General features: G+C 46.6%; 1 long non-coding RNA gene across 1 annotated transcript; it reads left to right on the forward strand.

Moving 5' to 3' along the window:
- The first annotated feature begins 255 nt into the window (after positions 1 to 255).
- On the forward strand, positions 256 to 45,408 carry LOC146346527 (uncharacterized). The gene is made up of 3 exons (XR_014789813.1): positions 256 to 533; positions 10,725 to 10,820; positions 45,068 to 45,408. It is a non-coding gene; the product is annotated as an uncharacterized LOC146346527 (long non-coding RNA).
- The last annotated feature ends 98,771 nt before the right edge of the window (positions 45,409 to 144,179 follow it).

The following is a 144,179-nucleotide window of genomic DNA, read 5'->3' on the forward strand; positions in this document are numbered from 1 at the left end:
TTCAGGGGGCTGAATGCCAGTGCATTCGGCCTCACTGAAATCCATGGCAGAATTCTCTGCCATCCCCAGATAAACTATTTGTTTAAACCAACACCATTTTAAAGAAAGAAAAAGGTCCTGGAGCCCTGCACGATATATTATTCTCCTTGCTAAGCTCCAGGACCGGCATGGTCATTTTAAATGGTTTTGTCTTTCTTTAAAACAGTGTTGCTTTAAACAAATAGTTTATCTCTCAGGCACACCTAAGACAGCCTCCTTTTGGGAAGCCCCTACAAGGAAGAGGAAGTGTTTTGGCTGAAAGTAATTACTGCACATCAGGGCAGGGGGCAAACATATGTAAATATTTACAAAAAATAGCAATTCTTATGGAGATTATGCAGACTCACAGAGACAGCTGGGCACAGGAATTACAGTTGTCAGTACAGATTTACCTACATAATTTTTGGAGCAGAAAAAAAAGAAGAATTCCAGGGGCTTGTGAACAGTGGAACGGAGCACTGGACGCAAACTGCAGAAGTCAAGTGGTACAGAAGGTACACAGTTCATACATCCCTATTACATACTGCTGCTTGAGAATGATGAGTAGTTGCAGAGTCAGGATGATCTTTTCCTAAGCTTGCTGGGGAATTAAGCCAGTCTTTTCTCATCCACCTGTTCCTGTAGACTTCTGACAGCTGCTGAATGCACAGATAGATCTCTTCTGGGTTTGCTAGAAGGCCTTCCTCTGCTTTAGCTTCTTTCCTTCTTCCTACCTCCTCCTTTACCTTCCAGTCTTTGTTCCTTCTAGTTGCTCCTTTCAGCCACTCTTCCAAAGCCTCTTTACTTCAGCTTCCTCTTTCCTCCCTTGAGCTTTTAGCCTTCTGGCTTTTATTCTGTGCTTCTGCCCCACCTCTTCCTCCTCCCTCAGAGTCCTGGATCCATTTAAAGGGCCCCTGTCCTGATCTCCTTGTCTTGTGTTTGGGGCTGCCTACTGCTGCTAGACAACTAGGAATAGGAATACCTAGGGGATTGTACATGCCCTGTGATGTGTCCTCACACCTTCATACAGTACTTTTTGTCTCTGAAACATGGTGGGTTTAAATATAGAAGATTCCCTTTGGCACCTTTGAGAAAATGTTCTCTTTTTGCATTCCTTCAAGAGAGCAGGGGGCCAATCATAGTTCTTGAGGAAGCATTCCACAGTTCGTGAGTGATACAGGAGAAGGATCTTTCAAGTATGTCTGAGGAACAGGCCTCTGGGGGTCATGGTGTCCTTAAGAGCACCTCTCCTGCAGATCTTAACCAGGCAGGTTCATAAGAAGGCAGAAGGAGTGTATATTCTCCCCAAATTGGTAGGTAGGGTTTTCCTCATTCATAACATGAATACAGAGTCTGTGCTTTGTGTTTTTGACTACTGGCCTCTTCAACCACTCTTCAAATGCTAACACAAACACACATGCATGCATGCACATTCATTTATTTCTGTATTATTCTGTGGTTGGCTCAGCCTGACAGGCCAACATGGTCATATAGCATCTACTTCAAATTGATGGTGGTAGCCAGATGTGCAACCAAATATGAAAGAAGCTGTTTTTGCACTATCCAAACTGCAAATGCTTCCGCTAACACATGGACTTCTAAATGATCAGTACTGCAAAGCTTAAGAATAGGCCATGGTCAAAACTGGGTCTTGTGTTTTTGTTTTTAAAAACAGACACCTGGACACCTTCTGTCTGCTCATGTTTATGTAGATTTTGTGGAGGATGCATCTGTTCAATTTCCCCCCCCCCCTCCATAACATACATACACTCCAGACGAGAGGTAATTTAGTAGCTTCCTGAATCCAAGCCACACGCAGGCCTGGAGGTGGGAAAAGGTCTGTTCAGCTATCATAAAAGCTGCCAGCTAAAGTCCAGCTCACTTGTAACATGTGTTTAGAGTAGGGACTATAGGTAGTGGGGGGAGGGGAGAGGGATACGGTACACCTGTTCTGCTTTGAAAAGTGAAGAGAACTGGGTTTTGTTCTTGTTTTGGTGCATATTTCTAAGTGGCGATGTAAGATCAAGCAAAGATTGGCATGCAGGGTACTGAAAATAATGAAAGATATTTTGGGCAGCATCCTACCATGCAGATAGCAGATGAGTAAATCGTCTGCAACATTATGTGTGTAAATAGAAATGTAGCCAGCAATTTATTAGTGGGAACCAAAATGGTAATGGTAAATAACTGGAAGTGCACTAAATGTTTTTTTAAAAAATGTAGAAAGAAAGAAAGAAAGAAAGAGAGAGAGAGAGAGAGAGAGAGAGAGAGAAAGAAAGAAAGAAAGAGAAAGAGAGAGATTGAGAGAGAAGATGTGGGATATGGAAAGCAAGATCTGGCAGTCTTAACTCTCTGATTTTAAATGATTAGCAAGATATATAAATAAAATAGAAAGTTGGAATGGGAAGTGAACATACAGGCAAATATTGATAGTCTTGTCAAAATATAATATTTATATATTAGAAGAACAGAAATATTGTTATTGTGAGTACAATATTTGTATGGCATTTTACATTTTATGATTTAAAAGAACTTTGGTACATCTGGTGCAGTATTACTCTGATCGACAGCATCTCTTCGGGGTCTCATGGAAATAAAGTATTTTCCTACTACTGGATCCTTAAAAACAAACTAACAACAACAACAACAAAACATGGAATTGAATCTAAGACCTCCTGAATGACAAAGGATGTGCTTTATCACAGAACTTTATCAATGACAGAAGCTGTGTAGTCAAACCTGAGAAACAAGAACCACTTACAAGAGCAGGGGATTGGAAACAGGAATTGAAAGGGAAAGTGTGTGTGTGTGTGGGGGGGGGAATCTCTCCAGAATGCTTGGAGGGTTACTCAAAACAACTTTAATAGGAGTTCAGTCAGAATGTATACCACAGGTCAAGAAAGGTGACCTCTTGGACTTGTGATACAAGTGTCTTTAACAAGCAGTGTCAAGGAAGATATTAGAAAAAAAGATTCCTTCAGAAAATTAAAGTCATGCCCCAAAGAGGATAACAAAAAGGAACACACACTTGGGCAAAAGAAATGCAAGCAGACAATAACATCACAACCAACAATAAAATTATTTAAGTACATGAGAAGTAAAAAAAAAAAAAAAAGGTAAAGGTGTCCCCATCCAGTCGTGTCCTACTCTAGGGTGTGGTGCTCATCTCCATTTCTAACCCGAAGAGCCAGCGCTGTCTGAAGACGCTTCCGTGGTCATGTGGCTGGCATGACTGAACACCAAGGTGCACGGAACGCTGTTACCTTTCCCACCGAAGCGGTACCTATTTATCTACTTGCAATTTCTTGCTTTCGAACTGCTAGGTTGGCAGAAGCTGGGATTGAAGATGGGAGCTCACTCTGTCACGCAGCACTCGGGTCTCGAACTGCTGTCCTGCCGACCTTCCGGTCTGCAGTTCAGCATCTTAACCAGTAAGCCACCGCGGCCCTACATGAGAAGTAGGGAACCATAAAGGCATTGTGGAAATAACAGGGTGGTTAGCTTAAGGACTCTCCTATGTGAATTGGTGGGGCATGTTATTAAAGATAACATTACAAAAGATGTAGAAGGACATGTCTTGGTGAAGAATAATCAACACGGCTCCTGCAAAGGCAAGCCCTGCCTCACTAACTGTTTAGAGTTCTTCAAGAGTGTCAACAAGTGGGGTGAATACAGGTGATCTGGTAGATATTGGGTAGGATCCAATGATGCCATAGTGCTGGAGGCCAGCATCACCAGTTCCCAGCGTGCGCATGGCCCCTACCAGCAGCAGCGACAATGTAGTGCTTTCAGGGGCAAGCCCCCAAACAACTGGAAATGCAAGTTTCCAGAAGGGGCAGGCCATGCCTTCCAGAAACATGCATTTCTGGTCATTTGAGGGCTTGCCCCTGGAAGCGCCACTTCACTGCCGCTGGTGGCAGGGCTTGTGCATGGGCTGCTGCCAGTTCTGGCCACCAGCAGTAGGGGATCATTTGATCCTACCCATTGTTAAGTTGGACTTTTGAAAGGCCTTTGAGGAGTCCCTCACCACAGATCTCTGAGCAAGTGTAGCGATCACGGGATGAAACAAACACTTATGGATTGGTAATTCATTAAAGAGCAGGAAGCAGGAATAAATGGACAGTAATAGAGGAATGTAAACACTGGTTCTCCCAAGGATATGTATCAGGATGAGTACTTTTTAATGTATATATTTTATCTTATTTTCATCCCATCTTTCCACCCAAAAATGGCACTCAACGCGACTTACAGACCCAATGGAAATTGATAACAATACATTGATATGAAATAAAAATATAACTATTACAGCAAAAATATTATTAAAAACAACCCCTGATATTGTCCACAAACTTGTTCAGAAACCATCTGGGATTCAGAGTGAGCAGCAAGGTGGCCAAATTTGCGAATGCCACCAAATTATTTAGGATGGTTAAAACAAAAAGGGACTATGAGGAGAGGGAGAACATCAAAATGGTGAATGCAATTATAGGGATGTATGAAAATTCCACCACGGATCTCGGGGAGGCCGAATGCCAGCGCATTCAGCCCCCAGAAATCGGTGGCGGAATGGCCCGCCACCCCCCGGGATGAGATTTACCTTGGGCGGATCTTCCTGGCGGCGGCAGCTCCAGCAGCAGTTCAGCGGCGGCGGCTGCAGCTGCCAGTCTTCCGACCGGCTGCCGCCACTGCCATTTCCAGTAAAAAAAAAAAAAGTGATAGGCTACGTAAAGATTTACGTAGCCTATCACAGCTGACTTTAAAACAACAACAACAACTCGTGTACGCAAATGGCGGCGGCCACGGCCGCCGCCATTTGCGTTCCTCATTTTGGCACATCTTAGTCTACGTAAACATTTACGTAGACTAAGACGGCGAAAATAAGGGAAAGCAAATAGCGTAGCGTCCGCTACACTATTTACGTTCCCCTTATTTTCGCCGTCTTAGTCTATGTAAATCTTGACAGAGTCGTCGAGGCCGGGCGAATTTCGGCCGGGCGAGGTGGGAAGCCTCCCCCCCGGCCTGAATTTCGGCCGGGCGAGGCGGGAAGCCTACTCCCCCGGCCTGAACTTCGTGGGGGGAGCAGCGAAGCGCCTCCCCCCCACCGCGAACAAGCTTCGAGGACAGGTAAGTCACTTTCGTCCACCCCTAGGTACGAATGAGAGCTGAGCTGAAATTTCTCAGAAGTCTTTTTTTCTTTGGAAAAAAATCTGAGCCTTTTCTGTTTCTCACCTGTCTAAACCATTTTTTGCAGGATTTTCCCTGAATATTCTCCACCATTTTTTGTGTGACGGCCGCTATCCCCTGCTCTCATAATTAGGGATGTACGGGCTGTGCAAAATCCACTCCGTCTCTGTTTTGTGGATTGTCAGGTGCCTTTTGTTCTGTCATCCACCCACAGACAGATGTGATTTTTATTTTTACTTTTGCCATGTGGAAAAATACACAAATACTTACGAAACTATTTATGTAAGCGTTTACATAACTTACCTTCGTATGTAACATTCTGTGTATTGTCCCCCATTCCATTCAATGTTTCCTCAGCAGAAACGTATGGATTTTCCTACGAATTTATACGAGTAAATTTGAAGAAAGTAAAAAAAAATAAATCCAAAAGTCAATGGACTCTGCACAGCCTGAGTCCACATCACTCTGCCACGGATTCTGCAGGTCAGATTCTTGGAAATCTGAGCTTGTTTTAGTCCATTTCAAATTTCTCTAGCATCTCATAATACCCCTAGGCATTGACACTAGATCCAGGAGATAGTGGAAGATGCAAAATGGTGGCAAAAGTGCTGCTTGCATCACCAGCAGCAACAACAAGAAGAATACCTTAGGAAAAGAGAGAGAGAGAGAGAGAGAGAGAGAGAAAGAAAGAAAGAAAGAAAGAAAGAAAGAGTGCTACCACTGCTAATGGCAAGCCCCACACCTGAGAAACAGTGGGAGGATTTCTCCTCCCCCTGGAGACATTTGGTGAACTGATCTCACCATTTTCTTTGCCCCTGCAAGTCGGGTGGAGAATTTAAAGATGCCATTTGCACTAGGGCTGTGAACCACTTCGGCCTGAGGCCTGAACCCCGAGTCGAAGCTGGCTGCTTCAGGTCACTTTGGACCTCTTCCAAGGCAAAACAGAGGGGGCATGAAGTGATCCGGAGCGGGTTGGGGGCTCTCTGAAGCACTCAGTGCATTTCAGAGCTTCAGCATCCCCGGCCCAGCTCCCCCGGCCCACCCACACTGGCGCCTCTGGGTTCTTACCTGAGCTGCCTTCTCTGCTCTGCCTTCTCCATGCTGCTGCCACCACTGCCACCTTTTCCTTGCTGCTGCTGCTGCCTTCACTGCCACCACCTTCTCTGTGCTGCCGCCACAGCCTTCTGCTCACCACCGCCACCTCCTCTGTCACCGCCTGCCACCACCACCTCCCGCCAGCTCCTGAGGCCTGGATGCACGACGACTCTTCTTGCAGGGAGTCACCATTTTTAAAATGGCAACCTCCTGGAAGTTCCTGGAGATTGCCATTTTAAACATGGTGACTCCCTGCAAGAAGAGGCCCAGGCCTCAGGAGCTGGCAGCGGGCAGCAACGGAGAAGGCGGCAGCAGCGGTCAAGGTGGCACGGCAGCGGGTGGCAATGGAGGCAGTGGCGGCAGAGGACAGCAGAGGCATCAGCGGAGGAGGAGGAGGTGGCAGCCCAGGTAAGGAGCTGGGGGTTTGCACAGGGGTGACGGGGGGACCCAACGTGGGATTCGGTATCTGATTCCTGGTTCAAGTCCGAGTCAGGTTGGGTCCCCTCTGAATCAGCCCAAGCCAAATCGGGCCCACCTCTGAAGCCACGAAGCAGCTTCCGAGTCGGATTGGGGGGTCCCTGCACAGCCCTAATTTTCACACAGCTCTAGTAGGGACTTTGTATAATATGTCCCGCCATTGGGTGGAGGTTAGAACAGTAGATAATCTATTGTCTCCTCTCCCTAACTCTGATTCCAGGGTATCATTGTATCATGGGATCGTTATTTCTGATTTGGTAGAGGCTTGACTGAAATCTAATCCTGATTATTCCTCTCTTGGCAAATTGCTCCAACATAATGTAAAGTAGACGTGCTTCGGGGTTTCTAAATCATGTGGCTTTGTCTAGACTAAATTGCTTTCCAGCAAAAGCACGCATGGGGCGGGGTGGGGGAGGCCTACACAATACATACCGTTATTGCTATTTGTCGAAAAGATGCATTTCCCTCCGATACGATAATTGAAATTCAAGCTGTGGATTATCCAATTTGACATTAATATTAGTTATTTGTGGGCCAGCTTTTGCCCCATCCACTGAACAGAATTCAACGGGGTGGGAGGGAGGAAACAAGGAACCTGCCAGGAATGGAAATACACGGCACCATTACGTGTGGTGTTCCATTTGTAAATCACTTAGATGATAATAAAAACCCAGGGGAAGGAATCAGAGTGGCAAAGCTCAAGTTTCCAGATGCTAAATAATTCAGAGAGAGGAGAGGGATCCCAGTGTTGTGAATGTGGAGCCCAAAACAAAGCAAACAATGGAACCTGTATGGACGGATGGAATTATAAAGTCCGTTTGAGTGTTTTCTTAAATCTTCAGTGATATATATGTTTAGTTTTTGTTTTTTAAATCATTGATGTAGGTTTATACCCTGCAAGTTGGCTGAGAGTTCTAAATACCTTTAAAAATGCAGAGTTCAGTTTCCTAGGCAGCCAACAAGACAAAAGGCTTCAGGGCTCAGCCATGGCTATGTGGCAGTAAGCAAAACAGTGGACATATCCACCATTCCATTTTCAGCTCATTTCATATCCACCAGGAGCTGAGCTCCCATGCTGAGGATCCCATGACCTCCATAAGTCCCAAGAGACTGGTAACCTTATTAATACTGACATTGGAGGCAGGGTTACACTCTAACCCAGGGGTGTGGGGCCTCTTCCATCACAAGGGCTGAATTCCATTTAGAAGAAGATTTAGAGGGGTGCATTCCAGGGGTGTGTGGGGCCAAAGGTAAAAGGGGCAACAGCAAAGGGGATGGGGTCAAAATATCAAAAATATCAGCATATTTTAGCTTTTTAGCTTCAAGCTCTTAGCGCCTATAACTAAGCCTTACAAGAGACTTTGTGAAAGAGGAAAAACTGCATAAAAGCTGGGAAATTACCAAGCGATGGGTGATTGGGGCAAAGGGGTGGAGCCAGTGGAAGAAGGCATGGCCACATAGGGAACCCAGGAAAGCAGATTTGGTCCCCAGGCCTGAAGTTCTCCACCACTGGTGTCCCCAAGTAGACACCTTTACTTTCTCCTTGGGATGTACAGATTTTGTAAAATCCACCCCATCTGCGTTTCAGATTGTCAGGTGCCTTTCATTCAGTTGTCTGCTCATTGATGGAATTGGATTTTTTGCTCATTTCCTGAGTTTGCACAAATTTACACTTGTGACAATGCAGACATCCCCCTCAAAATGTGCAAATCCCCCCAATGCACATTTTGATGCTTTAGCCTATGGGGGAAATGCACACCTCCGGCTGGTGTTTTGTTTATTTTGTCTATTTTTCTATGACTACATTTGCATAAGATTCCAGAAAATAAACAAACAAACAAACTGATCCACAAGTCTGCAGAATCTGTGCAACCTGGGAAAAGACGTTCCGCTGCAGGTCGGTTTCATAGAAATTCAAACTCAGTTATTTCCATTGTGGATTTCCCTGACATCTCTACTTTCTTGCACAGAAATGATTACAGCAACTAGATGCTAACTGGGACATTTCCAATGGAACACATTTCAGCACTCTTGAAATAAATGCTGTGGTTACCAGTCAATTTCTGGGTATAATTGGAAATTCTACTTCTTATCCTCATCCTTCGCAGCTTCCGAGGCGGGGTTGGACTCGATGGTCTTGTAGGGCCCTTCCAACCCTACTATTTTATGACTATTCTATGATGACCTAAATAGTTTTGAAGTAGGTGTTGAGAAATGTAATTTTTGTGAGAACAAGTATGAAGTGACCAGATCCATACTTCCCAAGCAATCATAGGTATCCTTTGAATTCTGCACTTTTCCAAATTTTGCAGTGTAGTTCTCAACTCAAAATATGTAACAAAATGTGTTTTAAAATATGTATTTCTGGATAAAAAATGTTTGGAGGTGCAGTTTTTGAGACAAAATACATCTTGTTGAGAAAATAAGTTCAAAAATACATATTTAAATATGACTTTTCAGGAAGATTTTTTTTTTTTTAAATGCAGGTTAAGATGGACTAGGGCTGTGCAGGGACCCTCGATCTGACTGGAAAGCTGTTTTGCAGCTTCTGACGAGGGCCCGATTCAGCTCTGGCAGATTCGGGGGGGGGCCCTGACCTGACTCGGCCCCGAACCCAAAGCGGGATTTGGATGGCAAACCCAGCTTCAGGTCCCCCCCGACTCCCCCACACAACCCCCCAGCTCCTTACCTGGGCCATCGCCTCCTCCACCACAGCCATCACCTTCTCTGTTGCCAAGCCACCACCCCCACTGTGTTCTCCTTGCTGCCACCGCCGCCTTCTCCATCTCTGCTGCCACCAGCTCCTGAGGCCTGGATGGGCAGCAGCTGGTCTTCTTGCAGGGAGCTGCCATTTTAAAAATGAAGACTCCCTGCAACAAGAGTCACCGTGCATCCAGGCCTCAGGAGCTGGTGGCGGTGGAGAAGGCAGCAGCGGAGGTGGCAAAGGCGGCAGTGTGGCAGTGGCGGCAGCGTGGGGGCGGGCAGTGGTGGTGGAGAAGGCGGCGGCGGCATGAAATATAGATTTCAATTTACCCAGGACCACTCAGTTGATCAGGCTGAGAGGTCTGGGATCTTAAAAAAACATGCACACAACCAATGTAGATGAAAGAAAAGGAGACTTATTGAAATAAAAGGAATAAGCAAAAATAGAACCTACACAGAGAGTTGCACACTCTCTGAGACTTAAGAGGATGCACACCTCCTAGCTACAAACTTAATTACCAAGAAATCTCAGAGTTTCAGGCTCTCTGAAGCTCAAGAGGTTGCATGCCTCTTAGATAAGAGCCCGAAACTAACAATCCTCAAGAAGTTGTGCCCTTCTCTGAGGCTTAAGAGGTTGCGTACCTTTTAGGTAGGGATGTATGAAAGTGACTTACCTTTTAACGAACTTGATTCGAGGTGGGGGGGAGGTGCTCCGTCCCTCCCCCCGAAATTCTGGACGGGGGGGAGGCGCTCCATCCCTCCCCCCTGAAATTCTGCCCGGGGGGGAGGTGCTCTGTCCCTCCCCCCCCTGAATCCTGGCCGGCCGGGTCCACAAATGGCGGCGGCCATAGCCACCGCCATTTGCGTCCCTGCAGTCAGCCGTGATAGGCTACGTAAATGTTTATATAGCCTATCACGGCTGATTTAAAAGAAAAAAAATCGTGCGTATGCAAATGGCGGCGCCCATGGGCGCCGCCATTTGTGTTCCTTATTTTGACATGTCTTAGTCTATGTAGATGCTACGCTATTTGCGTTCCCCTTATTTTTGCCATCTTAGTCTACGTAAATGTTTACGTAGACTAAGATGTGTCAAAATAAGGAATGCATACGTGCGTACGGGCGTGTTTTTTTTTCTTTTAAATCAGCCATGATAGGCTACGTAAACTTTTACGTAACCTATCACGGTATTTTTTAAAAATATAGCCTATCTATCACGTTTTTGTTCTTTTTTTTACTGGAAATGGCAGCGGTGGCAGCTGGTTGGAAGACCGGCCGCCGCAGCCGCAGCCGCACTGCCGCCGCACCGCCGCCGGAGCCGCCGCCGCCAGGAAGATTCGCCCAAGGTAAGTCCCGTCCCGGGGGGGGCGGGGGGCAGACCGTTTTGCCACCGATTTCGGGGGGCCGAATGCGCTGGCATTCGGCCTCCCCGAGATTCGTGGCGAAATTCTCTGACATCCCTACTTTTAGGTAGGAACTTAGTTACCTAAATGTGGTGCGCTAAATTACTAAATATACAGTTGGTTCCTGTTTGTTGCTCAGCTCCAGATCGGTCCATGCTGCAAATGGCTCACTGAGGCATGATACAGTGTCAGCCAGGCCCAAGCCTAAGCCTGCTGCCTTATATCCTAAACCCAAATGGTTAAGTATGACAGAACAAAGATAACTGTGCCTTATCTAAGCTCCAGACAGTAAAATCCTTGCCCTGAATTTCACCAAATACATACTCACCACATGCTATCAAGTACTTGTCCAGAGCACTTACGTGTCCCGTGGATCAAAGGTAGTGTTGGTATGTGCACATCCAAATGATCCAGATGCAACCACGACCCTCCTGAACAATGCCAGATTCAGGGGTTTTATACCCCTTTTCCCTCGTTGGGGCTCATGAGATCAAAGAGGGGTTCTTTGTTGATAATACATCATGTTCCCAATTTCCGGGATTGACGTTTGTTGAAGAGAGACTGACATCTCCTTCTGACTCCCCAACATGTCTCAAGTTTGCTTCTGTGGTCATAATGTGCCATGCTCCATTATCAGAGCATCTGCAGACACCCCTCTTTTATTGGCCCATTTCTGTCTTCTGTAACTGATACTTTGGCAACCTTCAGCACATACCAGAGCACCCCCATTTGGCCTTCCTGCAATAAAGCCATTCATTCTCCATTCACGCTTCCCCTTCCTGACCTGTGCTAGAATACTTCATATGAACATGACATGGAATGGTTCAAAGTTAACCTTTTCACATTTCATGATGTTCTTAATGGACACTTAAATGTCTTGGGTTACAGGGTACGTTCAGGATGTTTACAATTCATGTTACATTCAGGGTCAAACTTTGCATGCGATTTGCTTCACACCACGTTTGTTACATTTCAAGAGGACAAGAGTTCATTCTGGTGCCTGAAGTCTACAAGGTTATCTACAAGGAGCAGGAAGAGAAATTACAGAGGGAAGCAATCTTCATTGACAAAAATCAAGTAAAAGTGGATTTAAGAAATGAGAGAAATTAATCAAAGTGATAGTAAAAGATAAATACTTAAATATTGAAGGGAAATATATGTAGATATAAGGAGATATTAGAGAGACAACTTGAAGAAAAATAGGAAAAATAAAATCACACTGTGTCAGCGGCAAGGAGAAGGAGGCGGTGGTAGAGAAGGTGGCATAGGTAAGGACCTGGAGGTGCCGGGGGTGCTGGGCCGGGAGGGGGTGAAGCTCTGGGGTGCACTGAGTGCTTTGGAGAGCCCCCAACCAGCTCCAGGTTGCTTCGTGCCACCTTCACTTCACCTCGGAATAGGGATGGCGGAGAATTCTGCCACGGATTTCAGTGAGGCCGAATGCCAGTGCATTCGGCCCCCTGAAATCCATGGCGGAATGGCCTGCCCCCCAGCCGCCCCCCATGGATTCCCTCCGAGGACGAGGCTTACCTGGGGCAGATATTCCGGATGGCGGTGGCTCCGGCGGCGGCAGCTGGTCTTTCAACTGGCTGCCACAGCCGCCATTGTCATCTGCCCTTTGCTGTGATAGGCTACGTAAGTATTTATGTAGCCTATCACGGCAAGCCAAGAAAAAAACACCCCCGCATACGCAAATGGTGGTGGCTATGGCAGCCGCCATTTGCATTCCATTTTTTTTTCGCAGTTTTAGCCTATGTAGATATTTACGTAAGCTATTACGGCGAAAAAAAGGGCAATGCAAATAGCATAGTGGGCGCTATTTGCGTTCCTTTCCCCACCCCACCATAATAGCGTACGGAAATATTTACGTTTGGTAAAACGGCGGAAAAAAAAGGAACTCAAATGGTGTCCACTACGCCATTTGTTTTGCCCTTTTTTTCGCCGTATTAGCTTATGTAAATATTTACATAGGCTAAAACTGTGGAAAAAAAGGGAAAGCAAATGGCGGCCGCCATAGCCACCGCCATTTGCATACGTGGGGTTTTTTTTCGTCCAGAAGGAAGGCTGCCCAGCACCTGGATTTCTGGGAGTGGGGTTCAACAGGTTTTCCTAGTCTCACCCCCCTTGGAATTTGTTATGGTTCCTGCTATGGCACCTGACTCGATCTGCAGCGAGTTGGGTCAGTTTGAGGATTTTCTGGGAATTTTGCACATTTGCGGGGGAAAAAGGTTCTGCAAGGTGCACAAATTTTGGAGCAATTTGCACAATTTGCACAATTTCAGCCAAACTTGTGAGATTTGTGCAAATTTGGCCATAATTTGCACAAATTGCTCAGAAATTTGCACAGATTACAGACTCTTCCAAAAATGTGCAAAAAACTTTCTGGAGTTTGGGGAACAGCCCGCATCTCAGCTCACAGATGCAAAGCAAGTCATACACATTGCAGAACTCGGTCGAGCCAAAAAAGAACCAGATTTCCCAGTGACAGACAGACGTCCCTAGTCTCCATGCAGAAGTCAAGATTACCTTCCTTGGAATGCCTGTTGGAAAAGCTATGTTTTCAGCAGGCACAGAAAACCAAGTAGGCATGGAACCTGCCTAATTTGTAGCGGTAGAGAATTCCAGACAGTAGCCACTCTGACATTAAAGGCCCTATACTGAGCCATGATGGACTGGACTCTGGAATCGTGGGCACCACCTGGAGGGTCTCTCCTGATTAGTGCAGCAACTGAGCAGACTGGTAGGGGATCAGTTGATCTCTTCAGTATCCTTGTCCTGGGTTGAATAGGGTTTCATAAACAAGTGCTAAAACCTTAAACCTGGTCTGGCAGCATATAGGTAGTCAGTGCAGTTCCCTCAGCATAGGTGTAATATGCTGGTGATAAGCTGCTCCTGTTACCAACCTGTCTGCAGAATTAAGAACACAAGACCATAAGATGAGCCCTCAATGGGCCCTGTCCCACAGTAAGTCTACCTTCTCATCAGCTGCTATTGCTCCTCATCTTCTTAAGAAAAGAAGAACATAAGACCATAAGATGAGCCCTGCTGGATCAGACCAAGGGTCCATCTAGCCCAGCATTCTGCTCACACAGTGGCCAACCAGCTGTTGACCAGAGACCCACAAGCAGGACACGAATGCAAGAGCACCCTCCCACCCATGTTCCCCAGCAACTGGTATACATAGGCTCACTGCCTCTGGTAGTGGAGGTAGCACATCGCCATCTGAACCAGTGGAGATTTCTAGGCCAGTCTTAAGGGCAGGCCCACATAAAGTGCACTGCGGTAATCCAACTTTGAGGTTACGAATGCATGGCCCACAGAGGCTAAGCTATATCTGTCCAGGTATAGCCCTAACTGTCTCACTCACCAGAGCTGCTGCAAGGCACTCTTAGCCCTTGAAGACACCTGTGCCTCCAGTGACCAGGCTGGAGCAATACCTTCAGGGGAAGTGCAACTGCATCCAGAGCAGGCAGCTGACCCAGTTAATAGGAATAAAGCAATTTCAAAAATAAACAAAAAACTTTGGTGTTTGGTGGTGCAGGAATATGCCACTGCATGTGTCTAATACCTCTTATTGTAGCTGCAGTTTTCATAAGTAAAAAAGGTAAAGGTGTCCCCAACCAGTCGGGTCCTACTCTAGGGTGCGGTGCTCATCCCCGTTTCTAAGCCGAAGAGCCAGCGCTGTCCGAAGACGCTTCCGTGGTCATGTGGCCAGCATGACTGAACACCGAGGTGTACGGAACGCTGTTACCTTTCCCGCTGAGGTGGTGCCTATTTATCTACTTGCAAATTCTTGCTTTTGAACTGCTAGGTTGGCAGGAGCTGGGACTGAAGACGGGAGCTCACTCGGTCACGCGGCACTCGGGTCTCGAACTGCTGTCCTGCCGACCTTCCAGTCTGCAGTTCAGCGTCTTAACCACTAAGCCACCGCAGCCCAGTTAAAATAAGTTTTCATAAGTACTTATTTTAAAATTAATTAACATTTGCAAATAATCTGTGTTGCCTTTGTATGCAGTTGGAAGGTTTTTAAATCCATCAATCTAACCAATTAATCCAGCAAAGTTTGTATCCCAACTTTGCATTATCACTGTAAGGTTCGGGTGGTATAAGAGAAGAGTCCCTTCTCTTCTCTCAGCGAAAAAGGGCTTGTCGGCAGGAGCCATGTTGTCCCTTTGAGGAATGCACCATCTCTCTTGAAATCTGTTATGTCTGCAGTACAAATCACACATTTCTTTCTGATAAAGAAATGGACTTTAAAAGCAGAAATAAAAGATGAACATCCCCCTCCCTCCAAAGTGCAGATTTTTGGATATATTTTCAATCCCTCCTGGCGGCTGACATCGCCCCTATAGAACAGCTGGCACATAATATGTTGAATTGTTTCACTATAAAATGTAGTACCCTTCTGAGCACTGGGAAATGTTACTGATGGATAGCATCAGAATGCCTCAAATCATTTATTGCCTAAACAGAGACACACACATCTCTCTAGTCTGTTAAAATATGTAAACTTCGGCAAAGAAAACAGGGACACAAAACTAAATGTTTCCATTCCCGTGAGCATAATAGGGCCACAGATGGGCACCGGGCTGTGGAGGAACCAAACTAAGAGAAGCAGGTTCTACTACATAAACAGTTCATTAACAATTTATTATTTGCTGAGGCCAGCAGAAAGAAGAGACACTGTAGCTAGAGGTCAGTATCCAGCACTGCCCATGCTAGGGCAGTGGGAAGGTAGTGGATCCAGAAGCAAATGAACATGAGACAAAATGTTCATTTCTGGAACAGGGCAGATCAGCAGAGCTCACAGGATGGAGCTGCACTGACCTATCCCATTCCTGAAATGAGCATCTCTATTTGTTTCTAGGGTTGCTTTTAGGGATTGTCGTTGCAGGGAAATCTGGCCCATTTCGGGCTCGCCGGATTTCCCTGCTGCCCCAGCTTGGCTTGCGTTTGCGAGGTGAGTTGGGGGATTTTCCCAGAAATCCAATAACTTACTTGAGTTTTCTTGTTTGTGTGTGTGTGTGTGTAAATCTGCACAAATTACCTCCATAATTTTTGCAAATCATTGAGGTAATTTGCACAAATTAGACAAAGTCTCTTGCCTAATTTGTGTTCAATGCCTTTATAATTTGCACAAATAAGGCAAAGGAGGGAGAATTAATTGCATATTTTGCACAAATGAAGGTGGTAATTGGGATAAATTTATGCACACGAACAAAAAAACTGTTCCTGCTGCCACCGCCAAGCAACCATCCCTGTCACTGGCACAGTGAGGGACAATTGATCAATGGTGGAAGTGAAGACAGGATGGGAGCCAGGAGAAGAGTGCCATGGTGCTTCCCTCCCAACAACCACCCAGTTTCCACCGCTGCTGTGCAACCATTGTCCCTCTCTCTCTGCCAAGGTTGGCAGCAGGGGCAGGAGGATGAGAGGGGACTCCTGCTGCTGCCACCTGTGGCCATGCTGGTGGCAGCAGGTGGCAAGTGGTGGCAGGAGACACCCCTGCCATTGCCACCTGCAGCTGCCAGCACCACCACCACCATGTGGAAATCCCTCGCGCTCTGATGTCATCATTGGCAAAGGAGAGTGCATGGGGTTTTGCCAGCAGCGGAAGCGTGTGGGTTGGCCTGACTCATAGAGGTCAAGTTGGGCCAGCTCATGGAGAACTGAGCTGGAGTCTGGGAGTCTAAGCCACCCAAAGCTTGGTGGACTTGATCCCTAGATGGATTCCTCTGCCATCCCTAGTTGCTTTATGAAGTGCCAGCTTCTTGTGCTAGCAGGTGGCCCCATGGGTACAATTAGTGCTATGCCAAAAATTTTGACACTTCCATTTTTGGCATTTCATTGGGGGTTGGGGGGAAAATGAAAACTCTGGAGAAAGAGGCTGGGAGGGGTGAGAATTTCAGAGAATTTTATCTTGGGGAGTGGGACAGGGTTTCCACATATCTTTTTAAGTTTAGGCAATTCTTGAGGGGTCTTCTTTCTATTTTTTTTGTTTTTTAAAAAACCCTGCACTTGCAGGAGCCCAGGCCTCTTCTTCAACCTGGCAGTTCTTTCTGAACTCCCAGGAGACCATGTGATCTCGCCCTCTCCAATAGGCTGTCAGGAAGAACTCCCAGCTGCAGAAGAATCCTGGGCTCCTGCAAGTGCAGGGAGTGTTTTTAAAACAGTAAAATGAAATAGACAGAAGGCCCCTCAAGAATCACCTACACTTAAAAAAAAAAAAAAGTGGAAACCCCGTCGCCCTCCCCAAGGAGAAAATTCTCTGAAATTCTCTCCCTCCCTGTGAAAGAGGTGGAGGGGGGAAGCCTCTTTTTCAGGGAGAGAAAAAAAACCTGAAAACAGGGGGCAGGATGCAGCACAGCACTAGGGGCAACAGAAGAAGTGTAGGTGCAGTGGCAATATTGGGTACTGTCCAATATGTTCAACTCAGCTTGTGCAACCTTGGGTCCAAACATTTTTCCTAAAATCCTCCTTGTGGATTTTTCCAAATATTTTCCAGCTTTTCTCTCAATATTGTACACCTTATTTGACATCTGATTATGCTCAGCATCCATATTTGCTTTGTGATATTTGATTTTAATATTTGATATTTGACTGCATTTGATAACTGACTGGCAATGGTGATAAAGAAGGGATGTCAGAGGAATCCGTTTGTGTGGTGGAGCTTGGAGAGCTTTTGATGGCTTGCCCCCAACCCCCTGGACTCCAGTCCGACATCCACCAGCTAGCCCACTTTGAACTGCTGGCAAATTTTCTGCATGTGCCACAGCGGTGCTCGCCTGTCATCCTCCCACCCCCACTGCCACAGCGGTGGTGGCACGGCAGTGGGGGTGGCAGTGAGGGACTCCCCTCTCATCCTCTTGCCCTTGCTGCTGCGGTGGCGGCTCCAGCACAGCAGCGGGGGCAGTGGGAAGACAGTGGGGGCAGGAAGATGACAGGAGAGTGCCATCCCTTTCTCAGCCTCCATTTTGTGCATATCAGATTCACTGTGCACAAATGGCTCCTTCTTCTTCCCGAGTTCCTGGAGGAAGAAGAGTGATTTGCACATGGCAGCAGCGGTGGCAGATGGATGCGAGTAGGGATGTGCAGACTCTGTAAAATCTTGGGGTGGAGGAGAATTCCACCACGGATTTCAGGCACTGGGATTCAGCCCCCCAAAACCCGTGGCAGAATGGCCTCCCACCCCCTGCCACCCCACGGAATCCCTGCAGAACGAAACTTACCTGGGGCAGCGGCAGTGGCAGCTGGTCTTTTGGCAGGCTGCTGAGGCCGCCATTTGTGTCCTGCCAGGCTGCTGCGATAGGCTACGTAAGTATTTACATAGCCTATCACGGCAAAGAGCAGGGACGCAAATGGCATAGAGGCTGCTGTTTGCATACCTGCTCTTTGCCGTGATAGGCTACATAAATACTTACGTAGCCTATCACAGCAGCCTGGCAGGACACAAATGGCAGCCACTACGGTGGCCACTATTTGTGTCCGCAGCAGCCCGGCCGTGGCCGGAACTCCAGCTGCAGATGGAACTCTGGCTGCGGACGGCCCTGGCCAGCGGCTCTGCGGAGCCACTGCAGAGCAGAGCCGGCCAGGGAGGATTCTGGGGGGAGGGACGGAGCACCTCCCCCCCACCATGAATCACACCTGCGAAAAGGTAAGTGACTTTCGTACATCCCTAGTAAAATTTGCTCTGCCTGCTTTGCACAAATTGTCAGGCAGCTTTTGTTCCATTGTCCACTCACAGGTAGGGGTGGACGAAAGTCACTTACCTGTCCTCGAAGCTTGTTCGCGGTGGGGGGGAGGCGCTTCGCTGCTCCCCCCGTGAAGTTCAGGCAGGGGGGGGAGGCTTCCCGCCTCGCCCGACTGAAATTCAGGCCGGGGAGGAGGCGCCTCGCCTCGCCCGGCTGTGAACTCAAAAGTTTTTTTAAAAAAAAAAAAACGCCCCCGTGATAGGCTACGTGATGATTAACGTAGCCTATCACGGCTAGATCTGCAAAGTCAGCCATGATAGGCTACGTTAATCGTCACGTAGCCTATAACGGGTGACTTTAAAAAAAAAAAAAAAGCGCGTACGGATAATGGCGGCCCCCATAGGGAGCCGCCATTCGTGTTCCTTATTTGGTCGATGTAGTCTATGTAAAGATTTACGTAGACTACGGTGAAAATAAGTTATTTTTATTTTTGCCGTAGTGTACGTAAAGATTTATGTAGACTACAGCAACCAAATAAGGAACGCGAATGGCGGCTCCCTATGGGGGCCGCCATTATCCGTACACGCTTTTTTTTTTTAAGTCACCCGTGATAGGCTACGTAACAATTTACGTAGCCTATCACGGCTGACTTTGCAAATCTAGCCGTGATAGGCTACGTTAATCGTCACGTAGCCTATCACGGGGGCATTTTTTTTTTCTTTGATTGGAATGGCGGCGGCGGCAGCCAGTCGAAAGACCGGCTGCCGCTCCCGCCCCGGACGAACACCCGCCGAACCACCAGCCAGACCCGCTGCTGGGAGGGACATTCGTCAAAGGTAAGTCCCGTCCCGGGGGGGGGTGCGGGGGGCGGGGGGGTGCGGAGAATTTCTCCCTGAAACTTGTTCGGGGGGCCGAACATGTTGGTGCTCGGCCCCCCCAAAGTCTCGGGGAGAAATTCTCCGCCATCCCTACTCACAGGTGGATGCAGATATTTTTTCTGTCATGCAGAAAAATATGGAAATAATTGCACCAGAGGTTTGTTTACAATTTACATAATGTACCTTAGTACATAATATTTGTCAGGGTTGTATCTGAGCTCATAGAGTCCCAAAGCAGCTCTGATTCTGAGGAGGAGAGACAACTCATGGGGGAGGAACTCTCTCAGACTTCAGAAGCGCAGCTGGAGGGGGACCCCGCCCTGCTCACATCCCTGGGAGGGACAGCGAACCCGGCAAGGAAAGGGAGGGATAACCTGAACTTTTAGACACGAGGCGCAGACGCAGGCACAAGCAAGAGATTGCAGGGGCCAAGCTTTGGTGCTCAGCCCAATTGGCCTGATGTCAACAGCTGTGCCCAGAAGCATCACAGGAGAGGGGGAGATCTTCCCCTCCCACCCCTTAAGTTCAGAGAGTTGCCATGTTTTTCCCAAACGGAGATCAACTGACGTCCTAACCCTTAGAAACCCCCAGATGGCTGTTCCTTTGTCGTTTCTCTGAGTATCAAGCAATCAGCATCTGTATGCCTCATTAGGATAAATGGAATTAGAGGCTTGGAAAGCAGCCCTTTTGTCTGAGTGTTGATCTTGGCTATTGGAGGATTCAGTAGGCAACAGGGGCACCTTGACAATATTTAGCGTATTGTCCTCCATTCCATTCCACTTTTCCTCAGCGGAAACTTGCATATTTTCATATGAATAAATAGGTGTACATTTTGGGAAAGTTAAAAAAAAATCTGAAAGTCTACGGACTCCCGAGGGGGTCATTCCACAGCAGATTCCACCAGTCAGATTCCTAGGAATCTGAACTCATTTCAGTCCATCTCAAATTTCTCCAGCACCCCTAGGTGTGGGTGCTCCCCTTGACTCCTCCACTGCAACCCCATCTCATGGCTGCCACAGCAGCACAGCAGCAGGAGGGTGAGTGGGGAGTATCCCCCCCCCACTACCCCTATGTGCCAAGGTGCCAAATTTGCAGGTTTCAGGATCGGTTCCCCCAGTTTGGCTCACAAGGGCAGTGCAGGAATCCGAGGGGCCCTAAACGGTCCAGATTCCAGCACGCTGGACATCCTGATGGTGAAGATTCAACATCATTTGATAAATAGTGCACTATTTTGTTTTGATTACTGGCCTCATGAGATTTCATATTTGATATCTGTCAAGATATCATTACTACTTACTAATAGGGATGTTTGAGAAATCTGGTTGAGGGGTTTCATCAGCTCGCCCATGCCCTGGGATTCCAGTCTGTCTTCCACCAGCTGGCCTAACTCAGTGTGCAACGAGTTGGGCCAGATGGCAGAATTTCCTTTTTTGTTGTTAAAAAATGTTGTGCAAATTTCAGCTGCAAATTGCACAAATGTGCTTGGTTTGTGAAATTTTCAGCTGTAATTTGCGCAAATCTCTATTTACACAAATCCCTCTTTGCACAAATTACAGCTGAGACCCCCCAAAAATGTGTTAAAAGTCTCCAGAATTTGGAGAAACTGTACAGCTCGGCTCGCAAAAGCAAGCCAAATCAGGGATGCCGTGGAAATGTGGTGAGCCACAAAAGGGGCAGATTTTCTAGTGATAGACATCCCTACTTACAAAGAATAAAATTATGGTGATGACAAGCTGTATAGCAGTGCAGTTCTATACATGTCTACTCAGAAGTAAGTCCCATTTCAGTTCAGAGGGTCTTATTCCCAGGTAAGTGGGCATAGAATTGCATTGTTACAACACAATCCTGCACATGTCTATCCAGAAGTAAGTCGCACTGAATTCGATGAGGCTTAGTTCCAGTTAAGTGCTTATTGGATTGCAGGCTTAATGTCTAAAAGAACAATGGAGAGGGAGGGTCTACAACCCAATATTGGATTCCCCTTTCTGAGGTCGTAAGACTGACTACAGCCTCAGGAGGGGGAGTGTGATATATCCTGCTGTCCCTGGGTTGCTCCCCCTGGGACTATAGGATTGCTCTGTAAATGATGTCTTGTCTTCATAAAGTCAATGAAGAGGAACCTCGGATACACAAATGACTCTGCATGTTGTTTTCTACTTTGCAACTGCATGTATTTGGTTAATTTAGTCATGTCTGCCAGTCCCCAGATATGACTCAATCATCCTTCTAGCACTGGAGATTCATGATTCTGTCTTCTAGTAGCAATTAATATTTTTGCCATGAACATTGGGCTAGCATGGAATTTACAAATGACTCCATACAGATATTCAGTAGGTTACATGGGAGGGTAATTGATGACAAAGCATGAGAAAAAATGCCTAAAGCACTTCTGTTTTGAAAAATGAGGCATAATTTCACATTACAAAGGGACACTGGAATTCAGTGCTGGAAATTTTGTATTGAACTTCCGGATGATAAAATTGGATTTTAGTAGATTGGGAATATTTGCAAAGGTTTGTTTCTACCATACACACCAGCCACAAGTTGCTCTGACCCCTTTGCATCTCTTGACTTTTGGTTCCAGTGCACCTTAATTGCTGTCTACTAGACTGCATATTTATGAACATCCAGATTCACAGGTGGCAGCAAAGACACTCATAAAGAGAGAGTTTGCCAGTAAATTTAGTTTATCAGAATGTTCATCTAGCCTCATGTTCAGTTCTATCATTCTGCAGCCCAGATTGATCAGCTGAAGTCCTACAATGAGCAAAGGGCCCACTCTCATTTGATCTCGGAAGCTAAGCAGGGTCAGCCCTGGTTAGTACTTGGATAGGAGACTGCCTGGGAATCAGGCTTCCTGCTAGGGATGTCAGAGAATTTCTCCACGAATCTCGGGGAGGCCGAATGCCAGCGCATTTGGCCCCCCGAAATTGGTGGAGAAACGGTCTGCCCCCCCTGCCGCCCCGGGACGGGACTTACCTTGTGCGAATGTCCCTGACGGCGGCGGCGGCTCCGGCAGCAGTTCGTTGGCGGTTCAGCAGCAGCGGCTGCAGTGGCCGGTCTTCCAACCGGCTGCCGCCGCTGCCATTTCCAAGTAAAAACAAAAAACAAACGTGATAGGCTATGTAAAGATTTACGTAGCCTATCACGGCTAGATTTTTAAAAAACACCGTGATAGGCTACGTAAATGTTTACGTAGCCTATCACAGCTGAGTTACAACAAAAACAAAAAAACGCACCCATGGGCGCCGCCATTTGCGTTCCTTATTTTGGCACGTGTAGTCTACATAAACATTTACGTAGACTATGGCGAAACTAAGGGGAACGCAAATAGCGGCCGGAGGGATGGGGCACCTCCCCCCCACCGCGAATCAAGCTTCGGGTTCAGGTAAGGGACTTTCGTACATCCCTACTTCCTGCATTGAGCATGGGTTGGACTAGATGAACTTGTAGGCACCTTCCAACCCTATGATTCTATGATACTTTCTAAGAGTCTCCAGTGAATCATTCAACCTCCAGAGCTTCTGCTGAGTGTTCTTGGAGAAGGACAGTTAGGGAAGTTCAAGGATTGGTAAAGTGAGCAGATCTAATGGATTTGTTTGGCTGGTGGAGAGAAAACAAATTATTGATTGATTAATATTTGGCTATTGCTAAGCACAGGAGTTAATGAAATCTCATGTCCCATGATTGATTAGACACATTATTTATCTGAAACTCTGTCAAAATATTTCATGACCATTAGGTTTCTCCTCTGTGTTAATTCAGCTATTTTGCAAGCAGGGATACAAAGAAGTTACTGGAGCTTGAAGGTTATAGGCAGGGATGCCTTGAATATCTGTGATTTTCCACTGCAGAAGCAAAAGGTGCATATGTGCTGTTACAGAGAAGTGTCCCAAATAGGTGGCAGGTTTCCATTTTTCCCCCTGTGTTGATAGGGGGGATTTATAGACTTTATTGTGCACATTGACCAAAGATGCATGCAACATGAAGCAGTGATACAGATCAGCATTGATCTATACTGTTCTATTTGCTTTTGAGGGGAATGATGCATAATTAAACAAATTGCACCTGTAGGGCAACAACAAATCAGATATGTGCTGCTTTTGAATGGGGAGCATGATGTGCAATTGTGTGCCTTCATTAAGGATGGGCGAACTCACCTGAGTCTGTCCCGTAACCCTCTCACTGGATCCCTACTCACTGCCCGCCCCTGCTTGTACTGGGATGCCATCTGGCTGGTGATTCGCAGGAGCCCGGCGAGTGTCCCTGCTGTCGTCGAGAGCAACTTCCCCTCGACAGAGAGGGGTGCAGTTGTTCTCAGCAGCAGCAGCAAAGGCAGCAGGATGGGAACTGAGAGGAAAGCTCCATGGCCTTCCCTCTCGGCTCCCATCCTGTCACTGCTGCCGCTGCTGAGAGCAACACTCAGGCAAGGAACAGGGACTGCCGCGCTTGCCCAACTCAGCATGTGCCAGGTTGGGCAAGAGCAGGGGGTCATGGATTGGCATCGGGGGGGGGACTGGAGTGAACCCCCTGATCTTGAGCCCCCAGACAGACCCTCGTGACATCCCTAGCCTTCATATGCATGCAATGTGCAACAAGGGTTTGGATTTGCTGTGTGAATATTGGATATCCATGTTTGTAGATAAGTGTTCCAGACATGGAAGAGCCAGCACTAGGGATGGCAAGAATGTCCATGAAAGTACACTGAAAGATTTTTCACAGTCCAAGTTGCAGCCTTGCTGCAGTGACGATGTGAAAACAGTCTAGAAGAAAACAAACAGCAGAAGGAGGCACTTGCTTGCCTGCTGAGTACAGGTGGGGCCCTTTTACTCATATCCCATTAAAGGGAAGGAACATGAGAAGTTGTTGGGTCAGACTGGGCTGTGGAAGAGCCAAAGTTTTGACTACATGCAGTTGAGGCAGTGGACCCAGGCTGTCCACTTATTAGGTGGCTGCACCTCTCCCACCAGCATTTGGGCAGTGGCAACCCACCCACTTCCAGACAGACAGTGGAGGATTAGCCAGGTGCCTTAAGGGACTGAATAGGATGCTTTAAGCCCCATTTCCTAAATTGGCCTTGGGGCTTGTTTTGTCCCCTGCTGACTGTGTGCACTGCTTTTAATGGGTTGAGCTGACTATTGGGCTATAAATTCAGAGAGGGCTGGAGATATAGTCTGAGTAGGGATGGGCGGATTCCCTACCTTCTGATCCATGGGGAATCCGCCCACAGGGGAGAGGCAATCCATTCCTCCCCCTGGAATCTTCTTCGGCCAGCTCCGCTCTGCAGGAATTCCATGGAGCCACTGGCCAGCTCTGGATTTCCAGCGATACGGCCACCATGCCATATCGCTGGCTGAAGGGACTGACTGTGGATGCAAATGGTGTCCAGGACACCATTTGCATCTGCAGTCAGCCCCTTCAGCCAGCGATACGGCATGGTGGCCATATCACTGGAAATATGGAGCCAGAGGATCCAGCCAAAGAGGATTCCGCGGGAAGGCAGAGGTAAGTGTTCCGTTCTGCCATGGACTCCGGGGGGATGGATTCTTTAGGATCTGACCTCATCGGAGTCCGTGGCAGAATTCTCTGCCATCCCTAAGTGTGAGGATAAGTGGAAATCACCCTCATCAAGCCACCTGAGAGAAGGTGGCTTACAGAAACCAACCTCTCAAAGATTGCCATCTTGATGGGAGCTGGGCTATGAGGTGCCCTTGGCCAAAGCGAAAATCATATACCCCTGCAAAGCTTACCACCATAGGGGAGGGAAGATGCTGCTGCCTGGGTTTCCTTGGTACGCCCTTAAGTTATGTGGGAAAGGTAAGGCCAGAACCATTAGGTAGGAATGGGGGAGAAAATTGTTCAGTTGGGGACTGCAATACTTGATGGAGCGCTTCTGCTGAAATGAACCTACCTGTACTCCACAGTCAACATCTAAGGGCCTCCTCCAGGTGCCTCCTCCAAGGGAAGCTTGGAAGGCATCAATGAGGGAGAGGCCCTTCTCTGTGGTGGCCCCCATCTGTGGAACAATATCTCCGATGAGGCCCAACACTGTTGTCTTTTCGATGCCAGGTTATGACCTTCCTCTTCTCTCAGGCGTTTGTAGGGGTGTACAAAACCCGCTTATCTGGCTCTGCCAGGTTCCACAGGTGGGGGGAGGTGATCCCTTCCTCTCCCCCAGAATCCTGCCCAGCTGGCTCCGCTCTGCGGCCTCCAGCCACTGCCAGGCTGCTGCAGACACACATGGCGTCCTGTGTTGTTGTTGTTCAGTCGTTCAGTCGTGTCCAACTCTTCGTGACCCCATGGACCATAGCACGCCAGGCCTTCCTGTCCTGCGCTCTCTCCCGGAGCGTGCTCAAGTTCATATTCATTGCATCCGTGATGCTATCTAGCCATCTCATCCTCTGCCGTCCCCTTCTCCTTTGGCCTTCAGTCTTTCCCAGCATCAGGGTCTTTTCCAGGGAGTTTTCTCTTCGCATTAGGTGGCCAAAATATTGGAGCTTCAGCTTCATTATCTGTCCTTCCAATGAGCACTCAGGGTTGATTTCCTTTAGGATTGACTGATTGGACCTCCTTGCAGTCCAGGGGACTTGTAAGAGTCTTCTCCAGCACCACAGTTCGAAAGCATCAATTCTTCGGCGCTCAGCCTTCCTTATAGTCCAGCTCTCACAGCCATACATTACTACTGGGAAAACCATAGCTTTGATTATGCGGAACTTTGTTGGCAAGGTGATGTCTCTGCTTCTTACTATGCTGTCTAGGTTGGCCATAGCTTTCCTCCCAAGGAGCAAGCGTCTTTTAATTTCATGGCTACAGTCACCGTCTGCGGTGATCTTGGAGCCCAAGAAAGTAAAATCTGTCACTGCTTCCATTTCTTCCCCTTCTATATGCCAGGAAGTGATGGGGCCAGATGCCATGATCTTAGTTTTTTTAATGTTGAGTTTCAAACCAGCTTTTGCACTCTCCTCTTTCACCCTCAACAAGAGGCTCTTGAGATCCTCTTCATTTTCTGCCATTAGGGTGGTATCGTCTGCATATCGGAGGTTGTTGATAATTCTCCCAGCAATCTTAATTCCGACCTCTGAGTCATCCAACCCGGCATTTCTCATGATGTACTCTGCATAGAAGTTAAATAAGCAGGGTGACAATATGCAGCCTTGTCGTACTCCTTTCCCAATTTTGAACCAATCGGTTGTTCCATGTCTGGTTCTTACTGTTGCTTCTTGACCCTCGTACAGGTTTCTCAGGAGACAGGTAAGGTGGTCTGGTACTCCCATCACTTTAAGAATTTGCCACAGTTTGTTGTGATCCACACAATCAAAGGCTTTCGCGTAGTCAATGAAGCAGAAATAGACGTTTTTCTGGAATTCTCTTGCTTTCTCCATGATGCAGCGAATGTTGGCGATTTGATCTCTAGTTCCTCTGCCTCTTCTAAACCCAGCTTGTACTTCCGGTAGTTCTCGGTTCGCATACTGCTGAAGCCTAGCTTGTAGGATTTTGAGCATCACCTTGTTGGCATGTGAAATGAGCGCAATTGTGCGGTAGTTTGATCACTCTTTGGCATTGCCCTTCTTTGGAATTGGAATGTAAACTGACCTTTTCCAGTCTTGTGGCCACTGTTGAGTGTTCCAGATTTGTTGGCATATTGAATGCAGCACTTTAACAGCATCATCTTTTAGGATTTTAAATAGCTCGGCTGGAAGACTGTCATCTCCGCTAGCTTTGTTGTTACTAATGCTTCCTAAGGCCCACTTGACTTCACTCTCTAGGATGTCCGGCTCAAGTTCAGTGACCGCACTATCATGGCTATCAGGGACATTCAGATCTTTCCTGTATAGTTCTTCTGTGTATTCTTGCCACCTCTTCTTAATCTCATCTGCTTCTCTTAGGTCCCTGCCTTCTTTGTCCTTTATCATGCCCGTCTTTGCACAAAACGTTCCCTTGAGATCTCCAATTTTCTTGAAGAGATCTCTAGTCTTTCCCATTCTGTTGTTTTCCTCGATTTCTTTGCATTGTTCATTTAAGAAGGCCTTCTTGTCTCTCCTTGCTATTCTCTGGAACTCTGCATTCAGTTGGATATATCTTCCCCTTTCTCCCTTGCTTTTCGCTTCCTTTCTTTCCTCAGCTACTTGTAAAGCCTCATCAGACAGCCACTTTGCTTTCTTGCATTTCTTTTTCTTTGGGATGGATTTCGTTGCTGCCTCCTGAACAATGTTACGGACCTCCGTCCATAGTTCCTCAGGCACTCTGTCTATCAGGTCTAATCCCTGAAATCTATTCCTCACCTCCACTGTATATTCATCAGGGATATGATTTAGGTCATACTTGAACGGTTTAGTGGTTTTCCCGACGTTCTTCAATTTAAGCCGAAATTTTTCAAGAAGCAGCTCATGATCTGAGCCACAGTCAGCTCCAGGTCTTGTTTTTACTGACTGTATGGAGCTTCTCCATCTTTGGCTGCAAAGGACATAATCAATCTGATTTCGATATTGACCATCTGGTGACATCCATGTGTAGAGTCACCTCTTGTGCTGTTGGAAAAGAGTGTTTGCTATGATCAGCATGTTCTCTTGGCAAAACTCTATTAGCTTTTGTCCTGCTTCATTTTGTACACCAAGGCCATGCCTGCCTGTTATCCCGGTGATTTCTTGACTTCCTACTTTAGCATTCCAATCCCCTATGATGGAGAGGACATCTTTTTGGGGTGTTAGTTCTAGAAGGTGTTGTAGGTCTTCATAGAACTGATCAACCTCAGCTTCTTCGGCCTCAGTGGTTGGGGCATAGACTTGAATTACTGTGATGTTGAATGGTTTGCCTTGGATTCGTACTGAGATCATTCTATCATTTTTAAGATTGTACCCCAGGACTGCTTTTCCCACCCTTTTGTTGACTATGAGTGCTACTCCATTTCTTCTAAGGGATTCTTGCCCACAATAGTAGATATGATGGTCACCTGAACTAAATTCGCCCATGCCTGTCCATTTTAGTTCGCTGATTCCCAAGATGTCGATGTTCAATCTTGCCATCTCATGTTTGACCACCTCCAGCTTACCTTGATTCATTGATCTGACATTCCAGGTTCCTAAACAATATTGTTCTTTACAGCATCGGATTTTCTTTTCACCACCAGACACATCCACAGCTGAGTGTCCTTTCGGGTTTGGCCCAGCCGCTTCACTCTTTCTGGCGCTACTTGGAAATACCCTCTGCTCTTCCCCAGTAGCATATTGGACACCTTCCGACCTGAGGGGCTCATCTTCCGGCGTCATCTCTTTTAGCCTTGTGATACGTTCCATGGGGTTTTCTTGGCAAGAATACTGGAGTGGGTTGCCATTTCCTTCTCCAGTGGACCACATTTTGTCAGAACTCTCTGCCATGACCTGTCCGTCTTGGGTGGCCCTGCATGGCATAGCTTATGGCTTCACTGAGTTACGCAAGCCCCTTCGCCACAACAAGGCAGTGATCCATGAAGGGGGGCGTCCTGTGTAGGGGATGCCATTTGCGTCCCTACGCCCACCTGTGATAGGCTACGTAAATATTTATGTAGCCTATCAGGGCTAAAGCAGGTATCCAAATGGCGTCCCCTACGCCATTTGCGTTCCTGCTTTAGCTGTGATAGGCTACGTAAATATTTATGTAGCCTATCACGGCAAAAAAAGGGAACGCAAATGGCGGTAGCTACGGCGGCCGCTATTTGCATTCCCTTTTTTAGTTGTGATAGGCTACGTAAATATTTCCGTAGCCTATCACGGTGAAAAAGGGAACGCAAATGGCGGCCGCCGTAGCCGCCGCCATTTGCGTTCCCTTTTTTTGCCATGATAGGCTACGTAAATATTTATTTAGCCTATCACAGCCTTCGCAGGGATGCAAATGGCATCCCTGCATTAGCTGTGATAGGCTACGTAAGTATTTACATAGCCTATCACGGCCATTCGAAAGACGCAAATGGCAGCTGCAGACACAGCCACCATTCGAGAAGCACTGGAACGGCCGACAAAGGTAGGCTCCATTCCGGGCCCATTTCGCAGGGTGGGGGGGTGGGGGGCTTCGTTCCTCCATGGATTTCAGGGGGCTGAATGCGCTGGTATTCTGCCTCACCGAGATCCGTGGTGGAATTCTCCGCCATGCCTAGGTGTTTGGCAGCACATAATGAGTTTTTAATCAGTCCTGGATCTGTCTTTGGTTATGACTGACTGTACAAATTTGGTTTTAGTTTTATGTTGTCTTTGTATATGTCATCTGTGCATTTTATGTACTTTGTATATTGTATTGTAATGTTTTAATCTCTGTAAACTGCCCAGAGAACTTTGGCTATGGGGTGGTATATAAATATTAACAACAACAACAACAATGGGAACTATATACCCAATACCCAACTGAATACCCAACTCAACTTTCGGCTGTTCTTTGAAATTCACCGTTCGCCATATCTTGCACTGGAGTTCTCAAGTAAAAATTTGGATATCCAAGATGTGTATATTCAGGAAAAGTGCACACAAACATGCATATATTAGTGAATGTAACATTAAGAATGTATTATATTAGAAAAAGAACATGTATATCAGGCAACATTTTTTTTCTTTATTACATTTATATCCTACCTTCCTTCCATTGTGGAGCTCAAGGTGGCTACATGTGGTTCCCAGGTGGTCTCCCCTCCAAGCACTGACTGGAACCAGACCTGCTTAGCTTCAGCAAGTTGGCTGCCTAACATACCTTCAGACCATGCCTATTACATACGAAGATGCCTGTATTAGGAGAAATCCACACAAAAACATGCATGCATTTCCATGCCAACCTTTAAAAAATTCAAAGTTCATGATGAACCAAACATAAGATTAGAAAAAAAAATCTCAAAGTTCAGAATGAACTTAATGTAAGATTGGAAAGATGAGAAACCGAGACACACCAAAATTGACACGTTTGTCCTTCCTAGCATTATGTTAGCTGATTGTATGCTGGGAGCCAGGGTAGGATTGTTCCACCATGATGTGGAGAAGAGGCTCGCTCTTCTAGCTCCCACCTACTAGACAGTTTTCTCACACTGAAGGTGAAAGTCATAGTTAAATATTTGTTTCCTGCAGATCAGCCTTGTAAATAAAGATGTGGCCCCAGTTTAATCCACGTCTTTTTCTCAGGTCCTCCTTCTTACCATGTGGAAAAGGTGATAATTGCCAGTAGGATTCTGCAGTAGCATGAAAAAGGATATAGGCAATCAGCATTCAGCTAATTCAAACATAAAAAATGCAAACATGAAGAAGGAAATCAACTTCCGAAAAAATGACCTATAAAAGGACTAGCGGAAACATATGCCACCTCTTTGTAAGAATTATTTTTCTACGAAGACAAAGCACTTCTTAATGTCTTTTTAATTGACAGTGTGGGATAATTGAACATATGCCTTTTTGAAAAGTTTGTTTCCCTTTATTATTCTTGGGTAGAGGTGAGCAACTAACTGAAATAGGGACATATGAAACCTTACCTTCTTGTGGATATCTCTGCCTTCATGTATTGGCATTTCAGGATGAGAAAACTGACTCTCAAAGTGCATATGTGCTTTTTGGGCTGCTCTGGTTTTTCTAGTTCCCAAATTGTCATTTCACATATGCTGTTTCATAAATATTTCACAATAGTGCATCACTTGCCTTTGAAAAAAACACAAACCTTGCTTCGTTGTGCACTATTCCACAACCAGAAGCATTGTTCTGAATTAACTTTGTGACATTCGATAAAGCCAATCTCACCACATAGTACCATAGCATTAAAACTGCTAATGTAATCCCTGATTGGTTGGGCCCACTGCTTCAGTGGGGGCTGGTGGCTCCGATGTCAGTGGGATGGTGAATCTGTTCAGGGTTTCATTCAGAACCAGTCAGACCTCTAAAGGAGCTTCACACATTGGATAGCTCCTTTAGAGTTCTGACTGGTTCTGAATGAAACCCTGAATGGATTCACCACCCCACTGACATTGGAGCCACCAGCCTCCACTGCACTGCTCCCAAGAAGAACAGGAAGGGCAAGGTTTGGAGCATCCTTTCCATATGTTTTGGACTACAACTCCCATCACCTGTGGCTAGACCTGATGAGAGTTGTAGTCCAAAACATCTGGAGGACATTACATTGGGGAAGTCAGAGAGCAACTTCTCTCTCTCTCTCTCTCTCAGGTATTATTCTCTCCTTTCTCCCTGTTATAGCTCCTCTTTGCAGAAGTAATTGTGACTGGTGTAATTTCTTGTCATTCCACCCTGTATCATAGATTGCATTGTAGATGCCATTCCCTGAGGACCCATCTATATTTAAACCTTGGACCACTTCCTGTGTTCTATTTAGTACTACATTAAAACCTTTCTCTCCAAGGATTATTCCATCTCTATCTGCTCCAACAGAAAATAATTTGTCTTGTCTGGCTGTTTTTTCTCTGCACTTGAGGAGAGATGGTACACCCAGTCTGAAAATAACTGAATTATTTTGATGCTCCTGCACCTTCTCTATTCTCATTTGGAGTGCATTTAAGCTGATGGTATATTGTGCAATCTGCTATTTATATTCACACAAGGAGAAGGTTCAACTTATACCACATGCTGTGATCTGTCATGGTGTTCTATTTCCTGGTGTTACTTTCCCCACCATATAAAAGTTTGTACCTAAGGAACCTTTGGAGCAAATGCCTCCTCCACAAAAATGCAAGAAGGATTGCATGCATGTCTGAGCTTCTTGATCATCCCTTCTGACTTCTGAGATTTTGTTGGACATCGTCCCTCCATATTCTTTCAGACCATGGTCCCAAATTCATGTATTTGATGCCAAAAGCTTGTATTTTCCCATTCCACCCCTGCTTTACAGTATGGACTGCTGCTGCTGGAATGGGGTGAGGAAATGCACAATACAATGGCATTGTATTGTGTCTTCCAGAACCTAAGTCTTACAGGGAGAAGAGAGGGAACTGAATTTTAGGTTTCTGGTTTGGGTTGCAAATCCACGTGTCATCACATTTACTTACATATATAAGGGGTAGGAGTAGTGCTTAAACTACAGGGAGGGCTGAGAGTGCTCAGCCCCCTGATGGTCCCCTTAGATATGTTTTAGGAGGCTATATGTTGGCTGATTTGGCTAAACTTGAGAGGAGCCTAGGGGGTTGTTTGGGGGGGGTTGTTAAGGTCGTCCTCCCCCTACTGGCTTTTCATCACACTGTTAATTTGCAAATCGTTATTGCTTTATTGCTTTATCATTTATTTATTTAATATGTTTTCGTTACATTTCTATAGTGCCCCATAGCCGAAGCTCTCTGAGTCGTTTACATAAGTGAAAACCTTAAAATACAATATACAAAGTTTAAAACCCATTTACATAAAAGCACACAGACAATATGCACTAACAACATATAACTAAAAACAGCTTTGAACAGTCAGTCATAACTAAAGACACATCCAGGACCGATTAAAGCTCAGCATGTGCTGCCAAATGGCTGGGGAAAGAGGTAGGTCTTAACCTGGCACTGAAAAGATAACAATGTTGGAGCCAGGCAAACCTCATTGGGGAGCAATTTCCTCAGATGGGGGGCCACCATGAAGAAGGCCCTCTCCCTCATTGCTGCCTTCCAAGCTTCCCTTGGAGAAAGCACATGGAGGAGGACCTTGGATGCCAAATGTAGCATACAGGTAGGTTCATTTCGGGAGAGGCATGCCATCAGGTATTGCTGTCCAAAGCAGTATGTGCACACACCATTAAAACAACCATGTATCAGGGACCCTAACCCACAATTTTGCCCCAAACACAATGAGAAATGGGTAGCAATGAAAAAAGATAGAAAGCAAGGGCACATTTGTCTAAAACAGCTTTTCCTAGGGATGGCAGAGAATTTCTCCCCGAATCTTTGGGAGGCCGAGCGCCGACGCATTCGGCCCCCCGAAGTTGGTTGGGAAATTCTCCGCCGCCCCCCTCCGGGACGGGACTTACCTTCGGCGAATTTCCCTCTCGGCAGCAGGTCCCGGCAGCGGTTCGGCGGCGGTTCGGCACGGGTGGGGGCGGCGGCCAGCCTCCCAACCAGCTGCCACCGCCACCATTGCAAAAAAAAAAAAACCTAAAGTAAAAAAAACCAAACACCTGTGATAGGCTACGTAATGATTTACGTAGCCTATCATGGCTCGATTTCCAAAGTCAGCCGTGATAGGCTAAGTAAATCGTCACATAGCCTATCACGGGTGACTTTGGGGGGGGGGAAATGGCATACACAAATGGCGGCGCCCATGGGGCATGCTATTTGCGTTGCCCTTATTTTTGCCGTAGTCTACGTAAATCTTTATGTAGACTAGACATGCCAAACTAAGGAATGCAAATGGCGGTGCCCCATGGGCGCCGCCATTTACGTACGTGCTTTTTTTTTTTCTAAAGTCACCCGTGATAGGCTACATGACGATTTACATAGCCTATCACGGCTGACTTTGGAAATCTAGCCATGATAGGCTACGTAAATCGTCACGTAGCCTATCACGGGGTCTTCTTTTAAAAAAAACTTTTTGTTTCACAGCTGGGGAGACAGGGCACTTCTCCCCGGCCTGAATTTCGGCCGGGCGAGACGGGGCGCCTCCCCCCTGGCCTGAATTTTGGCCGGGTGAGGCGGGACATCTCCCGACCCTCGCCTGAACTTCAGGGGGGAAAGCGAAATGCCTCCCCCCCACCGCGAAGCCAAGCTGCGAAAAGGTAAGTGACTTTCGTACATCCCTAGCTTTTCCCAGCCTGGGGCCCTCCAGATGTCCAGTGTAGGGATGTCAGAGAATTCCACCATGGACTGAAATGGCATCGAATTCCCTTCAGTCCATGCCACGGAATCCTCTGAGGTACGGCACCATGAGGTCCTGCAGAGACAGCCGTCATGCAGCTTTTTTTTGTCATCAGCACAGAGTCATGAAATTTTCGTAAATAAAAACGCAAGGTAGTATATTCCAATAATAAATACGTAAGTTTTTTTAAAAAATGAATTGCGCTCACCACCTTGTTTGTGGGTGTTCTTTTTCAATTGAAATCCTCCATCTTTACTTTCAGCCAAAACACCTCCTCTTCGTAGGGGCTTCCCAAAACAAGGCTGTCGTAGGTGTGCCTGAGCGATGCACTGTTTGTTTAAAGCAACACTGTTTGAAAGAAAGAAATCCACTTGCCCCCAGCTCAGCTTTGTATTTCCACATCCAGCTCATTAGCAAACCTCCTGTTAGTTATCTCACTGACTGGGTGACTTTGGGCTGGACTCTAACCACTACACCATACTTCTGTTATGAAACTCATGAAGAAAAAGAGACAGTATAATGGAAAGTTCTTTCTGAAGCAGTCACACTTGTACAAATTCAGCATGAAGGGAAAGATCAGCAACCTTCTCTTTGTTTGAATAAAAAGCACACTCTGCACATGTTCAGGGAATGGACAAAATGAGGAATTTGAAGAATATTTGAATAACCAGGGAATATGAAGAACTATATTCTTCCATTATGTGTGTGTGTGTGTGTGTGTGTAATCTCCCTCAATCCAGCTGTTCCCTGGAACCCCCCCCCCCACCATTCACCCAAGGGTCTTCTGAGATAACTAACAGGAGGTTTGATAATGAGCTGGATGTGGAAATACAAAACTGAGTGGAGAGGAGAACCAACTCTGTGCATGTCTACTCAGAAGTAAGTCTTACTGGGTTCAATGCGACTTACTCCTACACATGTCAGCACCCCACTTGCCCCCAGCTCAGCTTTGTATTTCCACATCCAGCTCATGATCAAACCTCCTGTTAGTTATCTCAGGTAGGGATGGGGGAGAATTTCTCCCTGAAACTTCAGGGCGCCGAGTGCCAATGCATTCGGTCCTCCGAAGGTTCGGGGAGAAATTCTCTGCCACCCCCCCGCCACCCCCCCGAGATGGGACTTACCTTTCACGAATGTCCCTCTCGGCAGCGGGTCTCAGCGGTGGTTCGTCAGGTCTTCGTCAGGGGCGGGGGCGGCAGCCGGTCTTTCGACCAGCTGCCGCCACCGCCATTACAAGGAAAGTTAAAAAAAAACAACAACAACCACCCCCGTGATAGGCTACGTAACGATTAATGTGGCCTATCACGGCTAGATTTGCAAGGTCAGCCGTGATAGGCTACGTTAATCGTCACGTACTAGGGATGGGGGAGAATTTATCCCCGAAACTTCAGGGGGCCGAGTGCCAACGCATTCGGTCCTCCGAAGGTTCGGGGAGAAATTCTCCCCCACCCCCCAGCCACCCCCCGCCCCGCCCCCGGGATGGGACTTACCTTTTACGAATGTCGCTCCCGGCGGCGGGTCCCGGCGGCGGTTCGGCAGGTCTTCGTCAGGGGCGTGGGCGGCAGCTGGTCTTTCAACCAGCTGCCGCCGCCGCCATTACAAGAAAATTAAAACAAAAACAAAAACGCCCCTGTGATAGGCTACGTAACGATTAACGTAGCCTATCACGGCTAGATCTGCAAAGTCAGCAAATAGCGTTGCCCTTATTTTCGCCGTAGTCTACGTAAATCTTTACGTAGACTACAGGGACCAAATAAGGAACGCGAATGGCAGCTCCCTATGGGGGCTGCCATTAGCGTACGTGCTTTTTTTTTTTTAAGTCACCCGTGATAGGCTACGTGATGATTAACGTAGCCTATCACAGCTGACTTTGCAGATATAGCCGTGATAGGCTACGTAAATCGTCACATAGCCTATCACGGGGCTTTTTTTTTTTTTTTTTACTTTTCTTTTGAAGTTCGCAGCCGGGGAGACGGGGCGCTTCTGCCCGGCCTGAATTTTGGCCGGGCGAGGTGGGAAGACACCCCCCCTGCATGAACTTCGGGGGGAGAAGCGAAGCGCCTCCCCCCCACCGCGAAAAAAGCTGCGGGACAAGGTAAGTCCCTTTCGTACATCCCTACTCTTCTTGCTGAGGGAACTGGTGTGTGTGGGGGGGTGGAGTGGTAAATTCTTTCAAGGCTTCGAGCCCCAACAGGATGCTTGCTCAGTCCCTGCATACACACAGGGATAGAGGAAGAGAGGGGTGGTGGGCGGGGAATCAGCAGACACAGGAAGAGTTTCTGCTCCTCCAATGACAGCCACTGTCTTCAAGAGCAGGAAAACAGCACAGCACTTGAGTGTTAACTGTGCTTGTGCATTCGATGAAGTACTGCAACAGGAAAACAGGGTGAGTGTGGATAATCACGTTTTAATGCGATGGCATTTACCTTGCCCGTCTCCCGAATTCAGCGAGCTAGCAGACGCAATGTAGATTGGCCCAAGGCAGCCTGTTCTATTACCAAATAGTTCTTAACATTAGGAAGTGTCTGTTTCCCAGCAGTTTCAACTATTGGTTCTAGCGCTATCCTCTGGGGCAACAGAGGACAAACCTGCTCCATCTTCTGCATCACAGCCCACAGATATTTGAAGGCTGCTATCATGTCTCCCATAAATCTTCTCTTCTCCAGGCTAATCAGCTCTTTCATAGGATTTGCTTTCCAAACCTCTCACCATCCTGGTCACCCACCTTTGGAGTGCTCCAGTTTGTCAATGTCCTTCTTAAAATGTGATGCCTCTGAAGAGGTAGACTCTCAACAGATTTCAAGATAGTTAAAATCCCTGATTACTGCAATGGCTCTCCTCTCTAGAAGTGTTGTAGTCTGTTTAATGCAAACACCATCCCTAGATGACTTGGGATCCACATACCTTACAGAACACCTAATCTGATTTCAAACTGGTTGGCAATGTCCAGCTCTGGATGTCCTCCAGAGATTCACCATCAGAGCTAAAACAGGTAGGAAGCAGAAAGAGGGCACTTTTTTTGCCTGTGGTGTATTGCCTGTGGAACTTACTCTCTAGGGAAGCCGACTTGGAGACTACTTTGTTATCCACATGGGAGGCAAAGATCTCTCTGTTCTCTCAGACTTTTAAAGTAGGGATGTTGCGAGAGTCCATGGGAGTGCTGGTAGAGTCCAACGGTCTCCCCCTTGCACCGCTTCCCAGACCCTGATCACTGAACCATTTCAGTGGCTACCCTGCAGCTCAGCAAGCACGCTGCAGCTCAGTGAACACCCGGCAGCTGCCTGTCCTCCCTAGTGAGCCACCATTCTGCACAGCAATGGAGGGCTGGGCACTTCCAGGTAGGTAATGCTGCATACCTGGCAGCTGTTAAGGGCCCATTTATGCAACATTACAGGCATGAATGGAGCATGTTGTGTAATGTTGTGTAAAAGGGGCCTTTACGGCTGCCAAGTACACAACATTACCTACCCAGAAGCACCCGAGTCACCATTGTTGTGCAGAATGGCAGCTCGCTAGGGAGGACAGGTGGCCCTGCGGCTTTGTCGGGTGCTTGCCAGGCCACAACGAAGGACACACAGTACCACGTGCAAGGGTGGGTGGCATCATTGGCTTGGCAAGCACCCAACAAAGCCAGGCACAGGGAGTCCATCCATCCCTATTTTAAAGTCTTTTAAGTCATGTTTATGTATGTCTCTGTACAGTTGTTTACACTGATTTTGTAAACTTGCCTGCTGCCTTTATTACTGCTGTTTTAATTTTGTTTTACTGTGTTTTAAATATGTACTGTATTTTATTGTTATTATTTTGTAACTCACCAAGAAATAAAGAGAGGTAAATGCATATCTATGTATCTATGTATCTGTGTATCTATGTATCTATGTATCTATCATCTACAAAGATAGATGCAGATCATAGATCATTTCCTTGAGTCTGGAGCACAGCTCTTCCACTGATGTAACCATTCTTACCACAGAATCATATCAGTGGCTTAGATTCCTAACAGATGGGGTGGACTTTGTTTTAAGCATTAAGAAAATTATCTCTTTCAGGACTTGATAACTGGTTTTTGCTTGCATGCACAAGGAATAATGGATCACCATATTAGAGCTCCAGACACACTACTGCCAGCCCAGGCCCATAAATGTTCATGGGAATCGCAGCCATTAAATCAGCCTCCTAGCCTTGAAGAATGGGAGAGCGAGACTTAAGTCTGTTCTTATGCTCTGGCACAAATGGCTTCTTTGTTGGGCATTAGACACAAGTATAAGACTCCCTACAACTAGGAATGCTGGAGAACTTTGAGATGGACTAAAATGAGCTCGGATTTCTAAGGATCCGACCCTTGGAATCCGCTGTGGAGTGACCCCTTCAGGCCACACAGAGTCCATGCACTTTTAGATGATTTTTTCCTGAAATTTACACATGTAAATCCATAGAAAAATACATAATTTTCTGCTGAAGAAACACTGAATGGAATGTGGGACAATACACTAAATGTTACATACTGGGGTAAATTATGTAAATACTTAACATAAATACTTATGTAAATATTTACATAATTCTTTCCGTATTTTTCTGCATGACAAAAAAGAATATGCATCCATCTGTGGGCAGAAGATGGAACAAAAGGCACCTGACAATCTGCGAAACACAGATGGAGTGGATTTTACACAGTCCGTACATCCCTACCCGCAACCCAGGGTTCAAGAGAGAAACGTTCCAAGTAGGGATTGTGCAAAGCTTTTTATATTTGATGTTCCCAGGGAAAGTTCAGTTGTCTAAGGCTCCCTTTGCTGGGAGTCAGTTCCATTTAACTCAATAGGACTTCTGAATAGGATCTGCACAGGATTGCTGTGTTAGAGAATTAACATCTCCATCTCCCACCCTCCCTCCTGACCATTATTAGATTCTAATAATTCAGAATGTGTCCAAAACCTGGAACACCAGAAAGTGAGGTGGGAAGGGGAGGCAAGGTGTCAATGACACATTGCCTTCCACCACCACCACCAGTGGTGCAGCTAGTGCTGAACCTTGGGGCCAAAGTCTATGGCCCCACAGCCCAGCCCTCCCCCCAATGAGCACCCAGAGAGTGACAGGTGATGAGGGCAGCAGAAGCAAACTCCATTTATTCCTGTGGTTGTGATGGTGCTGATTTGAGTGAGTTTAAAATGTAAAGCTCCACATGTCAGAGTATTTTTTTTTTTTTGGACTTCAATCTGTGTTTGGCTGAGCCAAACCAGATATAGTATGGAAGAGATGTGAAGTGAATCCTGAGGAGAGGGTGTTTTTGTGTGTGTATGTCTGTTTGTTTTACTTCATTGAACCTGCAGAAGGGATCACAGAATCATAGAATCATAGAACAGTAGGGTTGGAAGGGGCCTGTAAGACCATCAAGTCCAACCCCCTGATCAATGCAGGAATCCAAGTCAGAGCATCCCTGACAGATGGCTGCCCAGCCTCGTCTTGAATGCCTCCAGTGTGGGAAAGCCCACCACCTCCCTAGGGAATTGGTTCCATTGTCGTATTGCTCAAACAGTCAGGAAGTTTTTCCTGATGTTCAGCCAGAATCTGGCTTCCTGTCACTTGAGCCCATGATTCCGTGTCCTGCACTCTGGAATGACCGAGAAGAGATCCTGGCCTTCCTCTCTGTGACAACCTTTCAAGTCCTTGAAGAGCACTATCCTATCTCCCTTCAGTCTTCTCTTCTCAACTCATGCCCATTTCTTTCATTCTCTCCTCATAGGGCTTTGTTTCCAGTCCCTGATCATCTTTGTTGCCCTCCTCTGAACCCTCTCCAGCTTGTCTGCATCCTTCTTAAAGTGTGGTGCTCAGAACTGGACACAGTACTCCAGATGAGGCCTAACCAGTGCTGAGGAGTAGAGGGGAACTAGGATTTCCCAGGATTTGGAAGCTATGCTTCTATGAATGCAGCCCAAAATAACATTTGCCTTGTTTGCAGCCACATCGCATTGTTGGCTCATATTCAGCTTGTGATCGACAACAATTCCAAGATCCTTCTCAAAAAAGCCAAGTCTCAAAAATATGCATTTGGTTTCTTTTTCCTAGGTACAGAACTTGGCATTTATCCCTATTCAATGTCATTCTGTTGTTTTCTGCCCAGTGCTCCAGTCTATCAAGATCACTTTGAATTCTGTTTCTGTCCTCCAGGCTATTAGCTACCCCACCCAATTTTGTGTCATCTGCAAATTTGATCAGCATTCCCTGCACCTTCTCCTCCAAGTCTTTAATAAAAATGTTGAAGAGCACTGGGCCCAGGACTGAGCCCTGTGGTACCCCACTCATTACCTCTCCCCAGTTTGAGAAGATCCCATTGATAAGCACTCTTTGAATCTGATCCTGTAGCCAACTGTGGAACCACCTGACAGTTGTTTCATGTAGCCCACTTTGAGCTAGTTTGCTCATCAGGAGATCATGGGCCACTTTGTTGAAAGCTTTGCTGAAGTCGAGGTATATGATGTCCACAGAATTCCCACAGTCCACAAGGGAGGTGACCTGATGAAAACATGAGATCAGATTCGTCTGGCAGGATTTGTTCTTGACAAATCCATGTTGGCTTCGAGTCATCACGGCACTGTTTTCAAGGTGCTTCCAGATGGATTGCTTTATCATCTGCTTCGGAATTTTCCCAGGGATTGATGTCAGACTGACTGGTCTGTAGTTCCCAGGTTCCTCCTTTTTACCCTTTTTGAAGTTAGGGACGGACAACATAAGCCCTCCCCCAGTCATCCGGCACGTCACCCGTCCTCCCTGATTGCTCAAAGAGAATAGAATAGACACTGGCTCTGAGAGTTCTTCAATGTTGATTAAAGCGGCTGTGGGAGGAAGAGGCTATACATTCTCCTCCTCCCCATGCTGCTTTCCTCATAGAGCAGGGGAGGGCAATTTCAGGGGGTCTACAAGCCACTTTCCACCCCCAGCCCCCTCCATGGGTCACATGCCTGCTGCCTGTGCTGCACCACTGAAAATCAGCAATGTGATCGTGGGAAAATTTGGTGGCAAACATGACAATTTTTGTTGCCAACGCTGCACCACCATTTTTTATCTATATGGCAGGTGCAGGAGTAGCAGGGCCAGCACAAGAAGACAGTGGGGACACTTGTAGCCCACAGGCCAAGTGTTGCCCACCTGTGCCATAGAGGGAAAGAGATTCATGTATCTCCTTCAGGTTGGGGCAGCAACTGGGAGGAGACCATTTTGATGGGTGGGGGGGACAGAGCACACATATTGTGATTCCTCCACCCCAACAGCTATTGGATAAAATGGGTGCATGAAGTGTCACCTCTGAGCTAATAAGTGTTGGGCCATGAGGAACTAGCTGGTGGCTAGATATAGTCCAGGACAACCAGCTGGAAATTTCTGTTACTGACTGACTGGATAATAACCCTGAGATTCCAACTTCTTATTGCCTAAACTAAGCCATGATGTGTCCACCCACTACACCACCATGATTCAAAATGAGACATTAGTTCATCCTGTCACAAAAGCTGCACATGAATAGTGAAAGGAGTTTGCCTGGAGCCTGGAGGAAGCCTCACAGTGAGCCAAAGTATCCACAGCTATTTTAAGAACTGTAGGTTCAGAGGTCATGTACCTAAGTCAAGGTAGGAAGAGGAATGTTGGAGAAATCTGCAACAGATTCAAATGAGTTCAGATTTCTACAAATCTGACCCGTGGATTCTGCAGTCGACTGGCTTTTTCAAGTTGCATGGATTCTGTGGAATTGTGGACTTTTCTTTTCTTTTTTACTTCCTGGAAATATAGGCACATTTATTTGTACCAAAATACATGAGGGGTGGATGGGTGGGTGAAACTCCAGCCAAAAATGTGCATCTCCCCCAGCAGGCTAAATTGTGAAAATGCAGATGGGGGTGGGGATTGTGCTTTTTTCACCCACCCCCCTTTGGGGGAGGTTTGTGCAAATGTGCATGTGCTAAAATGTGCTAATCTGCATCAGTTAATGTGAATTCATGCTAGTGTCCATTAACTGATATGAATTAGCACATTTCTGCACATGCACAAGTGTGAATTCTCACACATAGAATGAAATTTTGGTTTTAAAAAAACCCATTCCATCAATGAGTGGACGATGGAATGAAACATGTCTGACAATTCGTAAAGCATTGATGGAATGAATTTCGCAACATCTGTGCATCCCTAGACAGGAAGCATCCCATCCCACTTGTATGTGGTTCAAATTGGCCAAATATAAGCTGAAGACTTAGGGATGGCCAGAAATCCTGCCCTTTTTCAGCTTGATGGATTTCCCCAGAGTCCACGGCTTGGCTTGCATTCGTGAGCCGAACCATGGGCTCATTTCCCAAAATCTGGGAACTTTCTCAATTTTTTAAATTGCCTTGTACACAAATTGTGGCAGCAATTTGCATAATTTACACAAACTGTGACTTCAGTTTGCTTCATTTGCAGAAATTGTAGCCATAATATGCTTAATTTTGTGCAAAGTGCAGGTGCAATTTGCACAAATTAAGCATATTGTGGTTGCAATTTGTGCAAATTAAGCAAATTACAGCTGCAATTTGTGTAAATGGCAATTTAAGGGGACTCCCCCACCAATATCTGTGAGCTGGCCTGACTCTATACAAATCCAGTCAGGCCAGTCCGTGGGTAAGCAAACTGGAGTCTGGGGGGGTTGAGCTGCTGAAAGCTAGGCAAACTTCACCCCCTGGACAGATTCTTCCAACATCCGTAGCTGAAGTGATGTCCTTGTCCTGCCACCCCAATACCCTCTATTAAGTATTGTAGCAAATGTAGTGGAATTATAGTCTAATGTGCCTTGTCATTTCAAATGCAACTACCTAGCATTGTGCCTGAAGAGAACATAATTGAAGGTTTAAGTAACTTTGCCGTTCTCATACATTTCATTTATGAACTTCTAATGTCTCTAAATTACAGAGTAAAAGACATGAGATGACAGCCTGGTAGGTAGAGGCTACAGTAGGGGGAAATAATGCATCTGGACCTGCTCAGCTGTCTCCCTTAATTGAGAGCTGTGCATCTTGTTGTCATCCCTTCTGCCCTAGAGAATCCTGGCATGAATTTGTGGTCTGGTAATTCTGGTATCACATTCATCAACAGTGATTAGGGGTGGACGAAAGACACTTACCTGTCGTCGAAGCTTGTTCGCGGTGGGGGGGAGGCGCTTCGCTGCTCCCCCCGCGAAGTTCAGGCCGGGGGGGGGGAGGCTTCCCGCCTCGCCCGGCCGAAATTCAGGCCGGGGAGGAGGCTTCCTGCCTCGCCAGGCCACGAACTCCAAAGTTTAAAAAAAAAAAAAAACGCCCCCGTGATAGGCTATGTGACGATTAACGTAGCCTATCACGGCTAGATCTGCAAAGTCAGCCGTGATAGGCTACGTTAATCATCACGTAGCCTATCACGGGTGACTTTAAAAAAAAAAAAAGCGCGTACGCTAATGGCGGCCCCCATAGGGAGCCGCCATTCGCGTTCCTTATTTGGTCGCCATAGTCTACGTAAATCTTTACGTAGACTACAGCGACCAAATAAGAAACGGGAATGGCAGCTGCCTATGGGGGCTGCCATTATCCGTACGCGCTTTTTTTTTTTTAAGTCACCCGTGATAGGCTATGTGACGATTTACATAGCCTATCACAGCTGACTTTGCAAATCTAGCCATGATAGGCTACGTTAATCGTCATGTAGCCTATCATGGGGGCATTTTTTTTTCTTTTATTGGAATGGCGGCGGCGGCAGCCGGTCGAAAGACCGGCTGCCGCTCCCGCCCCGCACAAACACCCGCCGAACCGCCGGCCGGACCCGCCGCCGGGAGGGACATTCGGCAAAGGTAAGTCCTGTCCCAGGGGGGTGCGGGGGGCAGGGGGGTGTGTAGAATTTCTCCCCGAAACTTGTTCGGGGGGCCGAACACGTTGGCGCTCGGCCCCCCGAAGTTTCGGGGAGAAATTCTCCGCCATCCCTAGTGATCTGAGCCAAACACTCCTGACTGCAGATTTTGAGAATTATTCCACCTCCGAGTTTTGCTACGTCTTAAACATCTTTCATAATTAGTGACCAAAAAAGGCAACAACACAGGTCCACGCATCATAACTCACAACATGTGTGACTGTTTTTACTTCCGCTCATGCATAATGTTGCTATAGGGTGGCATTCCCTCCCTCTGCCATGCCCTCTCTGGAGGACTCCTCTTTAGAAGATGACCTGGAGCCTCCCAAGCCCAACATCATGGAGAAGCTGCCTGTACTGAGGACCTTGAGGCAGGTCAAGGAGATCCTGGCCTCTCGGGCGAGATAGCCATTGAGCTTCTCCCTAAAGATGTAAGAGGCAGATCCTGCGAAGTCCCTTAGACCCATGGAGTGCAGTCATCTGAAAGTTTGGGCTCAACTAGCTGCAAGATGCAGAAATGCCCTCTGGAGGAATAAGGATTCCTCATGGATAAAGGTATACTCATGATCAGGGTTGTGCTCATGAGTAGACCATTCCTCAGGTGGCACTAATGGCCAGCAGCTGTGCTTTGGGTAGGACTATGAATGTTCAGTCTTATAATCCCTCAATCCTACTTTTAAGGGGGGTGGGGTTGCTCAAGGGGTTTATTCATTGCTGCTGGTTTTATCTTGCTTTTATGCTGTCTTTATTTTATTTCTGTTTTAACATTTGTGTTATATTTTTTAACATACTGTACATCACCCAAATAACTTTGGTTATTGGGTGGATTAAAAGTACAACAAACAAGCAAATAAGGCAAGCAAAAAACCTGGGGTGTTTTTGTGATATGCCCTCCTACTTTAATTAAACAGTCTTAAAAGTTGTTTCCATATTTTTCTTTTGTATTGTTTTAGTTCATTTGCAGATGGCGAAAGATCCTCCCTTCCAGCTTCATTCATCTGTGGAGATGTATTTCTGTGGGGTGGCATTTCACACGGATCAGCTGCAAGGAAATACCTGCTTTACAGCTTGCGTGGTCATCAAGATAAAACAAAGAGAGAAAAGAAAGATTATATAGCAAAGAACAAGGGGAAGGAATTGCTCCTCTTTTATTGCTGTCTTGGGAAGGGGAAAGGAGAATGAATGGCAGAATCAAATATTGAGATACAAATTATTTTCCAAGCCACCCACTCTGGGTTTTTAAGAGAAATGTTTTGCTCCTAAAATCAGAATATAATATAAACATGCCAGCTGCACTGTGTTTCTTCTTTGGAGGTGTTTTTTTTTTTTTTTTAACCTGTTTACTTGCAATTCCATGGGAAGGATCCATGTGGAAAAATGGCTCCTACAGAAGTGTATCTGTAAGGGAAACAGATACATATATTCATAGGGTTGTATGAGAATGTTGTTTCGGTATAAAGCAGCTCCCTGTTTTAATATCACTCTCCCACAGTGTATTTTCAGAGCTGCTATGGCATCATGGAATATGAACAAATGGTCTATTCATTGTAAGCTAAGAGAAAGGGCACTTGGGCTGTGGAAAGTCCTTGCAAAGGGCCTAGAGGACGCTGTGTGGTCTTTACTGTAAAGTCGTTTTGAGAGTCAAGGAAGTAGAAGAGGAAGAGGCTCAAGAGCAGGGGGACCCATCCATGCAATGGTGTTATTCATACATGCATCCCTGCTAGGGATCAGGGAGAAATTAATTCAGTCCACATTTAATGCAAACTTAACTAATTATGGAATGTTGAACTGACACTCAGTTATCCTTTGAAATTTGCACCTCTCTGAATTTTGCAATTGAGTTCTCCAATAAAGCAAATGCATACAAATGCATACATTAGGGAAATAATATTCCAAATAATTACCCTAGGAAAAGTGCAAAAAAAGTGTACATTAGAGCAAAATGCATGTATTAGGACAAATGTGTGACAAAATGCATACATATTTTTGTGGGAACTTAAAAATATATATATCCTCAACGTTTGGGATGAACCAAACTTAAGACTGGAAAAATGAGAAGCTGAAAGAAACCAAAATGGAGAGATTTGTCCATCCTTAATCTCTTCCGCGTCAGATCACAGCTCACAGAAGTGGCTCCTATCCTGAAGAATGTGCATGTGAAGGGCAGTGGTGTTGTGGAGGCCAGGCTCGCAGGGATGCAGCCCCGGCACTTTTTCATTAGCAGGGACTCTGATGTTTTCTGCCACCCCCCTCAGAATTCCCTGTTCCCTCTGAGCTTAGCTGCGATCCTCACTGTAGCAGCAGGGGGGTGAATTTTCCAAGCAGCAATATATTGTTCCATGTTGGAATGCAAAGTATTTCGGATGACTTGGTCTGGAATGGGCAATTAAGACATATTCGCTTTACCAAAGACATGCTCCTGGAGAGGAAAGCTCCAAGAACCGGTTGGTTGATATGGATTGACACAGCTGCCTGAAATTGTCGGACTAGCCTTGGAGACTGTCACAATGAGCTCATGCGTTTCCAAATTTACCACTACACCTCTCTCTCTCTCTCTCTCTCATTGTGTGTGTCTGTGTCTGTGTCTGTGTCTGTGTTTCAATCCATCTCGGTGTTTGGATGTTTCTATTGGAGGAGGAGGGGGAGATATAATAAAGGCACACAGGGAAGGCTAATAGGTAATGTTGGGACACTAAGGGAGTGTGCAGGGGGGCTGTTTAAATGAAAAGGGATCTGTCCATGAGGGCTGAGTTGAGAGGGTGAAGTTTCCGTAGAGTATCATATTTTGAAAACCCACAATGTTTGTGTTTGAGTGAGCGAGCGAGCGAGCGAAAAAGATTTTAACTAGGGATGTGCGAAAGTCACTTACCTTGCCCGAAATTTGATTCGCGGTGGGGGGGAGGCGCTCCGTCCCTCCCCCCAAAATTCTGGTCGGGGGGGAGGTGTCCCGTCCCTCCCCCCCCAAATTCTGGCCGGGGGGGAGGCGCCCCGTCCCTCCCCCTTGAAATTCTGGCCAGGGGGGAGGCGCCCCGTCCCTCCTGCCACGAATCCTGGCTGGCCGGGAACGCAAATGGCGGCGGCCGTAGCCGCTGCCATTTGCGTCCCTGCAATCAGCCGTGATAGGCTACGTAAATGTTTACGTAGCCTATCACAGCTGAGTAAAAACAACAACAACCGTGCTTACGCAAATGGCGGCACCCATGGGTGCCGCCATTTGTGTTCCTTATTTGGCACGTCTAGTCTGCGTAAACATTTATGTAGACTACGGTGAAAATAAGGTGAACGCAAATAGTGTAGACGCTACGCTATTTGCATTCCCCTTATTTTCGCCGCAGTCTAAATAAATATTTACGTAGACTAGACGTGCCAAAATAAGGAATGCAAATGGTGGCGCCCATGGGTGCCGCCATTTGCGTACGCGCGGTTTTTTTTTTTTACTCAGCCGTGATAGGCTACGTAAACATTTACGTAGCCTATCACGGTATTTTTTTCAAATCTAGCCGTGATAGGCTACGTAAATGTTTACGTAGCCTATCACGTTTTTTTGGTTTGGTTTTTTTTTTACTGGAAATAGCGGCGGTGGCAGCCGGTCGGAAGACCAGCCGCTGCACCGCCGCCGCCAAACCGTCGCCGAACCACTGCTGGAGCTGCCGCTGCCAGGGACATTTGCACAAGGTAAGTCCCGTCCTGGGGGGGGCAGACCGTTTCACCACCGATTTGGGGGGGCTGAATGTGCTGGTATTCGGCCTCCCTGAGATTCGTGGCGAAATTCTCTGACATCCCTAATTTTAACACCCCTGCATTTTTTTCTCAGACGCCCAATTGAAATACCCCTGCCTTACTCTCAGCTGCACTGTTTTGGATCCCAACTGGCTGCATATCTTACAAGGTTGAATAATCTTAGAAGGGGGAGTGGCTGTGACCATCACAAAGAGCCCCTGCACTTCTGAATTTGTCATGTCACTCCTGGTGAAGGGAGATACAGTGCGAGGGGGGGGCAGTATCAGAATTTACTCCATTCCCACTGTCTGGACTGAACATCGACCCAGACCCAAGCTGCACTGAAGTCCACACATTTCCAAGCTTGCAATGTGATTTACTAATAAGTACATCAGAGGTTTCATAACAATTTACAAAATTTACAGCAGTATGTAACATTTAGTGTATTGTCCCACATTCCATTCCACTTTTCCTCAGCAGAAACTTGCATAGTTTCCTATGAATAGATTTCTGGGAAGTAAAAAAAAATTCCGGAAGTCCACGGACTCCGTGTGGCCTTAGGGGGTCTCTCCGCAGCAGATTCCACAGCTTGGATACTTAGAAACCTGAGCTCATTTTAGTCCATCTCAGATTTTTCCAGCATCCCTAGCTGAGGATGCACATCTCTCCAGAACTGCTCCCCCCCGCCCCAAAAGTAATTCCCTTCATCTACTTTTTGCAAGCTCCCCACTGTTGCTTGAGAAGCAATTGCATTCTGTATTACATGTAGTGCGTGAATGCTAATATTAGTTTCAATAAGGCAAACATTACCTTGACTGCAGGATTGCCGCATTAAACATTTAGTGCATTACCATGCTTTCATCCACTATATCAACAATTTAATCTTGCATATTTGATTCATACAACAGCAGCAGCAACAAATAACCCTCTGCTGGGTCAAAGAATTTTACCCAGGCCTAATGCATAGTGAACAATGTCAAATAGATTTTCTTGGTCCCTTCTGCAGATGCATTGCAATTTTGTGACAAAGAGCCATCAAGGTTTAAAACTTGGGAAACACTTAGTATATATGTGTTTGATTCGAAGGCATCAGGGTGAACATTCCCTCCATTTCTGATCTTCCCGTGGTGAGTGCTGCTGCTTTTGTCACTAAAACAACAATAGCCATGCACAAGAGAGAGGTATAAGGCTTAGGAGAAACCCAAGGTATACAGAAGAACAAAAAAAAAGGAGGGGGGGGAAATCCCTGAATTGTGTGTGTGGGGGGGTTGAGAGACTGCCCAGTTGGACTGAGGTCCTTGGCCACAAAAAGCTGACTGACTGATGCAGAGGGGTGTATGTGAAAAACTGAAGGTGAGGGATGGAATGGCTGGAATCCTGAACTGGAGAACTGCAACATTTTGCTGCAGTTCCCATTGTAATTCTATTTCACAGTGTGTATTGATGTAGAACATGAACCTGCACTGCCTTTTAAAAAAAAAACAAAAACAGTAACAAGAAGAAGCAGGAGTTAACTTGGAAGTATAGCCTCACCCAACGTGAAAGCTTGGAGTGGGAAGCAATAGATTAAAGCAAATATAAAATGTCCTATTACATTTCAATTAAAATCCAATTAAAACAGCTGAAAACATATCCATTTTTTAAAATTCAATCTTCCTTGCAGCCAGACAGGACAATAACCTGCCTTTTTTGTTAATTTATTAGTTAATTAACTTACAGTCGCACCTTGCCTGAGGCTTAAAAGGGGCTCACACCATCACGGTGTTGTGCCTCTGCAGTAGTTACAGGGATATAGCTGGACTCCCTAAGTACCTCGGACTGGTACAGAAGGTGGGGATTCTGGCCGGCCCTGTGCAAGGCCACCTAACAACCTGACTAGTCCCAGCTGAGAGAGATGTTGTTGTTATTCTTGTTGTGTTGTTGTTGTTAAAAGGACATTTTATAACAACAACAACAACCACAACCACAACAACAACAGGTCTTTTAAGCAAGACCAAAAATCCCTTGCTCAGCTTTCAGGCACTCAGCAGGCAGGAGCACAAGGGAGGAAGTCCTGGCTAAGTTCTCCAGGGGGCTTTCCAAGATGCTTAAGCCCCCGGAGAGGCTGCAAGGACAGAACGGGGAAAATGGGAAAAGAAAGAGCACACTCCCCTCTTCCACTTCGTTCCAGTAAGGTAAGCACTGAAGCTCTGCACCCAGGGAAATGTATCCGAAATTCTCAACTTCCAACAAAAGAGGCAGAAAAATGACCACCTCTTTCTCAGGGAAACGAAGAGGTTGCAAAAGGGCAGATATTTATTTGTTTGTTTGTTTGTTTATTTATTACATTTATACCCCACCTTTCTTCCATTGTGGAACTCAAGGTGGCTACATGTGGTTCCCAGGTGGTCTCCCCTCGAAGCACTGACCAGACCCAGACCTGCTTAGCTTCAGCAAGGTGGCTGCCTCATGTGCCTTCAGACCATGCCCTGGGGCATAGGGTTTTGGCACAGCGCAATCTTTAATTATGTGGAAGATCACCTTTGCATGTTTACTAAAAAAAATTAGACCCACTGCAATCAGTGGGACTTAGAGCACCATTCTTGGATTATTTACTCCAAATAAGTTGTACTATCTTCAGTGGGTCTTTCTCCCAGGTAAGCATACATAGGATTGCAGCCTAAGAGAATGGATATTACATGCTAATGTCTCATATGCATAGGATTAGTGAGTTTCATTTTCAACTCACCGTCTGTACCAGGTACACAATTTTATTTTATGTTTTAAATCCACAGTCAGGCAATACCTCTATTGTTGCTGTTGTTCAGTCGTTCAGTCGTGTCTGACTCTTCGTGACCCCATGGACCATAGCACGCCAGGCCTTCCTGTCCTGCGCTCTCTCCCGGAGTGTGCTCAGGTTCATATTCATTGCAATACCTTTATTAGGACCAACCAAATATGCACAAAACTGTAGGCAAGCTTTTGAGATCTCCAGATCTCTTCATCAGTCCAGATGTTACAAAAAGCAGGTGGGGGTGGAACTGTGGAAGAGGAGGGGGGAAAGGCTGAGCTGGTGTTGATGTCATGAAGTCTGCATTGTCAAAGCCTTAAGATGGAGTTCAGGAAGACTCACAGACTAAGGGCTCAGTCCTATGGGACTGACACCCAAATGATGGACACCTTCAAGTTCTGAGGCTTCCAGTTATCCTCTGCCATACTGGGCTCTTGCTGGCAGGGCAGAAGGAGCAATGGAGGCTTTTTAACTTCTCTGTCCTCCTTGGCTAGATAGATGAGTAGATGACTTATATATAGATGATGATAGATAGATAGATAATAGATAGATAATAGATAGATAGATAGATAGATAGATAGACAGACAGACAGACCTCTGAGTCTGTCTAGCTGACTTGCACTGCCAAGGGTGAGAACAGGGGCTGAGAGGCCATTACACCTGGTGGATCCACAGCCTCTCCCCTCCCCAGCCACCGGCATGCCCCCTCTCTTTTTATCCTTCCCAAATTTGGAGCTTGAACCTCAGGAAAGGGAGTGGCCGTGGAGTTTCCACAGTGGCTGGGAATGGCTGCTGCTGCTGGTGGGATCCTCACTTAGGTGCCATGGTCACAATTCTGTCCAAGGAGGAAATCCCTGACTTCCTTTGGCCCCTCAGAAGCCCTCTAGGGGGGACAGGATTGCACTTTTAGGGCACAGTCCTTTGCACGTTAGACAGAAAGACGTCCTACAACTCCCAGCATTCCCCAACCAGCATGACTGGCTGGGGCATGCTGGGACATGTAAGGCTTTTCTTTTCTGTCTAAATTTTCATAGGATTGCACCCTTTCATGCCTTAGAATGCAATCCTATCTTGACAGACAGCAGCCTCCGACACGGAAGGTATGCTGGAGCATGAAGGCGTCCCTCTCCTCTGTGCACCAGCTGCCCTGCTTTTTCCCCCTAGGTGGGCAATTTCACCCATCTAGGAGTGGCTTCGGGGAGGGAGAGAGCCAGGATGTGCATAGGAAGCTGCATAAAGCAGCTTCTGCTGTCTCCTCCCCTCTCCGCCCCCAGGACCACCCCCTTTTCGCCATCTCTGTGCTCTGTTTCCGAGTGTGGAGAGGTAGCTGGCTATGAAGGGAGGGCAGTTGCTGGACTTCAAGGCTGGAGCCCTGGTTCTGACCTCAGATCCCAGAAAATGAAATATCCTGTGTCCCCCAGACGCTGTCTAGGGGACATAGGATTGCGCCCTTAGACGCTACCGAATGTCATGCAGGTTTTAGGTTACATCTTGGACTGCTGGAACAGAGACGTAGTGGCTGATTGTCCCATTTTGGAAAATGCAAACTGCAGTTGACACTTGGATTTGTCTCCTGTTTTAGGCAAAATACACAGTTTCCTTGGAAGGTAGAGGACAAAAATAAAGCAAAGCAGAGCAGTTTCTATATTAGCAAAGCTGGAGATTAATTTCGGGCAGTGTGCTATTTAAAACCAAGTAAATAAGAGCCAAAACTGATTACAATGGTGGTAATATCTGTGCTAATGACAACAAACTACATCACTACTGCCCCCATTCCATTATTATCTCTGGATATTTTCATATTGTTAGCAAAAATGCAACTTCCCTTCCTTCTCTGGTGGAGTACAGATGATTATTTTCCTTTTTCATTCCATTTAGATAATGAATGGCAGCATTAATCATTGCTTTCCTTTCAAAGAAGCAATAGTTTAAAATGCTTGGAGATAGGAAGGATGTCAAAACCCGAACATTTGGAGAAATGTACTTTAGCAAGCTTTTAAAGGGGAAAGGGCAGCTAAATTTAGCTCCTAAGGCTTTTTTTTTTTTTGGTAAATATTCAAAATGTTCCCTAAGATCTCGTTCACATCTGTTTATTGTAGGGATGTACGAAACACCTACCTGGCTCCGCACCAGGCAATCCGCGGTGGGGGGGAGGCACTCTGTCCCTCCCCCGGAATCCTCGACGGGGGGGGGAGGCGATCCGTCCCTCCCCCCGGAATCCTGCCCGGCTGGGTCTGCTCTGTGGCCATGCCACCGAGCCGCTGGCCGTCTCCGGCCACCTGCAGCCAGATATCCAGCTGCTGGGCATCCCTGCAGGGACGCAAATGGCGGCTGTCGTAGCCGCTGCCATTTGCATCCCTGTATTGAGCCATGATAGGCTACGTAAATATTTACGTAGCCTATCACGGCAGGGGGAAAAACCCCAGCGTACGCAAATGGTGGTAGCCGCCGCCATTTGCGTACGCTGGGATTTCCCCCCCCCCCCCGCCATGATAGGCTACGTAAATACTTACGTAGCCTATCACGGCCTCTGCAGGGATGCAAATGGTGTCCCTGAGTTAGCCGTGATAGGCTACATAAGTGTTTACGTAGCCTATCATGGCTATGAAGAGGAGGAAGCGAATGGCGGCCGCAGGACGGCCGCCATTCGCAAAGCAGCGCCGACGGGAGCACATAAGTGCTCCGTTTCGCACGCCTTTCGTGGGGTGGGGGCAGCAGAGACTTCGTCCCGCATGCCTTTCATGGGTTGGGGGGTGGGGGCTTCGTTCCGCGACAGATTTCAGGGGGCTGAATGCACTGGAATTCGGCCTCACCGAGATCCGTCGCGGAATTCTCTGAAATCCCTAGTTTATTGGATTTTTGTTTCTAGGCTGGTGGCTTTTCGCTTTTTGAAAATGTCAAGGTAGAAATGCTTTAAACTTTTCTATGCTTGCGGTCCCGTGTACACTTAGAGAGTAAATCCTGCTAAACCAGTCTTCCCCAACCTGGTGCCCTCCAGATGTGTTAGACTACAACTCCCATCATTCTCAGCTGGTGTAGCTGCACTAAAACGTCTGGGAGTGACTGTCAGGATTGATTCTGAGTGCAGGGAGATACTTAGCAGCTCAGATTCAGAAGAGGAGCAGCCAGAACTGGGGGAGGCTATTTCACAAGCTAGTTCAGATATGGGTCAGCGTGCTTCTCAGGTCACCAACTCTCAGACGGCTGGGCATGAAGCTTCCTCATTACCCCCCTCTGTGAGAAACAGCAAGCAGGAAGAGGAGGGTCTTGAAGACTGTGACCTAAGAGACGTGAGGCGGAGACACAGAACTAAGAGGGAAGCATCAGGGGCGGAACTCAGACGGTCGACCCAGTTAGCGATGCGTGAGAGGCTACGCAGGGAAGCAGCAGGCATGGGGCAGGACCTCCCTCCCTAAGTTAGCCTAGACAGAAAGCCTCCCTTTTCTAACTGCAGGCAACTTTTGGTGATCCCATTTGAATCCCATTGAGCAGGGGGTTGGACTCGATGGCCTTGTGGGTCCCTTCCAACCCTACTATTCTATGATTCTGTGATTCCCCTGGAGGCATTCCTGTGTAGCCGGAGAGTCTTCGAGGATTTGCATCTGTAATGAACCTGTGAATAATGAATTAAAGGCATGAGAATGAAGCCTCTCCTTTTGGCTTCCAGCCTCGCCCGGCCGAAATTCAGGCCGGGGAGAAGCGCCCCGTCTCCCCGGCTGTGAACTTCAAAAGAAAAAAAAAACGCCCCTGTAATAGGCTACGTAATGATTAACATAGCCTATCATGGCTAGATCTGCAAAGTCAGCAGTGATAGGCTACGTTAATCGTCACGTAGCTTATCACGGGTGACTTTGAAAGAAAAAAAAAAACAAGCGCATACGCAAATGACAGCCCCCAAAGGGAGCCGCCATTCGCGTTCCTTATTTGGTCCCTGTAAAAAAAACTTTTTTAAAAAAAAGCGCTTAAAAAAAAAAAAAGCACGTACGGCTAATGGCGGCCCCCATAGGGAGCTGCCATTCGCGTTCCTTATTTGGTCCCTGTAGTCTACGTAAAGATTTACGTAGACTACGGCGAAAATAAGGGCAACGCTATTTGCGTTGTCCTTATTTTCGCCGTAGTCTACGTAAATCTTTACATAGACTACAGGGACCAAATAAGGAACGCGAATGGCAGCTCCCTATGGGGGCCGCCATTAGCCGTACGCGCTTTTTTTTTTTTTTTAAGTCACCCATGATAGGCTACGTGATGATTAATGTAGCCTATCACAGCTGACTTTGCAAATCTAGCCGTGATAGGCTACGTTAATCTTTACGTAGCCTATCACAGGGGCGTCTTGTTTTTTTTTTTTACTTTTCTTGTAATGGCAGCGGCGGCAGCCAGTCAAAAGACTGGCTGCCGCCCCTGCCCCTGACGAAGACCTGCTGAACCGCCGCCGGGACCCGCCGCCGGGAGGGACATTCGGGAAAGATAAGTCCCATCCCGGGGGGGGGGGGGGCGGAGAATTTCTCCCCGAACAACCTTCGGAGGACCGAATGCGTTGGCACTCGGCCACCTGAAGTTTCGGGGAGAAATTCTCCCCCATCCCTAATCTGTGGTAATCTATGGTGTGAACACACTAAGAATATTGTGTATGGTTCTGGTCACCACACCTAAAAAAGGATACTGTCGAGTGCCAAAAGTGCAGAGAAGAGCAGTTAAAATGATCAAGTGGCTGGAACAACTCCCCTATGACAACATCTGAGATTGTTTAGCTTAGAAAAAGGCCCCAGATGGAGGTGAGTCCATTCATCCCTAGTGGAGGGTCTGAAGATGACATCAGGGATGCATGAGAAATTTGTTTTGGTTCATTTTTCCTCAGGATTTTACTCAATTTGCACCTTCCAGGAAAAACAAAACAAAACATGGACTCAGACATAATCTGTGGTTGAAGTCAATACATTTCTGAGCTTGCAGTGTGATCTGTGGACCAAAAAATGCTTTTGCTGGTATGCAAATGTTTGAAAAATGCACATAAAAATGTGTGCTTTTAAAAATTCACACTCATATGCTCCCATCAATGGGAGAAGGACGTATACAAATATATGCACAATTGATGGGTGTCTTTGGAGAAACACGCACAAAAATATGCACAGATTTTCATGCAAAAAGAAAAAAGGAAAGCTGTCATCTTATAAAACCTCAAGTCAGAGTAAGCTTTGAGATGGAATTCGTAGCACTTTGGGGAGCTCAAGTTTTGCTGGTTCGCACCTCCTTAGATAGTACTAATAGAGGCTTTTAAAAATGCTGATTGCACTAAGGGGGGCATTGTTGCATATGAGAGGGAATTTGGGGGATGGAGGAATCATGTCGTAGGGCCACATGCTAGCAGTGGGATGCCCCTGGCCAGTTTGACCCTGCAGGCATGCAGCTCCACCCCCCCCACCTGTTCAGAAGAAATTTGGCCCTTGTGCCAAAAAAGCTTCCCCAACCCAGTGTGTAGCCATTGTGCAAAAGGCAAACTCCATGTCAGGCATAATTAGAAAAGGAATTGAGAATACAACTGCCAATTTAATACTGCTTCTTCACAAATCTATGGTGCGACCACCCTTGGAACACTGTGTCCCATTCTGGTAGGGATGTTAGAGAATTCTGCCATGGATCCCAGGGGGGTCAAATTCCAGTGAATTCGGCCCCCCACAATCCGTGGTGGAATGGAGCAACCTGCCCCACCACCCCACGAAAGCCCCACAAAACAGAGCCTACCTGGCTGCAGCTGCGGCTCCAGCAGCAGCTCCGGCAGCGGCGGCGGCAGCTCCAGCTGCTGCCGGGCTGCTGCAGACGCCAATGGCATCCTGAGTAGGCGACGCCATTTGCGTCCCTATGGTAGCCCGTGATAGGCTACATAAATATTTACATAGCCTATCACGGCTAAAGCAGGGATGCAAATGGCGTCCCCTACGCCATTTGCGTTCCCATTTTCTCCATGATAGGCTATGTAAATATTTACGTAGCCTATCATGGGCTACCATAGGGACGCAAATGGCGTCCCCTACTCAGGACGCCATTTGCATCTGCAGCAGCCCGGCAGCGGCTGGAGGCCCTGCTGAGGGTTGGCCCAGCCGGCAGCTCCGCAGCCTGGCTGCGGAGCGGAGCCGGCCGGGCACGATTCCAGGGGGAGGAACGGATCGCCTCCCCCCCGCCGAGGATTTTGGGGGGATGGACGGAGCGCCTCCCCTCCACCGCGGATGTCCCTGGAGGAAACCAGGTAAGTGTTTCGTACATCCCTACATTCTGGTCACCTAAAAAAACATGTTGTAGAGCTGGAAAAAGTGCAGAAAAGGGCCACTAAAATGATCAAGAGGCTGGAGCATCTCTCCTATGAGGGAAGGTTACAACAGCTGGGATTGTTTAGCTTGGAAAAAAGGATGGTAAAAGGAGATATGATAGGGGTCTACAATATTATGCATGGTTTGGAGAATGTCCCCTTCATGGATCACTGCCTTGTTGTGGCGAAGGGGCTTGCGTAACTCAGTGAAGCCATAAGCTATGCCGTGCAGGGCCACCCAAGACGGACAGGTCATGGCAGAGAGTTCTGACAAAATGTGGTCCACTGGAGAAGGAAATGGCAACCCATTCCAGCATTCTTGCCAAGAAAACCCCATGGAACGTATCACAAGGCTAGAAGATATGACACCAGAAGATGAGCCCCTCAGGTCGGAAGGTGTCCAATATGCTACTGGGGAAGAGCAGCCTGAATAAGCCTATCAGACCATTGCACAAATCCCGCATCAAGACCCAAGGTGAGTCCACTGCTGACAAGGATGTCAGCATCTGGTCCACGGAAGACATGGGTGGATCTTACCGAAAAGCACCTACACAGCCTGGGCTTGCTGAATGTGTCGTCCCACTGAGCAGATCACCCCTGGGCCGGAAGGAGCCCCAACGATAACCAGCTCCCCTCCCCTGCCTCCATTTGTCAAACACAATCACAGGCCATGAAACAGAGATTGCCCACACTCAAAAATGCACTTTGCCCCAATGAATTACACACACACACACACACACACACACACACCCTGGTGTCACCAATGAATGTAATCCAGATTTATCACCCCACAAATGGAAAGCAAGAGTGCACGCTCCCTTTGCCCACAGCTTCATGGTCCAATCCAGCAGAACACACTGGCCAAGGTGACCACCAGCAGCCCCACGTTGCTGAGCCGCACACTGGCTGCACTGTTCCCGTTGCAGGCAGGCAGGCAGGCAGGCAGGGTAGAGAGAAAGTCCTCTCTTAACCCCGCCCTAACCCACATTGCTCTTGAGTAGCACTGAGATGATATGGATCGGGTCTCCAATAGGTCAGTTTTATAATTTGCACTTAACATTTTGCATGGGGGCAAAGGAAGGAATGGGGGGGGGAGAGAAAGAGGATGTGGGCTTAAATGACTTCACCACACTGACAGCTCTGCAGAGGAATGGCAGATGCATGAGCATATGTTTTTTGAGCCATCAGTTCTGATAATCCCACACATCATAAAGGCAGAGGGCAAAGTCCTGACCTATTAGAAGAAATTGACATTTCTGCGCATCCCTGTTCCATGTTATTGCTGTTTTGTTTCAGTATCTAGTGAAGGTAGAGATATCCTGCAAGATGCTACTGTTCCCTTGACAGTTGCTTAATAATAACATCCCATAGTCTGGAGGAGCAGGTGGGGGGGGGGGACCAAACCAGATAGGATATAATGGTAAAGTTGGACATATTATTCTACCAGTTCAAGTTGTTTAAGGTGTTCTGTGAGGTTTTGAATGGTGTGTGTGTGTGGGGGGGTGCCTTTTGCTCAGGAAAGCAGGTTCAGAGAAAAAGGGAGTAATCTTCAAGTTTTTTGTTTGTTTTAAGATCAGGTTGCCCCCTTTCACATATATATGGAAGCTGCTTTCCCATAGTATGACACCACATTAATGGGGAGTGAGTGTTATCCTTCCTTGGGTTTACAGGCCTATGAGTCACAAGTTGCCACACCACTGGTGTGTGTGTGTGTGTGTGTGTGTGTGTGTGTAAAACTGCAGGAGTATATGAGAAAGGGAAGGGGGAATGGTCACAGAGCATTCCTATCATTGAAGGAAGGTCAGCTAGTCTTTACGACAAGAAAGAGTCTTGTGACACTTTAAAGGCTAACATATTTCTTCTGTCAGAAGCTTTCATGGACTACAACAGGGGTGAGAAACACATGGTCCATGGGATGCAATGCCCCCCACTGCCCCGTTGGACCTCCTGCAGTTGCCCACCCCTGGACCTCAGTACACTTCACCAGATCGTGTGTGTGTGAGAGAGTGCTAGTCAGTTTCAGCCAAAAGGTTAAGAGTTTAGAAGTCAAACGTTTAGTTAGAATGTTGAGCTCAGGAAGTTTTGCTCAGGAAGCGAGGAGATTATGAAGTTCAACGTAAGGTCAGAAGAAGAGGGGGGGAACTGTTAAACTCAGAAAACAGAAACTTGGGTTGCATAAATGAACAAGAAACTACCCTTCTGATTGCTTGGAGTTGGAGAGGAAAAATAATTTTAAAAGGCAAAGCCTAGGCAGAAAAGCACAGGAACAGCAGAGAGGAGGAGGAGGAGGAGACAGACAGAAGCACGCAAGCAAACAAGCAAGTCCAGAGTCAGGGAGTAAAGAAAGAGTTAGAGCTGCTAGAGCTGGAGAATTGATTGAGAGAGCTGGATCAATGACAGTAAGATATTGCTGGGATAAGGAACCTGGATAAAATAGTGTTACAATCTAGTTAAGTGGGCTGGATGTGCTTGTCCTTGGTTATTGCATTGCCTTATTGCTCATACAGTTTTTGTGTGTTGTGTTGTCTGTCTGTTTCCACCTGTATGTGAAAACTGCCTTAGATTTTAACTTTTTTTTTTCCTATTGACATTTTTCATCAACAAGATGTTAAACATTTTGGTTTACCCGCCCTACATCTAATAGCCAGTTCCCATAATACTTTAGGTGGATTCCTGACACTGAGAGTGTTTGATGGAGGTAGTCAGAGAAAAATATTTGCAGCATAATAGTCAACATGATAGGAAGAGCAAAAAAGGGAGGGCCCACACTCTTTTGCCTGTTTTCCCTCCCACACAGAACAGAGTGTGCATGTCTTTATTTATTTGCTTATTTACAACATTTATAAACCAATCCACATCTAGACAGATTCTGGAGCAGTGAACAATAAAAGATAACAAGATAAGAAGATAAAAGAATAAGACTCAATATTAAAAATTATTATTTCTAAATACAGAATACTGATAAAAACTCTGGGGGGGTCAGTCAAGGAAGGCTTCCTGAAATAAAGGAGCACCAGAAACAATACAGTGTTGGTGACTGCCTGACTTCCAGAGGCAGGGAGTTCCATAGGAAGGGAACCACGACACTGAAGGCTTTTGTCTGGGTGGACTTCACTTGGGAAATACGTCCATGCAAAACCACCAGGAGCATGCCTCTGATGCCCTCAGTGACCCAGGCTGTTACTGAGTCTAGACACTGAGCTAGGATTATCTAGAATGGATCTAGATAAGCAGTATCCTCCAAGAGTGCCTGCAGTTGCTCTGCCACAACCTTCTCAAGTGTGTTCCCTAAGAATGGGGTATCTGTAACTGGGCAGTAGTACCATGGGTCCAGAGGAGAGATGCTGGAGAAATTCGAGATGGACTAAAATGAGCTTGGATTTGTAAGAATCCGACCTGTGGAATCCACTGCAGAGAGACCCCCTCAGGCCATGAGGAGTCCGTGGACTTTCAAATGATTTTTTTAAAAAAAACTTTCCCAAAATGTACACATATTTATTCATAGGAAAATAAGCAAATTTCTGCTGAAGAAAAGTTGAATGGAATGGGCGACAATATGCTAAATCTTACCTAGTACTAAGGTAAATTATTGGTGTACAAAATGAAGCAGGACAAAGGCTAATAGAGTTTTGCCAAGAGAACATGCTGATCATAGCAAACACTCTTTTCCAACAGCACAAGAGGCGACTCTACACATGGACATCACCAGATGGTCAATATCGAAATCAGATTGATTATGTACTTTGCAGCCAAAGATGGAGAAGCTCTATACAGTCAGTCAAAACAAGACCTGGAGCTGACTGTGGCTCAAATCATGAGCTGCTTCTTGCAAAATTTCAGCTTAAATTGAAGAACATAGGGAAAACCACTAAACCATTCAGGTATGACCTAAATCATATCCCTGATGAATATACAGTGGAGGTGAGGAATAGATTTCAGGGATTAGACCTGATAGACAGAGTGCCTGAGGAACTATGGACGGAGGTCCATCACATTGTTCAGGAGGCAGCAACTCAATCCATCCCAAAGAACAAGAAATGCAAGAAAGCCAAGTGGCTGTCTGATGAGGCTTTACAAGTAGCTGAGGAAAGAAGGGAAGCGAAAAGCAAAGGAGAAAGGGGAAGATATATCCAACTGAATGCAGAGTTCCAGAGATTAGCAAGGAGAGACAAGAAGGCCTTCTTAAATGAACAATGCAAAGAAATCAAGGAAAACAATACAATGGGAAAGACTAGAGATCTCTTCAAGAAAATTGGAGATCTGAAGGGAACGTTTTGTGCAAAGGTGGGCATGATAAAGGACAAAGAAGGCAGGGACCTAAGAGAAGCAGATGAGATTAAGAAGAGGTGGCAAGAATACACAGAAGAACTATACAGGAAAGATCTGAATGTCCCTGATAGCCATGATAGTGCGGTCACTGAACTTGAGCCGGACATCCTAGAGAGTGAAGTCAAGTGGGCCTTAGGAAGCATTCCTAACAACAAAGCTAGCGGAGATGACAGTCTTCCAGCTGAGCTATTCAAAATCCTAAAAGATGATGCTGTTAAAGTGCTGCACTCAATATGCCAACAAATTTGGAACACTCAACAGTGGCTACAAGACTGGAAATGGTCAGTTTACATTCCAGTTCCAAAGAAGGGCAATGGCAAAGAGTGTTCAAACTACCGTACAATTGTGCTCATTTCACATGCCAGCAAGGTTATGGTCAAAATCCTACAAGCTAGGCTTCAGCAGCATGTGAACCGAGAACTACTGGAAGTACAAGCTGGGTTTCAAAGAAGCAGAGGAACTAGAGATCAAATCTCCAACATTCACTGGATCATGGAGAAAGCAAGAGAATTCCAGAAAAAGGTCTATTTCTGCTTCATTGACTACGCTAAAGCCTTTGATTGTGTGGATCACAACCAATTCTGGCAAATTCTTAAAGTGATGGGAGTACCAGACCACCTTACCTGCCTCCTGAGAAACCTGTATGAGGGACAAGAAGCAACAGTAAGAACCGGACATGGAACAACCGATTGGTTCAAAATTGGGAAAGGAGTACGACAAGACTGCATATTGTCACCCTGCTTATTTAATTTATTTTATATGCAGAGAAATGCCAGGTCATGAGAAATGCCAGGTTGGATGAATCACAGGTCAGAATTAAGATTCCCAGGAGAATTATCAACAACCTCAGATACACAGACGATACCACCCTAATGGCAGAAAGCGAAGAGGATCTAAAGAGCCTCTTGCTGAGGGTGAAAGTGGAGAGTGCAAAAGCTGGTTTGAAACTCAACATTACAAAAACGAAGATCATGGCATCTGGCCCCATCACATCCTGGCATATAGAAGGGGAAGAAATGGAAGCAGTGACAGATTTTACTTTCTTGGGCTCCAAGATCACCGCAGACAGTGACTGTAGCCATGAAATTAAAAGATGCTTGCTCTTTGGGAGGAAAGCTATGGCAAACGTAGAAACCATATTAAGAAGTAGAGACATCACCTTGCCAACAAAGGTCCATATAATCAAAGCTATGGTCCCAGTAGCAACGTATGGCTGTGAGAGCTGGACTATAAGGAAGGCTGAGCACCGAAGAATTGATGCTTTCGAACTGTGGTGCTGGAGAAGACTCTTACGAGTCCCCTGGACTGCAAGAAGGTTCCCTCCCTAGGGAACTCCATCATGCCCCCTCTTTAATGAGCTTCCATCATGCATTAAAAACATGGTTGTTCAGGCAGGCATTTGGGGTGGGTTAGGGTGTTTTAGAAAATGTTTTTATTGTAGAATTTTATTGTTTTAAACTGTTTTATTGTATGCCGTACATTGCCCAGAGTGGCTGGGTGACCAGCCAGATGGACGATTAATAAATTTAATAAAATAAATAAATAAATAAATAAATAAATAAATAAATCAGTCCATCCTAAAGGAAATCAACCCTGAGTGCTCATTGGAAGGACAGATACTGAAGCTGAAGCTCAAATATTTTGGCCCCCTAATGTGAAGAGAAAACTCCCTGGAAAAGACCCTGATGCTGGGAAAGATTGAAGGCAAAAGGAGAAGGGGACGGCAGAGGATGAGGTGGCTAGATAGCGTCACCAATGCAATGAATATGAACTTGAGCACACTCCAGGAGAGAGCGGAGGACAGGAAGGCCTGGCGTGCTATGGTCCATGGGGTCACAAAGAGTCGGACACGACTTAACGACTGAACAACAACAAGTAAGTTATATAAACTGTTATGAAACCTCTGACATATCTATTTGAGCATTTTTCTGTATGTTGAAAAATAATAATTCACATCTGTCTGTGAGCAGACAATGGAGCAAAAGGTGCCTGACAATCCACAAAACACAGGCGGAGTGGATTTTACACAGTAAGAGCATCCTTAGTCCAGACTGGGCTTCTTCAGGGGTGCTCAAACTACTGCCTCATTCATTCATTCATTCATTCATTTAATCACCCATCTGGCTGGTCACCCAGCTGCTCTGGGCGATGTACAATAATAGAACAGTTGAAAACAATAAAATTCTACAGTAAAAAATCGTATTTCTAAAAATACCCTAACCCACCCCAAATGACTGCCTGAACAACCATGTTTTTTAATGCACGGTGGAAGCTCATTAAAGAGGGGGCATGGCGGAGTTCCCTAGGGAGGGAGTTCCACAGAGTGGGGGCCACCACTGAGAAGGCCCTCTCCCTCGTTCTCACCAGTGTAGCTGTCTTAGCTGATGGGACAGAGAGAAGGCCATCCAAGGCTGATTTTGTTAAGTGGCCTGTCTGGTGTTGCTGGAGGCGCTCCTTGAGATAGGCTGGGACGGAACCACATAGGGTTTTAAAGGTCTAAACCAACACCTTGAATTTGGCCCAGAAAACAACTGGTAACCAGTGCAACTCCTTCAGCACTGGAGTGATGTGATCTCGCCAGTGGCTGCCTTTAATCAGGTGAGCCACCACGTTCTGTACCAGCTGCAGCTTCATAACTGTCTTCAAGGGTAAACCCATGTAAAACCCATTACAGTAGTATAAACAAGAGGAGACCAGGGCATGTCCTACTGATGGGAGCAGATGGTCAGGAAGGTAGGGGGCACAGCTGCCATATCAGATGGAGTTGGTACAGCGCTGTCTGGCTCACAGCTGACACCTGAGCCTCCATGGACAGCTGGGAGTCCAAAATGACCCCCAGGCTGCAGACCTGGTCTTTCAAGGGTAGCCGTACCCCATTCAACACCAGGTCAACATCCCCCAACCTCCTCTTGTCTCCCACCAAAAGTTCCTCGGTCTTGTCAGGGCTCAGCTTCAGCTTATTCCTCCCCATCCAGCCACTCACCACCTCAGGAGAGCTTTTACTGCTTCCTGGACCCACTCATACCTCCTCAGCTAGCTTTTATTAGCCAGGAGGGGCAAGTGTTGAGAAGGCATGTCATTGGTTAGATTGCTGCAGGCACCTTGTCCATATCATCAGGCTACAGCAACAGTAACTGATATCACAAAACCAAGCAGATAGTGGGTTCAGACACCTCAATCAGAACTGTGCTAACAACAGCATCACATACTCAGAGACAAGTGATTTTGTCCCACAAAGTCTCCTTGCCAACCTGCTGCAATGGTTGTCCCCTCCTCTTGCTCCGGTAGTGGTGGTAGCCTCTCCCACAATCACAGAATCATAGAATCTAGAATAGTAGGGTTGGGCCTATAAGACCACTGAGTCCAACCCCCTGCTCAATGCAGGAATCCAAGTCAAAGCATCCCTGACAGGTGGCTGTCCAGCCTCATCTTGAAAGCCTCCAGTGTGGGAGAGCCCACCACCTCCCTAGGGAATTGGTTCCATTGTCATGTTGCTCTAACAGTCAGGACGTTTTTCCTGATGTTCAGCCGGAATCTGGCTTTCTGTCACTTGAGCCCATTATTTCATGTCCTGCACCCTGGGATGATCAAGAAGAGATCCTGGCCTTCCGCTCTGTGACAACCCTTCAAGTACTTGAAGAGCGCTATCCTATCTCCCCTCAGTGTTCTCTTCTCAAGGCTAAACATGTCCAGCCCTTGAAGTCTCTCCTTGTAGGGCTTTGTTTCCAGTCCCATGATCATCTTTGTTGCCCTCCTCTGAACCATCTCCAGTTTGTCTGCATCCTTCTTAAAGTGTAGCGCCCAGAACTGGACACAGTACTCCAGATGAGCCCTAACCAGTGCTGAGTAGAGGGGAACTAGTACTTTATGGGATTTGGATGCTATACTTCTATTAATGCAGCCCAAAAGAGCATTTGCCTTTTTTGTGGTCACATCACATTGTTGGCTCATATTCAGCTTATGATCTACAATAATTCCAAGATCCTTCTTGTTTGTAGTATTGTTGAGCCAAGCATCCCCCATCGTAACTGTGCATTTGGTTTCTTTTTCCTAGGTGCAGAACGTGGCATCGATCCCTATTAAAGTGCTCTGCTGGATAGGGATGGGGGAGAATTTCTCCCCGAAACTTCAGGGGGCCGAGTGCCAACGTATTTGGCCCCCCGAAGTAGTTTTGGGGAGAAATTCTCCGCACCCCCCCGCACCCCCCCCCCGGGATGGGACTTACCTTTCCCGAATGTCCCTCCCGGCGGCGGGTCCTGGCGGCGGTTCGGCAGGTTTTCGTTGGGGGTGGCAGCCAGTCTTTTGACCGGCTGCCACCGCCGCCATTCCAATAAAAGTAAAAAAAAAAAAAACGCCCCCGTGATAGGCTACGTGATGATTAACGTAGCCTATCATGGCTGACTTTGCAGATCTAGCCATGATAGGCTACGTCAATCGTCACGTAGCCTATCACGGGGGCGTTTTTTTGGGGTTTTTTTACTTTTGATTTCGCGGCCGGGCGAGGCGCCTCCTCCCCAGCCTGAATTTTGGCCAGGCGAGGCAGGAAGCCTCCCCCCTGGCCTGAATTTCGGCCAGGCGAGGCGGGAAGCCTCCCCCCCTGGCCTGAACTTCGGGGGGAGCAGCGAAGCACCTCACCCCCACCGTGAAGCAAGCTGCGAGACCAGGTAAGTGGCTTTCGTGCACCCCTACTGCTGGATGACTATGAGAGGACGCAATGGAGGCAGCAAAATAAGCCTCCTTTGCTTCCAACAACACCATGCAGTAGGTAGGATTATATGCTCTAGAGTGTGCTCAGTTATCTTCACTCCAAGTCTTATGCCATTTGCACACTAGCCAATGCCCACTGACCACAGCTCCCCAGTACACGAGAAAGTGTGTCTTTTTCAGCAATGTCCTTCTCAGTGGTGGTCAGGCCACTCACTGCCAGTAATGATTTATTGGTTTTGCTCCCATTCCAACATCCTCAAGTGCTGGTCTTGACTTTATCCATTCACCTATAGAAAGTGTTGCATAGGCTTCACACCAAACTCATCATAAGGTCTGCACCAAGTTTATATGGAGACCAAAGGATGGGAGTTGTGTGGCGGGGGAAGTAAAGCTTACAACAAAGCAAGGTCCCCTCCTCTATGCTAGCTGCAGAAACAGGCCCATCTAGTCCAGCACTCTGTTCACACAGTGGCCAACCAGCTGCCGACAAAGAACCCACAAGCAGGGCATGAGTGCAACAGTACCCTTCCACCCATGTTCCCCAGCAACTGGTGTACATAGGCTCACTGCCTCTGGTACTGGAGGTAGCACATAGCTATCAGGACTAGTAGCCATCAATAGCCTTTTCCTCCAAGAATTTGTCCAGACCCCTTTTAAAGCCATCCAAACTGGTGGCCAGCACTACATCCTGTGATAGAAAATTCCAGAGTTTAACTGCAGCTGTGTGACGAAGCCCTTCCTTTTCTCTGTCCTGAATCTCCCACCAATCAGTCGCATAGGATGACCCTGAGTTCTAGCATTTTGAGAGAGGGAGGAAGATGTCTCCCTATCCACATTCTCCACACCATGCCTACTTTTGTACACCTCTATCATGTCTCGCCTAACCCTCCTTCTTTCCAAGCCAACCAAAGTGTTTGACATACCACAGAAAGAAGGCAGGGGATGACATCTCGGGGTCAAAGTAGATGTGATGTGGGAGTTTCATCAGCAGGTTCTCGCATGTTTCTAAAGGATTTTAATGGCAGCTATGGAGGGGCCCAGTTTGGATTGGAATTGTGCTCCAATGGAGATGGGGTTAACCATTTCCCCTGTACCATTTTACCCTCACATTGGCTCTCAGGGCCCCCAGTGGCATAAGGAGCCTCTTTCTTGTGGCTGGTAGCCCTAGCAGGTCAGACTCAAGGCTGCTCCTGTGTACATAGACCCACCATGGCCTTTGTTTCTTGGTCATGCTAGAACAGGGGTGAGAAATCTTCAGACTTGCAGGATCTACTTTGTTTTACTAGAATTCTGAGTTCTATCAAGCCAAGCCAGCTACAAAATATTGGCAGGTAGACATGCAATCAAAATTCAAGCACTTCTGAGCTTGAGCTCAGCCCAGGCATTTGTTTGTTTTTTTATTATCGGAACTGAGCTTGCATCACTTTCAGAAAAAACAAAAAACCTATTCCTGTTTCCCCCACCACCATTTCAGTAACATAAACTGGCATGGGAGGGGGATGCTTTAGTTGTTGCTCTTATTAAACGGCAGGGCATCCAAAACTGTACTGATGCTGATCACCAAGTGATATACCCAAAGATTCACATCTACCTCCTACTGACCTTTGCACTAAAGTGTGACAGAATGTTGGCAACTGGTTTTAATAAATACACATATAGATAGACACAGAAGGGATGCGCACATTAAAAAAAAAACCCACATACCATGTATCTCCTTCTGTGTGTGTGTGTGTGTGTGTGTGTGTGTGTGTAAAGACAGAGAGACAGAGAAACAGAGAGAGAGAGAGAGAGAGAGAGATGCACTGGTGTCCATTTATCCACACTATGTCCATTATATTTTCTGATTATATTCATTTTTTCCCTCATCAACATCACTTTAGAACTCTACATTTTTCAGAAGCATATGTATTAATTCAGAGAATGAACCTCCCTGAATTTTGGAACAGCTGCAATTGTGGTGTAGGTTAGACACACCAAAGTAACACAGAATCTAACTGAGATATCCTTCAATTTAGCCATAGCTTAGCTCACAAGTCTGAATATTAATGCCATGTGTTCTATATTGGAGGCCCTTTTGACAGCATTTCATGCCTCATTTGCTAGCAAAGTTATTAGATTTTAGTCAATGGTCAAAGAGTAAATTGACTCTAAAGGGCTCCTTTGAAGCACTGGTGCATGCGATTAGAACAATTCAGAAGTAATTTTGATCTTTTCTTCACCCAGTGCTAATATAGCTCTTTCCCCCTGAATTGTCCCTGGTTAATTCACTACTTAAAAAAAAAAAGTCTCAAATACCTGAGGGCATCACCAGTGTAGAGGTTCTGCTGACATTTGCATCCTGACCGTAACCTCATAAGAAGCCATCCCTGCCCCTGCAAGTGGATGAGATATTTCAATTTGATACTTACTCCTGGGGATGCAGTGCTGGAGGAGGGGATGCTTAATCCCCCCACACACACACTAGTTGCTCTATGTATGTATGTATGTATGTATGTATTACATTTCTGTCCCACTTTTTTCCTCTTCAGGGAACCCAAGGCAGCCAACATAATACTCCTCCTCTCCATTTCACCCTCACAACAACAACCCTGTGAGGTAGGTTGGGTTGAGAATGTGTGACTGGCCCAAGGTCACCCAGTGAGCTTCCATGTCCAAATGGGGACTAGAATCCAGATCTCCTGACTCCCAGTCCAACACTCTAGATGACATGGAACAGGGCCTTCTCTGTCGTGGCATTGAAACTGGGGAAGTCCTGCCCTAGACAAGTTCACTTAACTCCTTATTCTTGGCTTTGAAGCTAGTTTCAACCAGCTGTCTTCTGGCAAGCTTTTGAGTTTCCCAGGTAACCTCTTTTCCTGGTTTCTGCTGCTTCTGTTCTGATCAGTGTTGGAGTGGGCAGGAATGTGAAGCAAGGGTTCTCAAGTACATGAACATGCCTGCTACACGTCACGTGTTGCAATCAGAATCAAGGCAGGCACAGTCCATCTCAAGAAGCCCCCACCATCTTGATTCTGCTTGCTCCTTCAGCCCTCCATTGGTTAATAGTCCATCCCTCTGCCTCAGAGAGAGAGAGAGAGAGAGAGAACCCAACCTTGGGGAAAGGGGATGGGATACCAGCTGGCAAACAGTTGGAATGATGACTGGATGATTCTGGCAGACCACCTGTCCACCAGCAAATGATATCCGGAGCATCTTTTTTCAATACTGAGTCATGGCCTGGATGTGATGTATCATGTCCTGCCAGGTTGGCATCCACTGGGACCCTTCAGACTTCAATGGAGTCCTCTGCTAGTGACTCCTCCAAGCCCGTTCCCCAAGGTGATCCTTCCCCTCCTTGTGGGAAGGGAAAGGGAGCACCACTCAGATGAGAGCTGGCATTTGCATCCTTTGAACATTAAGTAGAACCCTTGGGGAACCCACTTAAGGCTGTGGGTATTGGATCTCAACACTCAAGGACCACAGATGGTTTACAGGGTGAGCACAAGCCTGCTTGCCCATCTCCAGAACAATGTGTCTGCTAGGGGTGCTTGAGCAATTCAGTCTGCTCAGTCTGAGCAGTCCTGGTATCCAAAGTGTCCCTGTGTAGATGTAACAAAAAACGATGATTAATTGGAGGCTTCCTGAGTTGATACTGAGAAGGGAGGAGGGAAAGAGCGTCAGGACAATGAACAGATGGGCACAAGGCTCTTGCATATCTCATGTTCTTAAACTGAGACATTATGTATGCCCAAACTTGGCCAGTGGATCATAGAGATGGTGCGGGCACCCGATTCCTTCCAGGGATCGGGCAGAACACCCCCCACCATGACTGCACCCCTGAGCCATGCTCACCAAGCCCTTGCCCCTGCTCGCCCCCTGCCTGCACTCGCCAAGCCACCCACACTCACCTGGGCAGCCTCGTCAAGCTCTGCGATCACCATTTTAAAAAAAAAGCGGTAATCGCAAAAATGCACATATTCATGCATATGCAAATATGTGCATTTTGTGATTGACTTTTTTTTTAAAAAAATGGCGATTCGGAGCTTGACGAGGCTGCCTGGGTGAGTGCAAGTGGCGGGTTGCTCAAGCATGGGTCTGGGTATGTGCAAGAGGGGCAGGGGAAGACCTGGGGGGGCACCTCCCATCACTAGTGGATCACCAGTGGACCATGAGTCACAGTTTATCCCAAGGAGGTAATCTTGTCTTCTTTATGTATAGACTTTTCATACATCACTTAGAAATTTCTTGAATATAAGTGATTCATAAATACTGTTAAATAAATACCTGAATACTCACTTTTTGTACTGACTGATGTGAGAAGGAAAATGATGAACTTTATTCTCTGCATTCCAAGTACACTTCATAATTTTACCTTCTCATTTTTAATGTTTTAAAAATGACCACAGGTCAACCAATATAGAGAGGTTTACCTTATAAACAAGACTTCGGTGGCTGTTCTGAGTGCACTTTATGGTTCATTGATGGCCAGATCTCTGTTAACCCATTGTTTAAAACATTTCCAGCTGGCCTTCTAGCAATCCTTTATGTTGCCATAGATAAACTCCTAGAAGCACTCACTCTTCCACCCTCACTCCTCTTTTTCTTCAAATAAGTCTGTTTTTCTTTTCCACATGGTAACAATACTGCAGGAAGCTCTTTAGCTAAATCAATTACTACCATGCAGTAATTAGAGTGGTATTTCTAACTGGGCCTAAATCATATTTGACTGAAGCCGTTGTGGTAGCTCTTACCGTAAATGGTATTTCATTGCTTCTGAATTATTCCGAGTGTTCCCCTAATCTTCCCTCTTCCTTCGATCTCAAGACAAATGTCTTGGTTTTACACAGCTTTATGATCAAAACCTCTTTTGTGGGCCTAATATGTTGGCAAGAATCATTTTTCATTTAGCATGAGGCGTGACAAGGAATTATTATTATTATTTTGTTCAAGGGAGATTAGCTCATTTTTACTCAATGAGCACTTTCCCATTCATTATGCCAACAGCTCCAGGGGCTTTCTGGACTGATTTAGGAGGGCTGCAAACTGGGACATGGGGTGGGAGAACAGGCTACACACAAGGAGCAGTTGCCACAGAAGTCATCCCCCAGTTTACCTCCTTACATGACTCCACCCCACTTTGTATGGGGATGTGTGCCACAGCTTGTGTTTCTTATTTGGCTTTGAGGTGGAAGTCTTGACCCCTGACCTCACAATAGGGATGTACGAAAGTCACTTACCTTTTACGAAATTTGATTCGCGGTGGTGGGGAGGCGCACTGTCCCTCCCCCTGAAATTCTGGCTGGGGGGTGAGGCGTCCCGTCCCTCCCCCTCGAAATTCTGGCCAGGGGGGAGGTGCCCTGTCCCTCCCGCCGCGAATCCTGGCTGGCCGGGCCTGCAAATGGCGGTGGCCATAGCCGCCGCCGTTTGCGTCCCTGCAGTCAGCCGTGATAGGCTACGTAAATGTTTACGTAGCCTATCACAGCTGAGTTAAAACAAAAACAAAAAAACGCACCCATGGGCGCCGCCATTTGCGTTCCTTATTTTGGCACGTCTAGTCTACATAAACATTTACATAGACTACGGCGAAAATAAGGGGAACGCAAATAGCATAGCATCTACGCTAAAATGGCATAACATACAGAATGGCTCCCATATGTTGGCAGGCACCATGTTCTGGCTGGACTTGGGCCAAGTTAAGTACCTGCACACTCAGATCTTAATAGAGTTGATAGAAATAAGGCAAGAGGAAGAAGCAACAGGGAAGCAGAGGTTGCAGTTTGATGCAGAAAACAAGCCCTGCTTCACATGCTATATCACAAAGAGCTGACTTGGCGAGAGTCAGGCAATTCATATGATGTATCTGGCCTGTGCTACTTCAGACTGTAGAGGAGGTGGGAGATCATATATTTTTGTGTGCTTCTTCCTTTAAAAACAATACTGTGCACAAACAGAAAAAGCTATGTCCACATCAGAGAGAAGGGTTCCTTGATAAGCTGGCATATGTGTGTTTTTTGTGAAGGAAGCGTTTTTTGATTGGTTTTTTTTTATGAGGAAAGATTTTGAGATTCATTACCCTGCCCATAGCATGAAGTGGTGCAGTCCAGAAATAAATCCACTGGAAATTCCTACTGATAATTTTCCTTGGCTCTAAACTTTGAATGTCTATGCCACAGGATTTTGCTCTATACCTTTGTTCAGATGACAGTTTCGATAAGAACTGTGCATGAAAAGAAGGAGAAAGATTGCACCACCTGGCCATGCCTCCACTCACAAACTCAATCTATTCATTATTATTTTTACTATTATTACTATTATTTCCAATATGCTGAAGTTCAGACAATGTCCTCCCAATGTAGTCTCTGTACATAGGTTAGGATGAATGGGTGAAGACTCCATGGAATCTCTTCCCCACCCTACATCCTCTATCTATCTATCTATCTATCTATCTATCTATCTATCATCTATTTACAACACTTATATACCATTCCACATATAAACAGATTCCAGAGCAGTGAACAATGAAAGCTAAAAGGAATGAAACATATTTTAAAAGAAAATTAAAACAGAATACCAATAAAAACCATAGGTGGTCAATCAAGAAAGGCTTGTTGAAATAAAGATGTCTTCAGCATGTACCCAAGCTGACGTCTGAATAGGGTTGATGATTTCATTTCTTCCTAGCTCTGGTGAAGGCTACTAACTGTGATACTAGTAATACAAGCTCCATGTTCAAATACATACATATAGCTCTAACTACAAATTGTTGGGAATAGTAATGGGAGATTCAGAACAGATAAAAGGAAAAACTTCTTCACACAGTGTGTAGTTAAACTAGGAAAATCACTACTGCAAGATGTAGGGATGGCTGCCAATTTGGATGGCTTTTAAGGAGGGTTAGACAAATTCCTGGAGGAGTAGGCTATCAATGGCTACCAGTACTGATGGCTATATGCTACTTCCAGTACCAGGGACAGTGCGCCTACATACACCAGTTGCTGGGGAACATGGGTGAGAGGATGCTGTTGCACCTTAGGAGTTCCTCTGTCCTCCCTCTGTCTTGCTTGTGGGTTCCTGGTCAACAGCTAGTTGGCCACTGTGTGAACAGAATGTTGGACTAGATGGACCCTTGGACTGATCCAGCAGGGCTCTTCTTACAGTATTTATTTATTTATATTTATTATTGCATTTATATCCTGCCTTTTTTCCTCTTGCAAGGCACCCAAGGTGGCTTACATTATCCTCCTCCTCTCCATTTTATCCTCACAACAACAACCCTGTGAGGTAGGTTGGGCTGAGAGTTTGTGACTGGCCCAAAGTCACCCTGTGAGCTTCCATGGCCGAGTGGGGACTAGAACCCTGATCTCCCAGCTCCCAGTCCAACACTCTTGCCACTACACCACACTGGCTCTGTCTGGTATGTTCTTATGGAAATGCCACACTGGTCTGTCTGTTAGCCACTGGCTAATGCCTCCTTGCAACAGCTAAGAGAGTTTGGCTTTCTTTGCGGGGAATGTGTAAGGGGAAAGGAACAGGGGAAATTCTCCTGATGCCTCAAGGGAAGCCCCACATACAGCACATTGTAGTAATCCAGTCTTGATGTCACTAATGCCTGTACCACCATAGCCAAGCAATCCCTGTCCAGGGGAGGCTGTAGCTGGTGAACCAGCCAAAGCTGGTGAATGTCACTCCGAGCGGCCACAACCACTTGAGCCTCCAGCAACAATGATGGATGTAGGAGTACCCCAGACTACAAACTTGATCTTTCAGAGGGAGTGAAACCCCATCCAGAACCGGCTATGCTAGGGATGGCGGAGAAATCCACCATGGACTCCAATGAGTCCCCTGGACTCCGTGGCGGAATGGACTATTCCCTCCCGCCACCCCGTGAAATTCTCCCCGGATGGACCCTACCTGCTGCCGGCCAGTCTGGGTCCGTCCACTGCCGTCCACTGCCCCAGTCTGCGGCGGCAAATGGCATCCGACTAGCGTTGGCGGATAATTTCTCCCCGAAACTTCGGAGGGCCGAGCGCCAACGTGTTCGGCCCCCCGAACAAGTTTCGGGGAGAAATCCTCCGAACCCCCCCCCACACACCCTGAACCCCCCCCCCGGGACGGGACTTACCTTCACCGAATGTCCCTCCCGGTGGCTGGTCCGGCCGGCGGTTCGGCAGGTGTTCGAGTGAGGCGGGAGCGGCAGCCGGTCTTTCGACCGGCTGCCGCCGCCGCCATTGCAATGAAAGAAAAAAAAACGCCCCCTGATAGGCTACGTGACGATTCACGTAGCCTATCATGGCTAGATTTGCAAAGTCAGCCGTGATAGGCTACGTCAATCGTCACGTAGCCTATCACGGGTGACTTTAAAAAAAAAAAAAGCGTGTACGGATAATGGCGGCCCCCATAGGGAGCCGCCATTCCTGTTCCTTATTTGGTTGCTGTAGTCTACGTAAAGGGAGAAAATAAGGGCAACGCTTACGTAAACATTTACGTAGACTACAGCGACTAAATAAGGAACGCGAATGGCGGCTCCCTATGGGGGCCGCCATTAGCGTACGCGCTTTTTTTTTTTTTTTTAAGTCACCCGTGATAGGCTACGTGACGATTGACGTAGCCTATCAAGGCTGACTTTGCAGATCTAGCCATGATAGGCTACGTGAATCGTCACGTAGCCTATCAGGGGGCATTTTGTTTTGTTTTGTTTTAACTTCCGCGTTCGCGGCCGGGCGAGGCGGGAAGCCTCCTCCCCGGCCTGAATTTCGGCCGGGGCGAGGCGGGAAGCCTCCCCCCGGCCTGAATTTTGGCCGGGGCGAGGCGGGAAGCCTCCCCCCCCCAGCCTGAACTTCACGGGGGGAGCAGCGAAGCGCCTCCCCCCCACCGCGAACGTCCTTCGAGGACAGGTAAGTGACTTTCGTCCACCCCTACATCCGACATAGCAGATGCCAGTTGCATCCCTGCTTTAGCCGTGACAGGCTATGTAAATCTTTACATAGCCTATCACGGCAAAGAGCAGGGATGCAAATGGCATCCGCTATGCCATTTGCATCACTACTCTTTTTGGGATAGGCTACATAAATATTTACATAGCCTATCACAGCTAAAGCAGGGATGCAAATGGCGTCCGCTATGCCAGATGCCATTTGCGTCTGTAGCCCGGCAGCAGACAGAAGTCTGGCTGCGGACGGGCCAGGCTGGTGGCTCCACAGACCTGCTGCAGAGCGGAGCCAGCCAGGGAAGATTCTGAGGGGAGGGACGGATTGCCTCCCCCCCCCCATGGACACCCTGAGCAGGATGGGTGAGTGGGGTTCGTACACCCCTACTATGACCCTATCTCCTGGACCCAGGAACCACTCACCCACAGGGCTTCTGTCTTCTGGGGAGGACCATCTGAATAGGTCCCCCACCCCTGAGAGAAGAAAGTAGCCCCTTGAATTCAAATCTCACCAGGAAATGGTCTGGCCATGACAATGGGGTTACTTGGACCCCCCTCCCCTGAATCTTCAGACTACCCAGCTCACAACTTGGAGCAAAAACCAAATCAAGGGTGTGCCCTGCTTCATGTGTCGGGCTGATGACAAACTGAGACAGCCCATGGTTGTTCTGAGTGGGAACTCCAAAGGCAGCCTCAGCATGGAAGCTGAAGTCACTCAGAACCACCATCTTGGGTTCCTCCAACACCACACTCGAGACTGCCTCAGCCGGCTCAGCCAGGGAGGATGCTGGGCAGCAGGGTGGACGGTACACCAGCAGCATCCCCAATCTGTCTCTATGGCCCAGCGCCAGGAGCAACCTCTCAAGGTCTGCTCCAAGGTGGAGAGGTTTCCTGGTGATGGAGATGGAGGTTCTATGAACCACTGCACCCCCCTCCCTGGCCTTCCAACCTATGTTGGTGCTGCACTGAGTACCCAGGTGGGCAGAGCTGAGTCAGGTCAACCCCACCCAGCTCACCCGCCCAAGTCTCAGTAATACACATTCTCACCCACGATTAAATCATGAATGAACGTGCTCTTACTGCAGAATGACCTGACATTAATACCAGCACCTCAAGACAGGAGAGCTCAGTGGATGAGCTACCAGGCACATGAGAGCTAAAGGAGGGGGTAGAAGGGGAGCAGTGTATCTGTGGTCCATTCTTCTTTATCCTTCTATTTATCATCATGATGTGGTTTTAGTGTTTTTATTGTATTATGTATTATTTTGGGGTCACACTCCTGTTATGTTAATTGTGTAGCATGAAGCTGAGACTTTTAAATTTTTACTTTAGGGTAAGTGCATGTCACCCCAGTTCAGATCAGGACTACTGCATAATGCAAGGAGAGGATTATTCCCCCCCCCCATTTGCTTCCCCAAATCCACCATCCCTGCATGGAGGTTAAAAAGCATGGGGGAAAGCCTCCATTGATGCCAATGGAGACTATTCCCCCGCTTTTTAACACCTGTGCATTGGGGAGGGGGGTGTCAGGAAACAAATAATGTGTGGAAGACTAAAAGAAAAAGAAAAGCCTCAGCTACCATGCAATTAAAGTAATGAGTAGGACGACCCTTAATCGTATTTGTACACTGGTATTCACAAGGTTGATGAGTGTTTTAAAAATGTTTTAATAAATAGAAAATATAACATCTCTTCCAACAATCCTGCCTGAGATCCTGTTTTAAAACTAACCCCCCAACACCACCCCGCCCCCCAAGAATCCAGGGCTGGACCAGGAATCCTTTGCCTCTGTCTGTGATTGAGCTGGACCTGAGAAGTCAATCACAAATTACCTAGCTGGTAAGAACACTTCGGTACTTATGAATTCCTAACAATGCGTCCCCCGAGCTATGCTATTCTCCAGTAATCACTTTAAAGCGATGGCTTTTGCTGGCACACATGAAAGCAATAATAATAAACTCACGGTGGCGCAAGCAAATGAAATTGGCATGAAATTTAAAACAAATATTTGCACAAGAGCCAGGCTTTTTGCATTATCCCCCTAGCTGTAGTCACAGGAGTTTAAGTGGCTTATAATAAACGTAATGTGTTTTGATCTAGATCTGGCTAGAATGTTCAGCCCAAATCTTTTTGTCCATTTGTGGGGGTTGTAGAGTGAAAGGAATAGCCCCAGAAGTTGGGAAGGGCAGGATAAATTTCTCAGAAACTTTTGGGTGGTCATGAGGTTACCTTACATATTACGATGAAATGGCTGAGAGTGTGTGGTTTTTTTCTTACCTTTAACATTTTTGGAAAGCTTCCTTGGCTGCTCATCAGTCAGGGAGAATCTCTGCCACAGCCTCCTGAGTTCCTCTTCCTGTGTAAGATCAGAAGAGGAACTAGCTGTATTGCTCCAGTTCTCTATGGTCTGTTTTGAAAATTAAATGTTAAACTAAGCATGCTCCAATTTGGATCAGATGCCAATTGACATCAATGGGACAGGTTTTTTTTCCAAAGTGTACCTGCTACATATAGAGAGTCCAGATTGGTTTGGGTCTGCAGTGCATATGGTTGTTGTTGTTCAGTCATTCAGTCATGTCCGACTCTTCGTGACCCCATGGACCATAGCATGCCAGGCCTTCCTGTCCTGCGCTCTCTCCCAGAGCGTGCTCAAGTTCATATTCATTGCATTGGTGATGCTATCTAGCCATCTCATCCTCTGCCGTCCCCTTCTCCTTTTGCCTTCAGTCTTTCCCAGCATCAGGGTCTTTTCCAGAGAGTTTTCTTTTCGCATTAGGTGGCCAAAATATTGGAGCTTCAGCTTCAGCATCTGTCCTTCCAATGAGCACTCAGGGTTGATTTCCTTTAGGATGGACTGATTTGACCTCCTTGCAGTCCAGGGGACTCGTAAGAGTCTTCTCCAGCACCACAGTTTGAAAGCATCAATTCTTCAGCGCTTAGCCTTCCTTATAGTGCAGCTCTCACAGCCATACATTACTACTGGGAAAACCATAGCTTTGATTAGACGGACCTTTGTCAGCAAGGTGATGTCTCTGCTTCTTACTATGCTGTCTAGGCTTGCCATAGCTTTCCTCCCAAGGAGCAAGCGTCTTTTAATTTCATGGCTACAGTCACCGTCTCCGGTGATCTTGGAGCCCAAGAAAGTAAAATCTGTCACTGCTTCCATTTCTTCCCCTTCTATATGCCAGGAAGTGATAGGGCCAGATGCCATGATCTTAGTTTTTTTAATGTTGAGTTTCAAACCAGCTTTTGCACTCTTCTCTTTCACCCTCAACAAGAGGCTCTTGAGATCCTCTTCACTTTCTGCCATTAGGGTGGTATCGTCTGGCCTGCATATTGGAGGTTGTTGACAATTCTCCCAGCAATCTTAATTCCGACCTCTGATTCATCCAACCCAGCATTTCTCATGATGTACTCTGCATATAAGTTAAATAAGCATGGTGACAATATGCAGCCTTGTCGTACTCCTTTCCCAATTTTGAACCACTCGGTTGTTCCATCTCTGGTTCTGACTGTTGCTTCTTGACCCTCGTACAGGTTTCTCAGGAGACAGGTAAGGTGGTGTGGTACTCCCATCACTTTAAGAATTTGCCACAGTTTGTTGTGATCCACACAATCAAAGGCTTTAGCGTAGTCAATGAAGCAGAAATAGACCTTTTTCTGGAATTCTCTTGCTTTCTCCATGATCCAGTGAATGTTGGCGATTTGATCTCTAGTTCCTCTGCCTCTTCTAAACCCAGCTTGTACTTCTGGTAGTTCTTGGTTCGCATACTGCTGAAGCCTAGCTTGTAGGATTTTGAGCATCACCTTGCTGGCATGTGAAATGAGCGCAATTGTGCGGTAGTTTGATCACTCTTTGGGGTTGCCCTTCTTTGGAATTGGAAAATAAACTGACCTTTTCCAGTCTTGCGGCCATTGTTGAGTGTTCCAAATGTGTTGGCATATTGAATGCAGCACTTTAACAGCATCATCTTTTAGGATTTTGAATAGCTCAGCTGGAAGACTGTCATCTCCGCTAGCTTTGTTGTTAGGAATGCTTCCTAAGGCCCTCTTGACTTCACTCTCTAGGATGTCCTGCTCAAGTTCAGTGACCGCACTATCATGGCTATCAGGGACATTCAGATCTTTCCTGTATAGTTCTGTGTATTCTTGCCACCTCTTCTTAATCTCATCTGCTTCTCTTAGGTCCCTGCCTTCTTTGTCCTTTATCATGCCCATCTTTGCACAAAACATTCCCTTGAGATCTCCGATTTTCTTGAAGAGATCTCTAGTCTTTCCCATTGTATTGTTTTCCTCAATTTCTTTGCATTGTTCATTTAAGAAGGCCTTCTTGTCTCTCCTTGCTATTCTCTGGAACTCTGCATTCAGTTGGGTATATCTTCCCCTTTCTCCCTTGCTTTTCACTTCCCTTCTTTCCTCGGCTACTTGTAGAGCCTCATCAGACAGCCACTTGGCTTTCTTGCATTTCTTTTTCTTTGGGATGGATTTCATTGCTGCCTCCTGAACAATGTTACGGACCTCCGTCCATAGTTCCTCAGGCACTCTGTCTATCAGGTTGAATCCCTGAAATCTATTCGTCACCTCCACTGTATATTCATAAGGGATATGATTTAGGTCATACCTGAATGGTTCAGTGGCTTTCCCTACGTTCTTCAATTTAAGCCGAAATTTTGCAACAAGCTCATGATCTGAGTAGGGGTGCACGAAAGTCACTTACCTGGTCTCGCAGCTTGCTTCGCGGTGGGGGGGAGGCGCTTCGCTGCTCCACCCGAAATTCAGGCCAGGGGGGAGGCTTCCCACCTCACCCAGCCAAAATTCAGGCCGGGGAGGAGGCGCCTTGCCTCGCCCGGCCACGAAATAAAAAGTTTTTTTAAAAAACACCCCCGTGACAGGCTACGTGACGATTTATGTAGCCTATCAGGGCTAGAACTGCAAAGTCAGCCGTGATAGGCTACGTAAATCGTCACGTAGCCTATCACGGGTGACTTAAAAAAAAAAAAGCGTGTACACAAATGGCGGCCCCCATAGGAAGCCACCATTCGCGTTCCTTATTTGGTCGCTGTAGTCTACGTAAATCTTTACGTAGACTACGGCGAAAATAAGGGCAACGCAAATAGCCCAAATAAGGGCTATTTATTAATAAATAGCTACAGCGACCAAATAAGGAACACGAATGGCGGCTCCCTATGGGGGCCGCCATTAGCCGTACGTGCTTTTTTTTTTTTTTAAGTCACCCGTGATAGGCTAAGTGACGATTTACGTAGCCTATCACGGCTGACTTTGCAAATCTAGCCGTGATAGGCTACATTAATCGTCACGTAGCCTATCACGGGGGTGTTTTTTTTTTTTTTTACTTTTCTTGGAATGGCGGCGGCGGCAGCCGGTTGAAAGACCGGCTGCCGCCCCTGCCCCTGTCGAAGCCCTGCCGAACCGCCGCTGCAACCCACCACCAGGAGCAACATTCGGGAAAGGTAAGTCCCATCCCTGGGGGGCTGGGGGGCAGAGAATTTCTCCCCGAAACTACTTCGGGGGGCTGAATACGTTGGCACTCGGCCCCCCGAAGTTTAGGGGAGAAATTCTCCCCCATCCCTAGATCTGAGCCACAGTCAGCTCCAGGTCTTTTTTTTACTGACTGTATAGCGCTTCTCCATCTTTGGCTGCAAAGGACATAATCAATCTGATTTCAATATTGACCATCTGGTGATGTCCATGTGTACAGTCGTCTCTTGTGCTGTTGGAAAAGAGTGTTTGCTATGATGAGCGTGTTCTCTTGGCAAAACTCTATTAGCCTTTGTCCTGCTTCATTTTGTACACCAAGGCCATGCTTGCCTGTTATCCCGGTGATTTCTTGACTTCCTACTTTAGCATTCCAATCCCCTATGATGAAGAGGACATCTTTTTTTGGTGTTAGTTCTAGAAGGTGTTGTAGGTCTTCATAGAACCGATCAACCTCAGCTTCTTCGGCATCAGTGGTTGGGGCACAGATTTGAATTACTGTGATGTTGAATGGTTTGCCTGGGATTCGTACTGAGATCATTGTATCATTTTTAAGATTGTACCCCAGGACTGCTTTTCCCACCCTTTTGTTGACTTTGAGTGCTACTTAGGGTTGGCGGAGAATTTCTCCCCAAAACTTCAGGGGGCCAAGCACCAACGTGTTCGGCCCCCCAAACAAGTTTCGGGGAGAAATTCTCTGCACCTCCCGCACCCCCCCCCCCGGGACGGGACTTACCTTTGGCGAATGTCCCTCCCGGCAGCGGGTCCGGCCAGCGGTTCGGCGGGTCTTCGTCCGGGGCGGGAGTGGCAGCCGGTCTTTCGACCGGCTGCCGCTGCCGCCATTCCAATAAAAGAAAAAAAAACGCCCCCGTGATAGGCTACGTGACGATTAACGTAGCCTATCACGGCTAGATTTGCAAAGTCAGCCATGATAGGCTACGTAAATCGTAGTCTACGTAGATTACGTAGATTATGTAGACAACGGCGAAAATAAGGGAACGCTATTTGCGTTGCCCTTATTTTTGCCGGAGTCTACGTAAAGTCTACGTAGACTACAGCAACCAAATAAGGAACGCGAATGGCGGCTCCCTATGGGGGCCGCCATTTGCGTACGCGCTTTTTTTTTTTTTTAAAGTCACCCGTGATAGGCTACGTGATGATTTACGTAGCCTATCACGGCTGACTTTGCAGATCTAGCCGTGATAGGCTATGTAAATCGTCACGTAGCCTATCACGGGGGCATTTTTTGTTTTTTTTTTACTTTTTAGTTCGTGGCCGGGCGAGGCGAGCCGCCTCCTCCCCGGCCTGAATTTCGGCTGGGCGAGGCGGGAAGCCTCCCCCCTGGCCTGAACTTCACGGGGGGAGCAGCGAAGCGCCTCCCCCCTACCGTGAAAAGCTTCGAGGACAGGTAAGGGACTTTTGTGCACCCCTAGTGCTACTCCATTTCTTCTAAGGGATTCTTGCCCACAATAGTAGATCTGATGGTCACCTGAATTAAATTCGCCCATGCTTGTCCATTTTAGTTCGCTGATTCCCAAGATGTCGATGTTCAATCTTGCCATCTCATGTTTGACCACCTCCAGCTTACCTTGATTCATTGATCTGACATTCCAGGTTCCTAAACAATATTGTTCTTTACAGCATCAGATTTTCTTTTCACCACCAGACACATCCACAGCTGAGTGTCCTTTCGGCTTTGGCCCAGCTGCTTCACTCTTTCTGGCGCTACTTGGAAATACCCTCTGCTCTTCCCCAGTAGTATATTGGACACCTTCCGACCTGAGGGGCTCATCTTCCGGCGTCATCTCTTTTAGCCTTGTGATACGTTCCATGGGGTTTTCTTGGCAAGGATACTGGAGTGGGTTGCCATTTCCTTCTCCAGTGGACCACATTTTGTCAGAACTCTCTGCCATGATCTTGGGTGGCCCTGCACAGCATAGCTTATGGCTTCACTGAGTTACGCAAGCCCCTTCGCCACAACAAGGCAGTCATCCATATGGAGGGGAGGGTTAACCCTTCTCTCTTGAGCCACAATCCCAATCTGAATTGGCCCCCACATGTGGCCAGAGATATACCTAGGAGAAATTCTCCCTTTGGTGCCAATTGGACAAGTTTTTGCTAAGTGAAGCTACCATGGGATTCATGCATGGCAGCTTTATTACATTTATGGCTCTAACATTGTCCAGATCGCCCAGTCTACACAACATTCCCTTCCTGGAAATGCCTGAGCTGATATTGTTGTGCAAAATGGCAGCTCAGAGAAGGAGTGGGTGGATCCGGGGCGCCTGTTGGTCACTTGCCAGCTGCCCAGGAGCTCAAACGGTGCAGCAAGGGGGTGTGGGCAGTGGCTTGACAAGTGACCGACAGCCCTGGATGGAGGTGAGTCCATTCATCCCTAGTGGAGGGTCTGATGATGACATCAGGGACGCATGAGAAATTTGTTTTGGTTCATTTTTCCTCAGGATTTTACTCAATCCTCACCTTCCAGAAAAAAAACAACAACAACATGAACTTGGACACAATCTGCAGTTGTAGTCAATACATTTCCAAGCTTGCAGTGTGAATTGTGGACCAAAAAATGTGTTTGCTGGCATGCAAACATTTGAAAAACATGCATAAAAATGTGGGCTTTTGAAAAATGTGCACACATATGTGCCAGTCAATGGGAGAAGGATGTATACATTTCAAATATATGCACAATTGATGAGTTCCTTTGGAAAAACACGCACAAAAATATGCACAGATTTTCATGCAAAAAGAAAAAAGCAAAGCTTGTAATCTTATAAGACCTCAAGTCAGAGTGAGCTTTGAGATGGAATTTGGAGCACTTTGGTGAGCTCAGGTTTTGCTGGTTTGCACATCCCTAGAGTACCAATGGAGGCTTTTAAAAATGCTGATTGCACTAAGGGGGGCATTGTTGCATATGAGAGGGAGTTTGGGGGATGGAGGAAACATGTCGTAGGGCCAAATGCTAGCAGTGGGGTGCCCCTGGCCAGTTTGACCCTGCAGGCATGCAGCTCCCCCCCACACACACCTGTTTAGAAGAAATTTGGCCCTTGTGCCAAAAAAGCTTCCCCAACACAGTGTGCAGCTGCTGTGAAAAAGGCAAACTCCATGTTAGGCATAATTAGAAAAGGAATTGAGAATAAAACTGCCAATATCATACAAATGATATTTACAAATCTTTACAAAGCTATGGTGCGACCACCCTTGGAATACTGTGTCCAGTATTCTGGTCACCACACCTAAAAAAAGATATTGTAGAGCATGAAAAAGTGCAGAAACCGGCCAATAAAATGATCAAGGGGCTGGAGCATCTCCCCTATGAGAGAAGGTTACAACAGCTGGGATTGTTTAGCTTGGGAAAAAAGGACAGTAAAGGAAGAGAGGTCTACAAAAACATGCATGGTGTGGAGAATGTGGATAGGGAGACATTTTTCCCCTCTCCCAAAATACTAGAACCTGGGGTCATCCTATGAAGCTGATTGGTGGGAGATGCAGGACAGAGAAAAGGAAGGGCTTCTTCACACAGCGCACAGTCAAATGATGGAATTCGCTACCACAGGATGTAGTGATGGCCAACAATTTGGAAGGCTTTAAAAGGGGGTTGGACAACTTCCCAGAGGAAAAGGCTATTAATAGCTACTAGTCCAGATTGCTATGCGCTACCCTCAGTACCAGAGGCAGCAAGCCTATGCACACCAGTTGCTGGGGAACATGGGTGGGAGGGTGCTGTTGTGCTCATGCCCTGCTTGTGGGTTCCCAGTCAACAGCTGGTTGGCCATTATGTGAACAGAATGCTGGACTAGCTGGACCCTTGGTCGGATCCAGCAGGGGTCTTCTTATGTTCTTAATCCTGGTATAGCCAGCTAGAGCTTGGATTACAAATGCAAGAGCATTGATCCTTGAAGCGTAATACTACCTGCAGCATCTCTCCCAAGCCCCAGGCAGAAATCGTTCTTAGCCCAACTACCAGAATTTATTTTATAAGGAGATGTATTTATTTGGGAGTTTTCTGCCTTGCTGTTCCAATCATAGAACTTTCAAGGCAGCTTACAATAAAATGAAAAAAGACACATAATAACAATTAAAAATATGTATATTAAAAAGGCAGCAATAACATATAACCAACAGCTCACAGGGGGACTAAAAGAATGATGTTGATTACAAAGTATAAGACCAATAAGTTGGTATTGGTTTATGTTAGATGAGATACCATTTGCTTTTTCTGCTCCGCCTCCGAAGAGGCAGAGAGGGACACTCCCAGGGGTCACACCTGGGACCTTCCATGTAGAAAGGATGTGTGTTCTACCATTGTGCTATGATCATTCCCAGAGCAGATCTCAAACTGCTGAATGACTGAGGGGAAACCCTGGCATGGGGACCTGCAGCATCTTGGCTGATTTTGAAGCTCAGGGTCCTGTAGCCAAGGCCAAGTAGATGGGAACCTTTCTGTCCCTGACCTCCTTCAGGTAAATTCCCATCACAACAATTGAAACCCTAAAGGTAGTATGCCTATGTACACCAGTCTCTGGGACACGTGAGTGGGAAGGTGCCATGGCACTTATATCCTACTTGTGGGTTTCCCACTGGGGTAGCTGGTTGGCTACTGTGTGAACAGAATGCTGGAGTAGATGGACCCTTGGTCTGATCCAGCAGGGCTCTTCTTATGTTCTTATGTTTGTATTTCTAAAAGGTTGCCATCTTAGTTGTTTGCACCTATGTCATACCTGGTGAGCAGTTAAGGAACCAAGTTGGAATGGGCGGTCTAACAGCAGCTGAGTTTGTGCCCGAGTTATAGGTCGCTCGCACTGAAGAACCAGGTGAAATTCAGCACCTGGATTGGTCCAGAAAGAACTCTATTGGCCCCTTGCATCACCAGGGACCTCTTGAGTTGGCAGCTGCCATACCACCTTCCAGCCATTGGCAATGGCGGCACTGAAGTATAGCAGAGAACAAGCCAGGAGCTTCTTTCTCCAGCAAGATGCCATGGCAGCAGAGAGCACACAGTACCTTGGCCCTGCTACTGGAGACCCGGGTTTGAGAGCCCTGCTGCGTTACAATGGCTGCTGACCAGAACAGCTGAGTGTAGCCCTCATATTTCGAGACAGCATTCCACCAATTCCTCACAACAGCACAAGCAACAGGGGATGACCTTTTGAGAGACAACTGCTTGGCTACTGTTAGAGGCAGAGTGCTCAATCATTCCTTGGTCAGATGTCAGAGGAATCCAGCTGGTGGTGGAGCTTTTGTTGCTCAGCCCCCGGACTCCATTCCATCTTCCACCAGCTGGCCCAACTCAGCAATGAGTAGAGATGTACAGACTGCATAAAAGAGAGCCGGTGTGGTGTAGTGGTGAGAGTGCTGGACCAGGAACTGGGATATCCGGATTCTAGTGCCCACTTGGCCATGGAAGCTCACTGGGTGACTTTGGGCCAGTCACTGACTCTCAGCACAACCTACCTCACAGGGTTGTTGTGGTGAGGATAAAATTGAGAGAAGAAGGATCATGTGAGCTGCCTTGGGTTCCTTGCAAGAGGAAAAAGGTGGGATATAAATGCAATACATAGATAGATAGAATCCACTCTGTCTGTATTTCATAGATTGTCAGGCACTTTTTGTTCTGTCGTCCACTCACAGGGGGATGCATTTTTTTCCATCATGCAGAAAACCACGTGAACAATTGTGTCAGAGGTTTCGTAATAATTTACATAATGTACCTTAGTACGTAACATTTAGCATATTGTTCCACATTCCATTCAACTTTTCCTCAGCAGAAACTTGCATATTTTCCTACAAATAAATTTGCATACATTTCAGGAAAGTAGATGATGATGTTGATAATGATAATGATAATAATAATAATAATCCAAAAGTCCATGGACCCAGTGCAGCCTGAGGGAGTCACTCTGCAGCGGATCCCGCAGGTCGGATTCTGAGAAATCCAAGCTCATTTAGTCCATCTCAAATTTCTCCAGCATCCCTAACAATGAGTTAAGCCAACTGGCCGATTTTCCATTAAAAAAAAAAAAGCATAAATAGACATTTGTGCAAATTGCAGGATTTCCAGAAAAACTTGCAGTTTGGCTTGCAAATGCAAGATAAGTTAAGGGCACCACAGAAATCTGGTGAGCCCAATTCCAGTGACAGAGATCCCTACTTTGATCTGATCTAGTATGGCTGTTCCTATGCTCATACCTTCAGAGCTTACAGCCTGTAACAAAACACAAAACATCACTTATTCAGATTTTTTTTTTTAAGCAAGAAGCCTCTGACAGAGTTACAGGAATCCTTTGTTCAATGCAAATGTTAACTGTCTCCCCAGTCTCCACTACCCACATTTTCCTTGCTATTTGTTTATGCTAGATGAGACAGCATTTGCCTTGTCTGTTCCAAAGAGCAGAACAAGATGAAACTGCATACAATATGGGTGAGGGAGGGCCGATCATTCCTATGATGCATAAACTGTATACTAAGAGTTCCATTTCAGAGACACGTCAAGTCCCATTACTCACTTGCATTTAATTTCAAGTGTTGTTCAATTTGCTGGCGCTCGGCTTTGAAAATGCATTCTTTGCTTTTCACATGGATTCCCCATCAACCCCCGCAACAGAAAAGGGGAAATCTACAAGGCCGCACATTCACTGACACTGTACTCTAAAAACAAGGTTGGCTCCAGAATTTGTATTGCACCTTAGGCTATAGGCCATCAGTACACCCCACCCTCCCTGCTCTGTGATAGTCACAGTTTTCACTCCAGAAACTGTCTCCAGAGTTACATTTAGTATACTTTTCAATGGGGATGTCATGAGAGTTTGGTTTGGGCTTGAGGCTTGGTGATTTCTCACAGGCCCAGGCCTCCTGGATGCCAGTCCACAGATCCCCATGCTTGCCCGACTTGGCATGCGCCAAGTTGGGCAAGCACAGGGATGCCCACTCCCCCACAAGCCACCATTTTGCATAAAAATGGCAGCTCTGCTATTTACATAAGTCTCCATTTGTGTAAAATGGCAGCTGTAAATAGCCCCATTTATATAAAATTGCAAGCTGTAATTTTGCTTAAATGGGACTATTTACGGCCACCATTTTACACAAATGGGGACTTACTAGGGATGTATGAAATTGCTCTTACCTGTCTCCTCCAGGTTCCGCTGCGGGGGGAGGCGCTCCATCCCTGCCCCTGGAATCCTCACCGGCCAGCTCCGCTCCACGGGGATTCCGCGGAGCCGCCGGCCGGCTCCGCCAGCAGCCGGACATCCAGCCGCCGCCGTTTGCGTCCCTGTAGTCAGCCGTGATAGGCTACGTAAATCTTTACATAGCCTATCACATCTGACTTTAAAAAACAAACAAACACGTGCTTATGCAAATGGTGGCGGCTACGGCCGCCGCCATTTGCGTTCCTTATTTTGGCCCGTCTTAGTCTATGTAAATATTTACGTAGACTAAGACGGCGAAAATAAGGGGAATGCAAATAGCATAGCGGACGCTATTTGCGTTCCCCTTATTTTCGCCATATTAGTCTACATAAATATTTAAGTAGACTAAGACGGACCAAAATAAGAAATGCAAATGGCAGCGGCCATAGCCGCCGCCATTTGCATACGCGTGTTTGTTTGTTTTTTAAAGTCAGACGTGATAGGCTATGTAAAGATTTACGTAGCCTATCACGTCTTTTTTTTTTTAACACTGGAAATGGCGGCGGTGGCAGCCAGTCAGAAGACTGGCCGTCGGAGCTGCCGCTGCCCAGAAGATCCGCCCCAGGTAAGTCTCGTCTTGGGGGGGATCTGCAGGGGAGCAGGGGGGTTGCAGGCCATTCCGACACAGAGTTCGAGGGGCTGAATGCACTGGCATTCGGCCTCACCGAGATCCGTGGCGGAATTCTCTGCCATCCCTAGGACTTACATAAATAGCAAGGCTGCCATTTTTATGCAAAATGGCAACTTGCAGGATGGGAGGATGCCGCGCACTGCTCGGCGGGCTCCCACAGATCGTCGAGCAGCACTCCTAGCGAGCCGAACAGGGGTGAGTGGCTGGTGGGGTCTAACGAGTGGCGCGCAAGGCAGGGTCTGGTGATTTCACATATCCTTACTCGTTATTTAAATATACATCCCACCCTTCAAAAGTGGGAGGTGTTTTGCTTAGTTTATTCTCATGACACCTTAAAGGTCCACAACTCAGTAGCAGAGCACCTGCTTTGAATCCAGAAGGTCCCAGATATTCAATCCCTGGCAGCTCCAGGTAGGGATGCTGGAGAAATTTGAGACTGATTACAGTGAGCTTGCATTTCTAAGAATCTTACCTGTGGGATCTACTGTGGAGTGCCCCCATCAGGCCGTGCGGAGCCCATGGACTTTTGGATGATGTTTTTACTTTTCTGAAATTTCCGTACAGTCAGGGCCAGAAATATTGGAACAAGGATAACTGTTTTGGCAGTTGGCCTCCGTACACCACCACATTGAAGTTGAAAGGAAACACACCCAGATGGAAGCAAAGTCAGGACTTCCAGCTGTAATTCAAGGCATTTGAAAAAAAATGGGGCATAACCATTCAGGAAGGACAGCCAGTGGCATACATACACAGCCATCATTAAGTAGCTCATAAGTAGTGGAACAAACCAACATCATTTCAAACTTAAGGATCGCCTTTATTACCTGGATGAAAATCCTTTGCAGTCAATGACTGCCTGAAATCTGGAACCCTTGGACATGACCAAGTGCTGAGTTTCCTCCCTAGAGATACTTTGCCAGGTCTTCACTGCAGCTGCCTTCAGCTGCTGCTTGTTTGTGGGACTTTCTGCCTTTCAGTCTTGTCTTCAGTAAGTGAAAAGCATGCTCTATTGGGTGGAGATCAGGTGACTGACTTGGCCATTGAAAAACATCCCACTTCTTTGCCTGGAGAAACTCTGGGGTAGCTTTTGCTTTATATATTTATATATTTATTTATTTATTTATTTATTTATTTCTATACCGCCCAATAGCCGAAGCTCTCTGGGCAGTTCACAAAAATTAAAACCAAACAACACACAATAAAACAATTTAAAATATATAGAACATTAAAACCACAATATAACAATACAACCACAATAAAACCTAGCAGCAGTGCAGGAGTTTAAAATACAGATTTAAAACAGCTAAAAATTTAGAAAGCTAAAATGCTAAAATGCCTGGGAAAATAAAAAGGTCTTCACCTGGCGCCGAGAGGAATACAATGTAGGTGCCAGGTGAACCTCACTAGGGAGCTCATTCCAGAGCCAGGGTGCCACAGCAGAAAAAGCCCTCCTCCTAGTAGCCACCCGCCTCACTTCCTTTGGCAGAGGTTCACGGAGAAGGGCTGCTGACGATGATCTTAAGGTCTGGGCAGGCACATATGGGAGGAGGCGATCCTTCAGGTAACCCGGCCCCAAGCCGTTAAGGGCTTTGCATGTTAACACCAGCACTTTGAATCGGGCCCGGAAATGGCCTAGCAGCCAGTGCAGCTGGAAAAGTACTGGCGTAATATGAGTTTACAGGCCAGTCCCTGTTAACAATCTTGCTGCCCTATTTTGGACCAGCTGAAGTTTCCAGACCATTTTCAAAGGCAGCCCCACGTATAACGCATTGCAGTAATCCAGACGAGAAGTTATCAGAGCATGGATCACTGTAGCTAGGCTATCTCTGTCCAGATAAGGGCGTAGTTGGTATACCAGCCTAAGCTGATAAAAAGTGCTCCGTGCCACTGAGTTCACCTGTGCCTCAAGTGACAGTTCTGGATCCAAGAACACCCTCAAACTACGAACCTGATCCTTTAGGGGAAGTGCAACCCCCTCCAGAACAGGTTGAATATCACCTAGCCGGGCAGACGAACCACCCACTAACAGTACCTCCGTCTTGTCTGGATTGAGTTTCAGTTTATTGGCCCTCATCCAGTCCATTACCGTGCCCAGGCACTGATTCAGAACAGCCACTGCCTCACCTGGGTTTGATAAGAAAGAGAGGTAGAGCTGGGTGTCATCCGCATATTGATGGCACCTCAGCCCACACCTCCGGATAACCTCCCCCAGCGGTTTCATGTAGATGTTAAACAGCATGGGGGATAAAATAGAGCCCTGTGGAACCCCATGGCACAATTGCCATGGCACAGAGCAATAATCCCCCAGCACCACCTTCTGGAATCGGCCATCCAAGTAGGAGTGGAGCCACTGTAGTGCAGTGCCTCCAACTCCCAACCCAGACAACTTATCCAGAAGGATACCATGGTTGATGGTATCGAAAGCCGCTGAGAGGTCCAGGAGAATCAACAGGGTCATACTCCCCCTGTCCCTCTCTCAGCAGAGGTCATCCCAGAGGGCAACCAAGGCAGTTTCCATTCCAAAACCAGGCCTGAAGCCCGATTGAAATGGATCTAGATAATCCGTTTCATTCAAGAGTGCCTGGAGCTGTCCTACAACCACCCGCTCAAGCACCTTGCCCAGGAAGGGGATGTTGGCCACTGGCCTATAATTGTTAACATCCTCTGGGTCCAGGTTAGGCTTTTTCAGGAGTGGTCTAATTACCTCCTCTTTTAAAGCAGCAGGCACCACTCCCTCTCTCAAGGAGGAATTTACAACCTCCTGGACCCAGGCAGACATCCCCTCCTTCTTTGATTTGTTTATGTTTTGGGTCATTATCCATCTGCAATATGAAGTGGCGTCCTATCAGTTTTGCAGCATTTGGCTGAAGCTGAGCAGAAAGTATAGCCCTATACACTTCAGAATTCATCCTGCTGCTTTTATCAGCAGTCAGGTCATCCATAAACACCAGTGACCCGGTTCCATTGGCAGCCACGCATGCCCATGCCATAACACTGCCTCCACCATGTTTGACAGATGATGTGGTATGCTTTGGATCATGAGCTGTTCCTTTCCTTCTCCATACTTTTCTCTTCCCATCATTCTGGTACAAGTTAATCTTGGTTTCATCAGTCCAAAGAATCTTATTCCAGGACTGGGCAGGCTTTTTCAGGTGTTTGCTGGCAAAGGCTGATCTGGCCTTTCTGTTCTTGAGCGTTACCAGTGGTTTGCACCTTGTTGTGAAGCCTCTGTATTTATGTTCATAAAACCTTATCTTGACTGTAGATGTTGACAGTGACATGCCTACCTCCACAAGAGTGTTCTTGGCCTGGCTAGATGTTGTGAAAGAGTTCCTTTTCACCCTGAGCAGAATTCTGCGGTCATCCACTTTACTTGTCTTCCGTGGTCTTCCAGGCCTTTTGCTTTTGCTGAGCATTCCAGTTAATTCCTTCATTTTCAGGATGTTCCAAACTGTTGTGTTGGCCACTCCCAATGTTTTTGCTATCTCTCTGATGGGTTTATGTTGTATCCTCAGCCTAATGATGGCCTCCTTCACTCACATGGACACCTGTTTGGATCTCATGTTGGGGGTTCCAGTGAACAGCTACCAAATGCAAATGTAACACTCAGAACCACCTCCAGGCCTTTTATCTGCTTGATTGATCATGGGGTACCCAGGAAACAGGCCACACCTGGCCATGTAGCTGCTTGTCAGCAATTTGTTCCATTACTTATGAGCCACCAATGATGGGGGTGGGGGTGTATGCCACTGGCTGTCCTTCCTGAATGGTTAGTGCCCCACTTTTGTCAAACCTCTTGAATTACAGCTGAAAGTCCTGATTTTTCTCCCATCTGGGCGTGTCTCCTTTCAACTCCAATGTGGCGGTGTACAGAGGCCAACTGCCAAGACAGTTACCCTTGTTCCAGTATTTCTGGCCCTGACTGTATATAAATCCATAGAAAAATGCATAAGTTACTGTTGAGGAACATTGAATGGAATGGGGGACAATACACTAAATGTTACGTACTGAGGTAAATTATGTAATTACTTACATAAATACATGCATAAATATTTACATAATTATTCCCTCGTTATCAGCCTAGGAGCTGCAGTTAAGTGATTGCCATTTCTGGGCAGTCTTCACAGGCCACATACAATATATTATAGCCATCTATCTTGAATGGGTTACCTGGAAATGGATCACTGTGGCTAGGACTAGGTTGCCTCTGTCCAGAATGGGACACATACAGGGCACAGGCTGAACTGGTGGAAGGGACTTCAGTGACAAACCTGAATTAATGCGCTGAATTCCTTGCGCGCGCAAAGCTGATACTTCAGAGGGAGAGCAACCCCATTTAGAACAGGTTGAACTTCATCTTCCTGTGCAGACAAAGCACCCACCAACAGCAGTTCCTTCTTGTCTGGATTGAGCTTCAGTGTCTTGGCCTTCATCCAGGCTATTACCAAGCCCAAATACCTCTAAGTTACTTTTCCCCAACCTGGTGCCCCCTAGATGTTTTGAACTATAACTCCCAGCATTCCTGTCCATTGGCAACTCATGGGAGTTGAAGAAAAAAACATCTGGAGGGCACCAGGTTGGGGAAGGCTTTCTCTAAGTTTTGCTCTCCCTGTCACTCTAACTGGGACTCCCCTACCTCAGCAGGCCTATGCACAAATGGACCACCCCTTGGCACCAGCCATGGCTAAGAGCACATCTAAACAACAGCATCCTATCCCGCCACATCATGATCTCAAAGATGATTAGGGGAAAGGCAGTCAACCTATCATTCTGCTCTTGATGGTGTATGTCAGATATACACATCCTCCACTTTTAGGTCATAAGGAATTTTCTGGTTTTGGTGCAACCAACCTGGTGCTTCACCAGAATCAAAACCGGGGTGGAGGTATCAGTGGAAGGATGTATGTTCTGCATCACTCAAGCTAGCAGTCTGAGATCTTCATCAGATAGTTCAAATCTCACCTCTGACATGAACTCAGTGTATTCATTTTAAGGACTCGGGTCCAAGGGCAGGTCCAACTTCATTCATGGTGCAACCCTCCATGGAATCTAGCCATGAGAAGAAAATATGCCAACAGGACCATGCACCTTCCCAGTGGGTGATGCATGGGGTATTTTAACCTCCTGTGCATCTTATTGGTCTACCTTACTGGATTCTTGTAAGGATTACAGCAAGGTCATTCATTCATTCATTCATTTGGTTATTTATTTATTTATTTATTGCACTGATATACCACCTTTTTTCAAGGAGTTCAATGCAGTGTAGATGTTTCTTACCCACCCAGCCCCACCATTTTTTTCTGACAATAACGCTGTGAGGTAGGTCAGGCTGAGAGATAGCATGTGGCCCAAGGTCCACCTAGTAAATTTAATTACTGAGCAGGGATTTCAATCTCAGTCTCCCCAGACCAAGTCAAGCACTCTAACCACTGTACCACATTGGCACATGCAGTCATACTGTTATGCTCATCCCACATGTCTGAGTGGTAAGAAGTTTCACAGGCGCAGTGTTAACCTGAGGCTTTTGCAAATAAGAAACCTGAGCATAGATGGAGGCACAGCTAAGCACCCCCACAGACAGCCAAATCCACCACCCTCTCCAGAGAGGGGCAGCCAAACCTCCAAATGCTGTTAGTTTACTGAGTCCAAACTCAGCTCCCTCTGACTCTGTGTCCCTCTCAGTTTGTTTCAATTCCACTCATCTCGACAGTTGCAGCCTGTTGCCTTTGTTTCCTTCACAGTCACCTACATTACCTCATTCTTAGCTGGGTAATTCCTCCCATAGGGCTTTTTCAGCTCAAGACATGCAGGCAGCCTGGGAGGCTAGCTGGATGAGGTAAGTTCAGAAACACCATAAAAATACATGAAAAAAACATCCTGAATGAGGCAGAACAATGGAAGCCTCTTTCATGCTGGGAGAAAACTTGCAGGAAATTGGAGGACAGATTTTGGCAGACCACTAACTCCACCTCATCCTGGAGCTGGACACAACACTGTCCCCACCTGCATTGTGGTGGATGTAAACTGGGGGCCGGTCTGCTAAGACAGTTGATGCTGTTGCAGCACGAAGAAGACCCTCAACACCCTTAGGAAAAAAGAGAGAGGCTGTGCTGCAAGTCCTTCCAATGGGGAGATGTACCTGGGAGAAATTGTTGAGAATTTCACCTCCCCCTGGAGAAATTTGGTGAAATTGGGTCCCATATTTCTCTGCCCACAAGTAAGGTGGAGAATTTAAAGAGGCCATTTCTGTACAGCTCTATATTAAACCCATAACACTAACACTATCAAGGTATCTACACCAGTTGCTGGGGAACATGGCCGGGAGGGTGGTGTTGGATGTGTGTACTGCTTGTGGGTTCCTGGTTGACAGCTGGTTGGCCACTGTGTGAACAGAATGCTGGACTAGATGGACCCTTGGTCTGATCCAGTGTGGCTCTTGTATGTTCCTAGTATGCCATCATTGGGGAGGAGGCCCATCTGCGGGGAAAAAAACCCCATTATTAACTCATTGTTGCCTTTCTGTCAGTAAAAAGCTTCCCAGTAATCATCAATCACACACCGCTCCTGATGGAAAACCTGTACGGAAGCATGATCTCATTCAGTGGAAGCTGGTGGCTCTGATGTCAGAGGGGCTGTGAATCTGCTCTGGGTTTCAATCAGAACAAGACAGCTATCCAAAGTACTGAACCCCTTTCCCCAAAATGTGTTAAGCACTTTGGATAGCTCTGTTGGGGTTCTGACAGGTTCTGGCTGAAACCCAGAGCAGATTACAGCCCCACTGACATCAGGGCGACCAGCCTCCACTGAACTGATTTCTCTGTGTATCAGCACGAATTCAAAATTATAACGTCAACAGTTAAAGTTGCCTTCTGAAGTTTCCGTGAGCTGTACACCATCTAGAAGAGACATAGCAAGGTGTCCATATCTCAGCATCATAAGCAATGCGGGAGGGATTTTAGACTTCGATGACTTGATTTTCGCAAAGGGGAAAACAATGCTCACTGACTCCCACTCCCCATTGTACGGCTCATGCATGCCTTCAAGTGTCACATTTAAAGCACACTCTGTTTTCTGCCCCAGTGCCATCGTAACATTCTCAATTGAGGCGGAATCAATGAATGTCCTACAAGGTCTGCATCAGACAGCACTCGGAGCTTCCATGTATATTGCTTATGGAATCACAAGGGTAGCAAATGAGGATGGATGGGTCTGTGCTGATGGGCAAATGAGAAAAAGTGGATGTAAACCCCCCCCCCCGGTAGGACAGGAAAAGGTCAGAAGCAGGGATGTACAAGCGGTGTAAAATCTGCCCCATCTGTGTTTTGCAGACTGTCAGGTGCTTTTTGTTCTGTCATCCGCTCACATACAGAGGTGATTCCCCCCCCCCCGTCATGCGGAAAAGTACACAGATAATTACGTCAGAGGTTTCGTAACAATTTACATCATTTACCTTCGTATGTAACATTGAGCGTATTGTCCAGCAGTCCATTCAACTTTTCCTCAGCAGAAGCTTGCATATTTCCTACGAATAAATATGTGTAAATTTCAGGAAAGTAAAAAAAAATCCAAAAGTCCAAGGACTCTTCGCAGCCTGAAGGGGTCACTCCACAGCGGATTCCACAGGTCAGATTCTTAGAAAGCCGAGCTCATTTTAGTCAGTCTTGAATTTCTCCAGCATTCCTAGTCAGAAGTAGATGTAATGGAATACATCGGATAGCCACAGAAAGCAAAGGCTATTCGAGGTGTACAGAAGATTTACTGAATCAACAACTATCCACAGTCCCAGAAATCCCACAAACCCCTTTATACTGGAAAAACTTGCTAACAAAAATGTAGTTTTCTCATCCATCCTTCCAGTAGTTAGAAGAGGGATAGAAAGGGAAAAAAAAATACTCCAGGTGAATGACTGGCTACAAAGGTGGTGCCGGCGCGAGAGATTTGGATTCTGGGACCACGGGCTATACTTCCTGGAAGATGGGCTGTTGGCAAGGGATGGGTTGCACCTCACAAAGGCTGGGAAGAATGTGATTGGCCACAGCATGAAGAACTTCATCAGGAGGGCTTTAAACTGAATCCAACAGGGAAGGGAGATGTAAAGTTGGGGGTAACAATGGATGAAGGCTCATGCACCGCAACGGAGAGAACAGCTGTAATAGCGCCCAATAATAGAAGGACAGATACTGAAGCTGAAGCTCAAATATTTTGGCCACCTAATGCAAAGAGAAAACTCACTGGAAAAGACCCTGATGCTGGAAAAGATTGAAGGCAAAAGGAGAAGGGGATGGCAGAGGATGAGATGGCTAGATAGCATCACCAATGCAATGAATATGGACTTGAGCACACTCTGGGAGAAAGCACAGGACAGGAAGGCCTGGTGTGCTATGGTCCATGGGGTCATGAAGAGCCAGACATGACTGAACGACTGAACAATAGTCTTCAGACACATGTAGGAAGAAAGCCAGACTATGAAGCACATGGTCTTCGATGTCTATATACTAATGGGAAACAAACAGAACAAACTTGAACTCTTAATACAAGAGGGAAATTATGACTTGATAGGTGTAACTGAGACTTGGTGGGATGACTGTCATGACTGGAATACAGCAGTTGAAGGATATAACGTGTTCAAAAAGAACAGGAGGAACAGAAAGGGAGATGGGGCTGCACTATATGTGAAAAATAAATATCTCTGCACAGAAATACAGGAGGATGAGCTTTCAAATTTACAAACATTTCTTGCAAGAAGAAAAGGTGGAAGACAACAGAAGCTGCCAATGTGGCTTCACAAAAAGCTTAGAGATGACCTGAAAACAAAAAAGGACACATATAGGAAGTGGAAGGAAGGCCAAGCTACAAAGGAAGAGTGCAGGCAGGTAGCACAGAATTGCAGGGATGGTGTGAGGAAGGCTAAAGCTGAGAACGAACTGAGGTTAACAAGGGAGGCTAAAAGTAGGGATGGCAGAGAATTCCACCACGGATCACGGTGAGGCCGAATGCCACTGCATTCGGCCCCCCGAAATCTATGGCGGAATGGCCTGCCCCCCCCGCCCCCCCACAGATCCCCCCTGGGATGTGACTTACCTGGGGCGGATCTTCTGGGTGACTGCGGCTCCGGCGGCGGCTCCGGCGGCGGCAGCTGGTCTTCCGACCGGCTGCCGCCGCCACCATTTGCAGTTTTGTTTTTTTGTTGTTTTTTACAGAGACGTGATAGGCTACGTAAGTTTTTAGGTAGCCTAAAACGACTGGGTAAAAAAAAAAAAAGGTGTACGCAAATGGCAGCGGCTATGGCCGCCGCCATTTGCGTTCCTTAGTTTGGGCCATCTTAGTCTACGTAAATATTGATGTAGGCTAAGACGGCAAAAATAAGGGGAACGCAAATAGCGTCAGCGTAAAAAATATTTACGTAGACTAAGACAGCCCAAACTAAGGAACGCAAAGGGCGGCAGCCGTAGCTTCTGCCATTGGCGTACGTGGTTCCCCCCCCCCAGAAATCCAGCTGCGGATGGTTCTGGCCTGGCTGGGCCTGGCCGGCTGCTCCACGGAGCTGCCGTGGAGCACAACCAGCCTCGGAGGATTCCGGGGGGGAGGAACAGAGCACCTCCCCCCCCGTCGAGGATTCCGGGGGGAGGGACGGAATGCCTCCCCCCACACACCATAAACATAATCTGCGAAAGGTAAGTGACTTTTGTACATCCCTAGCTAAAAGCAACAAAAAGGCTTTCTTCAGCTACGTGCATAGTAAAAGACAGAGGAAATAAATGGTGGTTCAGCTATTAAATATGGATGGCAGAATGATAACAGATGACAAAGAAAAGGCAGAAGTGCTCAATTCCTACTTTTGTTCAGTCTTCTCCCAAAAGAGGGTCTATGACCCCCCCTTGCAAAGATGAAGTACAGGCTGAAGGGGCAGGATTGCAGCTTGAGAGAGATAGGCATATGGTCAAGGAACACCTAATTACTTTGAATGAGTTCAAATCTCCAGGGCCAGATGAACTGCACCCTGGAGTAATAAAGGAACTGTCAGAAAAACTCTCAGAACCACTGTCTATTCTCTTTGAGAAATCATGGAGGACGGGTGAAGTGCCAGATGACTGGAGGAGGGCTAATAGCCCTATCCTCAAAAAGGTTAAAAGGGAGGAACCTGGGAACTACAGACCAGTCAGTCTGATATCAGTCCCTGGGAAAATTCTGGAGCAGATGATAAAGCAATTCATCTGGAAGCACCTTGAAACAATGTAGTGATTACTCGATGCCAACATGGATTTGTCAAGAAGACAAATTTGTCAAGAAGACACTTGGAAGAAGCTGATTATCTAGATCCATTTCAATCAGGCTTCAGGCCTGGGTATAGGACAGAAACGGCCTTGGTCACTTTGGTGGATGATATGAGGAGGGCTTTCGATAGGGGTGAATGCTCCTTCCTTGTTCTCCTCAACTTCTCAGCAGCTTTTGATACCGTTGAGCATGGTATGGTCCTGGACCTCCTGGAGAGGATGGGCATGGAGACATCATTTTACTGTGGTTCTGGTCCTTCCTCTCCAGCAGGTACCAGAGGGTAGCACTGGGAGAGGAGGTGTTGGACCTGTGGCCGCTCACATATGGGGTGCCACAGGGTTCCATCCTCTCCCTGATGCTATTTAACATCTATGTGAAGCTGCTGGGGGCTATCATCAGGAGGTTTGGGGTGCGGTGTCATCTGTATGAAGATGACATGCAGCTCTATCGCTCTTTCAGATCGTCACCTGGGTTGGCCATGGAATCCCTGTCTAAATGTCTGGAGATGGTGAGTGGCTGGATGTGGAGGAATAAGCTGAAGCTGAACCCTGACAAGACCGAGGTACTTCTGGTGGGACACCAGAGGAGGTTGGGGGATGTTGACCTGGTGTTGAATGGGGAATGGCTACCATTGAAAGATCAGGTCTGCAGCCTGGGGGTCATTTTAGACTCCCAGCTGTCCATGGAGGCTCAGGTGTCAGCTGTGAGCCGGACAGTGTTGTATCAACGCCATCTGATATGGCGGATGCACCCCAACCTTCCTGACCATCTTCTCCCATTGGTAGTACATAGGGATGGAGAGTTCCGCCAGGGACCCCAATGGGGCTGGATTCCAAAGAATCGGGCCTCCAGAGTCCATGACGGAATGGGGCACTCACTTCCGCCTCCCTCCAGAATCTGTCTGGGCCTGCTCCTCCATGCAGCGATCCTGTCGAGCCGGCCGCCAGGTCCGCATCGGTAGCGATATGGCCAGCTGCCATTGCCATGCCGTATCGCTGGACTAACTCCGGATGCAAATGGCATAGTGGACTCCATTTGCGGCTGTAAAGCTGTTGTTGTTGTTGTTGTTCAGTTGTTCAGTCGTGTCCGACTCTTCGTGACCCCATGGACCATAGCACGCCAGGCCTTCCTGTCCTGCGCTCTCTCCCGGAGCGTGCTCAAGTTCATATTCATTGCATCCGTGATGCTATCTAGCCATCTCATCCTCTGCCGTCCCCTTCTCCTTTTGCCTTCAGTCTTTCCCAGCCATTTACATCTGCATTTAGGTTAATCTAACAGCTTTACGGCCACAAATGGCATCCACTATGGCATTTGCATCCCTGTTTTTTCACGTGATAGGTTACGCAAATATCTACATAAATATAATTTGCATAGCCTATTGCATGAAAAAACAAATGGTGTAGTGGATGTTTACCAAGATCAGCCTTGGATGGCCTTCTCTCTGTCCCATCAGCCAGGACAGCGAGGGTGGTGAGGACGAGGGAGACGGGCTTCTCTGTGGTGGCATCCACTCTGTGGAACTCCCTCCCTAGGGAACTCCGCTATGCCCACTCTTTATGAGCTTCCGCCATGCACTGAAAACCTGGTTATTCAGGCAGGCATTTGGGGTGGGTTTAGGTATTTTTAAATAATGTTTTAATGTATAATTTTACTGTTTTAAATTATACCATTGTACATCACCCAGAGTGGCCGGGTGACTGACCAGATGGCCGATTAAACAACCAAATAAATACATAAATAAATACATAAATAATCATGCAAGATGAATCTGACCTCATTTTTTGATCAAGTAACCTTCTTTGTGGACTATGGGAATGCTATAGACATAATATACCTCGACTTCAGCAAAGCTTTTGACAAAGTGCCCCATGATCTCCTGATGAGCAAACTAGCTCAAAGACAAAGTGGGCTAGATGAAACAATGGTCTGGTGGATCCACAGCTGGCTTCAGAATCGGACTCAAAGAGTGCTTATCAATGGGATCTTCTCAAACTGAGGAGGTAACGAGTGTTGAACCACAGGGCTCAGTCCTGGGCCCAGTGCTCTTCAACATTTGTATTAATAACTTGGAGGAAGAGGTGCAGGGAATGCTGATCATGGATGCAGATGACACAAAATTGGGCAGGATAGCTAATACTTTGGAAGACAGAAACAAAATTCAAAGTGATCTGGATAGACTGGAGCGCTGGGCAGAAAACAACAGAATGACATTGAATAGGGATAAATGCCAAGTTCTGCACCTAGGAAAAAGAAACCAAATGCACAGTTACAAGATGGTGGATATGTGGCTCAACAACACTACAAGCAAGAAGGATGTTGGAATTGTTGTCGATCACAAGCTGAATATGAGCAACAATGTGATGTGGCTGCAAACAAGACAAATGCTATTTTGGGCTGCATTGATAGAAGCATAGCTTCCAGATCCTGGGAAGTCCTAGTTCCCCTCTACGCAGCACTGGTTAGGCCTCATCTGGAGTACTGTGTCCAGTTCTGGGCACCACATTTTAAGAAGGATGCAGACAAACTAGGGAGGGTTCAGAGGAGGGCAACAAGGATGATCAGAGGACTGGAATCAAAGCCCTATGAAGAGAGATGGAAAGAACTGGGCATGTTTAGCCTTGAGAAGAGAAGACTGAGGGAAGATATGACAGCGCTCTACAAGGACTTGAAAGAGCGGAAGGCCAGGATCTCTTCTTGTTCACAGAGCGGAAGGCCAGGATCTCTTCTTGTTCATCCCAGAGTGCAGGACACTGAATAATGGGCTCCAGTGACAGGAGGCCAGATTCCGGCTGAACATCAGGAAAACATCCTGACTGTTAGAGCAATACGACAACAGAACCAATGACCTGGGGAGGTGGTGGGCTCTCCCACACTGGAGGCTTTCAAGACGAGGCTGGACAGCCATCTGTCAGGGATGCTCTGACTTAGATTCCTGCATTGAGCAGGGGGTTGGACTCGATGATCTTGTAGGCCCCTTCTAACCCTACTATTCTATGATTCTACAACCTGCAACATCATAGGTGTGGTTCAAGTATCAAGAGTTTTAGGGATGGCACTACAGTTGAAAGGGTCCCAGGATAAGTTGCCAGCTCTGTATCACATTGGTTCTCCCCCTGCCCCTGCTGCAAGGGAAAAGCCCAAGGCCAGGTGGCTACAGTGGCTATCATCTTCATTTTCCCTAAATGCCTTTGGGCCCTGTTGTAGCATCATCAAGTTTGCTATATGGGATGGTTAAAAAATTGGTCAAAGTTTTCTGAAATGGATTTACTTGATCCATACCTTCCATAAGTGAACACAGACCCAAGCACCATTTGCATTTGTAAATCAGTACATTTCTGAGCTTGCAACACATTCCACAAAAGCAAAAAAAAGAAGTTAATATGCATGCATTTGAAAATGTACAATGAAAATTGCATACATTTCTACAATGTACACAAACACAGGTTACTCAGTGGGGGCACACATGCAGAAATGTGTGCATTTGAAAAATGTGTGCAGAGAAAAAAATCTTGTCTGGAACTGGGATGGGATGAATTTGAGAGTGGAAAAGTGAGAACCTCAACAAGATCATCCCATCCCTATTCACTGTTAAGATCATCCCATCCCTATTCACTATCAAGAGAGCAATCCTATGGTCTCTGGAGAATGTCCCAGGGACCACAGATCCTTCAGAGTCCCCTGCTACAACCTCAGAATGGCGACTCCAAAATCTGATCTCTCCCCACTCCCCCCGCCCCCTTGCAGCCACCATGGAAAAAACTGTGGTGCCTGCAATTCAAGGTTGCAAATGTGGCCTCGGAGGACCTCAGGCAGGTCTGAAAGGGCTTAGTGCAGTGGGCAGGGATGGGAGGACAGGCTGGATTACAAAGAACCTTATGGCCTCTTCAGCTTCCACCCTGCCCCTGCCAGTGAGCCTCCCCTAGACAGGCTCAGAGTCCTGTCTAGAGGGAGGAGGGGAACAAATTGGGGGTTGGACTCGATGGTCTTATAGGCCCCTTCCAACCCTACTATTCTATGAAATGCAGGAAAAAATGGAAAGGTGAAAATTGCCTCCATTGCTCCTCCCGCCCTGCCAGCAGCAACCTGGCAGAGCATTGGAACCTCAGAAGCTTCTGAGATTGGAGGCTTCCACCCAACGAGGGCATAACCCATAGGATTGCACCCTAAAGGGAGCGATGGTACAAATATTGGCATCAGGTACAACATTAAACATTAAAAGCCTGTCAAAAGAGAAACTTTTTTTATCTTCGGAAAAATACAGATGCAATTCACGGACTCGACCTTGGGGGAGCTGGGGGTGGCGACGGCCGACAGGAAGCTCTGGCGTGGGCTGGTCCATGAAATCACGAAGAGTCGGAAGCGACTGAGCGAATAAACAACAACAATTCACGGAATATTCAGGACATATTTTGTCCCATATTCAGGACGGAAAGAACTTGAGCTTAACAAAATAAATGTGGGAGAAACAAACCAAAAAATGTGTCCATCCAAGGCCAGGACTTGGAGTGCTTTGTTCTGAATCCCTGTGTATTCAACCTTGTTTGTCCTTAATTAGAGCGGCTGCCTCTTTCTCTTGACAGGCTCCTCCTCTTTGACAGGCAGGTAGATCACGGTCCTCTGTATGCATCGAACATCTGTGCCTGCTACATTTGGCTGGTGCAGATGGGCGAGACATTCATTTCAGCTCATTTTTGATAAGAATTTACCCAAATGTGCCAAGATCTTCAGATTCAGGAGAGAAGGGAATTGTTGTTGTTGTTGTTTTTAAAGAATGCTAGAGAAAGGTGAAACTTTCACCTTTGAAATTGCCCATCCTGAAGTGCAAGCGGAAGATGGTGTGCATGTCTTTCCATGCCTTGGCATTCTTCAGCTAAAGGGACATCTGGGCAGAGAGCCACACGGAACTTTCCTACCAGGTGGCTATAGCTGTATGTAAAGGGCACAGATGAAATTAAGCATCACTAGTAGGCAGTGCATCTTTTCTGGGCAATTACACCTACCTTGTATTATCTAATGAGCTGTTACTGTGCCCTAATATAACATTTTAAGGAGCAGATTTTGTATCTTCCTATGGCTCCCCTTCTTCACATTTTGCTGCTCTGGGAAGATAATTGATTCGCCGGGCCAAATTCCCACATCCACTTCAGCCTTCGTTCTTCTACTGGATCTCTTGGCTTCTTCAGAATATTTTCCTGCTTCAAAATGGGGGTGGGGGGGTGTTGCTGTTTCAAAGTAGAAATGAGGAACTGGTGTTTTTGTTGATAACATGCCGTGCCTTGAAAGGAAAAGGTCAGCTCAGCAATCTATTCTCAAGTGGCAACCTGGCGATAATAATACATTTACTTTCACTGCAAAATGGCAAGGTAAAAAAATCTGTGAGAGCATTGCCTTTCCCAACATATAAAGCCTGAGTCATATGCAGGCAGTCTTGAGAATCAAAGGTTTGGCCCAGATTTCCTCACTCTCGGAGGCCCTGACCTAAGTGGGACTATGTATGCTTTCGTTCCAGAACCATCCAGTAACATCTACAGAAAAAGGCTGCATGTAACATTGCCTGCTGTGATTGGTGGACAGTGTGAAGCCTCTGGATTGGACAGCCCAAGGATTGGACACCCTCTCTTTTCCCTCTTGCCTGGTGATGTTCATAGATTGAAGGATGACTAGGTGGAGGGCAGGGGGACATTTCTCAAGAAACAAGAAGTAGGTAGCAGCCTAGTTTGCCAGTTTTGAAAGACCTGCATTTCCTGTTGTTGCATTCGCGTTGGCCCTATGCAGAAGGTCACCTCACATGCTTCACAGACAATGAGAATTGCGTGAGGGGGAGGAGGAGAATACAGATGAGCCTGTTGGTTGCACCCTCTCTGTCACGTATGACTGGATTTTTTGTTACGTTGGTTTTAACTTTGTAGACCACCTAGAGTATTTATGTATAGGCAGGTGATAAACTGAATAAATAAATAACAAAATATACGGATGGGAAAATCAGTGAGGCTTGAGCTCACCGGAGTTCTCAGTGTTCCACCCTGAAGCTCGGTCTGCATCATTTCCATTCCCAAATGTGAGCTTTGTTGTTGTTCAAATGGGGAAAAAAATGTGCACCCAAATGTACATTTTTCTGATGAATGCATTTTGCAATTCCAGGCTTAGGAATATGCAAGTTTTGCTCAAAAAATGCACTCACATTCACATTTGGGCATGGCTTCTTCCCTTCGTGGAGGCACAGCCCACTGGGTCTTTCTCTCTCTCTCTCTCTGGCAGGGCTGGTAGTAAATATTTGCTATCTGAGGAGGCGACATAAGGCAGGCACTCATTCTTCTCCTCCCTTTCTCACAGGTGTCAGACTTGGGGGTGTGAGAGGTCTGGAATACATGCTCTCTCCTCCCACAGTTTTTTTGCCGGAATGAGTGATCGATATTGTTCATTTTTCCTCATTTAATTCTCTCCCCACACCCACTAAATATTTTTATTCAGCGTTATTATAATCATGCCATTGGTAGGGATGTCAGACGAATCTGTTTGGGAGTGGAGCTTTCACTGGCTTGGCCTCAAGGGATTTGTTCTTTTTTCCGCTAACTGGAGCAACTTGGTCTGCAGCCAGTCAGGCCAGTGAATGAATTTCTGTATTTTTCAATTTGCACAAATTACAGCCACAATTTGTGCAGATTTGTGCAAATTGTGGAAATGTCAGCCACAATTTGCACAAATCTCTATTTGTGCAAATTGCAGCCTGACCCAAGCCACAAAAAGTTCTTGGAATTCAGGGGAAACCCATAGCTTGGCATGCAAATGCAAGCTGACTCAGGCAGGCAGCAGAACTGGATTTCCAAACGATGGAGATCCCTAACCATTAGTCACATCATAATCCCCATGAGACTCTGTCTGTCTGTCTGTCTGTCTGTCTCTCTCTCTCTCTCACAGACACACACACACATACACACGCACACATGTGTACACAAAGAAAAATAGATGTTTTCCCTTTGCAGCACCAGCTGGTAGCTCATTGTTTATATTCAGATAAATGTCTTGATAGGCAGGGATAGGCGAATGAGCTCTGTTCGAGCTCATGATGATTCTCCAAACGTTGGCTTGTTGCTCATCTTGCACCTGATTTACATTCGTATTTACAATCGCTGCTCGTTTTGCACAAACAGGAAAATTTGTGTTTGTCAATGTGAAAGCCGTATAAAAATCCCTAAATTTGAGCAAATTTCTGAAGTTGCGCAAATTTCTCCCTTAGATTAAAGTGGGGCTGATTTAGAAATGTGCTCAAATCTAGCAGAGAAAGTTGTAGAAATGGAATGTGAGCACATGTTCAGTGAATTGTGAACACTGTCAGAAGATGCATTCTCATACTCGCATTCACGTTCAGGGTTGCAATCAGGACAGGCTCACATGTTTCACAAGCAGAAGCAAAATTCTCATAGATTCCCATTGATAGGGCAAGAGGAGGGAAGTAATGGAGGTGGAGAAGGCAGGGATTTCTGTTTGTGAAATCCAGCCCTTTTAGAGCACAACAGCCTCCCAACCCCCTACTCTCAGCTCAGCTTGCCTTTGCAAGTCAAAATGGGGGACTGTTCCTGAAACACAGGAACTTTATCTGTGGTTTTTTGTTTGTGCATTTGTTTGTTTTCCCCCATTGTAAATCCCACCATAATTTGCAGAAATTGGGCTTATAGTGGGGCTTACTGTGGGTGCGTGGGGGGACCTCCCACCCTGCCCTGCCATTGCACAATCACCCCTATCTCCCTGCTGCCGTCAGCCCCCACCATGGATCGCCTCAGCATGTCAGAAAGGTCAGGTGGTGGGCTTTCTGGGCTGGGGGCTGATGGAGGCAAGGAGAGAGGGATGGTTGCATGCTGCCAGGGGCAGGAGGATGAGAGGAGAGCACCATAATGCTCCTGTTTCATCTCCATGCTGCTGTTGTGCTGTGGCAGTGGCTCCATGGCAGCAGGAGGATGAGAGGGGAGTGCCATTAGTGTGCTCCCCTGTCATCCTCCTACTTCCACTGCCACACTGCTGCTGCACAACCAAAACTCCACCAGCTGGCCTGACTCAGTGCAGGCCCAGTCAGTCCAGCTGGTGGATGTCAAGTTGGAGTCCAGGGGGCTGAGCTGGTGAAAGTTTGCTGAGCTCCAACCCCAAATGGATTCTTCCAACATCTCTAGGTGAAACTTAGGTTCTTTGTTCCATCCCTCCCTGCTTCTCTCCCCCACATGCTCCCTGGAAGTGTCAAACTGCCTCAAGTAATGGCAGGTGATGATCAATACAAGCTTCTCCTTCCATGGAAGAAAGGATATATCTTCCGTGCACGGGTCCTAGGAAGGTTGTGGAAAGCTTTCTGAAAAAGTGCAGTGAGCACAGGAAGTTAAGCCAGTAAACATTTGATTGTACAACCTTGCCTACCCCATTCCAGGTTAAACCACCAAGACATAGCAAACCAGACTGAACATGATACTGGGTGACTGCACACAACATTTATTCTGGTTTTATAACAATTCCTTTGATGTAGTTTAAAAGTATTTATGTGTGTGTGTGTGTGTGTGGGGGGGTTATTCAGAGAAGCTGGAGAAAGTTGTTCCAGTCATGGCAGACTGTGTTGTGTCTGTATTTTGGTTGTTAGGATAACACATATTAACTGGTAGATGATAATGACCCATCAAGTAATTTCAAAATTAATGTAATGTTAATGTTGGTTCTTGCTCATTGGGCAATTCTGCACTCAGTTCTTAAGTGTTATAACAGAGTCAGCTCCCACGAAATGCTGCAGCACAAAAACACTCTCGCCATGTGGATAACACCATTGTGATCAGAGGGAGTAGTTTAACCAGAAAACTAAGCTCCTAGATCTTGCAGCAGCTAGCAATGCCCTTGGTTCCCATCACTTAATTCCTCCACAAATCCCCCAATGTAGCATCACTCTGGAATGATGCTATATTGGGGGCATTATGGGAGGATTGCAATTATGGCATCCAGCCCCATGGTGCTCCTCTCAGAAGGGCTGGCCCTCACATGAAGCATGGTGAGGTGCCCATATCAGGTGGCAGAGTTGGAGGAGTGGCAAACTGTGCTGCTCCCTCCTGCCCCCACCAGGAGAGCCCACTGCCACCACCACCCAACACCTCTATCAGGCACTCTAGAGAGCCTTGCCGGCTGCTCTCCTGCCATGGTATTTGCTTCAGTGAGAGAGCAACTGGCGGAGCTCTCTGGAGCAGCCACCCAGCTTCTGTTTATCTTGCCATGCCCTCTTCCCCTCGGTCTTTCCTTTGCTGCCAGCATGTCAGGTCTATGGAGAGCCACATGGCCAGAATAAGTTGTTGCAGGCTCTGGTGAGACCCAGGTGGGCTCTGGTGAGAACACCGCATCTACTTTTTCTGGCCATGGGGATCTCCAAAGAGCCGACGCAGAGGCAGCAAAAGGAAAGGGAAAGAATGGTGTGATGCAGTGGCAGCAGGGGGCTCAATGTGGCAGCAGTGTGGGTTCTCTCCCACCTCAGGCAGCAAGAGAGCGTGTGCCAGGGCTGCCTGCCAGGCAATCCATTCCTCCCCCCTGGAATCCTCTGGAGCAGCTCTGCTCCAGGAGGATTCCGTAGAGCCACACACCGGCTCCGTACTTCTGGCAATATGGTAATGGTGGCCACCATTACCGTATTGCCAGCGGTATGGAGCCGGTGTGCCATTCCACCTGAAATCCTCCTGGAGTGGTGGTAAGTGATCCCTTCTGCCACAGATTCTGGAGGCCAGATTCCAAAGAATCCGGCTTCATTTGAGTCCACGGCAGAATTCTTTAACATCCTTATGGATGGGCCACTCCGATGGGGAGCCCACCAGAGAGTCCAGGGCTTCAAAATAAATGGGTTTTCTGCTTCATCTGAGCACCACATCTACATTTTATGGCCGTACAGTTTAAGCTTTGCAACACAGCATGAGAGGCCATGAACAATTTCTTCCTCCCATACAACCGTAGGGAATTCCCTTGTCACTGTTGTCGCTCACTAGCATCTGGTTGCCAAAGCATTTGGTGTCGTCTCAACTGCTGACCCTTTCCTTGGCATGCAAATGAGTGTGCATTTGCATAAGCAATAAAACGTGTAATTAAAATCACCAACACATTAAAGTCATGTCAAAATCTCCAGGAATACTACCGCCTTTGGGCAAACAGGAAGCAGCCGAAAAACACCCAGGTCTAACAAGACACCAGTCATTAAAAGCCAATTAACCATGGCTATTAGTTGTCCATTATCAGCCCTGACGAGTGTAAATAAAATATATTAATTGCTATAGACCTTTCTGTTGACTGCGAGATAAATCCATAAATATTTCTAGGTCTATTAATGGTGGTTAAACTTTCCACTTGTGTATTCACTCTTCAAAACACTCCCTGATACCTTGTAAATATGGAGCAATGATATTTAAAAATCTCTAGATTCTGGGGAAACTGGTGGTGATGACCAAGGATGAATGGACTGTGTAAAATTCACTCTGTATTTCATGGATGATCAAGAACCTTTTGTCCCATTGTCCACACACAGAGGGATGCGATGGGGGGTGGGATGTGGAAAAATACAGAAATAATTATGTCAGGGGTTTCATAACACAGCCAAGCTGCCAGCCCTGCTTGTGCTCTCCTGGACACGCTCAACGAGCCTCTGTGTTTGCCGCGACCCTCTCGCCAAGGGGCCCTGTGCGCAGCGGGCGCTCTCGTGCTACTCTTGAGAGTTGTCAAAACACTGGCAGCTCTCAAAAGCAGGGGAGAAAGATGGATCCCTGCGTGGAGCTGGGAAAGTGCCCCATTTCTTCTGAGGAAGCGAGGGTGCTGGGTATGGGGAGGGGTGGGAGGAGGCACCCTCAGAAGAAACGGGGCACAACATTTTTTTAACGTCTTCATTCCGTTCTTGCCCAGAATGAAGACATTTCTAAAAAAATACGAGAGGCGGGATGGAGTGGGCATGGGGAAGACCCAAAGGGGTCCCTACCACTAGGACATCCTCTCTCCCCCTGCCACACTGCCTTCTCCCCCAAAAAAGGCATTGCCCCCCAGCTTGCCTTTCAAAAGGCTGGCAGCAAGAGGGATCTTTCAGCCGGGCAGGGCAGAAGTGCCTTTTTTTTCAGGTGAAGTCCACTTCCACACCAAGGACTGGCTTGCCCCCACAGTCCTTGGGAGGAGCCCCCTCCATTTTCCTGAGGAGCACGTTGAAAATCTAATGTAAGTGAATGGACCAATTCACTTACATTAGATTTTCAAGGTGCTCCTTGCAAAACTTTGTGGTGGGGGGAATCCTGTTCTCCCAAGAACCCATGGCAGAGGGGAGTGGGATTCCTCCCACCCCCAATTTTTGCAAGGATCACTTTGAAATGGAGCCCCACCGCTGCCTGTATTTTGCACAGATGGGGCCTTTACTGCCCTATGTCTGCAATATTACATTTGCAGAAGTTCCCTAGGTGCCATTTTTTTCCTGCAAAATGGCAACCATGGGAACGGCGCTTGGTGAGGGCTCAGGGTAGGTGAAGATGGCTCAGCAAGCATGGGGGGGCATGAGTGGGGGCAGTGGCTCGATGGACACAGCCCAAAGACGCAGGGTGGGGTGGATGCGTTGGGCTCTCAGATTGAGCCAAGCGTCCACACCATCCCTACCACCATAAGGTCTTGCATTCCAATGGATGGAGAGTTCTATGGCTGGCTTTGAGCCAACCAATTAGCTGACATCTGGAAAGACTCCTCTTGGCCACCATTACCCTGCTCTCTCTCCAGCAACTTTGGTAGCTCCACCACCCCTCCCCGCTCTTCCTCATCTGACTCTGAATCTCTCCCCACATCTTCTTGGATTGCAGCAGAGATGTTGGGCCCAATCCTTACACCCAGTAGCAATCACTGGTATGAGACCCTTGTGAATGAGTACTGAAGCTCATACCCTGTCAAATACTGCCCTTGTCAGGAGCAATTCTGGTGAACACATATGCATGAGAATCACTTGAGGAAAGAAATGCATGTGACCTAGTTATAATTGTGCCCACCAGAGGCTTGAATCAGAATAACAGATTTTATTTATTATTATTATTATTATTATTATTATTATTATTATTATTTTAATTACACTACATGTGTGGCTTACTTAGTGCCAGGGTGTTTCTTATCAGCAACAGCTGTGATGTAAATGACCACTTTTAATAATGAACTTGTCATGATCAGTACTTTCTGCACTGAATTTCCTTCTGACTTCCCTGTTCTCAATTCCCCACCACCACCACCACTACCACCACCATATGTACGACATTAAAAAAAGAAGCAAAACTCTCCATAATACTCCATCTATCTGATGAAGTCCATGGAAGATTATGCCAGAATAAATTTGTTCGGTGTTTTTTTTTAATGGGTCTCACAGGATTCTTAGTTTTCTTTGAAATATAATCCATCTATTTATCTACCCATCCATCTATCCACAAGTAGGGGCTGCAAAAACTAAAACAAAAATCTTGCAGTATGGAGTGCTCTTTGTTCACTATTCCAGTCAATCAACCATGTCCTCCTCCAGGATTCCACCCACCACCACCAGTTTCCCCCAAAGAATCACTCAGCATTCTCTGTCCACTGAGCATTCTCAGACCTCACTGAACTGTTTTAAGGTTTCCCTCTCTTAGGGTGTGTGTGCCCTAATGGTGTTTTTTGTTTGTTTGCTTGTTTGTTTGGTACCTCTGCAAACCTTTATGTTCTGCCAACCCTGCGGATTCCTCCTTCTTGTGTGTGGATTTTGGCGATGCAAAGATCTGTGCTTTTAAGGATCCACATTTTCATTCACAATCCACTGGGCAATAAATTGTCTTTGGTGAACCTTTGATGCCTTCACATGGTTTATACCTGCAGAGTTTGGGGAACACTGAGAAACCCCGCATTGCATGTATACTACAGTCACTCTTGATTTTACCTGTGCTAACATTCGAGACAAATTGAGAAGGTTCAAGCAGCACGCTTGCAGAAATGTAGAGTGACATTAATTGCATTTAATTAGGATTAGCAAAATTCCTCTTGGAGGGTTCATCATCTCCAAGATCTACACATAATAAGAAACTGATGTGTCTCTAACCAGACAGGGAACATACAGAAATTTGCAGTGCAGCGATTCACCTCTGCAAAGCTAAGCACATATTTATGGATTTCCCTCATTTGAGCTCAAATGTTAATTTCCTTGTGGAATCGCAACAAATCTCTTCATCTTATTCACCTCTGAAAGACCCAAGAGATCTCAGAGGAAGGCAAACATGTTTTGCTTGTGGCATTTCATGCTAGATACATTTTCATAGTGGAAAAATCGTTACATTGGCAGTTAATTTCTGCTTTGCTCACCTTTGATTGAAGGTAAAGACATTTTGTTAGGAATTAAATCCCCTCCCCTATCGGAGGCAATTAAAGCCCCCCCCCCCAGCATCCCTTCTTATCTAATTAATGCAGAATGTCAAATAGGAAATCAGCAAGTTGGGCAGAGAAAAAAATTACAACCTCTCGGAAAAATTAATTAGCTTTTCATTAAGAATGTAAAGTGCAGGAGTATCTGGCTGAGAGAAAATGTTAATAATCATGCACTGTTCTTTGAACGATAATTAAAATGTGGAGTTCAAATGTGAGAAAAGAAATTAGGAAGTGCCCTGATACCTAGAGGAAAGGTGGCTGAAGCTACAATAAAACATTAATATTAATAATAATAATAATAATAATAATAATAATAATACACTACAGGTTGTGGGAAAGATATTCTAAATGAAATGGGATCAAATTAGCTCTTATTTTAATCCAGCAATGGCCTTGATTTAGAAAGCTGCTTCAATTTTCCTTGATGTGTGTGTTAAGAATCTGCTTATTCATGCCTGTCTACTTCATCTGAGCATTTTCAAAATTCTTCCTCTTTGTTTAGTGTTGGGCAACTCCCCTTGCCCAGCTCAGTTCAAGAGTGGGCTTGGCAAACCAAGCCAGTATCCACTAGGAATGGGGGAATGAGCAATGTTTGAGATCACTAGGATTCCCCAAATATTGTCTCGCCATTCATCTTGGTCCAGTTCCCATTCACATTTGCGATCACCGCTTGCTCTAAGCAAACAGGAAAATTGTGCAAAATGAGCAGTGATCAATCATGGAATTCATGCAAATTTCCCCAAATTTGCACACATTTTCTAATTTGCACAACTTTCTTCCATGAACTAAAGTGATTTGTTTCAGTCTGCAGGAGAAATTTGTGCAAATTAGGAAAGCTGTGCAAAATCACACTAGGTAAATTTGCACAAATCAAACACGAACATGTGTCTGGCAATTTGTGGACATGTGCTCGTGGTCCTGTACATGTCTACTCAAATGTAAGCTCTGTTGGATTTAATGGGACTTATTCCCAGATGAGCACATATAGGATTGAAGCTTTATTTAACTAACTAAGGATGTAATCTCCCAAACCCATAGGCTTCCAATGCCCTACTGAGCTGCTGTCGGAGGAGCGATGGAGGCAATTTTTGTCTCTCCATCCTTCATGTTTTGCTTGTTCAATAGACAGGCCTCTGAGCCTATCTAGAGAGGGCATGCTGGCAGGGATGGGACTGGGGTTGGAGAGACAATAGGATTACTCACATCCATTTGTGACCTCATATTACAGGCACCATGGTTCTTTCTGTGGCAGCTGTGATTGGATACTGGAGTCCCCCTTCTGAGGTTGTAGCAGTGTCTACTGTCTCAGAGGCGGGGAGGGAGGACTCTGAAGAATCCTATGGTCCCTAGGACCCTCTCCCGGGACCATAAGATCACTCTCTAAAACTTAATTACTTAATTACTGCACCATTCCCAATGTATTTATTTATTATTTATTTATTACATCTCTACGTATACCACCCAATAGCCAAAGTTTGGGATGAGACAAACATCATATTTGAAAAAATGAGAAGTGGAGATAAACAGAAATAGACAGATTCTTCCATCCCTACCTTTCTCCACCATCTAATTGGGAAAAGAGGATGCCTTCCTCCTATTCCTTCTTCATCTAATGTATCATTTTGAAGACCTCCCAGAAGAGCTCTTTTGGAGTCGCATGGAAGTGTAGAAATCAGAAAAATAAATGAAAGAATTCGGCACAGCCCCTAGCACCAAGTTATTTCTCTAAAGAAGTCTCAAGTATAAGTTGTAACAGGTTCCAGGGCTTCACAACTCACCATACACAGGTAGCAAAGTTGTGGAGAGTCATTTTGGCAATGTTCATGTGGGTACGAAAGGGGAAGCCATGTCATTCCCTGACATCTCAGTGACTGGCTGCTGCCATTTTTTTTCTTCAGAATCCTGTTAAGATTGAGGGCTGGAAGCATTACCCTCACTCTTCATTGCATCAGAAAGGTACCAGAGGCAATGAGCCTATGTACACCAGTTGCTGGGGGACATGGGTGGGAGGGTGCTGTTGCGCTCATGCCCTGCTTGTGGGCTTCCCATTGGCATGTGGTTGGCCACTATGGGAACAGAATGCTGGACTAGATGGACCCTTGGTCTGAACCAGCAGGGCTCTTCTTATGCTCTTTTGTTCTTACCAGATCACATAGTGTTGTCCTGAAACCAGTCCAAAGAGGTCAGTGTTTCTTGCCCTCACTCTTTCTGCTGCTCTACCAGGGCCATGAAATATATGGCAGCCAAAAACATGAGTTCAGGTGAGATTGCAATAACTCCCCACACACACACCCCAAAAAGTACTGTTGAAATAACTTTTTTTGTCTTTATCCTAGCTGCTGCTCTCGCAAATATAATTCAGAAGATAGCTTGAGCACTTGGCTGGGAAGTCTTTACTGCAGAGTCTTTTGGAAACTGGACTTTACTATCTCATCATACTCCGAGATTGGAAAGGAGTTCCATAAAGCTGTTATTGGGGGAAGGAAGTGGGCTGTTCTGAACGTCACATGCAGAGGTGTAAAATAAGGGGAGTTACTGCTGTGCCATTACACTTTATGATACAATTTCAGGATCCTCCTAATGGTTAGGCACTGAGGAATGCAAATGTATCCTTTTGGAGACCTTTTGTTTAATTTCTGCATCAGAGGACAGGTGCTGAATAGCAAAATGTATCTTCTAAAAGTGAACATGTTGAGATGGAATGCAGTGGGGCAAATGTTCTCAAGTAAATTATCTTAGCATGGTTTGCTAAAATGTGAGTCTCTCCTCTTATCTATTTTCAATTAATTCTGACATGTTGCTGAATTTTACATTTTAGTGAAATTTCATTGAAGTTCTCATGTGGAAATATCCAGGAAGGACTGGAATCCAGAGGGTCACCAAATGCCAAAGGTGAAGGCTCCAATCTTCTGCTGGCACGCACACGCACACACACACGCACCACAAATACTTACATTATTACTTAACATTTACTTAGCTTGTCAGATTCTAGAAGCAGAGGCTGAACAGGAAAAGCCAAGTAGGTTCTCAGTTTGTTGGAACCTGGGACCTGCATTGAACTTTGCTTAGAAACAGCACCTCAGAAGAGCAAAAACAACACCACAGGCACAACCACTTCAACCACCATGCTAAAGGCATGATCCTGTGCATGTGTAGATAGGGAAAAAAGTCCTACAACTCCCAACATACCAGAAAAAAGTCTTACAACTGCCAGCATTCTCCAGCCGGCATGGGGAATGCTGGATGTGGAATGTTCGGAGTTGTAGGACTTTGTTTTCTGTCTAAACATGCATAGGATTGAATCTTAAATTGGCTCCATCAGTCTTCCTTCCTTCCTTCCTTCCTTCCTTCCTTCCTTCCTTCCTTCCTTCCTTCTTTTCAACTTCCACCCTTCCTTCCTTCCTTCCTTTCATCATCCTGCTTTTCAAGATAGAAAACCTTCCAAGGTGTCTTAGAAGTAACATCAAAATATATTTATAAAACCACAATAAACAGTAATGACATAGAATAAGTCACTGGGATATTTCCCACAGGGCAGCTGGTGGTAGATGGCCTTGTGGAGTGAGGGGAATGTCCAGTTGGAAGAGGAGCAGGTTCCAGGTGTCCTCCTCCCCTGCCTGAGTCTCCTGGGATATTTCCCACAGGGCAGCTGGTAGTAGATGGCCCTGTAGGGAGAGGAGATTCCAGCCTCCCTCCCATTGGTTATCATACAGAACACAGAAAGCACATGGATGAAGTTAACAAGAGAGCTTACAGACTAGGGTGATCCTCCCCCCTCTTGTGGGGGCAATGGAGTGACACTTGGCTGGCCTTTGAAACCAGTGCTTCCCTTGAAGAGCCTTTTCCAGCCACGTTGAGCACCATTTTTTCTTAGTAGAAAGGTGGGGTACACATTTAATTAATTAATTAATTAATTCCAGGTAGTGCGGCATCCTGCCACCCATCCCTTCATTGCAGTGTGGCACTGACCCGGTGCCCATTTGGGGTCAGAGCAGGAATTTTGGGGGATGTTTCTCATCAGTGGCCCAGAGAACACCCCCCCCACCACCACCCCCTACACACACACTCCACACTGTGAAACAAATCTTTGTATGACTGGCCATTGACTCTGGCTGATTGGCTTGAAGAACTGGCCACAACTTTCAGGTAATGCAGGCAGGGAGGGGGATAAAGATAAGCTGTCCTGGTGAACATTCAGGGGCACCTGCATGGTGAAGGGACATTGAACCTTCATTGCCAGCCTGCTCAAGGGGACATGGGAGGTGCAGAATGATGCCCTTTGGTCTTTGGTTTCATCCCTCCAAATGCTGGCCAGCATGGGTGGGATGCAGCATGGAGATGCCCCTCTTGCATTGCCTTTAAGGAAAGCCCACAAAGAAAGGCACAGATCCATTAACTATCTGATCTGGCGCTCATAGCCTTGGTGGTGTTGCCCAAATGGGGAGGTGCTGGGAAGCTCTCTGAGCCTTCTCTTCAGGTTAGGGATATCCACAGGGAACAGTTAAATTAGGGATTTATCTTGTTGCAGGTCCTTATCATTGAGTCAATAAGGTTGTGTGACCATTTATCCCCAACTCTTCTCTCATCCTTATTCTGGGCTGTGGAGGCCAACTAAAGATGAACAGAACACTGGGGAAAGACAAAGTCCAGGCTTGTGAAACATAAGAGTAACATCAGTCCACATCAATAAAGCCAATGGCCTGGACTGGCTGTAGAGGCAAACTCCCAATACAGATTTCCAGGATAAAACTCGAGAATCCCTTACCTTATGCCAACCAGTGGGCCATATGAAATGCAATATAAACAGTGAACTGGAACGACTTCAGTAGCCATCTGTGAGCTAATCTGCTGCCTCTGCTATTGTGTTTTCATACTACAGCCAGTGCTGACAATACAAAGAGTTCAGCTTTTCCCTTGAGCCGTTTCCTTTCCCCTCTCTTCATGGAAATGGTTACTAAACGATGTGATACTACAAATGCCAATTTAGAATAAAGGAAAAATCAGAGCACTTGGAAGGAACCCAGAAGATGGTGACTATTATCAGCCTGGATTTTCTTTGGGGCCTTCCTTCTTTAAAGGGGATTCTTTAAAATAGCTTTCAGAGAACTCTGGAAGATACGTCTGATGCATTCAATAACTGGTGGGTGAAATGTATTGGGCTTCCTTAAGAATAGAGTTATTTTTCTAGCATCCTGAGATGTGCTCTCTCTTTGTGGATTTCTAGTAAATGCTTTCTAGTTTATTCATACTCATGAAAATGTATTTGGATTTGGGGGCACATGTCTCCTAATCCATGCATTTATGTATGCTTGCCCGATACACACATTTCCTAATATAATGTATTTTAAGACATAATTTTCACTAATATATACATTTTGTATGCATCTTTTGACTGGAGAACTCCATTGCAACATTTGAAGAAGTGAAGGATATCGAAGTTTCAGTTTGCACAATGGTTTGAAAGAGTGAAATTCAGATCATTTGTATTAAAATGCGAACCAAACAAATTTCTTCCCCATCCCTAGCCATGCTCCAGTGGGCAGTCCTCATGCACAGGGCTCATTGCCATGAACGGAATCCATGCAGGCTGTTCTCCAAGCTGTGAGCATTTTCTTAAGCATGGGCTGGAGGCTCTTGCTCTTCTTCCCCTTGTGGTTAAGTGTCCTGCTTCCAATTCATTTCCCTCTCCAGGCCTTCCTGTTTGTAAGTATTGCTATGGTAAGAGTTGGAAAATCTGGACTCACATTTTTTTTATCCAAAGTCATGGGATATATAAGTTATGTTCATTGTACTCAAAAACAGTTTTGCATTCTGGGGGGCCTCTGTGCTCACTGCCTGAGGAGGAGATCCATCTATTATTGTGTTGTCTGAAGTGAATAGTCTTGAAAATCTATTTGAAGTTAAGAAATGGCTAACAGAGAGAGGGAAGGGTTGCCAATTGAAGCTAGGGATGCTGGAGAAATTTGAGATGGATGAAAATGAGCTTGGATTTCTAAAAATCTGACCTCCAGAATCTGCTGTGGAGTGGCCCCCTCAGGCCACACAGAGTCCGTGGACTTTTGGATTATTATTATTTTTTTACTTTCCCAAAATTTACACATATTTATTCTTAGGAAAATACACACACTTCTGCTGAGGAAAGGTTGAATGGAATGGGAGACAATACACTAAGGGAGTAATCCTATGGTCCACCACTAGACACCGTCTAGAGGGCCATAGGATATGCTCATTTCCAGGAACCAACCTCGGAGCCCGCGCCCCGAGGTCTGTTCCCAGAAAACCGATTTCCCCCCTAGTCTGTGCTGCATCCAAGGCAGTGCGGAGAAGCCCCATCCTCCAGGCTCAGAGAAGGAGCGGGGAGCGGCTGAAAAGGGGCGGGGCTGGGGGCGTTCCGGGGTGGGGAGAGCAGAACTGCCTGTACGACATCCTATGTGTCGTACAGCAGTCTCCTCTCCAGCTTGGACCCTGCAGCTAGACAGCCGAAAATAACTGTCTAGCAAAAAATAGCAAGGCAGAAGACCCATGGAGGGAACAATCCCCCTGTGCCTCTCCTGCCTTGCTTTGGATAGCCAGTCACCTCTGAGGTCAGAGTTAGGATTGCGCCCTTAATGTTATGTACTGAAGAAAATTATGTAAATTCCTACACAACCTCTTACATAATTATTTTCGTATTTTTCTGCATGAAGGGGGGAGTGCATCTATCTCTGAGCAGACGACTGAACAAAAGGTGCCTGACAATCGGCAAAACACAGACAGAGCAGATTTTACACAGTTCATACATCCCTAATTGATGCATTTTTTGGCATGATCTACCACTCTCTGGCATTGCTTTCTTTCAGACAGCCTCTGCTGGGGGTAGAAAGCTCTTACTAAATTTTAAAACTGGTGGTGTGCCTGGGCACCATATTGGGGAACCCAGACATAAATCACCATAAGGAAGTTCTGGGAAGGAAAGTTTACTGTCCTCTCCTTCCCCAAGAACCCCCCTGTTTTGCTGCCCACAAATAAGGTGGAGAAACCCCCCATAGGTTTTCCCTACGTTCTTCAATTTAAGCCGAAATTTTGCAACAAGAAGCTCATGATCTGAGCCACAGTCAGTTCCAGGTCTTGTTTTTACTGACTGTATATAGAGCTTCTCCATCTTTGGCTGCAAAGGACATAATCAATCTGATTTCGATATTGACCATCTGGTGATGTCCATGTGTAGAGTCGCCTCTTGTGCTGTTGGAAAAGAGTGTTTGCTATGATCAGCGTGTTCTCTTGGCAAAACTCTATTAGCCTTTGTCCTGCTTCATTTTGTACACCAAGGCCATGCTTGCCTGTTATCCCAGTGATTTCTTGGCTTCCTACTTTGGCATTCCAATCCCCTATGATGAAGAGGACATCTTTTTTTGGTGTTAGTTCTAGAAGGTGTCGTAGGTCTTCATAGAACCAATCAACCTCAGCTTTTTCGGCCTCAGTGGTTGGGGCATAGACTGGAATTACTGTGATGTTGAATGGTTTGCCTTGGATTCGTACTGAAATCATTCTATCATTTTTGAGATTGTACCCCAGTACTGCTTTTCCCACCCTTTTGTTGACTATGAGTGCTACTCCATTTCTTCTAAGGGACTCTTGCCCACAGTAGTAGATATGATGGTCACCTGAATTAAATTTGCCTATGCTTGTCCATTTTAGTTCGCTGATTCCCAAGATGTCAATGTTCAATCTTGCCATCTCATGTTTGACCACCTCCAGCTTACCTTGATTCACTGATCTTACATTCCCGGTTCCCAAACAATATTGTTCTTTACAGCATCGGACTTTCTTTTCACCACCAGACACATCCGAAGCTGAGTGTCCTTTTGGCTTTGGCCCAGCTGCTTCACTCTTTCTGGTGCTACTTGGAAATTCCCTCTGCTCTTCCCCAATAGTATATCGGACACCTTCCAACCTGAGGGGCTCATCTTCCAGGGTCATATCTTTTCGCCTTGTGATACGTTCCATGGGGTTTTCTTGGCAAGAATAGGGATGTACGAAACTCACTTACCTTTTTGTGGAATCTTTCACGGTGGGGGGGAGGTGCTCCATCCCTGCCCCTGGAATCCTCAACGGGGGGAGGCAATCCAGTCCTCCCCCCCAGAATCCTCGATGGTCGGCAGATTCGGTGGCAGCGGCTCCAGCAGCGGCTCCGGCGGCTGGTCTCCTGGCCAGTCATGGCCAGGCTGCTGCCGCCGCCATTGCCGTCTTTGCAGCCGTGATAGGCTACTTAAGAATTTATGTAGCCTATCACGGCTAACCCCCCCCCCAAAAAAACCCAGCATATGCAAATGGCAGCAGCTACTGCGACCGCCATTTGCATTCCCTATTTTTCACCAATTTATCTTATGTAAATATTTTTGTTTGCTATGTACAGTGTTTGTTATGTACAGTGAGTTGTCTTGGCAAAATTCTATCAGCCTATGTCTCACTTTGTTTTGTTCCCCCAGACAATGCTTGCCTGTAATTCTAGGTGTCATTTGACTACCCACCTTAGCATTCCAGTCTCCTGTAATGAAAACAACATCTCTTTTTGGCATACTATCCAGTAGGTGCTGCAGATCCTCATAGAACTGATCTACTTCTGCTTCTTCAGCATCTGTGGTTGGGGCGTATATTTGGATCACTGTGACGTTAAATGGCTTACCCTGAATTCGAATTGAGATCATTCTATCATTTTTTGGATTGTATCCAAGCACTGCTTTAGCCACTTTATTATTAATTATGAAGGCTACTCCATTTCTGTGGTCCTCTTGTCCACAGTAGTAGATCTGGTGGTCATCTGATGTGAAGTGGCCCATTCCAGTCCATTTCAGTTCACTGACACCCAAAATGTCTATATTTAATCTTGACATCTCCCCAATAACCACATCCAATTTGCCCTGTCTCATAGATCTTACATTCCAGGTTCCTATGGTGTGTTGATCTTTAGAACATCGGATTCGTCATTCACCACCAGCATCATCGGCTGCTAGCTGTCCTTTCGGCTTTGAGCTAGCTGCGTCATCCCATCTGGGGCTAGTTGAACTTATCCTCTGTTCCTCCCCAGTAGCATTTTGACCATCTTCCAACCTGGGAGTCCCATCTTCCGATGGTATGCCGACATATCTCTGGTTGTACTGATCCATTTAGTTTTCATGGCAAGAATACTGGGGGGGGGGAATTTTCACCAAATTTCTCCAGGGGGGGGGGATAAATTCCCCAACTGTTTCTCTCAGGTAGGCTCACCATTGGCAGGGGTTGTAGCACAGCTTCTTCCTTTTTTTGCCTTGAAGCATTTTTGCTTTCTTATGTTGCCATTTGTGGGAAACCAAGGAGGCTACAGGCTGCCAGAGAGAGGATTGTATGGTGAAAGACAGGACACTCGCACACACTCCTTGGCCACCTCTTAAGTAAGATAAACACAAGAACACTGTACCCAACTCATGGAGATTTCTCCAAAAGTTTCTTCACTTTTGAATTTCTTTTCAAAAGCAAATTAATCTTCTATCAAATTGAATAGGAATGGTCAAAAAAGATGTGGAAGAGATTTTCAGCAGAGCACTAATCTTAAGTCACCTTCAGAACAGAAGCTCCAGGCCTGAAATGCAAGCATAGTACAGTGGCTAATACTACATTCCCATGCTTTTTTTCCCCTCAGAAGCCAGCTCTTGGCTCTTTGTAAGAAAGGTTTCTAGACTGCCTTGAATAATGGTCCAGTAGTGGAAGCTGGTTAATTCATTTCTGGGTTTTGTGACTTACAGGGTGGCCTGAGAGATCCTTACACTAATACTGTGTCCAGTTCTGAGTGCCACACTTTAAGAAGGGTGCAGACAAACTGGAGAGGGTTCAGAGGAGGGCAACAAAGATGATCAGGGGACTGGAAACAAAGCCCTATGAGGAAAGACTGAAAACTGGGCATGTTGAGCCTTGAGAAGAGAAGACTGAGGGGAGATAGGATAGCACTCTTCAAGTACTTGAAAGGCTGTCACAGAGAGAAAGGCCAGGATCTCTTCTTGCTCATCCCAGAGTGCAGGACACGGAATCATGGGCTCAAGTTACAGGAAGCCAGATTCCAGGTGAACTTCAGGAAAAACTTCCTGTCAGAGCAATATGGCAATGGAACCAATTACCTGGGGAGGTGGTGGGCTCTCCCACACTGGAGGCATTCAAGATGAGGCTGGACAGCCATCTGCCAGGGATGCTTTGACTTGGAGTCCTGCATTGAGCAGGGCGTTGGACTTGAAGGTCTTATAGGGCCCTTCCAACCCTACTGTTCTATGATTCTAATAGGTGACCCAACCCCTCCTCGCCATCCTCTTGGACTGAGCTGTTGTGATATCCAAGCACATCCTCACCTTTCTTTATATTTTCTGGGTCAGATCAACTCATATGTGCCTGCCCGGACCTTAAGATCATCAGCAGCAGCCCTTCTCCGTGAGCCCCTGCCAAAGGAAGTGAGGCGGGTGGCTACTAGGAGGAGGGCTTTTTCTGCTGTGGCACCCCGGCTCTGGAATGAGCTCCCTAGTGAGGTTCGCCTGGCGCCTACATTGTACTCCTTTCGGCGCCAGGTGAAGACCTTTTTATTTTCCCAGGCATTTTAGCTTTCTAAATTTTTATCTTTGCTGTTTTAAATCTGTATTTTAAACTCCTGTACTGCTGCTAGGTTTTATTGTGGTTGTATTGTTATATTGTGGTTTTAATGTTCTATATATTTTAAATTGTTGTATTGTGTGTTGTTTGGTTTTAGTTTTTGTGAACCACCCAGAGAGCTTCGGCTATTGGGCGGTATAGAAATGAAATAAATAAAATAAAATAAAATAATAATAAAATAACTCCCCCTTAGGTGTCTAATCTGGTGTAACATTGCTGATCTTTAAAACAAGTGTTGAGGAGGATGTGGTTGTGTTGCTCTGATGTTATGATAGCTTAACAAGGGTGCTGGAGAATTGCCAGTTTTTTGAACTGTGTGTTTTGAAACTGAAGCACCATCAACAAGAGCAGATAGTCACTTCTTTGACAATCTGCAATTAGTTGCTAATTTTAGGCTGGGAAATGCTTCCAGGGATGATCTGCATGGCATTTTTCTACTGGCTTCACATTATCAGCATGGTTGTCACTGCAAGATCAGTGGGAAGCAGAATTGTATATACTTTTTCTCCTCCATAACAATCCTACTAAAATGCACATCATGATGATAGCCCATGTGGACAGAGGGAGACCAGGAGATGCCTCTCAAGAACATCCACCTCAAAGATGGGTAGGGGGGAACCAACGTGAGGTTCGATACAGCACTTGTATATTACAAGGATCCTCAGGGAGAGTACAACCTTCATTGGGATGCCTATCAATGAGAGCCAAGCCATCCACTGGCAGAACTGGGGGGAAGGTTTTGCATCCAATTCAAAGATGCTCCAAGAGAGGCATTTTACTTTCCCCTGTGGAAATAAATAGTAACATTCCAGTTAGACAGGAGAAAGTAAAGGGGTGCCCTCGGGGACAACATTTGGGTGGGGATCAAACCTGCTTCCTGCCCTTGTGACACCTGCCATTAACAATCAAGCCTGCGGCTATATGCATAGCCCTGCGATGAGGTTTGCCTCTTGGTCTCACAAAAGCATGACAAAATGTTGCAGAGTATCAGTAGCCACCAAGGCTAGAAATGGAAATGTCCAGCTCTCTGTACATAGGGATGTGCAAATCAGCAAATCTCAACGTGGCAGAAGAAGTTCTCCAACTTCCTTCTCAGAGCTCATTCCAACTTGAGTCCTTATCAGTTCACCTTTTTTTGTGTGCATATAAATTAGGGATGTCGGAGAATTTCTCCACGAATCTCTGGGAGGCTGAATGCCAACTCATTCGGCCCCCCGAAATTGGTGAGGAAATTCTCCGACACCCCTCTGCCCCCCCCCGGGATGGGACTTACCTCGCATGAATGTCCCTCGCGGCAGCGGGTCCCGGCGGCGGTTCGGTGGCGGTTCGGTGGTGGCGGCGGTGGCCGCGGCAGCCAGTCTTCCGACCAGCTGACACCGCCGCCATTTCCAAGTAAAGTGTAAAAAAACCAAAACAACCGTGATAGTAGGGATGTACGAAAGTCACTTACCTGGTCTCGCACTTTGCTTTGCGGTGGGGGGGAGGCGCTTCGCTTCTCCCCCCGAAGTTCAGGCCGGGGGGTAGGCTTCCCGCCTCGCCCGGCCGAAATTCAGGCCGGGGGGGGAGGCTTCCCGCCTCGCCCAGCCGAAATTCAGGCCGGGGAGAAGCGCCCCGTCTCCCCGGCTGCGAACTTCAAAAGAAAAGTAAAAAAAAAAAAAAAGCCCCGTGATAGGCTACGTAATGATTTACGTAGCCTATCACGGCTAGATCTGCAAAGTCAGCCGTGATAGGCTACGTTAATCGTCACGTAGCCTATCACGGGTGACTTTGAAAAAAAAAAAGCGTGTACGCAAATGGCAGCCCCCATAGGGAGCCGCCATTCGCGTTCTTTATTTGGTCCCTGTAGTCTACGTAAAGATTTACGTAGACTACGGCGAAAATAAGAGCAACGCTATTTGCATTGCCCTTATTTTCGCCGTAGTCTATGTAAATCTTTACGTAGACTACAGGGACCAAATAAGGTACGTGAATGGCGGCTCCCTATGGGGGCCGCCATTAGCCGTATGCACTTTTTTTTTTTTAAGTCACCCGTGATAGGGTACGTGACGATTAACATAGCCTATCACGGCTGACTTTGCAAATCTAGCCATGATAGGCTACGTTAATCGTTACGTAGCCTATCACAGGGGCTTTTTTTTTTTTACTTTTCTTGTAATGGCAGCGGCGGCAGCCGGTCGAAAGACCGGCTGCCGCCCCCGCCCCTGACGAAGACCTGCCGAACTGCCGCTGGGACCTGCTGCCAGGAGGGACATTCGTGAAAGGTAAGTCCCATCCCGGGGGGGGCAGGGGGTGGGGGGGAAGAGAAGTTCTCCCCAAACAACCTTCGGAGGACCGAATGCGTTGGCATTCGGCCTCCCGAAGTTTCGGGGAGAAATTCTCCCCCATCTGTACGTGATAGGCTATGTAAATCTTTACATAGCCTATGTAAATCTTTACGTAGCCTATTACGGCTGACTTTGAAAAAAAAAAATGTGCGTACGCAAATGGCGTACGCAGCATTGCCCTTATTTTCGCTGTAGTCTACATAAATCTTTACGTAGACTGCCTGTGCCCAAATAAGGAACGCAAATGGCGGTGCCCATGGGCGCCACCATTTGTGTACGTGCTTTTTTTTTTTTTTCAAAGTCAGCCGGGATAGGCTACGTAAAGATTTATGTAGCCTATCATGGCTGACTTTGAAAATCTAGCCATGATAGGCTACATAAATCTTTACGTAGCCTATCACTTTTTTTTTTTTTACACTTTACTTTTTTCTTTCGCAGCCAGGGAGACGGGGCACTCCCCCCGGCCAGAATTTTGGCGGGGAGGGATGGGGTGCCTCCCCCCTGGCCAGAATTTCGGCGGGGAGGGGCAGGGCACCTCCCCACCCGCCAAGAATTTCAGGGGGAGAAACGGAGTGCCTCCCCCCCACACCGAAAACAGCTGCGGGACCAGGTAAGGGACTTTCATCCATCCTTAATATAAATCCATGTTTACTTTCATGCATATTTACCCAAATGTACGCATCAATCCTGCACATTTTTGAAATCTACGCATACTCCACCCATTGATTAAAGGTGGAAGACAACAGAAGAAGCCAATGTGGCTTCACAAAAAGCTTAGGGATGACCTGAAAACAAAAAAAAGGACACATATAGGAAGTGGAAGGAAGGCCAAGCTACAGAGGAAGAGTGCAGGCAGGTAGCACAGAATTGCAGGGATGGCGTCAGGAAGGCTAAAGCTGAGAACGAGCTGAGGTTAGCGAGGGATGCTAAAAACAACAAAAAGGCTTCCTTCAGCTACGTGCATCGTAAAAGGCAGAGGAAAGAAATGGTTGTTCAACTATTAAATAAGGTTGGCAAAACGATAACAGATGACAAAGAAAAGGCAGAGGGGCTCAATTCCTACTTTGGCTCAATCTTATCACAAAAGAAGGTCTATGAGCCCCCAGCAAAGGCGAAGTACAGGCTGAAGGGGCAGGACTGCAGCTTGAGATGGATAGGCATATGGTCAAGGAACACCTAATTACTTTGAATGAGTTCAAATCTCCAGGGCCAGATGAGCTGCATCCTAGAGTAATAAAGGAACTGGCAGAAGAACTCTCAGAACCACTGTCTGTTATCTTTGAGAAATCATGGAGGACGGGTGAAGTGCCAGATGACTGGAGGAGGGCTAATGTCCCTATCTTCAAAAAGGGTAAAAAGGAGGAACCTGGGAACTACAGACCAGTCAGTCTGACATCAATCCCTGGGAAAATTCTGCAACAGATGATCAAGCAATCCATCTGGAAGCACCTTGAAAACAATGCAGAGATTACTCGAAGCCAGCATGGATTTCTCAAGAACAAGTCCTGCCAGACGAATCTGATCTCACTTTTTGATCAGGTCACCTCCCTTGTGGACTGTGGGAATGCTGCAGACATACTATATCTCGATTTCAGCAAAGCTTTCGACAAAGTGCCTCATGATTTCCTGATGAGCTGCCCCGTGGGGAGTCTTCTGGGTGTGGAGGTGAGTGCAGCCAGTCCGCTGCGGACTCCAGAGGTTGGATTCGTTGGAATCCAGCCTCATTTGAGTCTGCAATGGATTTCTCTAGCATCCCTACTGCTGCCTCTTCCTGAGGTTGCCCCCCCCCCCAAAAAAAATCCGCACTCCAGCAGGGTCGGGAGAGAAAAGGAGAGGCTAAAGTGAACTTGGTCTCTCCTCTCCCAGAGTGGCTGCTGAAATGTGAAAGGGGAAGGGGGGGGAGAATTTCAATGCCCCAAGGCCCTTCCTGGCTAAAGAGGATACAGCAGTGCCTTTCTGCATCCAGCTTCAGGTTTGTGATAGCACAGAAGTGCTAAAACAATTCCTATCTGCCCCTGCTTATTTTAGGGTGTCCAACCCTCTTTTTTAGAGCAAATATGATGCAGTAACCAGCAAGCTGTTCCTTTGGTAAACATGACATGTGTGGGCGTGTCTTGTGTCCTCTTAAAAATGGAGTTGCTGCACAATCCTAAGTATGTCTACTCAGAAGTAAGTCCCACTGAGATCAATAGGATTTACTCCAAGGTGAATGTGTGCATAGGATTGCAATCTGAAAAAGGAGGGAGAATGGAGAAAAGAGAAGGGGATACACATAAAGGCATTGCAGAAGTAGAAATAGAAAGATACTGTAGGATGTTTCACCATATTTAAAGACTGTAATAAATATAGTAATGATCAGTGCCCCTAAACATGTATAGAGTTCCTCTCCAATTCATCATGCATAACTGCATTTCAGTCCTAATCAATCACAAGTGAACCAGCCAGGTTTTCCATGAGAAAACGCTGTAAAGGGTGACGGACACTTATTTTAAAATTTTAATTAAAGTATATATATTATCCTTCTCTATAACAAAATGATGCTTACTCCTAAGTAAGTGTATTCAGCATAAGGGCAGAAGAAAGAAATTATATTTTTATATACCTTTGGTTCATGCTAGTGTGATGATCTAAAGGCACAATCCTATGCACCTTTAGACAGTAAAAACTCCTAAAACTCTTAGAATCCCCTAGCCAGCATGGGGCATGCAGGGAATTGTAGGGCTTCTTTTTCTTTTTAAACATGCATAAGATTGCACCTGGACGGAGCAATCCTATGTCCACTAGACAGCAGCTAGACTGTTGTTATTGCTCTAGCCTCAGGAATGTAGCAGCTATGCAGTGTGGAACTGGAAGGTACACCTGCCATTGGAAGTGAAGTGTGATGCATTTTAAGATACAAAGGGGACTTTTAAAGCTATTACATCCAGCATCCAAAATTACTTAACAACCCCACTGTAAGTTGGTTCCTGATTATGCAGAGAAAGTCCATCGGCCCAGCCCATTGCTACATTTCCCCACTGCAGGCAGTGAGGGAGGGCAGGTGCTCTGGCCACTGATGTGTTCCATGAAGGGCCAGAGACCTTCCTTACCTATGGCTTCCTTCAAGCTAGTCAAGGCCCCTTATCGGGGTCAGGGGAACAGAAGTGGAACTGCAGCAAAAAGAGATGTGAGCTGAAATGTTTGGACAAGGCCGCAGGTAATGTGTGAGTGTGTAGTGTTGCTTGGCTTGAATTGAATTGACTTGCTAGAGTGTGTCTGGATCTCCTTGGCTCTGGAAGCATCTTTCTGGACTGCATCTGCTGGTTGCATGATCCACAAGGCCAGGCGCTGGCGGGTGCATAGTCCTCCTAGGGGGTTTGCACTTGCTAGAGATAGGCGAACAGATATGAAGAAGCAGAGGGACCTTTTCTTCTTTTGTGCTGAAAAGCCACAAAATGCCTTGTGGCATCTTAAAGACTCACACATTTATTATAAGCTTCTATCAACTAGCTTCAAATGCCAGAATAACTTGAATAATGATGCCTTGGGTTCCTTAAGGTGGAAAAAAGGCAGGATATAAATGTAATCAATCAATCAATCAATCAATAACTGGCTTATGCACCATGGCTTGAGCTGGGGGGGGGGGGGTCAGTCGCTATTCTGCCTCAGGCAGCAAAAAGTCTCAGGCTGGCCGTGCCTGGGACTACCTGCATGGAAAAGGGAGTGGCAATATTGGCCACATGGTCATTGAGGAATTTGTTGGGCCTGTTGCAGTCTGTGCTTGAAAGTGATCAAAGGATCCGCAGTAAGAAACTAATCAGTAATGAAAAGCCTCAATCTGATTGAGCTGCCATGAGCCTCAGCTTGAGACTGTATCAAGTCCCTGTTAGTTTAAGGCTATCTTGTCCTGTGCCTCTTAGTCTTAGCTCCAACCAAAGCCAGTGAGCTCAGAACCTCATCTTTTCTCAAGACAGGGCTTAACTTAACAAACGCCCTCCTATATAATAGGCAGGAATATCTTTCCAGTTGACATGTTCTCATGGCAGGATCCATGGCCACCTAAGCCAGCTGCCTGCCAGACTTGCCCTGGGGAGGCCAGTTCACAGTGGTTAGCCTTAATGATCGTCTAGGAGCTTTATCTAATGGGCAATTCCCCAGCACTCAAGCCCGGCTTGATTCTGTTCAAAGAGCACTAGCAGAAACACTTCCATCCTGTGGGGAAAACACATGGATTTCTCTTCACTCTAATTCACATTTTTGCCTGCAGCCAGGTTGCAGTGATACATGTTATTTAAGGACAAAGCAAACACCAATATCTAAAATTATCATCCAACAGATATAAGATGTTTATCTATTTGTCTATTAAAAAGTTGTCTATTAAAAAGTTGTTACTTACTCAAATCTCTGGTTGTGATGTTTAGAAAAGGCACAGTCATATTGTTGCCACTGGCTTGACTGTACCATTTATGCCCCAATTTCAAATAGCAAAGCCATACTGAGAGACTTAGAGAGAATTAGAACTATATATTCAGCAGAAATACAAAGACCACACAACAGGCAAAGGGCTGGTCTAGAATCTTTCCCCTGAACCACAGGTTTTCTATCTGCTGGGTGGGGAACATTCCAAAGTAGTATCCCCCACCTTCAGTCTGAATTGGTACAGTCTGTTCTACAATCTTGTGACTCTACCACCTAACTCCTCTTTATTGTGCTCCATGGGTACACCAGGTCTATGGGCCAAACTAGATGTGACATGGGGGTGTCTCCCTACTTTTTTTGTTTTTACTTTAAAACAGTCACTGGGGGGACCTGAATTTGATCTCAGCAGAAGTGTGCTCAACTGGGCCATGATAAAATTATATCTCCCCAAGCTGCTTTTCCAGTGGTGAGAGAGAAGATACTGGGTCTAGGCATCTTTTTCTGTGGAGAGAAAAGCAGCAGGGGTGGGGGTGGCTTTGAATGGGAAAAAATGCTTGCAGGAAAAGGCTTAAATATCCCTTCTGATCAAATTCAGAGACCACCACAGATACATTAAAGTAAAAATATCAGCCTACTGAGAAAGACTCCCATGTTGCATCCAGTTTGGTCCCATGTCTGGCTCTGAGGAAGGAAAGGGAAATGATTCACAGAGGACAACCATCAACATTAGATTCCCATGAAGCATGTTCTAGAGAAGCTCATAAAGCCCTAATGGGGTTACATGCTTTATTTATTTATTTATTTATTTATTTACAACATGTGTATACCACTCCACATCTAAACATATTCCAGAGTGGTGAACAACAAGGGATCAAACAAAGATGATCAGGGGACTGGAAACAAAGCCTTATGGAGAGAGACCGAAGGAAGTGGGCATGCTTAGCCTTGAGAAGAGAAGACTGAGGGGAGATATGACAGTGCTCTTCAAGTACTTGAAAGTTTGTCACAGAGAGAAGGCCAGGATCTCTTCTTGATCATCCCAGAATGCTGGACATGGAATAATGGGCTCCAGTGACAGGAAGCCAGTTTCCGGCTGAACCTCAGGAAAAACCTCCTGACCATCAGAGCAATACAACAATGGAACCAATGACCTAGGGAGGTGGTGGGCTCTCCCACACTGGAGGCATTGAAGATGAAGCTGGACTGCCACTTGTCAAGGATGCTTTGACTTGGATTCCTGCCTTGAGCAGGGGGTTAGACTTGATGGCCTTGAAGGACCCTTCCAACCCTACTGTTCTATGATTCTGTGATTCTATGAAATGAACAAATGATAAAAAAGGAGAAACATGATGCTAAGATGATTCTTTAAAAAACAGAGTGCCAATAAAAAATGTGACTGGTCAGTCAAGGAAGCCTTCCTGGAATACAGCTCTGTTCAGGAGCCGGAAACAACCCAATGTTGGCACCTGCCTGACCTCCAGAACCAGGGAGTTCCATAGCATGGGAGCCACCATACTGAAGGGTCTTCTCTGGGTGGACTCCAGTCAGACCATAGGTCCATGTGGAACCACCAGAAGCATGCCCTCTGATGACCTCAGCGACTAGGCAGGTTGGTAAGGGTGAAGGAGTTCTCTCAGGTATCCTTGTGAATATGCAGGATCTCTTCAATCCACCTGGCAAACAGCCATTGGAACTCCATTTGCAAAATGGCAGGGATGAGGGTTCATAGTTCCAAAGAGAGAAATAAGGTCCCACTGGGCATGCATTAAAGCAGTTCTCTAGCACTCCACTGTTTGTGAAAATATTTCACTAGTAGTAGTTCACTAGTGGCGAATACAGGGATGCTGTCATGTCCCTTTGTCCTCCCCCTTCCCAATCAACACGCTCCAGCAAACAAAGCTCCAGGCCAACACTACTTTATTAGTAAACAACTAGCTTCTTCGCAATTGTGGATTCTAGGAAACTTTCATACTGCATGGAACCAGCTAATCCACACATCCACGAATATCAATAGAGGAGATGAAGTGGAAGTTAGAGAAGTTGCCAGCAGTCTGGGCATGAACTTCTCAGCCTGACTAGCTTCGCAGGGATGCCCCTCCTTTAGGGTGGCTCCCTCCTACATCAGCTTCCATGAGTGGCCAACCTGGCGGAGCATCTGAGCCCTGCCCCTGACTTTTCCCACTGCGCTCTGCGACAGACCCTAGCGTCCCTCAAGTCATGCCCCTCACCCTCCTCCTCCTCCTCTGAAACTTGAGTTCTCATGGCGGAGGAAAGGGGGAGCCATTCAGGCTGGGCCATCTGTGTATCAAGGTCTTGGGAAGGATGTCTTGCTGTATCTGGGCTCATTAGGGAGGATGCCTCCCTCCTGTCTGGCTGTTCCCATTCTGAATCTGAGCTGCATGACATCTCTATGCATTCACATTCATTCCTGACAGATGCAGAACACCAGGTGCAGGGGCCAAATTTGGCCCTCTGAGCATCACAGTCTAGCCCTCAAGTGTTCCCCAGGAGGCCCCTCACCCTGTCCCCTCTGCCTTTCTGAAACCACTGAGAACTAGTTGCTTTCCTGGCTTTTACATAGGGATGTCAGAGTCTTCCACACGAATTTTAAATGGGATCGAATTCTGACAAATCCAGTCCGCAGAATCCTCCTCAGAATGGGGCAGCCCAGTTGACCCAGACCAGAGCTCACACAGACCCTTTTTTTGTGTGTCCACCGAATGGCAGATTTTATGAAAATAATCACGAAAAGAAATCCGTAAATCGGAAATGGATGAAGAACGCGAACAGCTTTACCCTTTTTACAATAATAAATAGGCATTTTCCCTGTGACCTGAGGCTTTCTTTCACTGGGACTGAGTCTCGAAGTCCACGGAAATCCTCCATCTTTTCTCTTTATTGTCTGTGGAGGTGAGGTCAAGTTAGGTGAGGTCAGGTGAGGTCAGGTCAGGACAGGTCTGGTGAGTTCAGGTGAGGTCAGGTGACCGGAAGTTACGTGGGGAATCCCTGCGAAGGGCTTTACCCTTTTTACAAAATTAAATAGGCATTTTCCCTATGACCCGAGGCTTACGGAGACCAACGGCAGGCGTGCAAAAAGGATTTTTCGGCAGTACTTATGGAATTATTTATGTAAGTTCAGAGAGCCGGAAAAAAAACAGGGGAATCCAGGGCATGCAGCTGGTGGAACAGAGCAGCCCTCGGCTCTGTGGAATCCTCGCGGAGCAGAGCCACTCCACAAGGATTCTGGGGGGAGGAACGGATCGCCTCCCCCGCCCCCATGGATTCCCCACCAGAACGTACGGTGGGGAATCCATACATCCCTACTTTTACAGAGTCCCTCCACCCCATTCTAAAAGAATGAAATGCCTCTCTCAAGGCATAGTTCCTGGAAGTAGGAGCTTAAAGCTCAAATATGCTTGTCATTTTCTTGGTTTTGTCCTCATTCCTTTTGCCTTTGGCCTCACCCACCACTAGAATGTGGCCCTCGGGTTGAAAGGGGTTCTGCACTCCTGGCCTAGTGAATTAAAAAAAGGCCTCTGAGTCCTCTTTAACAGTGACAAGGATGAAAGAAGGACACATACTGTGCTGGATATTAAGAATAGGTCTGTGCGCAAATGGCCTCTCAAAATTCTCCAGCCTATTTGTGGGCAGAGAAACTGGGGGTACAATTTCACTGAATTTCTCCTAGGGGAAGAGAAATTCTCCAACAGTTTCCCACAGGTAGGGCTCGCTATTGGCAGGGGTTGCAGCACAGCTTCTTTTTTCTGAAGGGTTTTTGGTTTATTCCACTACTTCTGCAGGAGGAAACAGCATCAACTGTGCTGAGGCTTCCACTCTCCTGAGGCAGAATTCTGAATTTCTTTTGGTGGTACTTTCGAGCTTACCTAATCACTGCGAGGTGTCCCAGGGGGTTGTGAGTGTTTACTCTCTCTGTTAAACATCTTTCCATTGCCCTGCAGACTCCCAGGCCACCTGCACTTCCTGAACTGAAAAAGCCCCATGGGAGGAATGGCCTCATGATGTCTTTCTGAAGCCGAGGAGGCTACAGGCTGCCACAGAGATGACTGTACAGTGATGGACAGGATAGTCATCCACACTCCTCAGCCACCTCATGCGTAAGGAAAGCCCAAGAACCCCTAACCCAACCCATGAGAATTACTCCAAAATTTCTCCTCCTTTGAATTTCTTTTTGAAAGCAGTTTCTTTTCTATCAAATTGAAGGAGAAGGGTCGGGGGGGTGGAACGTGGGAGACATTTTTGGCACAGCACTAATTAAGAATCCTGTCACAGCCAAGTCTCAGTGCTTTCTAGCTTCAGGCATAATGCCTAGAGTTCTACTCTGAAGCCAGGACTGCACTGCTCCATGCATTTAAGAGAGAAATAAGCTGCCCTTACAAACTGAGTCACTAGAGTATGTTTGGCAGGGATTAAGTACTTTCAGATGGCCTGTGGTCAAGTCTCCGTTGCCCAAGAAGGTAGCCAGTTTGTGCTAATTCTCCAAATACCACCCCCATTCACTTTTTTTTTTTTACAGAATAGCAATGGAAACAGTTGACTGCTATTAAAAAAAAAAAAAACTTGCCAGGCTAGAACAACAGTGTCCCCGTCTAATATATCCCACAAACCCATGAGAAACCGCCTCAGTTGCTATGTTCTGCTCAGCTGCCTGCAATGCTGCTTTGAACTAATAAGCAACTCATTGTTTTGTCTGTATGTGCAATTATATACACGACAGGTTTCTGAAAGGTTCATTTATCATCCTGGTAATACAGTACGTTCCTTACCTGCCAAAAATACATACTGGAAGAAATTGCCTCCTCACCACTACCCCCACGTCGGCCTCCGGCTATTGGACATATGTTCAAGGAATGTGGAAATGCAGAAAAGGATTTTTCCCTCGAAGAAAAATTTGCTCCACAGTGCCTTCTAGTGTTGAGACACCTTGTGAACCATTGCTTTCAAAATGGCAGATTAGAAGCCATTATTGGGTGAATGGCAGACCTTTTCTCCAGGACCAAGTTCTCACTGAGATGGTAAACCCAGCGGAAAGGGGTGGCTCCGATGTCAGTGGATGTCCACTCTGGGTTTCAGTAAGAGCCAGTCAGAATTCTAAAGGAGCTATCCAAGGTGCGAAGCCCGGAGCAAATTCACCACCCCACTGACAATGGAGCCACCAGCCTCCACTGGGTAACCTGTGTCTGGGCTATACCACTTTGGGCTGTGTGTCAGGGGAAACACATAATGGACTGCTCCTCCATACAAATAATTTCTTCCACATAGAACACTAGCTTTCAGGGAGAAGGAATTAAGCCTAGTGTTCTCCCTGGCTTGACATTTATCTGTGTTCAGGGAATCTGAGAAGAATTCCATCATGGAAGCCCCTCTACCCACTTGCAGTGTGAAGTAGGGATGGCGGAGAATTCTGCCACGGATTTCAGTGAGGCCGATTGCACTGGCATTCGGCCCCCCAAAACCCATGGCGGAATGGCCCCCCACCCCCACCGTGGATTGCCCCCCGGGACGAAGCTTACCTGGGGCAGATGTTCTGCCAGCGGCGGCTCCGGTGGCAGCTCCGGCGGCGGCGGTGGTGGCTGGTCTTTCGACCAGCTGCCGCGGCTGCCATTTTCATCTGCTGTTTGCCGTGATAGGCTACCTAAGTATTTACGTAGCCTATCACGGCAAGCAAAAAAAACAACAGCGTACGCAAATGGCGGTGGCTAAGGCGGCCGCCATTTGCATTCCCTTTTTTTCGCTGTTTTGGTCTACATAAATATTTACGTAGGCTAAAACGGCGTGGGGGGAGGAACGCAAATGGTGCCCACTACTCTATTTGCGTTCCCTTTTTTTTCGCTGTAATAGCATATATAAACGGCAAAAAATAGGGAACGTAGCTGCCGCCATTTGCGTATGCTGGTTTTTTTTGGGGGGGCTGCCATGATAGGCTACGTAAATACTTGCGTAGCCTATCACGGCAGCCAGGCTGGACACAAATGGCAGCTGCTACGGTGGCCGCCATTTGTGTCCACAGCAGCCTGTCCACAGCCGGAACTCCAGCTGCGGCCAGCCCTGGCAGAGCAGAGCTGGCCAGGCAGGATTCTGGGGGGGGAGGACCAGATCGCCTCCCCCCCCGTCGAGGATTCCGGGGGGAGAGACGGAGCGCCTCCCCCCCCACCGCAAATCACATCCACGAAAAGGTGACTTTCGTACATCCCTAGTGTGAAGTGGTAAAGTCCAGACATAGGCTTACCACCTCAGTGAGTGTCACATTCCTTCATCCTCCCCCTCTGCAATCAGCATACTCCAAGATGCCAGGCTTCCGGCTCACTACTTTTATTAGTTAATGACCAAATTCCTTATAAATGCAAATTCTAGGAAACTCTCAGGCTATAGAGGAAACAGCTATTCCACACAATTACGAATACCAATAGAGGAGCCGAAGTGGAAGTTAGAGAAGTTGCTGGCAGTTTGAACAAGAACTTCCTGGCCAGGCTAGCTTAGGGGGGTGCCTCTCCCTTGCACATAGGCTATCACGCATAGCCAACCTGGTGGAACATCTGAGCTCCGTCTCTAACTTTTCCCGCTTCACTCTGCAATGGACCCTAGCACCCCTCAAGTCACGCCCCTCACTCTCCTCCTCCAGACCTGGGTTCTCATCTCCCTTCAGAGGTGCCCATCTATGCACCAAAGTCTTGGTAAGATGGCCTTGCCATATCTGAGCTCACTAAAGAGGGAGCCTCCCCATACCCTGGCTAGGGATCTGAGAACCCATCCCAGGTCAGGTTCTCTGGGTTCCCACAGAAGTGCAACCCCCGCTCGCCCCCCCCCCTGGACCCACAATCAGGCCACCCACAAGCTCGGCAAGTTGCCTAGACTCACCACAATCCCATCCGGTGAGCACCTGCCATTTTCCCACCTTTGTTGTGTGCACAAAAAGGAAGTTAAAAAATGTGCATATTTAAATATATGCAGTTTGGCTGCCAGGAAAGCTTAATATGTGCACTATTGGAGGCATTATGCCTCTATTGCACACATCAAGCTTTCCTGGCACCAAACTGTGCATATTTAAATATGCACATTTTTTTTTACTTCCTTTTTGCCCACACAACAAAGGCAGGAAAGTGGCAGGCACTCACTGGACAGGATCATGGTGAGTCCTGGAGAACACGAGAGGGGCACAAGCAGGCACGAGCAGGGGGCAAGTGAGGACAGCGTCTCGGCAGGCACAGTCTGGGAGTCGTGGGGAGGTCCCGACGGACTCTCGGACCCAGTCGGGTGCCCATGACATCCCTAATTCTGGCTTTTCCCATTCTGAATCTGACCCACTAGCTATCTCCACATGCTCAGACTCATTCCTGACAGTGAGAACTGGGGCTAAAATATGAGTGTTGCCATCCAATGTTGTAGAAAGGGAAATTTGAGACAAATTTGGAAATCCTTGCTTGGAGAAAACACCCAAGAAATTTCAAGAGAAGCAACAACAACTAAAAAGGTTCAAAGAAGTGACTTTCACACCCTTAGGTTGCCACCGAGTTCAGCTATAGCAATATTTGAGGTACTTTTGGATGTTCTTTCTAAGAAGAAATATCCAAGAAATTGCAATGATGGGGAAGATGAATTGGAGCTAGGGCACTTTCTTGGGTGGATTTATAAATAGGTAGGAGTGGGCAATACTAGATAATAATGCTAGAACCCAGGTCATCCCATGAAGCTGATTGGTGGTAGATTCAGGACAGATAAAAGGAAGGACTTGTTCACACAGCACATAGTTAAATTATGGAATTCCCTACCACAGGAAGTGGTGATGGCCACCACTTTGGATGGCTTTAAAAGGGGGATAGACAGTTTTCTGGAGGAAAAAGCTATCAATGGCTACTAGTCCTGGTGGCTCTATGCTACCTCCAGTTATCAGAGGCAGTATACCTATGTACTCCAATTGCTGGGGAACATGGACAGGAGGGTGCTGATGCACTCATGTCCTGCTTGTGGGTTTCCCATGGATAGCTGGTTGGCCACTGTGTACAGAAAGTTAGAATAGATGGACCTTTGGTCTGATCCAGCAGGGGCCTTCTTATGTTGTTATGTTCTTAAAAGCAGAAAAAAGCACATTTTCTACTTGGCATCCTCTGCCCAGAGATGGGCTGGGAAGCATTCCAGATCCTTTCAAATAAACCATCTCTTTTAAATTAATAAACACACACACATTTCTTTGGTTTATAAACATTTTGGAACACTTATGTGCAGAGGTGTATGCTTCCCATACACATAGATCCAAGCTCAATATATGGACATCAGAAACAGGTTCAAGAGCAGGGACGGCAGCACAGCCCCATGGTCACGTGTATTCAGGGAGACCCCTTCAGGTGATTAATGTGTGAAGGCAGCTTTAGAATCTTCTACTTCTAGGAAAGCATGGTGTTCCATTATGATAATTAGTACCCCCCCCCATTATTGTTGCACATAACATACTTTTCTTTGACTATGCGCAGAAATGTTATGTGTGAGTTTAGAGTTTGAGGTGTCCCAGTGCAATCTGCTATACAAGAGCCCATCATGGCCTTGATCCGCCCTTTGATGCAATCCAATGTGTCTGAAAAGCAATGAAATCAACTCTTCTGGGCTTCCATTTTTGGAATTTGGATGAAATTGGTGTCTTGTGCTAAATATAGCCAAGCACAATACGATTAAATAAACAGTCTTGCCTGTGAAATGCAGAGATGTGTATGATACAAACAGACCTAATAGTACACACACGGGGAGAATTATGTTCGTATTATTTCTGTAAGACTGCCACCTACTGGAAGAACTCTGATGAGGCCAACGGCCACCCCTGCAGAAACCAGGGTGATAAAGCAGAGCTCTATTTCATTGAACAGCTTGCCTGACTGTACCTTAGAAGAATTTTACCCCCCAGAATGGCAGGTTAACGGCTTCAGCAGGAAGGTTTCAAAGGCAGAGGCGATGGGGGCAGCAGTGGATTAAAGGGAGAGATTTCACAAAAATAGATCTGTAGCATTAACCTTAAATAAATAAAAAGCTGGTATTGTTTCAGAATCACAGGCTTTTGAGAGAAAAGCTTGTGTGCGCCTACTCTAATCCCAGTGAGAAAGGGGGGCAGGGACAGGTATATAAATAGAGGTGTGGGTGATAAGAGGGAGCAAGAATAGAAAAACAAGGAAGAACGTGCACAGTTAAGGGTAGGGAAGGCAGAAGAGGAACCTGTTGAGCTTGTTGCTGTTGAAGTGAGGGAAAGGATATATCCAGTATAGAGAACATCACACTGTAATTACAGAAAGAACATCTTGTTGCTGCCACTACAGAGTTCATCATCATCATCTTCATCATCATCTTTTCGTGAAATGCCTGTTATTATCACAGTCCATATATTTGGGGACAAGAGCTTGAATATTGCAACAATTCCTGAGAGGGGCAGTGAGGGCCAGGCAGTGAGGGCCCAGGTACCCACTGTTTCTGATGGAGAGCAGCTTATGTCCTCACCACAAGAGTTTCCCCAAGTGCAGCACTTGTCTTTTCCCCATGGGAGTGAATAACAGCCATCCCTTCATATGGTGGGGGTTTCTACCTTCCACCGGTAACTCTCAAAGAATGCAGCCTTCAAGAATCCAGCCTGTATCTTTGTCAAAGCCCATCTTGGTTTCTGGTTGCTGGTCAGAATGGAAAGTTGGGAACTTACATTTAATCAGATATATATTATTTTGTGGTGGCATCAGTGCACACTGTGCCTACAGCTGTGGGAGTGGATATGGGGGGGGGGATCAGGCACATATTGCCTCATTCTCTGGTTCCTGCAGAGGTTCACTGTGGCCACAGTTGGAGGGAAGAGAGTTGGGAAGCACCCTTCAATCTTCAGCTCCTTCCTAATTGACCATTCAGTGCAGGGCAGAGCTGAAAGGGTTTCTGACCCAGCAAATTTCTTCCCCTGCTTCTGATCAGTGCAATGTCTGCTTCCTTTTTCTCTTCTCTTATTTGTGAGTAGTAATCTGGTTCCCATTCCCTTATCCAAGAATATCTATCCCTCTTTGGGAGCATCCCAGACATCCTCACCCCTTTGTCCATGGTGCCATCATTCAACACCACCACCTCCTTCTGGATGGGCATGTTGGTAGCATGCCAACCTCCCATGAGCCCCTCAACTCCCACCTGTCTCCAAGTAGGTATTGCTGCTTTGTAAAAGCATAAGCATAAGGACAGGTCTCTATCTTCTCAGGAGATAATGGACTCAAGTTTGGCTTTGCACATAGGGATGGGAAAGAACAGCCAAAGGCACAAGGGGTAGATGTGAGTAAAATAACAACTCTCCTGTACTCCAACAGGTTCCTAAGATCCACAGTATCTATTCTGTTTCCAATGCAGCACAGTCCTGTCATGGGATTGTGCTACCTCAAAATGCAGATGGAGACATCCCATGTTGGAAGGTGTCCCTATGCTAAAAGCTCCCTACACAAAGAAAGCTTACATGCCAGCAACATTCAGGCTAGAAGCTTCCTCCATGATTGTGATAGAGGGTTCTGGTGATTATCCTCATGCCTTAAGAACATAAGAAGAGCCCTGCTGAATAAGACCAAGGGTCCATCTAGTCCAGCATTCTGTTCACACAGTGGCCAACCAGCTGTTGATGGGAAACCCACAAGCAAGACATGAGTACAACAGCACCCTCCCATCCATGTTCCCCAGCAAGTGGTGTACATAGGCTCATTGCATCTGGTACTAGAGATAGCGTATAGCCTTCAAGACTAGTAGCCATTGATAGCCTTTTCCTCCAGAAATTTGTCCAATCCCCTTTTAAAGCCATCCAAACTGGTGGCCATCACTACATCCTGTGGTAGCAAATTCCATAGTTTAACTATGCGCTGTGTGAAGAAGTCTTTCCTTTTATCTGTCCTGAATCCCCCACCAATCAGTTGCATGGAATGACCCTGGGTTCTGGTATTTTGAGAGAGGGAGAAAAATTTGCTGTTCCTTTTTGGGGACCCTACTTGGGTTGCCTGAGGCTTCTGGAAGACATGAATTTTGTTACCTGTGGGTGTTTTTGGGCAACAGAGTTGTGCTAGGGGCAGGAGCGCGATTTGCCATAGGGGTGGCAACAATAGAGTCTGGGAGTGGGACAACTGCCCTACATTGTCTGCTTTACCCAGCACTCCAAAGGTAATGAGATCAGCATGGAGTGTGGACTGGGGTGTGTTTCCTCCAGGCCAATGGATTGGCCTTACCAAGCCTGGCTTACAGGGACAAGGCAAACGGAATAGGTGGGGAATCTGACCAGAAATGTATTGCATTTATGGCACCTAGATTGGTGAAAAAGTTTAATTTATCCAAAATTATTTCTTCTATTAATTCAGTGATAGCAACAAACGGGATACCTACAACATGGGCACAAGCACATATAGTAATGATGCACAAATCTGGAAAAGCCTGACTCGAATGCTCATTTCCCTTCTCAACACTAAATATGTGTTTTGCTGGCAGTATTAGCAGGGAGGTTGAAGACAGTTTTAGAAAATTACATAAATGAAGATCAGACTGAATTTGTATTGGGAAGACAACTATCTGGGAATCTACAAAAAATGATGCATTTGATTGATTATACCAGGAAGCAAAAACAATCATATCTCTTTTATATTCATTCATTCATTACTTTTCTATCCTGCCCAATAGCTGGGCAGTTCTCTTTTATTGTTTAAATGTGAGAAAAAAGGCTTTTGCTTACATTTAATGGAAATTTGTGTTGGAAGCATTACAAATGGTTTGGCTTTAGTACAAAAATGTTCAAGTTGATAGACAGCATTTATATGGCACCTGCTGCAAGGACGTTGTTAAGTAGTCACTTGTCTCCAATAATCAAGGTACAGCTAGGCAAGTGCCCTTTCTCTCCCTCATTATTTAACATCTCTACAGAAATAAATGCACAAGAAGTCAGGGATGACGAGGCTGCAATTCCACAGGATTACTGTCCACTTGATGGAAGCCTCCAATCTCAGAGGTTTCAAAGAATCCAGTGCCTTACTGGGTTTTGCCAGCAGGGCAGGAGTTGTGGCAGGGTCTTGTAGAAGAGGAAGGGCAAGAAATGAGAAAATGAGGGTGCAAGCTTTCGTGGTTTTGATTCAGGCTTTACTAGGCCACATTATTGAAATCCTAAAGCTTGCAAAGGAAAATAACAAGGGATGAGAAATATGCTTATAACTGAGAAATGCTGGATGCTAATAATATTTTTAGAAGAAAGAAGTACAAATTGCGGTTAGCAACTTGTGAGTCTGTATCAGGCTGCCAGGAAAGGGACAGCCTGGTACTGATAAACATTTTCTTCCATGACTGTTTGTTCCATCTGTCCTATAACTAGTGTGGTGTAGTGTGGTGAGAGTGTTGGACTGGGAGCCGGGAGATCCGGGTTCTAGTCCCCACTAGCCCATGGAAGCTCACTAGGTGGCTTTGAGGCCACTCACAGGCTCTCAGCCCAACCTACCTCACAGGGGTGTTGTTGTGAGAATAAAATGGAGAGGAGGAGGATAACGTAAGCTGCCTTGGGTTCCTTGCAGGAGGAAAAAAGGCAGGATATAAACAAACAAACAAACAAGCAAATAAATAACTTGCTGAGCCCTCCTTCAGTCACTTTATATGTTAGTTTGAAAGTCTATATAATATGCTGTTTGTGAATTGTATGGGAGGAGTCTTGTACTGCAACCTGTACTGCAACCCAGGCCTTCGGTGTCTCATTGGTTTCCTCCTCAACAGCTGTTGTGTGTATTTGATTTTGGCCAAAATAAAGTCTCTGAAGGATATTTACTCCGAAACACATGACTGGATTAATTTTTCTTCAACAGGCTTTTTCTAGCCTTTCTCTCCTCCTGTAAAGCAATCTTTGCTAGACAGGTATTTGAGAATAGCAGGGGTGGGGGCTGAGGCAGAGTGGATTGTGGGTTCAGTGGCCTCCCCTCTCCCCTCTGGCAACCCCCTTTAGTTCCCCCTCCTCCTCCTCCCAAGGTGACAACCCCATCCTCTAGAGGGGAGTTGCTGTGGAGCTTTCGGCAGCAGCTGGGAGGTGTGAAGGTAAGTGGGGGGGGGGGTGAGATCAGTGATCATATTTCCTCCTCGAAGGTTGGAATTCTGTTTCCAGTCTCAGAGGAGGAGATTTGAAGTATCCTACAGCCCCTCGGATGCTGTTGAGAGGCTGCAGGATTGCTGTGTAAAGGAGTTAAAATTAATCAATATGAGACAGAGATCATGATGTATGCAGATGACATTGTTTCATTCTCCAAGATCCAATATTATCAGTTACATTCCTTAAGAATAGAGTTGCAGTCTTTAGCAGTGTCTGGATATCAGGTACATTTAGGGCAATCTAAAATATTAGGTATACACATTGAAAATGGGAGTGTAGGCTGCATGGTAAATTGTGTGCCTGGTGTGAAGGTTGTGGATATGATACACCATCTAGGTAGCTTTGTAGATAGGGCTGGGGTGGAGTCAGTGGTCATGGTCCATGTTGCTAACGATGACATGGGGAAATGTAGTTGTGAGGTCCTGGAAGCCAAATTTAGGTTGCTAGTTAGGAGGCTGAAATCCAGGACCACCAAGGTGGCTTTTGCTTTCTGTGAACTGCTACTTGTTCCCTGTGGAGGGCTGGCTTGACAGGTGAACCTGAGGAGACTCAATACGTGGATGAGATGGTGGTTCAGATTTTTTGGCAGAGGGGAACATTTTGGGACAAGGTGGGCCTGTACAAGAGGGATGGGCTCCACTTGAACCAGAATGGAACCAGACTGCTGTCATTTAACATACAAGGTGCCAGAGCAGCTTCTAAACAGACTAAACACTGGGGGGAAAGCTGACAGGAGCTGGGAAACATCTAGTTTGGCTTGAATCATCCCTAGGGGATGAAAATAGAAATGTTTCTGAATCTGATTGCCCAAGTGGAGACAGGGAGGAAATAGGCCATGAGCATATGGTGAAACATGATAGCCAGGAAAAGAGTCCTAAGGGCCATACTAGAAAATGCACAAATCAGACACTTAGGTGTTCAATGCTAATGCTAGAAGCTTCTGAGCCAAAATGGGAGTGTTGGACAGCCTGGTTTAAAGGAAAACCTAGAAATATTGGGCTTTATGAAAATCTGGTGGAATGGAGAGAACCACTGGGTAGGGATGGCTGGGTGCCCCCCCTGGCTTGTCTGGGTTCCCCAGGTGCCTGCCCAGCCCAGGCCCCCACTTGTGCACATCCAGACACAGGCTTGAGGTCCCCGCCATCTGCCAAGCCACTCGCATTCACCCAGGCAGCCTCATTGAGCTCCACTATCACAATTTCTTGAAAAATACAATGGCAATTGCAAAAAAGCACATATTTGCATATACGCAAAATGGGGCCTGTAATCTGGCATATATGGGCTGTTCATGGCCCCATTTTGCATATATGCAAATATGTGCTTTTTTGTTAATGCCATTTTTTCCTGGACAATGACCATCACAGAGCTCGACAAGAATGCCAAGTGTGGGCAGCTCTGCGAGCACAGGCAGCGGGCGAGCAGGGGCAGTGGTTCAGTGAGTGCAGCTCATGGGTGTGGGCAAGAGGGGGTCCTCTGGATTCCTGGATGGAATCGCACATCTGCACCATTCCTACCACAGGGATATGGTCATCGCTGGATATAACCTCTATAAGAAGGACAGGGAAGGGCGTACGGGAGGAGATGTTGCTCTGTATGTCAAAGAGGGCATAGCGTCAAGCAAACTCAAAAACCTAAAAGGGGCAGACTCCTCCACAGAAGGGCTGTGGGTTACAATACCAGGCTCCAAAACTAATTTAGTACTAGGAACAGGCTATCGTCCCCCAGACCAGAACACTCAGAGTGAACTTGAGACAGATGAAATCAGGGAAATCTCCAAAAGAGCAAGTGTTGCAATTATGGGTGGCTTCAATTACCCCCACGTTGATTGGATATATGCATGAGGGG

The sequence above is a fragment of the Heloderma suspectum genome, chromosome 4 (genome assembly GCF_057233095.1).
Source record: "Heloderma suspectum isolate Gila_16-S chromosome 4, 16-S_ref, whole genome shotgun sequence".
Classification (NCBI taxonomy): Eukaryota; Metazoa; Chordata; class Lepidosauria; order Squamata; family Helodermatidae; genus Heloderma; species Heloderma suspectum.